General features: G+C 42.3%; 9 protein-coding genes and 1 long non-coding RNA gene across 17 annotated transcripts; 6 read left to right on the forward strand and 4 right to left on the reverse strand.

The window, feature by feature from the left end:
- Positions 1-30,610: 30,610 nt before the first annotated feature.
- Positions 30,611-35,532, forward strand: jkamp (jnk1/mapk8 associated membrane protein). Of its 2 annotated transcripts, XM_034563606.1 has the most exons (7): positions 30,611-30,737; positions 31,159-31,238; positions 31,835-31,989; positions 32,816-33,022; positions 33,627-33,808; positions 33,917-33,993; positions 34,147-35,532. In XM_034563606.1, exons 1-7 carry the CDS (start codon positions 30,734-30,736, stop codon positions 34,363-34,365), a joined length of 924 nt encoding a protein of 307 aa, XP_034419497.1. In that variant the 5' UTR covers positions 30,611-30,733; the 3' UTR covers positions 34,366-35,532. The 2 variants fall into 2 exon arrangements, with proteins under 2 accessions (XP_034419497.1, XP_034419498.1); XM_034563607.1 differs by lacking the exon at positions 31,159-31,238 and having other exon boundaries at positions 30,649-30,737.
- Positions 35,533-37,977: 2,445 nt separating this feature from the next.
- On the reverse strand, positions 37,978-44,005 carry fam241a (family with sequence similarity 241 member A). Its single transcript, XM_034563603.1, has 2 exons — positions 43,754-44,005; positions 37,978-38,362 (listed from the first exon to the last, which is right to left on the reverse strand). The coding sequence occupies exons 1-2, from the start codon at positions 43,901-43,903 to the stop codon at positions 38,081-38,083; spliced, it is 432 nt and encodes a 143-aa protein (XP_034419494.1). The 5' UTR covers positions 43,904-44,005; the 3' UTR covers positions 37,978-38,080.
- Positions 44,006-45,868: 1,863 nt separating this feature from the next.
- On the forward strand, positions 45,869-49,401 carry lrit3b (leucine-rich repeat, immunoglobulin-like and transmembrane domains 3b). Its single transcript, XM_034563447.1, has 5 exons — positions 45,869-46,257; positions 46,369-46,454; positions 47,928-48,221; positions 48,311-48,370; positions 48,848-49,401. Exons 1-5 carry the CDS (start codon positions 45,869-45,871, stop codon positions 49,135-49,137), a joined length of 1,119 nt encoding a protein of 372 aa, XP_034419338.1. The 3' UTR covers positions 49,138-49,401.
- A 5,235-nt stretch (positions 49,402-54,636) lies between these two features.
- Positions 54,637-75,000, forward strand: enpep (glutamyl aminopeptidase). The gene is made up of 20 exons (XM_034525084.1): positions 54,637-55,412; positions 56,922-57,063; positions 61,497-61,631; positions 61,764-61,884; positions 62,261-62,415; positions 63,411-63,524; positions 63,621-63,755; positions 63,835-63,900; positions 64,009-64,074; positions 64,844-65,004; positions 65,751-65,833; positions 66,627-66,763; positions 69,015-69,070; positions 69,155-69,305; positions 70,110-70,183; positions 70,309-70,413; positions 70,665-70,838; positions 72,139-72,279; positions 74,052-74,133; positions 74,738-75,000. Exons 1-20 carry the CDS (start codon positions 54,778-54,780, stop codon positions 74,882-74,884), a joined length of 2,880 nt encoding a protein of 959 aa, XP_034380975.1. The 5' UTR covers positions 54,637-54,777; the 3' UTR covers positions 74,885-75,000.
- A 927-nt stretch (positions 75,001-75,927) lies between these two features.
- On the reverse strand, positions 75,928-82,555 carry rrh (retinal pigment epithelium-derived rhodopsin homolog). Its single transcript, XM_034563383.1, has 7 exons — positions 82,444-82,555; positions 80,547-80,737; positions 79,201-79,300; positions 78,731-78,884; positions 77,217-77,385; positions 76,554-76,732; positions 75,928-76,269 (listed from the first exon to the last, which is right to left on the reverse strand). The coding sequence occupies exons 1-7, from the start codon at positions 82,553-82,555 to the stop codon at positions 76,164-76,166; spliced, it is 1,011 nt and encodes a 336-aa protein (XP_034419274.1). The 3' UTR covers positions 75,928-76,163.
- A 1,461-nt stretch (positions 82,556-84,016) lies between these two features.
- Positions 84,017-86,339, forward strand: LOC117751490 (cytochrome c oxidase subunit 8A, mitochondrial). The gene is made up of 2 exons (XM_034563386.1): positions 84,017-84,230; positions 86,002-86,339. Exons 1-2 carry the CDS (start codon positions 84,114-84,116, stop codon positions 86,095-86,097), a joined length of 213 nt encoding a protein of 70 aa, XP_034419277.1. The 5' UTR covers positions 84,017-84,113; the 3' UTR covers positions 86,098-86,339.
- Positions 86,340-87,095: 756 nt separating this feature from the next.
- On the forward strand, positions 87,096-91,227 carry LOC117751489 (glucosamine-6-phosphate isomerase 2). Of its 2 annotated transcripts, XM_034563384.1 has the most exons (7): positions 87,096-87,203; positions 87,594-87,766; positions 87,840-87,941; positions 88,643-88,825; positions 89,419-89,603; positions 89,787-89,961; positions 90,656-91,227. In XM_034563384.1, exons 2-7 carry the CDS (start codon positions 87,643-87,645, stop codon positions 90,727-90,729), a joined length of 843 nt encoding a protein of 280 aa, XP_034419275.1. In that variant the 5' UTR covers positions 87,096-87,203; positions 87,594-87,642; the 3' UTR covers positions 90,730-91,227. The 2 variants fall into 2 exon arrangements, with proteins under 2 accessions (XP_034419275.1, XP_034419276.1); XM_034563385.1 differs by having other exon boundaries at positions 87,141-87,203; positions 87,594-87,941.
- A 3,197-nt stretch (positions 91,228-94,424) lies between these two features.
- On the reverse strand, positions 94,425-95,528 carry LOC117751298. The gene is made up of 3 exons (XR_004611864.1): positions 95,401-95,528; positions 94,600-94,699; positions 94,425-94,492 (listed from the first exon to the last, which is right to left on the reverse strand). It is a non-coding gene; the product is annotated as an uncharacterized LOC117751298 (long non-coding RNA).
- A 4,279-nt stretch (positions 95,529-99,807) lies between these two features.
- Positions 99,808-112,731, forward strand: dglucy (D-glutamate cyclase). Of its 3 annotated transcripts, XM_034563063.1 has the most exons (15): positions 99,808-100,036; positions 100,954-101,036; positions 103,575-103,728; positions 105,225-105,311; positions 105,696-105,831; positions 106,495-106,645; positions 106,735-106,857; positions 106,949-107,194; positions 107,865-107,982; positions 108,506-108,648; positions 108,745-108,844; positions 109,347-109,495; positions 110,240-110,359; positions 111,280-111,440; positions 111,769-112,731. In XM_034563063.1, exons 2-15 carry the CDS (start codon positions 100,961-100,963, stop codon positions 111,928-111,930), a joined length of 1,926 nt encoding a protein of 641 aa, XP_034418954.1. In that variant the 5' UTR covers positions 99,808-100,036; positions 100,954-100,960; the 3' UTR covers positions 111,931-112,731. The 3 variants fall into 3 exon arrangements, with proteins under 3 accessions (XP_034418954.1, XP_034418955.1, XP_034418953.1); XM_034563062.1 differs by lacking the exons at positions 99,808-100,036; positions 100,954-101,036 and adding an exon at positions 102,307-102,826; XM_034563064.1 differs by lacking the exons at positions 99,808-100,036; positions 100,954-101,036; positions 111,769-112,731 and adding an exon at positions 102,271-102,826 and having other exon boundaries at positions 110,240-110,459; positions 111,280-111,398.
- Positions 112,732-119,836: 7,105 nt separating this feature from the next.
- On the reverse strand, positions 119,837-141,179 carry LOC117751301 (ovarian cancer G-protein coupled receptor 1). Of its 4 annotated transcripts, none has more exons than XM_034563068.1 (7): positions 141,108-141,179; positions 126,497-126,761; positions 125,037-125,186; positions 124,626-124,759; positions 124,310-124,532; positions 123,734-123,914; positions 119,837-122,965 (listed from the first exon to the last, which is right to left on the reverse strand). In XM_034563068.1, exons 2-7 carry the CDS (start codon positions 126,590-126,592, stop codon positions 122,505-122,507), a joined length of 1,245 nt encoding a protein of 414 aa, XP_034418959.1. In that variant the 5' UTR covers positions 126,593-126,761; positions 141,108-141,179; the 3' UTR covers positions 119,837-122,504. The 4 variants fall into 4 exon arrangements, with proteins under 4 accessions (XP_034418959.1, XP_034418960.1, XP_034418957.1 ...); XM_034563069.1 differs by having other exon boundaries at positions 119,926-122,965; positions 125,037-125,138; positions 126,672-126,761; XM_034563066.1 differs by lacking the exon at positions 141,108-141,179 and adding an exon at positions 130,133-130,873 and having other exon boundaries at positions 119,926-122,965.
- Between the last annotated feature and the right edge of the window lie 2,097 nt (positions 141,180-143,276).

Here is a 143,276-nt window from a genome sequence, read left to right on the forward strand (position 1 = left end):
GGAAATGTAAAGTTAATCTTTGCCTGAACAAGGACAGAAACTGGTTTGTTGCCTACCGCGAAATAAAAAGGTTGTAAAAAGATTCCTATTTGGAAAAAATAAGAACCAAACTAACTGAAATGTTCCAAAGGTTCTACAACCAATTAACATAATTAGTTATTGTTTCTAAAATTAATATTGTTGTGATCAATAAATGTACCAATATGCATTTCAAAATTATTTTTTAATTTTATTTACTAAAGATCAAACAAACCCTTTAATGTCCAACTAAGAATAGTTTGAATATTATTTGATGTGTCAGGCTTCACAGGGTTAAGAAAGGATACACACACACATATACTCTTAGTTTGGCGAGATAGTCTTAAAACATATAAAAAGGCTCTCCGTAATGCCAGAGCAGCCTATTACTCATCAGTAATAGAGAAAAATAAGAACAACCCCAGGGTTCTCTTTAGCACTGTAGCCAGGCTGACAGAGTCACAGCTCTGTGGAGCCGTGTATTCCTATAGACCTCAGTAGTAATGACTTCATGAACTTCTTCAATGAAAAGATTTTAACTATTAGAGGCAAGATTGATGCTCTCTTGCCCTTAACTACTACCGATCTGTCATCAAGAGGAGTGGCCTTGGAAACGGCTGTATGCCCTGGTGTATATTTGGATAGCTTTTCTCCCATTAACCTAGACCAATTGTCCTCAATGGTTTCTACTTCTAAACCGTCTACCTGTCTCTTAGACCCCATCCCAACGAGGCTGCTTAAAGACGTGTTGCCTTTAATTGGCACCTCTCTGCTGGATATTGTTAATGTGTCTTTGCTAACAGGCCATGTAACACATTCCTTCAAAGTAGCTGTAATTAAACCTCTCCTGAAAAAGCCCACTCTTAATCCAGAGGTGTTGGCTAACTACAGACCAATCTCTAACCTTCCCTTCCTTTCTAAGATCCTTGAGAAAGTAGTCGCAAATCAGTTGTGCGACTTCCTACATCAGAATAGTTTATTTGAGGAGTTTCAGTCAGGATTTACAAAACACCACAGCACAGAGACAGCACTGGTGAAAATTACAAATGACCTCCTAATTGCATCAGATAAAGGACTCATCTCCGTACTGGTATTATTAGACCTTAGTGCTGCGTTCGACACCATTGATCATGACATCCTATTACAGAGACTGGATCAGTCGATTGGCATTTCAGGTACCGCACTAAGTTGGTTTAAATCCTATTTATCAGATCGATCTCAATTTGTATTTGTAAACGATGAAGCCTCAATGACCACCAATGTTAATCACGGAGTTCCACAAGGTTCTGTGCTTGGACCAATTTTATTTACCTTATATATGCTTCCTTTGGGCAATATTATCAGGAAACACTGCATAAACTTTCATTGCTATGCAGACGATACTCAATTATATCTATCGATAAACCAGAGGAGCCCAACCAGCTCGCTAAAATTCAAGAATGTCTTAAAGACATAAAAACATGGATGACCTGCAACTTCCTGATGTTAAACTCAGACAAAACTGAAGTTATTTTACTGGGCCCTGAACACCTCAGAGATCAATTATCTGGTGATGTGGTTTCTGTAGATGGCATTTCCCTCGCATCCAACACCACTGTAAAGAATCTAGGCGTTATCTTTGACCGAGACTTGTCCTTTAACTCCCACGTTAAGCAAATCTCAAGGATTGCATTTTTTCATCTACGTAACATTTCAAAAATCAGGCACATCTTGTCTCAAAAAGATGCAGAAAAGCTGGTTCACGCGTTTGTTACTTCCAGACTAGATTACTGCAACTCCTTATTATCAGGCTGCCTTAATAAGTCTCTTAAATCCCTCCAGTTGATCCAGAATGCTGCAGCTCGTGTACTTACAAAAACTAAGAAAAGAGATCACATTACTCCTGTATTAGCTGCGCTGCACTGGCTCCCTGTAAAATCAAGAATCACATTTAAAATTCTTCTCCTCACCTACAAAGCCTTGATTGGTGATGCACCATCATATCTTAAGGAGCTTGTAGTACCATATTGCCCCACTAGAGAGCTGCGCTCACTAAATGCGGGGCTACTTGTGGTTCCTAGAGTCCTAAAAAGTAGGATGGGAGCAAGAGCCTTCAGTTATCAAGCTCCTCTTTTATGGAACCAGCTTCCACTTTCAGTCCGGGAGGCAGACACAGTCACCTCATTCAAGAATAGACTTAAGACTTTCCTGTTTGATAGTGCTTATAGTTAGGGCTGAATCAGGTTTGCCCTGGTCGAGCCCCTTGATATGCTGCTATAGGCTTATAGGCTGCTGGGAATGTTTTAGGATACACTGAGCACCTCTCTCCTCTTCTCTCTCTCCTTATGGATACATTTACATCTCTCCATTGCACCTTATTAACTCTGCTTCCTCCCCGGAGTCGTTGTGACTTCACGTCTCATAGGGTCCATTGGACCTGGAGGTGTCTGATGCCTGGTGAGCCGGCCTCCCACCTTGGCCCTGCTGATGCCCCGCCCCCTCCTCTCTACCTCCTTCTGTTTCATGGATTGGAGTTCCATTCATACATTGTCATATTCATGTAATGTGTTTATGTAACTTTGTAAATGCTGTTCATTCTGTACACATGACATCTATTGCTTCTGTCCATCCGGGGAGAGGGATCCTCCTCTGTTGCTCTCCTGAAGGTTTCTTCCCTTTTTTCCCTGTGAAAGGTTATTTTTGGGGAGTTTTTCCTGATTCGATGTGAGGTCCTGGGACAGGGATGTCGTATGTGTACAGATTGTAAAGCCCTCTGAGGCAAATTTGTAATTTGTGATATTGGGCTATACAAAATAAACTGAATTGAATTGAAAATTGAATACTCGGCATAAAAACAAAAATATTTCCGAGTCGAAGAATAAAAACTTATTTCATTGGGAAAAAGAAAGTAAATTCACAACTCTGATTCTTTAATACACTCAGCAGTGTGATGAAGGTGCACTCCCACGATGAAATCCCACGGGTCACGGCACCATTGTAGCAGTTGTGTACTCTCTCTTGAGGCAGACAGCTCCAGAAGATTTGTGACATGGAGTTAGTTTACTGGTAACTGTTGAGAATAATATACTTAAAAACTAGGATAGGAACCAGACACTTAGGAAGGCCTTAAAATGCCAATTAGGTAGATAGCACACGTATAAATTATACTCCACACAGATCTCAGGGACTCAGATAGATAAGCACACCATAAATACCACAAGTAGAACTCTCCCCCGCACAGATCTCAGGGAGTCAAATAGAGGGCAGGAGGCTGCTCGCAGATAAAGATCACCTGCTGAACTACTCCCTGAAACTGAGAGACAATGATAAGATTGCACAACATACACACACATGGAGCTGCTACGCCACCTGGAGGCCAGAGGATCCGAGAGCCTAGAGGGTGGGACCATCCTGTGCTCCAATGAGGATCTCTCAAAGTCTAAACCACCGCCTCCACCTTATAGTCGACCAATCAAAAATGCCCTTAAGGACGATATAGGCTGAGTGCACACTCTGCAAAGTTGCCCTTTTCCTTGCTAATTTAGTTAGATTTGGGACCGTGCACGTATGTTTAACTGCTGGACAGAATACTCCTGTTACAATTGAATACATGTTAATTAAATGATTTTAATTAGCTTGTCTTGAGTCCTGATTTCACTACCACAACATAACGTAACAGACACACACAGTACATTTCTCACAGCCCAGCTTTTAAATTACTTTTATGGATTTCATGTATGCACATGTTCTGGAGGCAACATTTAATTTTATAACATTATTATTAGTGTATTAGTTTTGTCCCCACTGTAACTGCACATATTCATATTTATTCAACGGTGATTAGAGGGGAATAGCTTGGGATGCAATTTTAAGTCTCTGGACATTTCTCAATATGCATTCTTGTCCGTACTTGTGTTCTTGTGGACTTGTGGAACGTCATCAGTCGCGGTCCAAGTACTGTTCCAATTCAAAAGTCCGCTTCTTGCTAAGCATGGTAAAAATGCCCAGATGTGACTTGCTCCGCCCAGTTCCCAAAGGATGCATCAGAGGAGACTTGTGCGTACTTTGGACAGCCAATATCTCACAATGCATTTCGCACCAGCGACGGGGAACAATGGCGGAGGAGAAAATATTCAACGGAAAGTTGACTTTTTCTAAATACTGTTGTTGAGTCACGGAATGTAGTTTTAGGATGTTTTCAGGTGAGAAGTTATTAGTTTAAGCATCAAATCTGTGGTTGGTTTGTCGACATTCAGCAGACTAAAAATATGCGCCGACGGTTTCAGAGATTTAATGTCCGACTCACGGGACCGGTGAGCCTCGCAGCACCGGGCGGTCAGCGCTCAGTGTGGCTGCCGAGAACAGCCTGATGTCGGTAGGACTTTTTTAAATGATCCGCTGGCTCTGGTGTCTCCTTAGCGGTTACACAGGAGATATCATTCTGTTTGGAGGATCTAACGAACACTCTAGAGTTTATTATTAGTTCACAGGTTAAATCAGTAGTTTAACTGAGGGTTGCAATTACATGTGATATATATATATATAAACCCCCACACACAATTCAAAATAAAATAATTATATTTGAAAGGAAAACGAAAAAGGAAGGGTTGTTATATTTAGTTTGACTGTAAAAAAAATTTACAGTGAATAATTGGAGTAAACTCATGAGCAAGAACAGCTGACGTGGTGATGTCATCAAGTTTGCTGCTGTTCCAATTGCAGAAAGACCGTCCTGTGTCCTCCCCCTCTGGAGTCGGGACTCCCAAGTCCAGATTCCAAAAGAACACAAGTCTACTCAGCGTACTTTGGATTGAGAAACAGCCTCAGTCACAGGCAACTTGACATTTGACCTTTTGTCAAAAGCCCGGATAGAGCTCCTCCCTCCCCTCTTTCCCGCAACATGTCCAGGTTAGGTTTGGGTCTGTGTACGTTTTGTTCGTTTGTTTTGTGGCCCTCGCGCTCAAGTGTTTGTATCAGTGGATCCAACGCAAGGTTAAAGAGGAGGGGGGACATCGGGCCTCCCTGCTTCACTCCCACCTTCATGGCAATGTCTTCTGTATTTTCATTCTAACATCGCACTTGGGTTACGCATGTTTCATATGAGTTTCTGACTAACTCCTGCATGTGATGGTCTAACCCTTTCTGCTCAAGAGCACTCAGGATGTGCTTGTGTGAAACAGTATCAAAAGCCTTCGCAAAGTCGATAAACACCACCCCTAAGAAGCACTTATTCACCTTGCTCATCCTCATCGCTCCCGATAGTATCGTGAGGTTTTCAGAGCAGCCGGGGGAGGCAATAAACCCCCTCTGGCGAGGATGGACAGGACACGCCACAGTCATCCTACCAGTCAGAATCCTCGAGAATAGTCTCAAGACCACGGAACCAATGGTGATTGGACGCCAATTATTGAAGTCATGGATTTTTGTGGAATCCACGTATTAATGTATTCAGACTCCTTTTGAAATCCCCTACCAGGGTCCCTGAGATCAACCATGTAGAAAACATGTGTGCCAGTTTCCTCCCTTTCGGATCCCACTTGAGCAACACCCCTGTAGTGATGCCGTCGGGTCCTGGTTTTTTGTTTTCCGGAAGTTACTGATAACTTCCGAGGAGGTTATCAACCGACCAAACAGCTGATTATCTATGCGGCCATATCCCTTGAATCGGCTTTGCATTGCCCCATCTCTCCTTGAAGACAACTGTTACCTCTTCAACTGAGATTGGCCTTGTTGTTCCCAGTTGTCCGTCCAGGACATACTTAGCCAATTTGGCTTGGCTTTTGCTTAGAAGTTGGTACAGGAACTTTTGTTGAGCCCTCCGTCTCCTGCACCTCCTGTCCGTTTCTTGGGGGGGGGGGTTCATTAAGGCTATGGCTTTTGAAAGACCCGCTACTGTTCGTTTGTACCAACTCTTTCATCCTCATAGAGGCCGCAAGCGTGATTGCTCCCTGTGAGCAATCGTCCTCTTTAATAGGGATTTCAGCGGACTCGTGTTCAGCTGCCCTTTGCACGGTAATCATTAGTTCCCTTAGGACTGCTCTAACTGATTCCTGGGGTGCCTGGGGACATCTGTTTTGAGCATCTTGTCTCGCTTCCTGGGTTTGACAAGGTGCTGGCTTCGAGTCTTCACCCTTTTTACAGATAGCCTTATGCAACAGCCTGCACTTGGACCTCACCTGTTCACCTGTTTTGCCCGTGTCTAGATCACGAGCAATGACTTCACATTGTTGCGGCATGGTATGACATAGGGCAGCCATGCTGGTGATCTCGGCTAACATCCACAGCCTGGTTCCTTTTGTCTCTTTCTTCAGAGTGGCCGCACTGTTCGTCTTCCACACATAGCTCTTCAAGTGGGCTTTTCTTTTGTGCATGGACAGGCCCCTCTGCGTCTTAAATGCAGAGGGACAGAGTTTACATTGTACTCTGTCTGGAATCGGGTGACTCCCTGATGGCCCATCCCTGCCTTCATTACTCAGCCCACGGGATAAGTCGTTTTCACAGGAGGCGTATCGGATCCTGGATACAATTGGGACTGCGTACTGCGATGTCTTTCCTAGCGCTGACGTAAACAGGCTGGTCTGACTGCACGCCTGGAGGCTCGTCTCCACTGATTCCTGGCGCGACTTTGTCATGTCCCTGAGGTCTCACCACTTGGTTGCACCAGCCAAGCCTTTCCTTAGATTGACCTGGGGATGTCCAAGGGACTTGCACAACGAGCCGACTATCTGCCCTCACGGCAACAAACTGCTTGCGCTTCTTTGGGCTTTCTATTTCGTCCTGGGAGTCGTAGCCTTCCTTCTACCCCACCTACCCCATTAGAAGACCCCACCGCCCGTGGACTTGATTGTCCCGGGTTTGAGGACGCACTGTTCTCATTCAGCAACAAGTGCCCAGAATGGTTAGGGGACCTGAGGTCCATAGGAATTCTGGATCTGTCTCTCTTCCTACTGCCTCTGGAAAGTCTGGAAGAGGTGAGTTTTACCCTGTGCCCCCTTGGCGTGTTGAAGTTGTCAACTATTATTGTCAATTCCGAGGGTGTGTGTTCAGGGGCGGCCCACCTGTTATTAGCAGTTCTTTCTGGATCCTCGGCATGCTCAAGCTCGGATTACTCCCTGGTGGTGGTCGAGCCGGGAGTGATCCTCCCGTCACTCTCCCCCAAACAGTTGCCGTTTTAGGGTGATAGTCTGGCTCCGGCGGCACCAGGCTTCAGAGGATGAGTACCCCCCTTTGTCTTGACATGAGCACCCCTAGTGTGTGCTCATGTCTCTTCCTTGGCTTGGTGAGTTCTGCATCCACCGGCTAACTAGTAACGGTTGGATCTCAGTCTAGCCGAGATCCAACTAAGAGCTTTTTAACTGTAGACACCGACCTAGTGAAGTCAAACTCCACAGGCCTCATATGTGTTCATGTCTCTTCCTTGGCCTGGTGAGTTCCGAAAAGGAAGGAATGAAATCCAGATATGGGAAGCCTTCCCATATTTACCTTGTCCTGTCGAAAAACTTAGAAAAAATCCCAGTTTTGGTTTCGTGCCCCTGGTGATATACCACTACAGCAGCAGGGATAAAAGACACTTTCAAGAAAAGTATGACAAGATGCTCTGTACCCAGAAACTAAGGAATAATTTGATACATACAAAACGAACAGAGAACATGTTTGTGAAATTAATATCATGGTCCTCTGTTACAAAAATGTTGAGAAAGGTTACAGATGCAAATTTCAACCTTTAACTAAGAGCTAAAATATCATATTCACGTCAATTTTGTTTATTAATGAGATTGTGATTATTTTTCACGATTAGCCTACTCATTGATACTCATCATGGATTTACAAAGACAATTTTGTAGAGGCTAGATCTCTGAAGAATCGAGCAGAGAAAATATTATAACAAGACAAAATGAGAGCGTTGCGGTGAACATCAATGATGCTTGGTTCTCAAACAGTCAAAGATGTCGTCTAACATGCGTCTGGAGAATTGTTTTGTCTCTGCTGTTTACGTTCCTCCTGAAACAAATTCCAACAAACTCAACAGGAATGCACTGCTGGTTTTGTTTAGTTTGTATTTTTTCTTGTGTTGCAAAATGGGCTAGAAATGAATTCTGTTGTTTATTCCTATGTTGCATAGTAATGAATCAGACTGTTGAGTTGTAGTGGATTTTATATATACTTGCACATGTAGATAAGAAAGTTTATGTTTTAAATTAATACATAAAGAACGTTATGATAATTATTTTGGGATATTATGAGGAATATTCTGAAGGAATGTATTATGAAACATAAGAGAGGATCACTGTTTTATTATTCTGTTTGTTAATGACAAATGTAATGATTAACTGTATGATGCATGAGAATGAATGTTTTATTGTTTAGACAATAGTTAAAATGGATGCCGATTGAAACCTGTTATGTTGCTTTTATTCCCATAGGTGTGAATTCACTTGCATGACCAGACTAACTGCCGAGCATTTGTACTGGAGTCAGAGTTCTTTTGGTTCGGGACCTTGAGACAGCCCCGGGCTCTACGCTGCACCTGGCTGAGAGAGAGGCCATGGGAGCAGCGAGGTGTCCGTCTGTGGAGAGCTCTCCCTTACCAGCTCCACGATCGTGAACGCTACATGAGTATTATCTTTGCCATTAAATATTGTTAAACTTAACTCATTGAATCCTGAATTTCCTGCGGCCACGGGACCTGGAGCTTTGAACATTATCTTACAAGACACAACTGTGAAAAAGGTTTGTTTGTCATACACCGTCGTAGAAACATGACGGAGCAGAGCAGCACTTTTGTTGAAGTTGGAGGGATTGGAAATGAAGACGTACCCGAGGCGACTGATGATTTGTTTTGTGCTACTGAAAAAGATCATTTTAAAAAAGTACGAAGGTACGCCCTTCGAATGGGAATAAGGATACTATACTGTCGACCCGTGAGATGTCTCAGCTGTCTCCAACAAAAGTACTTTTCTATCCAAATGTCCAACTTGGGAAGCCAACAGATCTCACCATTTTAAGATCTTGCCCAACTCCTTAAAGCTGAGGAATGCTAAAAAAAAGCGCAGATGCCAATGCTAAAAAAAACACCACCACACAAACAACACATTTAAACATGGAACAATGTACCTTTTTACTACTTTCAAGACCACATGACTTCAATAATGATAGCAAAATCCCGAATGCCGTGACCCTACGTTAGGGGGATATACAACGGACCAGTGGGACGTTAGTCGCATCACAGGACTCGGACGACCATGTGAGGTTGCCTGGAATGTCTGGTAATGAGCGGCTGGTGGGTTGCCTCGGCTAGCAGCTGACTTAGAACTGGTGCGCACCAGGGGAATCAGACTGTTTAATTAAAACAAAGCATCGCGAAGGCCCAAGATGGGTGTTGACGTGATGTGATTTCTGCCCAGTGCTCTGAATGTCAAAGTGAAGAAATTCAATGAAGCGCGGGTAAACGGCGGGAGTAACTATGACTCTGTCTGGTGCTCTTTAATTTTAATTTAACTCTTGAGACTGGCCATCGTCTCAGGGTCGTCCCTTGGGTTCCTCTTGGGTTAATCTGGGTAGCGAGGCTAAGATTATCCGTTTTCCGTCGTCGGTCCAAGCCGTTGCCCCAAATGTTATGTTCTGGGTGTCTAGGTCCTGGGAACATTACCCTCCATTGAAGGGCCCCCATCGGTCGACCTTGTGTCGGTGTACGGGTGGGTGGTTCCTCCAGCTTGAGGGTTGTCTCAAGTACTTAGTGGCGGTACCAAGGTGCTCTGTCTCGAGAGTTTATGTTCTTATGCATGCATGTTGGGTTCAGAGGCTTGTACGAGTGGGCGCCGGGGTGGCGGGGTATATTCTTGGGCTGGCGGAAGATGGTCGTTGGATAAGTTTGGGGGGTAATTCCTCTTGGGTGGTTGGCTTGGGATTCTCGGTGGAAGCATGGGCTTAGTGGGTGAACGGCATGAATGAGTTTGTGCTTCCAGTGTGGGGCATGAGCGCTAATGGGTAAACGGCAATTGATGCTATGCTTTTTCTTTAAAGCACGGGCCCTAGTGGGTATAAGGCAAAATGAGTCTATGGGTCTACATGGTGCTTGGGCCCGGCGGGTGAACGTTAAAAAGGATTCTGTGTTTCCTTTATGGAGCATGGGGCCTAGCAGGTGAACGGCATAAAGGAGTCTGTGTTTCCTTTATGGAGCATGGGACCTAGCGGGTGAACGGCAAAACGATTCTGTATTTCCTTTATGGGGCATCGGCACCTATGGGTGAATGGCAAAAACGATCTTATGTTCCCAGGTGGAGCGTTGTAGGCAAGGAGGTTAGTCCCCAGCCCCTTAGCCAGTCAATGAATCCTCGGTGAAGGTGGGCTCGCACTGCTCTCCTGGCACTGGGGGGGAGTGGGTGAGTGCATCTCCAAGACGTGTTGAGGATGGGTGACCATAGGGGTTGGGGAGGTTTGTGGTGACGGTAGGGTGAAGAAGGGGTCACCTTAGTCGAGTAAAGGCTTGAGCATGCCGATCGACGGTGGCAGGTTGCGCGGGCTTTGAACAGTGAACAGCAAGGGTTTTTAGGGAGAGGTCATGGTACCAGGGGTTATAGTTGAAATCGGTGGGAGCGGGAGCTTGGGTTGAACTCAGTGTTTGACTCTGAAGGGAAGTGGGATCACTTCGATGCGGGAGGCTTTATTTTGTTTGTTATTTTTGTTTTGTGATTAAAAAATATATATATATATGTTACAAGTCACGGCCTGAGGATATTGACAAGTCTAATTTCAGTCAGTCAGAGCGCCACCTACTGGCTCAACTGGACTTGCTTGAATCTGCCCCAAACTTGTCGTGCTTGTTACAAGTCACGGCCTGAGGATATCGACGAGCTTATTTCATTCATAGCCGAAGCGCCACCTACTGGCGTAAGAAAATCAGTGTTACGCGACAAACGGTAAAACGTCTGACCGGCGGTCCTGCGTTCTCGGCCGAGCGGGTTGGTGCACGCGAATGAGAAAGGACCCGTTCATCGCTGCTCGCAGCTTTTAATTACAATTATTATTTAGACAACCAGTATGATGCTTCTCATCTTCCAGCCAGTCGCACTCACTGTTGTTGAGCGTCGTGACCTCTTAACCAGTTTCTGGTTGAGCCGGAGTGCTTTGGTGAGCTCCAGCTCCACTTTCTGCAGCCTGGTAGCAAGCTGAAAGTGGGCCTCCTTGACATTCATGCAGGCTTCCAACTTGCAGGACTCCACTTCCTCCTCCTCCTCCTCCCTGGTGTGGTGTATATCCTCATCTTGAAAATCGACATCAAGCATGGTGGCCATTGGAACCGATGGCTCCGTTGCCCGCAATTTCCCCATCTGGTCCATGGCTGCGCCATACCTTGCTGTCGGCTTGCTCCAGCTCCCTGTGGCCCTGCCTCAGGTGCTTATCAAGCCTTGTACACTTGTACAGACAGCCCATCACTGGGCATCTGCCGCTTCTAATATTAATTCTGCCATTTGCCATGGACAGCAGGATCTTTCGTTCATCAACATTCTTTACATAATGCCCCCTTCTAAGGTGGTGGGGCATGGCCGAATGATGAGCACATGATCTTGAGGTCAAAGATCAAGCATGCTGCTATGGAAACAAGGTGGGCCTTCACCCTGAGTTGGTGGACTACCAACGTCCTGGCCATGTTCCTTATGGAGCTTTCCAGGGCCCTGGTTACGTGGGTGAATTGTGTAGATGAGAGTCTGCATCGCTTTGGGGCTGTCACTGTTATCATGCACAAACGTTTACCTCCTGATCCCCTCCACATTATGCAAGAACAACCAGTTGTGGAGCTGGATGAGGAAGGACCTCACCCTGTTTGCCTTCGAACGTGCTTTTTCCCGTTGCTTAACGGTAGCATCTTCTCCCTGGAAGTAGTGTTTAAACTCGTCCAGAACTAGTACTGTAACAATGAATTAGTTGTATTAAACGTACTACAATATCTTAAACCACACATAATACAATCTTAAAGCACTTACCAATGCTCTTGTGGAGGGTTGGATTCTTAATTTGCCCTCTGCCATGGTTGTTAAAACTGTCCGGGCTCTTTGGGCTCTGATTGCCGTGTTTCCGGCTTTTATGCCCCCGTCCGTCTCTCGCTGATTGCACCAGCCATGCGGTCTCAGTCGACTAAGGCCGATAAGGAATTTTACTTGAGTCGTCACTGTCGTCCAATATGTACTCAAGGTGTGGCTGTGTGTGAGGAGGAGGGGGAGGAGGCAGTCACAACCTCAAACTGACCCCTCAACCTCGACACCATCACCACATAGCGCACAGGGGTTCCTTACCACTTGGAGTGTTAACACATCCTCTCCATTGCGCCTAAAATCCCACATTATATCCAAAGAATATAAGAGTTCTGGCGTGGACTGTGGCACAGAGGCGGCAGCTGGAGCCCGGCGCGGTCTGGAGGTTTGGGCCCCCAACTCCGGGGCTGGGAAGGCGTGAACCTTGCCCCTGAGGCTACGAGGCCCCCATAAGCCAGGCGGGTCCCCACGAATGACTCGGGTGCCGATATGGTGATTGTAGTACCCCTTCTGGAAGCTCCAGGGACCACCCCAAGCCAGGTTGGGTCCCCCTCGAAGGAGCTGGGTCCACCTCGTATTCAGATGATCCCCTTCTACGGCCACAAGGCCCACCAGAACACAGGCGGGATCCAACACGAAAGGGAAAAAAATTGTTGAAGGCTGGGTCCATGATGGTTGGTCCGTTCTGTCAAGTGTAGCCATTACATTACATGTCATTTAGCTGACGCTTTTATGCAAAGCGACTTACAATAAGTGCATTAAATCATGAGTACAAACTCAGAACAACAAGAATCGAGAAAGTACAATTTCTTCAATAAAGTTAAACTACAAAGTGCTATCAGTAACAGCCATGTAAGTGCTGCTAAAGTGCTACTACGGCGCTACCTTCCCTATTCAAGGTATAGTAAAAAAATATGCGTTTTTAGTTTGCGACGGAAGGTGTAGACTTTCTGCCTTTCTGATGTCAATGGGGTGCTCATTCCACCATTGAGGAGCCAGGACAGCAAACAGTCGTGACTTTGAGTGTTTAGCTCGAAGTGACGGAGCTACAAGCCAATTGGCAAAAGCCGAGCGAAGTGAACGAGCTGGGGTGTACGGTTTGACCATGTCCTGGATGTGAGGTTAGACCATGTCCTGGATGTGGAGGTTAAAGACCAGTCAAGCTGCTGCATTCTGTATGGGCTGTAGCGGTCGAATAAGCATTAGCAGGGAGACCTGCCATGAGGGAGTTACAGTAGTCCAGACGCGAGATGATCAGAGCCTGGACCAGAACCTGTGCCGCCTTCTGAGTGAGAAGGGGTCGTATTCTCCTGATGTTGTACAGCATGTACCTACAGGAGTGTGTTGTTGCAGTAATGTTGGCAGTCAGGGAGAGTTGACTGTCAAGTGTCACACCGAGGTTCCTGGCAGTCGCAGCCAACACTGAGTTGTTAAAGTTAATAGTCAGGTCGTGGGTGGGAGAGCCTTTTCCTGGAAGGAAAAGAAGTTCAGTCTTGTCTGGGTTATTTTTCAAGTGGTGTGCGGACATCCACTGAGAGATGTCAGTCAGACAAGCAGAGATTCGTTCTGCTACCTGTGTTTCAGATTAACCACCAAGAGAGTCCGGCATTGAGTCATTGTCAGTGCCTCTTCTTGGATATTTATTTAGGTCACCTCATTCTCAGCAGCCTTTATGTCAAATGATAAGAATGTTAATTGTACAAAATCTGCTCAGTTTTTTAAAATAATATTTGAATAATGTGCATAGGCCTATTATAATATTTTACCAATAGACACTGTACATCAGAGTTTACGCTTGACTTTCTTTTAATAAGGCTGTTAATATTCCTGAATTTCAGCCATATAAAACAAGTATATAGATATATGTATTAAATAGACGTATAATAGCCTTCATTAGACATAATTAGAAAATAAGTCACATGAAGAAGGGGTTTATAATAATGCAAATAACTGTAGAACTGTCATTTGCTGAAGCACCAAGTCATGTAGTATCCACAGATATTCACGGTCATACAAAAGCAGCCATATATTAAAAAGATATAGATAATTAAAAGTATTGACACTTAATGTCGGAGAAATGATTGTTTCCATAGTGAATCTCATTCAGTATCCTCAATGATGTCCTTCTGGGCTGAGAACAGCGTGATGTTGTCCATGGCGGACTCTGGTGCCAAATGTGGTGCTTCAGTGTCTGTTTGCTCAACTACAAAATAGTGTAAATTGTTTAATTACAAATTTAACTTCAAATCACAGCATGTCATTGTAAATTCTCACATATAGTCAAATTTAAGCTATTTTTCAACTTTAACAGTATAACACATGTATAAATTGGAGACTGATAGATTGAGCCGTTGGTCAGAAAATCTGTAGATGTGACCATGATGTACAGAAATATATATCAGAAGACTGAAAGAAGTTGAAAGTCCTGGTTATGGCCTTGCCTTTCGGCTCATTAGTGGTAGGGAATTTTGACGTGATGGAAACGCCATTGCTGTATACATGTATGCTGCCATCTGGTGGAATCTGTATGCACTGCAGGCAGTAGCAGGCATTTAATTAAATGCTGTTTCCAAAATAGCAGCAGTCACACAGTTACACTTTTTTTTTTAACGTTATGGTAAGAATAACATTTATATTGTTAATACGACCACATTTGCTGTGTAATGTAATGTGACACCAAACAAGAAAAACGATTAATAAAACACTTGACAAGTTTTCTTCTTCGCTCTATTTCTCCCTCCCTGATCCCCTTGCCTCTTTCTCACATCATGCACTTTCTCAATGTCCATTTCTTTGTCTGATGGTTCAGCCAGCAGCTAAGGCAGGCTCGCAGGCCCCCCGGAACTGAACTCACTTGCATCCAGAGAGGACCCCGTCTCCAGCAGCTCACGCGCGCGTCCTCGTCTTCATCGCTGTGGGTGGAGAGTTCATTGGAGCCGCCTTCTGCCCCCCCGGTGTCGGTCCCAACACCAGTGGCATCCCTCTCTGGCCAAGTAACTCGGGATCCCCTTCCCTATAATAAGAATTGAATGTTTAACAGTGGCTTTCTCTTTGAAATGAAATAGTTGTAATTATGTGGCCCCTCTGTACATTCGAGAAGTTGTGATTCATGTTGCTGTGTTCTTTGGCTCATATCTCGATGATGCTTTGGTGCAGAAGGATTTTGAAAAGATATTTATAATCTGTGTGGAGTCCTTTTGCTTTTTTTTGTTGCTTTTTCTGATAGCACTGAGCTACGGGTTGCTAGTTCCAGAAACGTGCTGAGTGGGTTGAAAATTATGATTATGATATTTTCATAATTCTTTCAGTTGTTGTTTGAGTTGTGTTGAAATGGCTTGCTGATTCTTGTAGCCCAAGTTCTCTTGTTATTGTATAACATCAATATATTTGCTCATGTTTATTGTAAGGTTTTACACAGTCTAACTATAATGTGTAAATCGGCCCCCAATTGGGGGCGATGGGGCTTAAAAGGCTAAAGTTCAGAAACCCTGAGAGCCGCTCTCTAAGTTAAAGGAGGAGAATGCACGGAGGTGTGAACGTGGTGCTTTCAGGGCGAGTCTGTAGGTTTGAATGTGTCGCCATATCCATTTATTCAAACCTTTTTATTTAAATTTGAGGAATCATCTCAGCCGGTTGAATGCATGATGATGAACTGGACCATTTGGATCTCACCATGTGCTCATAACTCAGGTGGCAATGGAGCACAGTGCCCCCTTCCCCCTTTATACCCCGGTGAACCCGGTGAGACGGAAGTCTGTGTACCTGAGAGTACACAGAAGGAGAGTACACATCCTGAATGCTGTGTAACCATTCCAGCGTGAGATCACTATGAGGTCTGACTGGTGCTTTTTATTATCACTATGTCTTCTTATTCCTTTCCCTCCTGCTTTTAATCTATTTTCAGTTCAAAACAAACAAGACAATTATTCCATTTGTTGTCTTCAGATGATGCATGACCAAATCAGCCGTGTCTCTCTTTCAGGTCTTAGTGGTTATACCCTCTGTGATCGGTGCGCTGCAATGCAAAAACTTGATTTATTATTGTGTGTAAACACATCGTCTGTCTAACTCCGGACACGTTTATTAATGAAAAGACTGTCTCAAAAGAACAAATAAACATTCAATTCAATTCAATTCAGTTTATTTTGTATAGCCCAATATCACAAATTACAAATTTGCCTCAGAGGGCTTTACAATCTGTACACATACGACATCCCTGTCCCAGGACCTCACATCGAATCAGGAAAAACTCCCCAAAAATAACCTTTCACAGGGAAAAAAGGGAAGAAACCTTCAGGAGAGCAACAGATGAGGATCCCTCTCCCCAGATGGACAGAAGCAATAGATGTCATGTGTACAGAATGAACAGCATTTACAAAGTTACATAAACACATTACATGAATATGACAATGTATGAATGGAACTCCAATCCATGAAACAGAAGTAGGTAGAGAGGTTAACAACACTATTACTACAGTGCAACAAAACAGGATAATTAAATGTGAAATATTAGTTATCTGTCATCTAAAGCTGCATTAGTAAATGATTTAATATCAGACAATCACATTGATTTATTCTGTCTTACTGAAACCTGGCTGAGTCATGAAGAATATGTCAGCCTAAATTAATCAACTCCTCCAAGTCATATTAATACTCACATTCCTCAAGGCACCGGCCGAGGAAGTGGAGTAGCAGCAATTGTTGACCACTTTTGACTTTGAAAGCTGTGTTCTTAGTCTTTCACATCCAACCTGGAAAACATTACAGCCAATTATATTTGTTATACTGTACCGGCCACCAGGTCCATATTCAGAATTTCAATCTGAATTTTCAGAGTTTCTATCAAGTTTAGTCCTTAAAACTGATAAGGTTATTATTGTAGGAGATTTTAATATTCATGTAGATGTTGATAATGATTACCTTAGTGCTGCATTTATCTCATTGCTGGACTCGATTTGGCTTCTGTCAGAGTACAGAAACCCACTCACTGCTTTGGCCACACCCTCGACCTTGTTATTGCATATGGCATTGGCATTGAGCATGTGGAGGTCTTCCCACATAACCCTCTTCTGTCAGACCATTACCTCATAACTTTTGAGTTTATACTCCCGGAGTATACGGGAAACTAGTCAGGTTTCTACACCAAATGTCTGACAGTGCTGTAGCTAAATTTAAAGAAGTGATTCCTTCTACATTTGATTCAATACCACGTCTCAATGTGACAGAGGACTCCTGTGCTAACTTTAGTCCATTCCAGGTTGATCATCTTGTCGATAGTGCTACAGGCTCACCGAGAATGACACTAGACTCGATAGCCCCCGTGAAGAAAAAGACGGTGAGGCAAAGGAGGTTTGCTCCCTGGTATAACCCTCAGACCCGCAAACTAAAGCAAACATCACGAAAGCTTGAAAGCATATGGAGTTCCACCAATCTGGAAGAATCACGCTTAGTTTGGCGAGATAGTCTTAAAACAAATAAAAAGGCCCTCCGCAATGCCAGAGCAGCCTATTACTCAGCAGTAATAGAGAAAAATAAGAACAACCCCAGGGTTCTCTTTAGCACTGTAGCCAGGCTGACAGAGAGTCACAGCTCTGTGGAGCCGCGTATTCCTATAGACCTCAGTAGTAATGACTTCATGAACTTCTTCAATGAAAAGATTGTAACTATTAGAGGCAAGATTGCTGATCTCCTGCCCTCAACTAGTGCCGATCTGTCCCCAAGTGGAGTGGCCTTGGAAATGGCTGTATGCCCTGGTGTATGTTGGATGGCTTTTCTCCCATTAACCTAGACCAATTGTCCTCAAGGGTTTCTACTTCTAAACCGTCTACCTGTCTCTTGGACCTGTTGTGGCAGGATTTCTTCCATCTTGGTCATTGCTGACTAATCTCTTGACCTGATGCTGTATAAACTTGTTTCTCTGACTGCTGGTGAGACGCCACAGGATACTCACACACTGGACCTCAGTAATCAAACACCCACAGAACACAGAGTTTGGATCAGAGTTCACTTCACGTAGATTTATTTGTAACAGTTTCACAAATAAACCCTGGGCTGGGTCCGGTATTAAAGACAACAACCTCCCTCCACATCTGTCTTTCCCAACTACCGAACAAAGACATTAACATATTATAGCATCGCACTCAAAAGCAGCTGCAGCCTCCGAACACTCCCTCCATTACATATTATTTCTTGTTATTAAGTTTAACCCCTGCCCCAGTTCAAGCCGGTTACTCTTAGGAATGTGGAGGTTCTTGCTGACGTCTCTCCCCCTGTCACTCTTATCGTTATTTGGTCTGAGCATCCCGGCCCTAATTTAATTAATGTGGAATTAGCATTAAACCACGCACCCACCCACCACAGGGATAGTTCCTCCATCTTGGCTTAAAGGATTTTTTCTTTTTTTTGAAAAAGCCGTTTTTAGACGATTTATTTCTAATTCTTCTGTAATTTATTTTTAAAAATTCCACTCAATTGTACATGGCTAACAGGAAAATAATTTTGTTAAAGTGGAATTATCATTACACCTTTAAATACGAAGCTCTGAATAAGTTTCTATCTTTAAAAGCTGGAAACTGCAGAATAACAAACATTGAAACTTGGTTGAGAACAAGAGCCATAGTTCTTACCTGCTGTATCCAAGTCCAAGGAATGTACGTTGAAAATTTAAAAAAGAGACTTTTTATCACTGTGATTGGCTGAGCCGCTCACTCAATGTTCATGTCATTGAAACTAATAGACATAGATACACACAAACAATTTGGGAACTTGCAGGATTACAGCAGCAAGAAGAGTGAACTGCACAACAATAATAATAATAATAGTCATAATAATAATGACAAATAATCATAATACATTTTATTTTCATAGCGCTTTTAGAATTATAATTATAATTGTAAGGTCCTGCCCAGAGTGTCTGTGTCTAGGAATCCTAGGACTAATTGGGGAAATTTGGCACACAGCCAGGTTCCTCCTGTGAAGGCCCTGGAAGTTATGATACAGCCGGTGTCTGTTATTGTCCCCAGTGTCCCGCTGACACTGGAGACAATTCCTGCCACCGGGCCTAGGACATTTGCCCTACATGTCCGGCCCATAATAATGTAGCTGCAATGTCCTTCCATTAGAACTAAAAACTGCAATTTCGCCTACATTAGTGCCGACGACCAGTTCTGGCAAATGTCCCGAAGTTTTCCAGGCTAGGTGGCCCAAATCCTGGGTACATGACCAGCAGAGTGACCCCCTGGACCTAAAAAAAAGTTAGCATTAGCGCTACTTTTCAATCGGAAACATGAAAATAATGCTAAAAGTTAGCATTAACGCTAATTTTCAATGGGGAACATGGGTTATTACTGGGTTCAATGAAAACATTGAAATTACTTTTTGACACGAAACTCACTATGAGCGGTCAGCAGAGGACCCTCTACTAGGATCTGTTCGTTTTAACGAGCTAGCATGTTGTCATAGTTTTCTAGAGGGTTGTGCTTCTAGGATCTCATTCAGCTCATCAAGGACAATGTTCCCATTAAGTTTTAACCAGTTTGGACCTTCTTCTGAGGAGTTATGACTCTTTGAAGCAGTGAAATCTGGGGTTTTAAACCACTCCCACGCAGAGATGCTAAGGGCTACAGAGTCAAAGCTAACATTGTTGTTAGGGAGTGGCTACAATCTGGAACAGTGAAATTCTAACAGTAACCTACTGTATTTTGCTAATACTGTACTTTCTACAGTACTAGCACACTGTAGAAAATACAGTATTAGAGCGTTATAACTCCCAGAATGCATTGCTGTAAAAGCAATGCATTCTGGGAGTTATAACGCTTGCTTCCATGATCCTAACAGTCAAGTGTTTCTTTTCACAGTAGTTTACTGCGTACTGCTGAGAATCTTGGGAAAGTAACGTTTATTTATTTTGAAGTTCTCATAAATGAGTAGCCAAAGCAGAGTTTTGCAATTCCTCTGTCAATCTTGTCAGTTTCTATTTTAATTATAACGTCTTCCGTGTGTTAACGTCCAAGTCACTTTAGTTTTACCCCTTTAAGAAAGAACATTTAAAAGTCACGGTATTTTCTTTTTTTTTCACCGTTGTGCGAACATGATCGGTTTGCTCGGGTCGCGGCAGAAGTAACCCCGTTCCTTCTCCCGTGCAAGTGGAGGAGACACTAACCTTATTAGGATATCGCTATATTTTTTACTTATTTTCACCACCGACATTTTTTGCTTATAGGGTTAATATAGAGTTAATGAGTGGTGCAGGTCTCGGAGAACCAACGTCGTATTTTTTTAAAATCTTACCCCCGCCAGTTTGGGAAAGTCAACTGAATTTTAGTCCAGACAAAAAGTGCAAGAAGGACAACTACTAACTAACTACCTTACGGTAAGTCCAGTTTCAACTTTAGCTACGTTTTCGAACACCAAGTTAGAACATGTTTCTCCATGTGGTCGGCATGCACGTTAGCTAGCTAAGCAGTTAGCTGTTCTTAGCTTAGTTAACATTTAAATACTGAATACTATTAGTAACAAGTTACTAAAAAATAACAAGGGAAGCAAGGCAGCAGTCTAGCTTATTTTTCCATAATGTTCAGTTGTCAAAATTGTAGCCACCCATGTGTTACTAAATATGAATTTTGAAGGCATATGAAAGTTCACCAAAACACCCCCCACATCAAATTTCATTCATTCAAAAACTGTGGTAACGTGTTTACTGTGATATCCACGTTTTCATCACAAGACCTAAAATATGTTAGAGAGTAGGACATGGTGGACATCATCAGGCCCATCCAGTGGAGGAAACTACTTGATTGCTGGAAATTAGAAGGTAATTACCTTATATAATTCAGTTGATGCCGGTAATTTATGTATTATTTTGCTCAACAATGAAAAAGAAACAATTGGAGTAAGACTGTGTTGTTCTTTTTTCAGATCCAATAAGTAGTGCTGTGACCCCACCTCGGCAGCTGTCCTCAAGCACCTCACCAAGCCTTTAGTGGTCCAGTAGCCCCATGTCCTCTCCTCAACCATCTCCACGCCCACATATAAAGAAAACCTGGCCTGAAGCCTTTCAGGTGGACTGGAACAAAATGCCCCCAGATTTGCTGTCTACTGTAATGAGTGGTAAGAGACCCTCGCCATCTGACAGACGGCAGTTTGTGAGAGTGTTAGTTGATGAAATGAGGAAGTACGAAGCTAACCCCACAAGAGGAAGTACGAAGCTAACCCCACAAGAGCACAATGAGCATCACCAGAAACGTGATAAGACAATATCCCAAATCCTTTGCTGATACCATGGACGATGGCAAGACAATGGTTGGTGGAGGCTATGAATCACTTCTTAGCCAGGTTAAAGTATGTGTAGAGCACTTGAAAAGGAACAACACCCTTGCTTGACATAGAGCATCAAAGGATGCCACAGGGGTTATCCCAGCCCGAGGACCAGCAGACAGCTATGGGTGCACACGATGGCAGCCAGAGCTACCACCTGAGGAAACTGAAGATAGCCTTGAAGGTTTGAGACAAAAGATGACTAATATCTTTCGATATGAAGGTTTGGCGGCTGCAGGAAGAAATACAGTTTGATGGAGAAAACGTATTCTCTGCAACGCAAATCAATTAATGCAACACCAGCCGCCCCTCTGTAGGACATTGAAAGTCAGTGGCCCTACTTGTTTTTGCCGAGGAGCATGTGTGCCCACTTTGAACTGCTCACAGACATTCAGATCTTGGGAATAACGGAAGCATTTCCTGAAAACCAGGGCAGAATCATCTCGGAATACTTCAAGGACAATCCCAGCAACGATGAAGTGAAGAAGGTCCTCTCCCAAGAAAACGGTATTACATTCCCCTATATTCTGGATCTACTGATGGCACACTTCAAAGAGCAGAGATGCGCTCATCTTGCAGGCAGATAACTGATGTAGTCAACTTTATTTCAGATAAGCCTTTAAAAGTATGTAAATATCTTTTTTTTAATAATTATCTTAAAAGTGAAATTGATGGCAGCCATAGTTAAAGCATTGCTAAATTGTATTAACATGAACAATCATGTTAATACAATTAATACAATTAATACTTCAGCTCTGAGCCTCCATTCTAATCACATGGCCAACCTAGACACCTCAGCGGGTGGGGGAGCCAGATCAAGGGCCCTACCCCCTCCACCCCTCATCTCACCCGAGGAGCCCGACCTACTTGACTTTTCCGGCCAATTAACTGTGCCTTGCCGCTGGCGCAGAGGAGGAGAAGGCCTCCAAGACTTACGACACCAGCTCCCAAGGAGGGCAAAGGAAGGCGTAAACTACAAGCCTCCACAACACAGACAAATGTCAGTAGCAACAACAGGCCCGGACTGCAGTGAAGAACGCCAAATTCAGTCCCCTATCATGACCTTGAGCAACGCCATGACTCAATACAAGCCATATAACCCCAGGGATGTGCAGTACCTCGTCGACCAGCTGCCTTCTCTGACGAGCAGAGGATCCCCCTGGATTAAGGCACTCAACACGGCCACCAGTGGGACTCCATTAGCAGTGGGCGACCTGAGAGCCATCCTGGCGAAGTGCTCCTGCCTGAGTGAACTGCAGTTGTTGGAGAGAACTGCTGGCTGTTCAGCCAAGACATTGACACTGTTAGCGTTCACCTGTTTGGAGCCATCAGAACCAAGTGGCCCTATACTCCCGACATGGCCAATCTGGCCAACATCAAACTCAAGCCATGTGAGGAAGCCACGGTGTACCTGAAGCGAGCTACAGGCACAAGACATGACAGGTACCTGACCTACCTGAACATGTGGAAGGCTGCTGTGATAGCAGGTCTCCCGGCCAAATTGAGTCATGAGATGCAACGTACGGTGGGCATAAAAAATGCCACATTTGAGGTGTGGAAGGAACACACCACACACCACATCGCTCAGCACCATGAGGATGAAGAAGAAGGCAACCAAAGACAACTTGTCAATGAGACTCATGAAGCTACAGATAGCAAAAGAAGACACAGAGGCTACTAAGCACGGCCCAAAAGCGCAGAAGCAGATGGCTGCTGTTAGTGACCTCGCCGTCCAGATCCAGGAAGCAGTGGGCAAAGCCCTGGACCAATATAAAGAAGAGGAGAGAAAACAAAGACAAGTCCAGCCTCCTTGGCAACAGGGAGGACGAGGAGAAGTCAGAAGTGACAGGTGGCGAGAACCTTGTCGTAACTGTGGCAGAATTGGACACAGAGCAGAGGACTGCTACGGTCGTCCTGATGCAGCCAGAGGCAGAGGAGGCCCACAAAGAGGACGAAGAGAAGGATTTGGACGGTACGTTCCAAACCAGAACCAGATGCCCGCAAGGATGGTGCAGGATGAAGATTATGTGGACCTCCTATGAAGAAGCCCAGAGGACCTGGCGCAGGGAATAATGGTTCCAATTGGGCAAGAACCTGTCATCACCTGTGCCATAGATGGAGGAGAAAGATTTAATGGTGGATACTGGTGCCTCAGTGTCATGCATTGCCAAGTTGCATCACGCAGTACCACCACTCTCCACTCAAACACTATCAGTAGTGGGATACTCGGGAACGCCACAAAAACAGTATTTCACCAAGAAATTGCAAACCAAAGTGGGGAGAATGATCCTCCACCACTCCTATCTACATGCCCCAACTACACCCATTGACCTTGCAGGAAGAGACCTGCTGAGAAAACTCGGCATTTCTGTGTTATGTTCTCCTGCCGGCCTCTACCTGTCAGCCCCAGAAGGACTGGTGCTGGGACCCCAACAGGCAGGACATAGGATAATGTTCATGGCCCCCGACACCGCTCCAGAAGCAGTGAGCTCAACCAGAGTATACTTGTCTGAACTACAACCAGAAATCCCAGAATCCCCTGGTCTAATCAAAGACTTTATGGACTGGAAGCGATGGATTATGACACAACACCCGTATGTCATGCCAGAAGATCCATTCCACTGAACCTACAACTACACCACAGCCGACGACGACGCTTACCAACAAGCGTGGGATGAAGAAAAGGAGGGTGAAACTGAAATCATCAGAACTGGAGCCATTATTGAGACAAGTCCAGCCTCCCTGGCAACAGGGAGGACGAGGAGAATCCAGAAGAGACAGGTGGCGAGAACCTTGTCCTATCTATGGCAGACTTGGACACAGGGCTGAGGAATGTTACAGTCGCCTTGATGCAGCTAGAGGCAGAGGAGGCCCACAAAGAGGAGCAAGAGGAGGATTTGGACAAAACATTCCAAACCAGAACCAGATGCGTGCAAGGATAGTGCAGGATGAGCATTATGTGGACATCCTATGAAAAGGCCCAGAGGACCTGGCGCATGGAATAATCGTTCCAATTTGGGCAAGAACCTGTAATCACCTGTGCCATAGATGAAGAGGAGAAAGATTTGATGGTGAATACTGGCGCCTCAGTGTCATGCATTGCCAAATTGCATCATGCAGTACCAGCACTCTCCACTCAAACACTATCAGTAGTGGGCTACTCGGGAATGCCACAAAAACAATATTTCACTAAGAAATTGAAAGTCTCTACATCTTCCGAAAGTCTCTACATCTTCCGTCGCAAACTAAAAACACATCTTTTTCGACTATACCTTGAATAGGGAAGGTAGAGCCGTAGTAGCACTCTAGTAGCACTTAAATGTCCTTTACCGATAGCACTTTGTAGTTTGGCACTTTAGTAGCACTTAAATGGCACTTACGGATAGTACTCTGTAGTTTGACGTTATTGAAGAAATTGTACTTGCTTGATTCTTGTTGTTCTGAGTTTGGACTCATGGTTTAATGCACTTATTGTAAATCGCTTTGGATAAACGCGTCAGCTAAATGACATGTAATGTAATGTAAAATTGCAAACTAAAGTGGGGAGAACAGTCCTCCACCACTCCTACTAACATGCCCCATCTATGCCCATTGACCTCGCAGGAAGAGACCTGCTGAGAAAATTCGGCATCTTGGTGTTATATTCTCCTGCCGGCCTCTACCTGTCGGTCCCAGGAGGACTGGTGCTGGGACCCCAACAGGCCGGACACAGAATAATGTTCATGGCCCCTGACACCGCTCCAGAAGCAGTGAGCTCAACCAGATTACACTGGTCTGAACTGCAACCAGAAATCCAAGAATCCCCTGGTCTAATCAAAGACTTTATGGACTGGAAGCCATGGATTACGACACAACATCCATGTCATGCCAGAAGATCCCTACCATTGCACCTGCAACTACACCACCGCTGAAGACGATGCCTAGCCCGACGACAGAGAGAGCCCGGGTTTGTTTAATGCAGCCCTGAAGCTGGAACTGGAAACAGAACCTCTGGAAAATCCTGAACTGACACTGTTCACGGATGGAAGCTGTTACAGAGGAGAAGATGGAAGAGAAAAAACATTCAACCATTTCAGCTCACAGCCAGCATCTGCACTGCTAGCAGAAGTAGTGGCATTGACAAAAGCACTCGAATATGCAGAAGGGAAATCGGTCAATATCTACACCGATTCAGCCTATGCACACGGAGCCGTACATGTCGACGGCCCCCAGTGGTTGAGAAGAGGATTCTTGACTACAGCAAACACACCAGTAAAGCACAAAAGTCAATTGGAACAATTACTGAGAGCCATCCTGCTACCACGACATGTAGCAGTGATGAAGTGTAAAGGACACCAGACCACAAAGACAACAGTGGCAAAAGACAACGAAGCCGCTGACCTTGCAGCAAAGAAGGCAGCAGGCTATGTGAAACAGATGACAGCCATAGCCGCACCGCAACTCCCAAAACTCGGAATAGAGGACACCAAGCTCATGCAGAAAGAAGCAGGAGTCTATGAGAAGAATCAGTGGGCACACAGGGGAGCCGTCCCAAAGGAGGGACTCTGGAGATCACATGACGGACGCATAGTGGCACCTGCAAGGTTGTGTCAAGGACCCATCAAACATGCACATGGTCCCTCTCACGTGAATCCCAAAAGAACAGAGGAGGAAGTCATCCCTATATGACTGAGATGGTGAAACTCTACCACCACGAATGTCCCACCTGCAAAGACTTCAGTATGAAGAGACCATACAAATGTCCCCAAGGAGAGTTCCCAGTGCCAGATGCTCCATTCAAAGAAATATGCATCGACTACACCGATATGGGTGCAGAAAACAGGAAGAGAGGATTCAGATACCTACTTGTGATGATCGACAGATACACCCGATGTGTGGAAGCGATCCCCTGAAAGAAAGAAAAAGAAGATGCAAAAGACAGTTGTGAAATGGCTAAAGAAGGAACTGATACCGAGATAGGATGTTCCAAGGAGAATAGGGTCTGACCACGACACACATTTTGCAACCAAACACTTCCAAACATTTCTGCCTAGGTGCAAATATTTTTGAGAAGAAAGAGATTTCATTTTATTTACAGTAGGTGTTCGAGCAAGAGAGGAGTGCTGGACGAATACCAGCTCGCAATCAGATCCTAGCAGGATTTGAAATAGTTAAAAGAACGTAGAGTGGATCAATTACATTTAATATAATCCGCAGAGATAAATAAATTAAAAGATAAATAATTTAAGATAGATGGGATTGGACGAGTAATTAGGACTCCGTTGGACAACAGAAGCGCATTTAATAGGTGATTCCTCCCAAGGGTGAGAAGCTGTTCCTCAGACGGAGTTTGAGATTGCTAGTCTGATCCTGGATCATTTAGTTCCATAAGAAATAATTTTGGGATTTTGAGATGTGTCCTAGTGGAAAATAATTAAAAGAGAACATAGAGATAGAATGACCACTTCTCAGACATGTTGGAGAATTGGTTCGGGAAATATGAACAATTATTTCCAAATATATTTCAGATATTCAACTTTAGTTAGAGCCGGTGCAGGAAGCCTCTTCCAGCCACAGCAGCCTTTCTGTCACTGTCTTGTGATTCATTCATAGACTGGGGAAAGAACAATCCATAGTTTGTGAAAGAAAAATTAGTTAGTGTCAGGGAGAAAAAGAGAAAAGTTCAGTGTAAGTTCATATGTGATGTGAATGTTTAGGAAACCATACCAATAACCTGCTGCTCACTTGACTTCACGGGATTGCTCTCACATTGGCCTTCTAGCTGAAGGCAAGATATTTGAAAAGTAACATTATCAGCTTTACTTTTGGCTCCCTGTAAGCGATAATTTGTCACATTATGTTTCTGTTACGCTGTAGGCAGAACCCTGAAATATCCTCCTCTGTGGAAGATGCTGGAAGTGACGAGGATTAGAGACGGACATTTGTATGCTTTGCTTGCTAGTTTGCAAACATCAGCTAACAAGAAGCTAACAGTTGTCGAGCTGGAGCTTCTGGCAGATCAAGCTAACGCAACAGGGCACAAAGCTAACTTAACACTAGCATGGCTAACATTACATTATTCACATCAAGGTGGCTGAATGTAAAGGACAGCAAAAACACTACTGTTGATCTTGTTTAGGAGTTTACGTGCATTATTTCAAGATGCATGGCTACAACTACTGCTAGTCTGCTAGCCCAGTCACACCAGATAAAACAAGCTATGTTATTTATTATCATTAAACAAGTCAAATTAACAAGTAATATTTACAAACAAACAAGATTCTATAACACACATCTTACTTTAGATGTAGCTACCTGCAATAGCAGCCGTTTTGTACTGGTTTATTGTATCTTTTGTTGTCCTTTGTCTCAAAAAGAACATAATTGTAACTAATTTAAACAGGGTAAATATATGACAGGGCAGCACGATGTAATATAAATGGTGTCAAAGAGGCTATTTCAACGGCCTAAATGACACGCAACAGCTGGACACCGTGATCCTATTAGCGATCATTACCGTGTGTAACATAAACGGTTACATTTTTGTAACAAAATGTGCAACGTTATTTCTGCAGGAAACGCTAAATATACTCATTAAGATCAAATTAACACATTTTCTGGGAAAACCCACAGTAGAAAAGGCTGCCACAGCGATTTAGGCTCCTGAATGCACGTGCACCAGGCGAGGGGCCTAAAACCTGCATTCTCTCTCCTGACCACCAGGGGACAACTCCTCTGTTTGACTAGAAGTCTATGAGAAAATGACTACTTCTCTCTTGATTTATTCCCTCAATAAACATTGTAAACATGAGTTTATGGTCTTCAACTCCTTCCCGTCTCTGTGGAAACAGTATATGTATTCAGCCAACCTCAGAACCCCACCAAAACACTTGCTCTGTTCAACACCTGGTCACTAAGCAACAAAAGCCTAATCATTAATGAATTCATTTCTGACAACAACCTTGATATCCTCTTGTCTCGCTGAAACTTGGCAAAAACACCTGCCGCTATGCACTCAACCAAACCACCCCACTGAATATCATCACCTGGACCAACCGGGGGAATTGCCTGACTACCATCCAAACTCCATCCTCATTTGAACACCGGACTTTCAAACTCAAATTCCTGACCCAGCTCTGCTCCCTCTCCCCTTCCATCCAGATGCTGGTGATTACAACATCCACATCGACAGCCACTATCCTCCTGCCCCTCTCACAAGCAGAACCAGAATTCCGAAAACGTTGACTAGAGCGATTCTCCAACAAAACCGGCCTCACAGTACACACCACGGCTTACAAGGAATACATGCTACTTGTAGCAATACAAGCTGGCTCTCAACACTGCACGCTCCACCTACTACTCTGGCATCGTCCACTCCGATTCTGCCAACGCCAAGGTCCTCTTCTCCACAATAAATAAACGTCTCAAACGTATTGACAATATCTCCCACTCCTCCACAACTGAGGAATGTAACTCCTTCCTTTCATTCAAAGACAACATTGAGACCACTCTCAATCAGTCACTCACCTCCACGAAGAGGAGCAGGGAAGAGAGCCTCACAGAGCAGGTAAGTACGAAGAAGCAGAGGAGGACCGGTGAGGACAGCCATGAAGACTCTGCGTCCTGGACCTCCAGCCTCGTCTTCTCCTCAACCCGGACCAGTGAAGAGGACAGGGACTCGTCACCCTCGACTTCAGGCCTCGTCTTCTCCTCAACCTGGACCTGGATGTACTGGCGGTCCTGTGGATCACATGAGGTAGACTGATGACAGAGACTCTGACTGACTTTGCTGCAGGATTTGAAGACCTTTGTGTCTGACGAGGCTAACGTGGCCCTTGGTAGCGACCTGCAGGATCTGTTTATATCAGGAGGCAGGATTGTAAATGGTAATGGAACTGTACTTGTATTGCGCCCTTTCTAGTCTTCAGACCACTCGAAGCGTTTTAACACTACATGACATCATTCACCCATTCACACACATTCATACACTGATGGAAGGAGCCACCTCCCCATCAGGACTAACTAACATTCACACACCGTATGTGGCGACAATTATAGGGTTAAAATGTAGCTGTGATAATACAAGTCATAATTATGAGATAGAAAGTCGAAATTATTAGTAAGTGGCATTGGCTTTTCTTTCTTTTTTTAGCTCAGTTTTTTTCTTTTTCTTCCTATTATCATTATTATATTATCTGACAGGTCTCTTCATCCCCTTGCTGGTCTAACCATGCAGACAATATGCAAAAGGTAACTATTACTGTTGACTTGTGTAATTGTTAGATATCATTTTACAGTCTTTTAATCAGTCCAATGTTTTAGCTGAACAAATACTAACATTGCTATTAATGTAGCTGTTGCATGTGTTTCTCAAAGGGGGCTAACGTTACATCAGACTCCACATAGCCCTTTAATCAAGATTCATCACAGCCGTAATATCTTCCTAATGTAACGAAGTGCTACAGGATGTTGTAAAGTAATGCAGATATTGTAACATTGTGCACTTAGTTGTCCTTTAAGGGTCCAGTTCAACTGCTGGACCCTTAAATTTGCCACTTTGATGTGGCTTGAAAAATTAATAATTCCATATTGCTAAGAATAATGTATGCACGTCACCTGACTGAGTCACTGTACTATTGTGTCTACACTGCCATGTGAGTCAAGTCACTTTTCGGTGACATAAGCCTTTGAAAACACACTATATCAGGCCACAACGCACTGTAATCTCCAGTAAACCCGAGGTGTTTTTAAAAACATAGGCGCCTCATCTCATCACCAGCCTGTGCTGTAACCTGTACGTTGGATTTGGCCAATAATTATATTCTTTATCAATAAATGTTGTTATTTATACTGAACGATTAGGTGATTAAAACCTAAAACAATGTAGTTTAAATTGAGCTGGAACCTTATAATATGCTTGAGACTCACTGTTGTTTTTCCTTCTCTAAATTGTATTTTGCTAACACACGGCAGAGGACAACTAAGTGCACAGTTACAATATCGGCATTACTTTTCAACATACTGTGGCTATAATAGTAATAGTTATCTTTTGCATATAGCTTTTGCATATTGTTTGCATGGTTAGACCCGCCGAGGGGATGAAGAGACTTTTGAAGACCGCACAGATGGAAGAAGGAAAAAAAGCCTTTCTATCTCATAATTTAGACTTTCTTTCTCATAATTTTTATTATCACAGCTACATTTTCATCTTGTTTTTTTATTTTCTCTGCGAAAATGGGCTTCCATAGTATACGTTTTTCCTGGCATCAATGTACTGTTGTCAGTGTTAAAAAACCTGGTTTCCTGTTTGTGACGCCTCCTTTTTGTCCGCTTCCGGTTTGCGTATAAATAGACTACCAGATGAAAATACGGTAGGCAGGCACCGTGTTTGAATCACTCCTGCGCACATAATGGGTGAGTTAAAGTACTCTTTAATGTCCACTTTTCACCTGACGATAGCTTGACGCCGGTAGTTTGACGCCGGAGCGTCGCACACCTTAGTGGGGCTTTGCTCGCGTTAGCTCACCTAGCTAGTGAGCTAAAAACATTCAGCGGGAGATGCGCCTTCAGTCAAACCAACCGACGAGTTGACGGTTCACACACGCAAACGCAACATGGTGCGCCAGTTGTTTAAAAGAACTGGACACCAATGGCGGAAATGGCGATGCACTGAGAGGCTCCTCTTAAGTAGCCAGTGTATTGCAGACAATGTTGATTCTATGGAAAAGATGGAGGACGAGAGCTTGACGTTGAGATATTTATTATTACATATTTATATGAATACATTTGTAATGTAATCCAGTGCCGCCCGCTGTGTGTTTATGTTTGCTCGCAGCTGTGTCCATGAGTTCAACATGTCCGGGCACATACTGTGGCAGGATGATGGTCAACGGATCCGTGGAGGGAGAGTGTGGCGTGAGTACTGAACGCCATGAAGATGCGCGTGTCTGGTTACGTCACGTGTGGGGGCGGGGCATCTGTGCTGGAGATGAGAGCCGGGGATGGTGTCATTTAGTGCAGATTTCGGGTTGGTATCCAGCTTCCTGAGGTAGTGGGATGTTCTACCGGAATGCACTGTCATCAAGAAAGGTGTTTTTGATATGACCCCAACCTGTCAATCATGATCTCTTGCCAGACATACGTGCGTTGGATAGACTTGATAGACTCTTTCTCACACACACACACACACACACACCCTGTCTCTTGTCTTTCTCTCGGGTGCATGACAATTACAACTATGCAAACCAGTAATTGTTTTGGGACTGCTTGAGTGACAGCTCTTGGGTCTACCTTCAATTGGATGGATGTTTTGCACTGTTGACAGGAGGAAGGGGCTTAAACATAGCTTTATTACAAATAACTAGCAGGCCTTGTATAGATTAAACTCTCTACTTTCTGTCTACATTGTGGAGAGAAATTAAGGGAATGAGTGAAAAGAGGAAACTCTGAGGTGTGGCTTTTTTTTTTTTTGTGTACGTGTGTTTCTAATCCCTGCGTCTCTGTCCTGCTAGGTGTGTCCTCGCGGAGAGCGCGCCAACCTGCAGAATGTTTGCGAGCGCTGCACTGAGGCCCCGGAGCTGTACGACTGGCTCTATCTGGGCTTCATGGCCATGCTGCCCCTCGTGCTGCACTGGTTCTTCATTGAGTGGTACTCTGGGAAGAAGAGGTGAGGATCTCTCTCTCGCTCTCTCTTAGCCTTCACACGGTAATGAACAACCCAGTAATTATAAAGAAATAAGGCAGTGGTGTAAATGTCATAGCCCGTGGTGGTAGGATCCTTCTGGTGAAAGAGAAGCACAAGACATGAGAGATTTAGTCATTGTTGGTGCTGCTGTTTTTATTTCTGAATATTTAGAGGTTACAACAGTAACGTATGTGTTTATTCGCACACAGCAATTTCCATCATTTTATAAACCCAATGCTGTGTTGTCTGTTCTGGGCATGCTTTACTCACGTTACCCATGTATGACGGTGTGCTGGTGTTCTTTGTGTCTCTCTCTCTCTCCTCACAGCTCCACCCTCTAGTTCACGTTTTAGAGATTTTAAGTAATTTTTTTTCTTCATTAATGATTAATGCAAAAATTCTGAATGTTTATTTTTACGCCCCGATCCGTGCCCGTGGATATTCTGGCAATCCCTGTATCTCTATTGAACACCACACGTTATCTTTCCAGTGAACCCAAATGTATTGATGGTTTATTTTTTTGATACACTGTCCCCACCCCCACCCCCCCCCAAAAAAACGAAGGTGTTCCCCAAAATGACCAGCAACAGTTATCTCCAGTGTTCATAAAGCGAACACTGGAGATAACTGCTATTTGTCAGCTAGTGTACACTCCGGTTTACTGTTCAACCCCCTCCAGGCTGTAGCCTCACAGTGACTTGAATGTTTACCTTTTTTGTTTTCACATGCAATATCATTGGAATAGAGAAAATACATCAGAGCCTACCAGCGTTTCTGTATTTCATTGTGCTCGTGTTGTGCGTTTCAGCTCCAGCGCCCTGTTGCAGCACATCACGGCCATGTTGGAGTGCGGCGTATCGTCCGTGGTCACCTTGCTGGTCACGGAGCCGGTGGGAAAGCTCAGTATCCAGTCGTGTCACGTCCAGATGCTGTCGGACTGGTACACCATGCTGTACAACCCGAGTCCAGACTACGTCAACACACTGCACTGCACCCAGGAGGCCGTCTACCCGCTGTGAGTGCTGACAAGGGGAGGGGCGGTGTAATTAGTCAAACCTGGGTGGAGCACCTGCGGTCCATTGTAAAGCACTTTGGATAAAAGCTCTACAGTAAGTTATGTAAAAAAACAAACATTTTGTAGGGTATCGTCATGGTGTATTTGATCTGTAATCTGTTCCTTTTGTACTTCTATTAATCTTTAATTAAAAGTAGAGCCCCGATTAGCTGCTGAGTCCCCTTTTACCCACCGAGGCTAAACGTTTTTAGCCCCTCCCCCCGTTAGGACAGGAGCACAATGGTTTAAGGAAACATTCTAACGGCACTTCTCAAACTACTGAGTGAAGTGATTGATGCCAATTAAAGCCTGGGCTGTCAATTGCAGTTTTACCGTATGACATTTGGGGCTACTGTGATTTTTATTTTATACAGAAACTCTTGAGTAGTCGCTATCTTTGTGAAGCTCAAACCCACTCTTGTTTCTCTGCTGTTCTTGATGTCGCCATGTTTCTTGTGACCCGTTTGTTTGACTCTTGGTTTCTCCTCTCTCTCTCTCTCTCTCTCTCTCTCTCTCTCTCTCTCCTCTCTCTCTCTCTCTCTCTCTCTTCCCCCCCCCCCATTAGCTACACCATAGTGTTAATCTACTACGCGTTCTGCCTGGTGCTGATGATGATGCTGCGTCCTCTGTTGGTTAAGAAGATAGCGTGCGGTCTGGGCAAGTCGGATCGCTTCAAGAGCATCTACGCCGCACTGTACTTCTTCCCCATCCTCACCGTGCTGCAGGCCGTGGGAGGAGGGCTGCTCTGTGAGTTCACATCCAGCTGCCGCCGGGGTTTCCTCCTGCCACAGGGAGTTTTCTTGCTATTGGCACCAAATGATGTGCAGCTGTGAGTGACGTGTTTGTTTGTTTCAGACTATGCGTTCCCCTACATCATACTGGTCCTGTCTCTGGTCACACTGGCTGTTTACATGTCGGCCTCTGAGATACAGGTAACAAGCGTCCCCTGGACTTTGAAGGGGGGCAGTTTTACCTTCAACAGTTAGTTTACAGCTAAGCGTTATGTTTATTGGAAGCTTATCTGCCAGTATGATTGAACTCTGACCTGTTTTCTCTTTGTGTGTCCTCGTCCTCTGTCCCCTCAGTCTTTTAAGAACCTGATTGCCAAGAAGAAGCGTCTGGTCGTGCTGTTCAGCCACTGGCTGCTCCACGCGTACGGCATCGTCTCCATCTCCCGACTGGACAAGCTGGAGCAGGACCTGCCGTTGCTGGCCCTCGTGCCAGGCCCCGCCCTCTTCTACATCGCCACAGCCAAGTTCACCGAGCCCAGCCGCATCCTGTCCGAGGGCGGCAGCGGACACTGACGGACCCCAGCGGCGCCAACTGTTTTTACAGGTGTACAACTGTCATCAGCGCCACCGCTAAACGGGTAGCAGTGGATTACTGAACGTTGGGGGGGAGGGGACTACTTAATGGTCACCGTGCTGTGCAGGTATATTAACAGTAAAGTGGATGTTGTCCCCACAGGACAGGTGGTCTCTGATCTGTTTCCGGTGCCGGTCAATGTTGTTTTATTAATACTATATTTATACTCTTCACTCTCAGCTGTTCACATTACTTCAAAATATACTTCATCAAATATATTTATCTCAACTACACATCTGTAAAGTTTCACAACCTCTCAGTCGTGAAACTGTCCGCAGACAAAGTGCTGAAGACCACCTCTATGGTGAGCCCTGCTACACGTGGTACCATGATGACACACACACACTGTGAAATCAACACACGTCGTCACAGCTGGTAATGACTAGAGATGATGCCTGTAAATGACTCATTTAGGTCGACAAACCACCACCCTGCGCTTCACCCACAGTGGCTACCAACGCCCATCCACCTTTCTGGAGATCCCCTCTTCACATCCTACCTGCGTGTCTTGTATTTATTTGACATGAGCCTAAAGTGTAGTTTAGTTTCCCAGTATTCTATTAGAATACATGCTCATATTTGTCTTATGCTCTACGAGAAGAGAAGAACACCTGGATGGGAAATGCATTTAAACTATTTTATGGCTCAGTGGACAGAATGTACCTTTCCTTCTAACACACGGTGATATACGAGAGGCACAAACATGTAAATAGCATCACCGCTTTGTATTTAATGAACTCAATTCTGTTTTTACTTCGATGAAATACCCGATATTGTGCTGCTGTGTCCTGTTAAAGCTGCTAATGCTAATCTGTCATGTATATTATTGTAAGTGTTCTACATGCACACAAGCTCAGATTACAACCCCGGTGTGTAGCTGCCTGTGACGTCATCATGCATCTGCTCCCCCCTCAACTATTCCCACGAGTCGTCTTTGAGCCTCCTGAAGTCGAGCTGCTGCTGCAGGCAGAACAGTACAAGGTGAACACACTCAGTATGAGGAGCCTTGTTAGCGTCATGCCCTCTCTGTTTCCTTATTTATTTGCCCCTCTCTTGAGTGTCCATTTTTAGAACCAAAGACAATATTAAAAAAATTAAGTGACAAATGTTTGATTTTCTTTTTTTTAGCATTGTGTTAAATAAATACGTGTGTGTGTGTGTGACAAAGTGGAGACAATAGAGCGCTGCAGGGATGATGTTCTTTAAAAGCAGGCTAACAGGAAGTTAATGTCCAACAGAAAGCCAATGGGACTCAGTTTTGCTTCTTGATTTATTGAAAATAAATGAGCTCTGTGGCAAACAAACGTTTATGATACATACACTGTTTGTACTGTATGATGATGTAACACTCACTGGGGGCATTTCAATGCATATGGACTTTTCTTGTAGACAATAAATGACATCTTGCTGCTAAAAGTTCTGCACTAGTACTTGAGCCCATTTTAAATGCAGTACTTCCACTAGCAGCATAACGACATAACGTCTCACACAACTCACTCAGTACAATCAAAGTCTGTTTGTAGTTTTCTTCCAGAAATCAAGGCGACGCGTGACTCCAATATACAAACGGTCATTTTGTGTGTGGAGTGCTCCTTTTAAAGCTCCAGCACACACATCATAGACTTGTAATCGCAGCCCTCACAACACATTCTTGTTCAGCGTCTCCTCTGTAGGTAGGCGTGTGTTTCTTCAGGACACGTGCAGCGTGTCAGTGGTGATGTCCTGAACCTTAGTCAGTGTGACGACTAGTCTGCTCGGTTAACGTGGACATCTGCACATTCAAACAATACGAGAAATGGAAGCGTGAAATATGTAAAGACAACCAGGAAAATCGAACCACAACACTCACTTCAGCCGTTTCTCCTGAGTGACTCAGTTCTGTTTTTTCATATACAGAACTGTTTTTCATATATATATATATATATATATATATATATATATGAACATTCAGCTTTGGATTTGTACGTTTATGATTGAGGACACACTGATTCAAAGAGCCTGAGGAGGCTCACTAGATATATCGACCTCAACATTAGGATCGTGAGTAAGATGACAATCTGTTATGTTTAAGAAGCAAGAGGCATTTTGTGTTAATGGCACTCAACTAAAATGACCTGACAGGTAAACAATAACTTTAATGTTAAGGAGACTGCAAACTGAACCAAAACCCCCAAACAATATTGAGTGTGATATACTATTGATATGCTATCAGTGCACTGATTGGCTCTACGCTTTAAAACATTTGAGTGTCAGCAGTGTACGGTTCCGTGTGTCGATGCAACAGCAGCAGAGACAAAGTGGAAGACCACACACATCGTTGTGTTTTGCATTCAGCATGCAGGTTTCTGTTGATCACATTCAGTTCATCTTTCCATCAATGAGGGAGCTCATTCACATTGGTGTCGCTTTCCTGGAAATGATGAGGGCTTCCCCCCGTATCCATTAGTGATGCGCCAGACGCCCAGAGACGAGGAGAGAGAGCCAGAGAGGCTCCTTTCATCCCACCGCGGCAGGATGACTCCACCGTCTAGGTTGGATCTCGCTTGCGTTGGGTTCAGCCAGACCACATGCCGAGGTGGCCTGGCTCGCATTGAGTTGGGATCTTAACGCGGCGTGGACACAATGGGGAACAATACATTTATCAGCACACATGGGAGTTCCTCTCCAGAGGAGAAAAGGGGAGGATATGGAGGGTTGTGTTAAGTTACTGCTGATGGAAAAACCTCAACATCTAAAAATAATAATATAAATAATAATAATATTAATGATAAGCCTTTAACAAAATATTTCATTGTGAAGACTTGTTAGGATATGATGCGAGTTATTCCACCGTTTTACAGCTGCTTCCTTTGACCACTAAATGAATCAGCTCACCCATGTGTGTCGAGTCTGGACACGATGAGAATCACCCGCAAATCTGATCACAGAAGCCGCGTTGAAAAGACAAGCGTGACCGTGGCCATGATGGCTTGCTTATCTACAACTGATCGCCATTAAGAACCAGGTTTTGCCAATGGCATCCATCTCCGCAGCTATTGCACAACGTCTATGCATAACTGGATGTAACTAACATTGGAACAAAACCAATAATTACATTACATTCATCAGCCATCAATATAATAAGTATCTATTACAAAGTAAAAATGTTACAGCAAAAAGCTTTAAGAGAACAGTCAGCTTTAGATTCAGACACCAGCTCTGAAGATTGATTATTGGAGTCATATTACTATTTGTACATTGGCGAAGAAACACTCCACACAGATGTGTGCGGTTCTGTTTCCTGAGAGCTGGGACTCCCGGCCTTCACTCGGTCGCCTCCAATTCAAACGCAAGCGTGTTCTTTTTTAAATCAGCTAATCAATACGTCGAGTCAGCAGCTTAGACGCTCAGAAGCTCCAGACCAGACGATCCTGAAGAAAGGACCCCGCTTTGGATTTACTCAGACTGAACTCACTCCAAACCTTTTATAGGAACCTGCTGAAGCCAGCATCACTACAGAGCACACCTCTCCTTACCCCCCCCCCCCCCCCCCCCCCCCCGCCCCCTAAAAGCACAGACCCACTGCAGATTTCCAACCCAAACACCCGTTAGCACAGAATATGTTAAGCGTCAAACAAAGAAAAACAGCAGGCTCTGCTCGACCTTCCGCTCTCTTCACTTCTGGATGTAGATGATGATGATGCAGAGAGTTCCCACCAGTCCCAGGGCCTGGATGCCCAGGAACCAGAGCAGCAGCCAGAAGAACGTGATCACTACCGGTTCCACGATCTTGTCCCCAAAGTACATCTGGCTGAAGCCCATCCCCCGTAGGCACTTGTTAAGCATCCCGAACAGAGTGCCCATCCGCTCACAGTCGTCCAGCCGAGGCTCCCTGGTGGTGGGGTCGTCCACGTGGGGCCATCCGATGGTGAGATCATGGGTCCGGCTGCCATCGACCTGTGGAGACGGGGGTCAGGACAGGTTACTCATGGACACTCCCACACCACCTTTTGGTCATTATTTAGGGGTTTGATATATTTCCCCCCATGGAGTAGCACACAAGGACAAAATAAAAGCTTGCAGGCCTTTCATTGGGACACTTATTTTTATAATTGATTAATTTGCTGATTATTTTCACAATTAATCAATTAACAGTGAAAAATGACCGTTATAATTTCTTGCAGCCCAAGGTGAAGAATTGTGTTTGCTTTGTCATTAGACGGCACAGTGCAAATCCCAAACATACTGAACTCAATATCAGCTGAAACCAGCAAACATTTGCCATTTTTGTTGAGAAAATGAGTAAAAACAATTAAATAGATTTCTTGCCAATTATCTGACAAGCGACTAAAAGGAAGGGAGCACAACAAGATTAACAGGTCTTGTTTTCACGTTTTCATGTTTATGTTTCATGTTTCATGTTTCACAGTGACGACAAAGGTAGCTCACACAGATGTCGGGGAACGGCAATACCAAAGGGGTTTAATGATTTCTTACACCAGGATTATACACATTTCATTTTCAATGACGTATAATCTACCATGTTTGGATATGACTGAAAACGTGACTAAATTAGAGCTACTTTTGGCATCAGTGTCAGCAAAGAGTTAACAAGACCAACGAGGTTCGAGATATTTTAGTTTTAACGTTACAGTTTAGAGTAGAGAATATATTTTACACTGCATGTCTCGCTGAGCATGAACACATGACCCACAAAGCAATCATGTGTCACACGTACTTAGCCAATAGTTACATTTATAGACCCCCCCCACACACACACACACACACACACACACACACTTTCTCAAACATTAATAACTCATGCTGTCAAGTCTTGTTCAGATGTACTAGTACCATTCATCATTTCTTCATACAACTATCATGACCTCTTGTATCTAAATATGTAAACCTTTTACAAAAATACAAGGTTAGACAGTTCACAGCTGTAACAGGACAAGTCAGACAACAGCCATTACAGTGACTTCCGCATTAGAGCATTATCTCCCTAGATAATTCCCAGAATGCATTGCTAAAAGAAAGCATGGCCGTTTCCTCATGATGTGCACTGACTAGAAGTGACATCACAACACAGATTTAGGTGGGCTAGTTATCGAGCATGAGGCGTATACAGACCAGTGTTAATGATTGATTATCACCTTATCTAACTGTTTTTATTAACTGTATTACGCCCCTGGGAAATGGGAATGGCCTTGTATAGATGCAGCAATAAACAGCTTGTAAAGTTAATCTTTTTTATTTCCACAACACTATCTTTCTTGACTTGTTGATGACGACGTGAACTCCTGAGCTGTGCCATCGCTGGCCCTTCTTTGCATAATGGCACTGAATATAGTGGCAGCCCATTCACTGAGCAATGATTTACCTCCTCCCTGAACTCGGGAGCGTTCGGAGACGCACCCCATCCTCTCTGCAATGGTGCACACTGCAGTCGCTCTAACACACACTCCACCTGCTGACTTTCTGGGCTGCTCGCAGTATCGCCACAAACAAGGAAAACAAATGGGCTTCTCAAGGGCAGCAGAGCACGGAGCGACACCCAGATTTGAAAACATGATCACACAGACAAAGGGGGAAATGACAGGTCATAAACTAACATTTAGAAGCCTCACTCTAAGTTCACTCTGGGCAAACACCACAGATCAAGACATTTACACATCAGTCAATTGTGTTATAAAAAAAATGGTTTCAAGTGAGGGAGTGGCAGGCAGAGTTAATGCTAGTTTCAACTAAAAGTCGTGTTGAATCGTAACAATTAGCTTTAATGTTGTACAATGTCAAACCCGGGCAACTGTAGGAACATAATAAAGGAGTTCTAATAAAGTATATAGGCCAACATTTTTTGGCCTATCACATTGGTCCTGGCAACGGGGACGTTGGCGTAATTTAACGCCGCTCCGTCTAGGACTGTTTTTTTCCTACTTTTTTTTACAATTTAACATTCATTTTAATTATTTTTAATTTTATTTAACAGTGTAGCCATTCTTCTGAGTTAATTATTCTGCAAATCTTGGATTGTTTTTTGTTTTGTGATTGCCGTTGGCTCCTGCTCTCCACCACTGAGATCTGCCAACGGGCCAGCCGACTCCCTGCTGGATGCTCTCCACCGCTGCCGCCTGGACAATCCTGGACAACTTTAATTAGGATTGTCTTGTGTGAATGTTGGACTTTGGATCCGTCTGCTGTCTGATCACAAAGCAATTTTATTCAGAGTGGTTTTACACCAACTTCCCACAACTCACAGTACACCTGCCCGTTGCCGGGTTTTTAATTCCATGTCTGCTAGCAAATTTTCAGAGCGTTTTACTGCTGCTTCTTTAACTGCTTTTAATCCACATTCTGATACTGAGGAGCTGGTCTCTCTTTTTAATCACACCTGTCAGACTGTCCTGGACTCTGTTGCCCCCTACAAGGTCAACAAGTTAAACAGAACACCACAGCCCTGGCTAAATGAATCCACCAAAGAACTTAAGAGAGACTGTAGGAGAAAGGAAAGAAAATGGAAAAAAACTGCCCTCCACATATTTTATAATATTTGGAAAGAGGCAATGAATAACTATCAAAAGGCAGTTAAAGAATCAAAAACCTCTTTCTTCTCCAATTTATTTCTAAACAATCATTCAAACCCCAGAGTCTTATTCAAGGTCTTATTCAAGGTCATAGACAAGGTCATAAACCCCTCCCCCTGTCATTTTATTGATGCCTCACAAGAGATGTGTGAGAAGTTTTTACATTATTTTAATAATAAGGTAAATGAAATAAGACAACAAATTACCCCCCCAACCCAAGTTTTACATACCAGTAGGGACATTCAAAACTATCTTAGTCATTTTCAGCCTGTATCATTGCCCTTTTTATCCCAACTTATATCACACATGAAATCAGCCACATGCAGCCTTGATTTTATTCATACTACATTTCTCAAAGAGGTTATTGGCACTGTAGGGCCCAGTATTTTATTAATTATAAATAGCTCCTTAGCAAGTGATACTTTCCCATCGATGTTTAAACATGCAATCGTACAACCTCTTTTAAAGAAACCTAAGCTTGATCCTTCTGTTGTTTCCAAATTTAGGCCAATTTCAAAACTTCCATTTTTATCAACGGTTTTAGAAAAAGTGGTTTCAATACAACTCCTAGCTTTTATGAATCATAATAATATATTTGAGAAATTTCAGTCAGGTTTTAGAGCACTTCATAGCACAGAAACTGCCCTCCTCAAGGTAACTAATGACCTCCTTTTAGCAGCAGACAGGGGGGAGAGCGCCGTTTTAATTCTTTTAGACCTTAGTGCAGCTTTTGATACTGTAGATCACGCCATTTTAATCGATCGCCTCAAAACCTGGGTTGACATCAAGGACACTGCACTTGGCTGGTTTTATTCTTATCTTTTAGAAAGATCGTACTCGGTCACCATAGGTAATCACTCGTCTTCCACGACTCACATTACCTGTGGTGTACCACAAGGTTCAATTTTAGGGCCACTTTTATTTTCTATCTACATGCTTCCACTCGGCCAAATCCTCCAGCGACACAACGTATCTTTTCATTGCTATGCAAACGACACACAGATATACCTTCCGCTGAGACCTGGTGACCCAGAGAGCCTGGCTGCTGTCTTAGATTGTCTCTCTGACGTTAACTGCTGGATGGCTCAACATTTTCTTCAGCTCAATAACTCCAAATCAGAAGTAATATTATTCAGTTCCCCAAACAATAACACCAGTCTCATCAACAACTTGGTCCCCTGGCTGCTTATTTAAAACCTGTTGCCAGAAATGTGGGTGTAATGTTTGACTCTCAATTAAATTTTGAATCACAGATCAAAAAAAGTGTCCAGTCCTGCTTCTTTCAATTAAGAATAATCTCAAAAATCAAACCCATATTGTCACGCTCAGATCTGGAAAAAGTCATTCATGCACTCATTTTCTCTCGACTACTGCGACTCCCTCCTTTCCGGCATAAATCAAAAATCCATCTCCCGCCTCCAACTAGTCCAGAATGCAGCAGCTCGGCTTCTGACTGGTTCTAACAGACGGCATCACATTACTCCAGTCCTGGCCTCTCTCCACTGGCTCCCTGTTAGTTTTAGAATTGATTTTAAGATTTTGCTGCTCACTTTTAAAGCACGCCTGGGTCTGGCCCCAAGTTACATCATTGAAATGTTAGCCCCATATGAGCCAGCTCGCAGCCTTAGATCCTCCGGTGGGGCCCTTCTGGCCGTTCCAAAGTCAAGGCTTAAATCAAAGGGTGACCGTGCTTTTGCCATCAGAGCCCCTCCACTTTGGAACGACCTACCTGAGGGGATAAGACTAGCAGAATCAGTAGCTTCTTTTAAATCACTTCTTAAAACCCATTTTTATAGAACTGCTTTTAAGTAATGTCGTCCTTTTATGCAGTTTCCCCTATTTTATTTTGTATTTGTAATTTTCTATTCCTCTATTGTGTTCATTGCCTCATGTATTTTCTGAAATGTTTACTTGTATTGATGTTATGTTTTTACCTTGCTTATATGTAGAGCACTTTGTAAACTCTGTTTTTAAAAAGGTGCTATATAAATATATGTATTATTATTATTAACATGCACCACAACTTCAATGTGGTTTGCTATCCCCAGTGTGTGCTTACATAGTGGGCATGATGATTAAAGCCCTGCTATTGTCTGTGGGCTGAGGACCTCCTCTCAACATGTAGTAATAACACAGGCTGCACGTTGTTAACCTGACGTTGTTACGTGGTGGCCTCTCCCACGATGAGACAATGACGCCAGACTCCATAGAAAAAGCGATTAATTTAAAAGCCGACACGGAAAATATGAATCCACAGACAGTAACGTTTGTAGAAGGTGGCTTGAGAGCCCGGAGCGAACAAGAGCCCCCCTTCACTTCGGTGTGTCTATAAAGTACTTTCATTTCCTTAAATTAACTGGTACGCCAATGAGCCACTTGTCCACCAGGCTCGCTCATATCGTGCTCTTATCCCAAGTTAGTTTTTAACCAGTTGCGTTATGTCAGGTATGTGTCGCTGGACTTTGAAAAGTAACATTGAAGTGTCAGATTCGTTGAAATTGGGGGTTTGGTTCGCACGCCGGTGTCATCCGGGCTGGTCACATAGGATAAAGGACTGAAAACGGTCAGAACTGAGGTCTTACTAAGTTATGAGTGACACCGACGGGCGCGTTCATAATCATCACGCCTCACTGAGCTCATCTCCGACACCCCCGCCCCGCTTCCCGAGTCCCGGTCTGTGAATAACCGGCTCGTCACCGTTAGCTTGAAACGTCTTAACGCAGCTAGCTAACGTTAGCTTGTTTGTGTACTTCTGCTTCACCTGGTGTCGCTGGCGGTGGAGCGCGCTCTGCCTCGCGCCGTGCTCGTGTTGAGGAGCGTGCCATCTCCTCTGGTTGTCTGTCGGCAGCTCTGCGAATTCACGTCGACGAACAGCAAACTGGTCGCTCGCGTGCTGCGCTGCGGTGGACATTTTACCGCTGGCGAGTAACTTTCAGGGAATCAAAACATGCGCGCGGGCTGATTGATGGCGCGCAGTCCCGGGGTGTCCGCCCGGAGCGCCGCACCGCGCGTTCACGACACATCCGCGAGGGCTCGACTTCGTCCAATCGCAGAGCCGCGGCACCAGCGGTTCTGCGCCACCTAGGGGCCCGCGCTAACACTGCAGCCGGACCTGATGTTGTGATTTGTTCTTCTGACAGTGAGGCGTAGGATTACACTCTGCTTGTAAATAGTGTAATCCCAGCTAATCTGGGATTCGTTTTCACACTGCAGGGTGGACACAAACCTCAGACTGGAGAGGACTGTGAATATGGAGATACAAAGTGCCTGTCTGGGTATCTGGTTTGACTGATGAAGGATGTATCTGCTGGTCCTGGTTCACATCTTGCAGTCCCTTCTGTTGGCGGTCCAATGCTGTCCAGCTCTGTGTGCCTGCACGTATGGGGACAGTGGAATAGCAGTGATCAGGTCGAGTGAGGCTGATTTCTTTCTCATCTCTGTGTATTCCACTTCAGTGGCACTTGACTTACATATAGTATTACTTATGGTATTACTTATGGTATTTTTGTAGTTTGGCTTTCTTGAAGAAATGTTACTTTCTTGATTCTTATTGTCCTGAGTTTGTACTCATGGTTGAATGCACTTATTGTAAGTTGCTTTGGATAAAAGCGTCAGCTAAATGTAATGTGTGTGTGCAAGTTATTTTTTTTCTGCCGAAACACAACTCATTACATTATGTTTTAAGAACTGAAATATTGACGCTGCAAGGAACCAACACACTAGTGCTAATTTGGTGATGTCATCATTTGACACATAAGTAAATATTCAGTACTGAATGATATCCCATATTGCAAAAGAAAGGTGTAACATTAGTTTACATTGTTTAAATAATAACATGCTCATGGATAAGGTGGCAGTAACCTTGTTAAAACCAGATTGAGCACAGGTTAACAGAACATTATATCATTCTGTCAATGTACAATGTTATCATATAACATTTCTTAAGCAATTAAAAAAAGGAATAACGTATTCATCAAAGAATAAGGAAATAATTCTCTATTGTAAGAAATGTATTTCATTGTTTTAGTTTGTTATCTTAGTTTTTAGTTCAAGGAGCTGTATACGGAAATCAGAGCAAATATATGATTGAGGGATTGCCTCCACACGGCTCTCAACATGGCTATGAGAGCAGTCCACGGCCGTACCCACGACTTAAACAAAGCACAGAGAAGTTATGATCACAACTCACAGAGGGAGAGTGGATTCATTCTCTGCTCAGGTAGATGTTCCTCCTCTATATCGTTACATATATAATAGTTATTTGACGCTATATTAATGTTCTGAATGAAGAACCCAGAAATGTTTTTAATACAGGGAGAACAACTGATGGCAGTGATTTCAATTAATTTACCTTTGAATAGCACCATATCATACAAAAGCAGTTCAGAGTTTTTTACATAAAAACTAAATAAAACAAAAATATACAAATAAACAGAGACATCCTTTGAAAAACATACACATACAAATATAAGCATATGGTACAAATATGGTGTGTCCAATCTAATAAAATACGCAATAAAAAGGAACGTTTTTAGGCTGATTTTAACAGAACCCAGTGTTGGAGCAAGTCTAAGTTCAGCAGGCAGACTGTTCATCTATCTCAGCGGACCATGTGATTGGAGAGGCCAATACTGTGCAAATATGACTGACCTATGTTTATTTACAATAAAACATCTTCATAATAACTATTGTGAATTCATCATAAATAGCTAGTGAAAAGCATAAGATAAGCAAAATAGTGTTTGAGCATTCATGCTCATAGTATTTGCATAATTTCCTCTTTACAGAATACAAAGCTACCACATGATCAAAAGTGTGAATGACTGCAGTCAGAAAACACAGGTCTTTGTGTTCATCTGTCCAAACGTAACGGTTTATGTTGCATCGCAGGTCGGTGCAGTGCAGTGACCCAGGAATCTCCGCCGTTCCCATAAACGTCCCCGCTGATACGGTCAAACTGCGTCTAGAGAAGACCCCGATCTCCAGGGTTCCCCGGGCAGCCTTCTACAACCTGTCGGAGCTACGTTTCCTGTGGCTGACCTACAACTCCATCACAACCATCCACCCCAGCAGCTTTGTCAACCTGAAGGCCCTGCGCGAGCTGCGCCTGGACGGAAACCTCCTGACATCCTTCCCCTGGGAGGGGCTTAGGGACATGCCCCGCCTCCAGACGCTGGGTCTCCATAACAACCGTCTGTCCAGCCTTCCTGCCCATGCTGCTCTCTTTCTACCCAACATCACCTACCTCGACCTGTCCAGCAACAGGTGTGTGCAGACACCATGGAACCATGTGGCCTTTGATGTAGAGAGATACAGAGTTGTCGGTAGAATTTAATAAGTATGTTGTATGTTTCTCGTCTCCTCTCGTCTCTTCAGGCTGACTATATTACCTGTTGAGCTGCTGGACCTTTGGTTTCCTCTACCAGGACAACAGGAAGCATCAGTACAAAGAATAATTTTGGGTACAGTATGTTTTGGAGCATAATGCTAAAAGCAGCTAAACTTAATTTACATCAGCAACTCTTCAACATACTTCACTGATTTACATCAGTGAAGTATGTTGAAGAGTTGCTAATAGAGTGAATAGGTTTACCTATCCATTTTAGCTACGGTTAGCTTACCTGCATTTAGGAATGGCAGAGTGGGGTACAGTGAGATATGATGGAGCCAAATAATTTAGGGCTTTGTAGGTGCTGCGAATTCAGGTATTTGACACTGGCAAGTCAAGCACATGAGATGGTCTGTAGGTAAACAGGTAACAACACCATTACTATGGATGGATATGAAACCTTTTACAGTGTGTTTTTACCTCCATCATAATACCACTTTGAGAAGCGTTAGCTAGTAGCTACCATCAAATGATCTATTAACCAACACATCTGTGAGCAATGCTGCTGTAATCCTGTAATTTCCCCACTGAGGGACTAATAAAGGATTATCTTATCTTATCTTATCTTATTTTTACTACCAACTCCTCAAATAGGGGCTGGTTGGTCAGTGGCCCTACGCTTCAACCTATGACGCTCTCGGGAACCTTCTATAGTAAAAAAAGTACTTGGTTAGGTTTAGGGAAAGATCAACACGTGTGCTGGTTACACAACTGTTATTAGTAAAGTATGGAAGTTACGTGTAAAAACAGCACAATAACTCAATGTTTACTTATTTTCACATGGGACACAGAAAGTGGTCTCCTTGGTGAAAGTCCTGTGTTGTTTGACACCTCCACATATTGGTTACTATTTTACTACCAAATCACATATGTTATTGTACAGTGTGACTGTATACATTGACAGTTAGCTCACATATTCTATTGATTCAGTCATGATCAGTGCGCTGACGTCTGTAGTCAAACAAACACAGGACTTTCACTCAAGGAACCGGCGTTAGTGTTATGTCACTCGATGCTTCTACACTGAGTTGTATAATGTTACTTAAGTTCTTTAACAGTCTTACTTATTTCAAGCCAAAGCATGATGTTTTTTCTAACCCTAACCAAGTAGTTTCTTGGCCTAACCTTAAACGCCACTGCTCCGCAACGTTAACAACGCGCAAACCTTCTGCGTCAAGATACTACGCAAAAAGATCTTCTCAAGCGGAAAACGGAGGAGATGAGATCACAACCTTCTGCGAGCCAAATCTGTGCAATTATTATAAATAAACTCTACATATTGATAATCAACAAATATCAGTGTATTACATCTATTTTAGGGTGGTGGTGTAGGCCCCATAGGCTCCCCTAAAAGCAAACTGCCTGACATGGACAGTAAACAGACATCACTGTTACCATTTGTTTGGGAAAACATCTTTGGTAGAACACCACAACTAAACAATACGCAAACAAATTGAAAACCTGCCATTAAAACAATGTTCTCCATCCAATGTATGACACAAACGTGAAAATTCTGTGAATAAGTCAATTTGTCCTTAATATCCAGGTCTCCATGACAACCCCTGGTTGTGTGACTGCCAGATCTCCATGGTGATGTCTTTGTCTATGTCCCTGGGGAGTCCTGTCGTTCTCATGGACCAGCTGCTGATATGCCGCAGGTCTCCGGGTCAGTCGGGTATGCTGCTGACCCAGACCGAGCTGTCCCGCTGTATGAGGCCTTCAGTTCAGCCTGCGGCCACCAGAGTCATCTCTCCACTGGGCAGCAACGTCATCCTCCGATGTGACGCCACCGGCTACCCAACACCAACCCTGACCTGGATCAAAACCTTGGCCTACACTGGTGAGAAATCCGGGATCACTCTCAGCTGATGAAGTGGTGTGACTCAGATCTGAGCATCATGGCATGTTGTGATTTGGTTCTCTGTACAGATTGTTGCAAACAAGACATCCTCGAGAACTCTGACCAGCTACCCAGGAATTTGGAGACTTGTAAGTGGTGCGATCTTGTCTATTTTAAAAAAAGCCAGTAATATTAAACCACACAATTGTTGCACACATCTTTTTTCTAATAGTGGACCTCCTTTGAAATATTCTTTCAGCTGAGAAACCCCCATCCAGAAAACTTTTGAAGGAAAGAAAAAATGTGTTTGTAGATACAATTCTAGGTCTGTGTAAAACTCTTTGGGGATACATGTGGGGTGACATGTTGACCAGAGGGGGGTCCAATATTATAGGGGCACCGGCTACCCAACACCCTTGCCCTACCTTAGGACCGCCATTGTATAGATGCACTATGCCCGCTTGAGAGAAAAAAATGTTTCTTTGGGTCTTGGTTGGGGTTCAGTGCTCCAGTTGGGACTAGCACTTGAAATAGTTAGGTCTGTGTAAAACTCTAAGCTATACGTAGAGGGGAAAGACTGGTAAAGTGTACTGAGAGCTAAGATTGCAACTTTTTCCATGTTCCAGTTATGCAGCAATCTCCTCGAGTGGGCGTTCGCTGGTCGATAATCATCCTGAACGGGTTATCATACGAGGATGCTGGCGAATATCGCTGCCAGGCACGGAACATGGCAGGGATATCCGAAGCCCCCATCAAACTGAGGGTGGTGGGAATCTCGAGACTATCCCGTCTTCCAAAAAAGAAGACCCAAAAGACTCCACCCAAATTATCAAAATACAAGGCGCCGAACCAGACTCCTATCAACGCCCCCTCAGTGAAGGACAATCAGATCCGCCAAAACATTACCCCGAATTGACAAATACATTAAAAGGCGCAAAATGAGCCTAACAGATGCGAAGACCCCGACATCTGTCAAGTCTTCACTTGAGCCCCCGGACAACTCTACAACTGCTCTATTGACAGAGAAACCTGTATGAGATGAAGTTGGCATGGATCCATCATGTGGTTGACGCCAACAATGTACAGAAAATAAAGCTTCATCGTTTGTGAACCTCCAAACGGGTGCAGCCTACTTCTTCTCTGACCTGCAGCATCAGACAAACAGGGAATGACATTGTTTGGTGATAAATTAACCACAACATTAGCGCCGCTGAAAACATTACGTCACAACTGGTCCGAGGTTTCCTAAAAAAATAAACAAACAAAAAAGCCTTGTCTAGCTGTTTACTGACATGTGTCATGTTTAATGAAGAGAGAGAGGGAGAGGTACACAGGCAGCCATCTTCTTTGTGTTGTTGTAGAAATGCTGTTTAGACCAATTCGAAAGTATGTTGAATTTTATAAATGTCACGAGAATTCACAGTTAGAAAATAGCAGCTAAACTATGCTAGCTTGATAAGTTTTAAATTATAATATTCTTTGATTGCATTTGGTTATACAATATGGCCTTGTTTTGTCTGTTTTTGCCTGTTATTCATTTATTTATTCAATTTGATAATTTGAGTTAGTTTGTTAACAAAAATAAATACATAAGTTGAAAATATCCTACTGTGTTTTTTATTTAATTTAATTTATTATTATTACTTTTAATTTCATAAATAATGTTGGCGATGGGTGCCCTTTTTTTTGGTTTGAGCACCTGCCCCCCAAAATGTCTGTGCACGTGCCTGCCTGTTACTGCTTCCCACCATTACACCCACTTCTCGAGCCAGAAGGTTTTGCCATTTCCTTCTACAGTTCATGAGTTCACATCTGAATGGAACATGACCAGTAGGTGGCACCAGCAGATACAGTATGTCCCTGGACTTATTGGCAAGTATACTGTTCATTCCTATGTATAGCATGTGACAAATATATATGCAGAGTCAATTTATAAATAAACATAACCAATAAATAAATATTGAATACAAAAGTGTATTTTTCATGTAATGCTTATGGCCTACAATACATACAGACTTGCTCTACATTCACCCATAAATTAACCACTTTGAATATCACTGTGCGGGAGCTGAACACCTCCAGCCTCCCTAAGAGGAAGAAAGACACACATATGCACATGGAAGGAAGTTATTTTAAGGAACTCTTACAAACACTCTCTCCTTGAGGTCTACTTCTGGACGTGTTTTCATGGAGCACACGCCTGAGAATGCAGCTGCAGACTGACGCTATGACCTTGTTAGGGTGAACCAAGTCGTCAAGGAAGAGGGAGGGGAGTGGGTTGACTTTGTTAAGTTGGCTTTTGTTTGGTCATTCTTCAGTATATTGTGCATTGTATTTCATCTGTATCATTTATATTTTCTATATGATGATATTAGTATTGTTAGTTTGCAAATATATTACTTTAATTTACGCTGGGAGTGTTTGTGTGCCCTTAATGGTACTGATATTTACATTCCAGGCTTTCCACTTCAATCCCTTTTCTAAGGATTCACCACCATCCAAATCTGAAAGCTCAAACAGGTGTGTGTGGGCATATCCCATTTATGTTCCAGTGGGTTTACACAGAGCACCACATGGTTAATAACATGAAGGGGAAATAACACTGTGTGGCTGACTTAGACTACCAATGAACTAAGAATCCAAGAACCCAATCTCTGGGTACAGGGGAGCCAATGCAGAAGAGCCTTGAACCTGCATTATTTCTAATGGCTGCAGTGTGCTGTTAATAATTATTTTAAATATCAGCTGTTAATAATAATAACGCTGGGGCCTCTCACACGTTGCAGAAAACCGCAGCTGTACCGCTCATGCTCTCCTGCTGTGTCATCATGAATGCATAAAATAATAAACAGATAGAAATAGTGAGGTATCCAAATATAACAGAGTAAAAGATAATGTTTAATCTTTTAAAATCAAATCAAGTAGTAAACAGGAGGCATTAATGCGTTGCTCCCCATAGCTGTGTCTACGGTGTATAATGTAAAGTGTCTTTGAGTATCTTAAAAAGCGCTATATAAATTAAATGGATTATTATTATTATTATTAAAGCTATTTAAGTACAATTTACTAAAAGGAAAGTTACTTAACACACAGAGTGGCATCAATCTTCTAAAAGATGTGCAAATCTGAGTATTTCCCAGAATTTGACACCATTCCCTTTGAGTTCTTGATAGTACAAGTAGTGAGAATAAATGTGAAAAATGTACATGTGCCATGTACAAAATTGCAAAAGATTCTTAATTATGTTGAGGATGGTTGCTAAACTCCATCTCTTTGTTGTCCTGCTCCACCTGCATTCTGACAGAGGATATAGAATACTCTTATTAAAATTTAAAATGAGACAATGAAACCGATGTGCGCAGGACAAACTTCCACCATAAAAAGGTTTCTCTTCTGCCTCCATCAGTGACTCTGCTGGCCAGGTCGTCACTGTCAGAGAAACATTACACATTCAATAAGACTGTTGAAAAGATCACAGTAAAGTGCTCTATTTTGAATTTAGTGCCCCACTTTTCTCCTAAATGTAGGCATGTAGTATCGAAAGTCAAAGTCAATTAATTTTATCTCATGCAGATGTCGACTTGTGAAGGTCAATGATGTAGTATCTTATCTCTGTGAATCTTGTAAAAAAGCCATAAAGATACAACATAAGGAAGAAGCTCAGGGTCAGAATAGTTGCATATTAAGAAGAATAGTATTGTTTATGAACAAAGCAGAGGGAGCCGAGCAGAAGATTGACTGGCAGCTTAACCGGGGTTGTCTACAGCAGCGGTGCCCAATTCCCGGGTCGGTTGGTACCGAGTCGCACAGAGCGAGTGAATGAAAAAAAGAAGAAGTTTTTATCAAAGTCCTAATGTTTTATTTTGAAAAAGGACCGGATACATCCGCCTGTCCATCTGAGCCTCTCCCGAGGTTCCGAAATACGTCACACATCTCAAGAGGTCACGTATTACGTATAAGTAACCTCTTGAGAGAAGCTAGCGAGCTATAGCAAACCCTCCCCAAAAAACAACATCTTTGGAGAGCTTCTTTGTGCAATGACAGCGACGAAAACTAAGTTACGGGGCAGACTGGACATAACAAACACACTTTGGGTGTCGTTGTCTCCCATCACCCCGAGATGGCACCGGCTCGTTGCAGATAAACAAGCTCCCACTAATTCGGCGTCATGGTGAGTTGTATTTTTATACCGGTCATATAATTTTATTAAGTCATATTTATTACGTCATATTAATTGCCCACACTGTGAAGGCCGGTCCGTGAAAATATTGTCTGACACGAAACCGGTCCGTGGTTAAAAAAAGGTTGGGGACCACTGGTCTACAGTAGGGGGTTATTCTGTCAATTTAAAGGAATAGTTAGGTATTGAGTGGATTTCTTTTTGGGATGAGTCAGTTGAGAAGCTCAATACCATGCTACAAAGTGTGGGTCTGGAACCCAAAACAATGAGCTGAAAGATAATAAAATGCTGCAGAGTTGGATGATGATTCTCAGCGCCCACTTTCACATATAAGAAGTGTGATCCATTGTCGTTATAAAATGCAAATATTCTAATTAAAGCCGAACACTGTGGTCTGCTACGCTAAGAAAGTCCTCTCAGCGGTGTTGGGTGTCATGAATCAAGATTTACACTCTGTGCCTTATTATAGGAAGTAGAGATGGGACAGGAAACAAGGGCGAGAGAGAGATGCAACCGACAATTAAACACTTTGCGTGCTTCAGTGCAGGGAGCATCGTCACCACCAAGAAACCCAGGGGGATTGTGAAGCACTTCATACATTGCTGGATTAGTGTTCATGGTCCTCCAAGCAGACTGGTCGGAGACAATCGAGGTGAATTCATCAACGAATATATGAAGGATATGGCTGAAAGCTTCAACATTGAAGTAATGGAGCAATGGGCTTTTGGAAAATAATGACCACATCAAACCCTCACTGAAATCCTGATATAAATGAAGAGGGACAATGGATGTGATGTAGGATGGCCCTAGACTGGGCCCTGATGGCAAAGAACTCTCAGCACAACGTGCATGGCTACAGTCCCTCCCAGCTGGTATTTGGACAAAACCCAAATCTGCCTTCAGTTCTCACTAATAAGCCGCCAGCTCTGGAAGGTACTAATATCAAAACATGACATGCTGCAAGGAGAGCATTTACAAAGGCTGAGTTTGAAATGGATCCAAAGAACCCGTCATAAACAGCCCATTGATGACCGATACGAAACAGGGGACAAAGTCTAGTAAAAACGGGTGGATTGTACAGAACGGAAAGAGACGAAGCTTCAGACCCATGAAAGGACTCTTCAATGGAAGAGATGGACGTGGTCTGTGGAAGAGATGGACGTGGTCTGTGATGGACGTGGTCTGTGGAAGAGATGGAAGAGATGGACGTGGTCTGTGGAAGAGGTGGACGTGGCTCGTGGAAGAGATGGACGTGGTCTGTGGAAGAGATGGACGTGGTCTGTGGAAGAGGTGGACGTGGCTCGTGGAAGAGATGGACGTGGTCTGTGGAAGAGATGGACGTGGTCTGTGGAAGAGGTGGACGTGGTCCGTGGAAGAGATGGACGTGGTCTGTGGAAGAGGTGGACGTGGTCCGTGGAAGAGATGGACGTGGTCTGTGGAAGAGGTGGACGTGGTCCGTGGAAGAGATGGACGTGGTCCGTGGAAGAGAGGGACGTGGTCCGTGGAAGAGATGGACGTGGTCCGTGGAAGAGATGGACGTGGTCCGTGGAAGAGATGGACGTGGTCCGTGGAAGAGATGGACGTGGTCCGTGGAAGAGATGGACGTGGTCCGTGGAAGAGATGGACGTGGTCTGTGGAAGAGATGGACGTGGTCTGTGGAAGAGGTGGACGTGGTCTGTGGAAGAGATGGACGTGGTCTGTGGAAGAGATGGACGTGGTCCGTGGAAGAGATGGACGACTGCGTTTGGTGCAACCAACATTATTTTGCTTCTCTGTTCACAATCACTACTATGTTGACCAAAGAGCAAACGCAATAGGAAGTGCGGTCTTTTCCAAACAATAGACCCCCGCCTCTCATCCTCCCCACTGTCAGCAGGACTGATCACTCTACAAACAACTTCACTCTGTCAGGGATTTACAGCAAACACACATTCAAATGTTGGTTGCAGCCACTGACTTCCTGTTCTATTTGCATGCATACACACCCACCCAACCAACACACACACACACATACACACACACACACACACACAGAGCGAGAGAGCAACATGTAACATTTCTGAAGTACATCACACAAGCAAAGTTGAACTTTAGCTCCTGATTTACAGGCAGATTGTAGATGTTTAACAGAAGGAGGCGTCTCGGCACCACTGAGGACAGTAGAAATCTCGAGCTCAGCATGTTAGATTCTCGTGACAGATTTCCTCTCTTCCTTTCTTCCCTCCACCCCTCAGCCCCAAGGAGGCAAGCTTTGGATCAGCTCACGCGGCTAATATAAATACTGCGAGAGCTCAAAGCATGCAGTTCTGATTTCAGGTCAGCTTAGGAACCTGGAGAAAGTGGTGTTTTTTAGTCCAGAGAAGTTTGGAAGTCACCATGGTCGACAGCCTGGACATGGAGAAGCAACAGAAGCGTTACTGCATCCGCAGTAAGCATGTTGTCATCATGTGTGTGACGGTGGTGGTGTGCTCGTTGGCGGTGGGCCTCGGGGTGGGCCTCTCCCGGTCAGGCAACACATCTACCAGTACCTCCACACCAGCCCCCACAGCAGTTCCTACCCAGCCCCCCCTACCTACCAGAGGGCCCTGTGCGCCTTCCGCTGACTCTAGCGGCGACTGGGTGAATTTCCGTCTGCCCGGCTACGTGAACCCGGTCCACTACGACCTGCACCTGGAGCCGGACCTGGTGGAGGACACCTACGCGGGCACCGTGGACGTCCATGTGAAGGTCCTGAAGCCCACGCGCCACCTGTGGCTCCACATCAGGGAGACGTTTGTCAGCGCCCAGCCCAGGCTGAGGATGCTGAGCAGCCGGGCCGAACCGAGGCAGGTGGCAGTGAAGGGCTGCTTCGAATACGTTCCCCAGCAGTACGTGGTGGTGGAGGCCACAGAGGAGCTGCCCGCCACCGGCCCGGACGAGGTGTACGTACTCAGCCTGGACTTCCAAGGCTGGCTCAACGGCTCCGTTGTGGGGTTCTACAGAGTCGTCTACACCGAGGACGGGTTGACCAAGTAAGTCCATAAACAACATACGGAAATCAACGCAGCTTCAGTTGTTAAAGGATATTAGGGTAACACTTGTTTTGACTATGTTTAGTATTTATAAGCAGTATATGGAACAAATAAATAGATCACATTTTATAACACATGTAGTAGTAAGCAGATAGTATACATTTTAATTATTTATTAAGCAGCATGGTAATGTCAACATAATTAAACATTACAAAGGCTAACTGCAACCAAATTACTCACATACCTTAAAATATTAATAAAACAAACAAATATGAATATATATCTTCATGTGAGTAAAGTTTTGGAAAAGAATAGTAAGTGAACAAGTCAATATATTTACCCACTCTAATTTCTTCTCCGAATTCAACCTGATACACGTGTTACTTTTGGAAAAAGCTCTCACGCACAACAACGCATAACATATCAAACAAAAAGACAACACGTTTTAAGCCAAGCTTGAAAGATAATATTTTGACAAAATAATCTCATCTCACTGGCCTTTTGTATAAACAATCAGACTTTTCTGGATCTCTAACTGTATCCCATGGCATTCATCAGCGGATGGTCATGGAGGTGCTCTGGATGAAGTCCTAACAGCTGCTGGTCTATTTAAAGGAGGAACAAACCTCTCCTGAAGAAGACATGATGGAAAGCGCCAAGAAAGGCTGTAAATCTGAGTTGGGATTGTTTTGTCAAACTATGGAACTTTGACCAAATAACAACCCCCGTTTAGTGAAATCTTGGCTCAGTTGTTTCGGGAGTTAATAATAACTTAATTACATGTTGGTTGAAACTCTTCAGCTGTAAAAAGTTTCGATCTGCAGCTCTGAGCCCAGCTGCGAATTACGTATGTTACAGTGGATTCCAATGCTGACACATGTTTACACTGTAGAGACAAATGATCCGTCCCTCGACCTTTTCAAACCCTTCCAGAAACATAATCCACTTCAGTCCTGCACGCTCAATGTGTTCTAGCTATTGTTTGTTTGGATAAATACACAACCTCATATCCATGTGGATGGACGGCAGAGATGTGGATCTCGCTGCAGAGGTAGATTGAAAAGATTCTCCGGACCTTTTGATACTCTTTTGCCACCATGAAAACTCAAGGTACATACATTCTAACCTTCAAGGGATAAACAAGTACTCAAAAGACAGATTTTGGAGTATCACTTTATATTTTAGGTTGTGTCCTCAGTGTTTATTACCTTATAACAAAACAAAAAACAAAAAAAACAATATATATATATATATATATATATATATATATATATATATATATATATATATATATATATATATATATATATTCAAAAGTCACAGAAGTTCCTCAGGGATAAATAAGACTGTGATCAAGGGAAAGTAACTGATACAAAATACCAGAGGGGATCTCAATCAGAAAAGAAAAGCTTGCATCTGAAAGTATTTTACATTGGGGGTTTAAATATTTTTTTAAAAACGAGGAGTACCAAACGCATTTGCAATAATCTGTCCTTCGTTTATCACCAGGAAGATCGCTGCGACCGATCACGAGCCAACGGATGCTCGTAAGTCGTTTCCCTGCTTCGATGAACCCAACAAGAAGGCCACCTACAGCATCTCCATCACTCATGACGAGAACTACAGTGCTCTGTCCAACATGCCGCCCGAGGTAGGACTCAAGTCAACCACGCAAACATGAACATCTTCAATGCTGTTTCATTTCAAGATGCTACACATCAGGGGCGTTTGTAGGATTCAAAGAAAGGGGGGGCTAAGCCCCAAGGGGAGTGTCACCCTTGTGAATGTGTGCTCGCACAGCGCGCCGCAAATATTTCTTGGGGCCCCTGATATCCATTGTTTCCGACAGTTCATAGATTGGTTTAATCAGAAAGAGTGTGATTTTGCTTACATTCAGTATATGATAACACAAGAGACAGAATTCCAGGGTCATAGTGATATTTTATGCTCATTTGGACACTATCACTGAGATAAAGATGAACTAGTTCAGTGTCAAATATACCATTCAATGGAAAAAATATATAATAATAATCTATATTAATGCAAATATAGTGTACAATATACCAATCTATATTAATGCAAATATAGTGTCAAATATACAATTCAATGGAAAAAATATATAATAATATATATTACTGCAAAGAATAGAGAGATGTCGATAGTTATTTCTTTTTTTTTCAAATTCGCTCGTTCACACTCGCTCACTGGAGACAGTTTCTAACTTCCCTTTCATTTGCCTCAAGTAAACCTGAATGTAAGCAGGTAACAGTTGTTAACTACCAACAGACACATTCTGTAACTACCTGGACTTACAGGTAAACCTGAATGTAAGCAGCTAACAGTTGTTAACTACCAACAGACACATTCTGTAACTACCTGGATTTACAGGTAAACCTGAATGTAAGCAGGTAACACTCGTTAACTACCGATAGCCACATTCTGTAACTACCTGGACTTACAAGGTAAACCTGAATGTAAGCAGGTAACAGTTGTTAACAACAGTCACATTCTGTAATTACTTGGATTTACAAGTTCACTCCGTGCATCATTTACTTTGAGGTAACCTCATTGGCTGTAATCCTGGATGTCATTGACGAGAGGCGTTACTTGGCAGAGAGAATCAGCGCAGCAGCCTCCCCAAGGTCCTAGTTGCTCGGGGATTATATCGTTAAGTATGATGATGGGCTATTGGATTGTAATTTGAAGGGGGAGAAAACATACAAACCAGAACGCACGCACATATGTAGCATGTTAGAGTCCATGTCAGAAAAAATAGTTTAATTTAATGAAACTTTTAAAGCCAATAAAGCCAAATTATTTGGGGGGCTGAAGAACATTTTGGGGGGGTTAAACATTACTTTGTTAAACAGACCAGACCTAGGCTGCATCCCATGACAGCCAGACAGCCAGAAGATGCTCACTCGAAAGTGATCTACTATGTTGAGTGCATTCCCGTGCATAGATGACCAGAGCAAATAATTGGAAAATAAAATGCGCGCTCTAACACCCTGAAACATATTGACAAGGACTTCATATTTTTTATTTCAAAAACCTAAATATACAGGATAAATGTATACAGAAAAAAACGGTTTATTAATTATTTTACAATGTCTGACATTTAAACAACAAATCCATGTCCCTCGTCATATTGAACATTCAACAATCATGTCTAAAGAGTTACAAAAATGCGTAAAGAGATTATTTGACAATGACCTCTCGTCTGGATGGGCAAGAGCCTAGATTCAAATTAGGCATTCAAAAGAAAAAACACAATTGTAGAGCGTAGTTATTTTGGCATTTTTATCATACATTTATTGCAATTAATTCACAGCAAAACATGTTTTATTTTTAGCTCATACAGCTGTAGTATACCAGCCAACGTGTGATTTGCCAGATACAGTTAAAACAGCTTGGAGAAGCCGCCATGATTGATGGACCTGAAACTGTCACGCGGCGGGAACTGTGGAGGAGGACTCGGACGCAGAGTGGAGGTTTAACTAACAGTAGATTTATTTCTTAACAAAAAATCACAGGGAAAAAAACCTGGAAATGACTAGCTCCTCCGAAGAGGGATGAACGGGAACAAATTAATTATCTAACACTAGGTTCCTGGACTTGACTATGACAAGGCGTGTGTGCAGGACCAAGGATCAGACACACTGGCACAGGACAAGGGGAGACACAGACTATAAGGACACATGAGGGAAGAGGGGAAACAGGTGGACACAATCAGGAATCAGGGAAGACAATCAGACTGGTGACACAAGAGGAAGGGCACGGAACCTGAAACCAAAGGAGAGTTCATTTCCAAAATAAAACAGGAAGTCACAAATCAAACATGGAGACAGGACAAAAACCCAACTTGACATACAGGTGTGACAGAAACTCAATGTGGCTCGGGGCCACCGTGGTGCTGTCGCCTCACAGGAGGGCCACTTCAACCTTCAAGTCATTTTCATCATACTTAACAAATGCAACGAGCAGTTTCTATACATATTTATAGTAGTTTTTAACAGTGCAAATATAAATTATTTGACATTACTTATTGAAACATTGCACCGAACCAACAAATGCAATCCTGACTACATTTGTACTTTGTTCTATTTCTTGCCACCTGGCAGCTTCTGCTCACACAGCTGAGCCTCATTGGCCCTGATTGAGGTCGCCGTAGAAACCCAGAGGACAGCTTCAAGATGGGCATCACGAAGCCTGGACCTGTACTTGCATTTATTAAAGTTCATAGTGGAGAGAGGTTTCTCACACAGATATGTGCTTCCAGTAAGGCACATTACCATGTGGACACTTTAGTCAGCTCAGGGAAGGATGGAGGTCATTCTCTCATACATTGTCAGGTCTGGTTGTCCAGGACGGATAAACTCGTTCCTAATTTTGACTTTCCTGACGAGGTCCCTTCTTGGCTCCCATGTTACTGCACCGTTAGCTAGTTACTGTAACTGTTAGAGAAACCATTAACACCAACAATAAAAATAAAGGATTTACATAATTATCATTGCACCTTCTAATAAGTACGCTGTGTTAGCTGGACAGGGGTGGGCAAACCTTTTGGCTCCGGGGCCACAATGACTTTTAAAATTTGACAGACGGGCCGGGCCAGTATCAGATGGATGGAGAGTGTTTGTGTGAACCAATATAAATTACAAGTGAAAGCCAATAACTAAAAAGTAAAGAACCCGTTTCAGTGGAACAGTGTTGTTGGTCCGGGGCGGTGCAGTCCCGTGGGTTTGATGTGCGTTCGTTATGCCGAGGAAAAATACTCTGGATGCAGCTATTAATTGTACAACTCTAAAACTCTTGTAGTGCGAACTACATCGAGAAGGGAAAAAAAGTTCTGATAAATTAAATGGAATTACATTAACGGTTAGACATTTTGGGCAGGTCCCAACACATTCTCACTACCAGCTCACTACATGTTAAATTGTGCCGACATGTGATGCGTCGTTAAAAAGTCATTACACTTATTTCTGTGAGATCACCTTGGTCAGTCGCCTCTAATTTGCCTCGGGTGGGGGGCTTTGCGATCCGTGCAGCATATGACAGACATCCTGTGTCCTCGCATCTGAAACGAAAACAAAATCTCCTGGTTGTGGAGGAGTTTTTAAACACATTTACACACAGAGCATCTCGTTGCATGCCAGGTCAAGCTTTTCCAGATGAGTTTTATTTTTATTCAGACTTATCTGCCCACTAGTTGTTGTTCCAACACTAGTCAAATGTTTGAACCACCAGAGCTAATGTTGGCTGTCTGACTACCTTCCAACCATTTGCTTTCCCCCCCTTTCCCCACCTGAGTGTTCCATAAGAGTCAACCTTTACGGGGGCAAAACCTGCATATGTTTTTGATTGAAATTTGAAATCGTTTTTAGATACTTTTATATGTGGATTTCAATTTAATTTAGTTAAAATAGAAATACCTGCGTGCCCGTCAGAAATATATTGGTTATATGTGCATTTAGGAATATGTTTTACGAGTAATTTATCTATATAGCAAAATACATGTGTGGATCCTTCTGTGTCCATTCAGTTATATAATATATATTATTATATATTGATATGCTTAATGTCTCGCCAGGAACTCAATCTTTTGCTTATTATAAACCTCCAGTTTCTGTTCCTTCATGTTGTGTCATATATCACAGATTTTTTCCATAAAGTTCAAATCATTTTGACTGAGCTTCATCGAGGGTTTGTGTAAGATTTTCATTCTGATGGGAAACCGCGTGGTTCATCCTCGAAACTTAACATAAATCCTTTAAAATCCACAGCATCACTAATAACTACTAACACTTAGAGCTATAAATTTCTTGTACGTAAAGAGTTACTTTGGCAATAAATGGATCAACAAACCTGTTGGACTGCACCGCGGTTGCTGTGGGTGGAAGGAGCATAATCACTCAAGCATCCCCACGGTGGAGGGAAAATAAACCAAAACAAAAGGGGAAGAGAACACTTTGAATACTAAAAGCAGACGAATCAATCTGTTTTGGGGGGACAGGGGATCCACTCAGCTCCACAGTCTGTGTGACACCCACATTAACCTGGCAGCCTTTCCCTCTGCCTCCCCAGGGAGAACCTCAACAAGTGGCTGGCAAAAAACTGAAGACCACCTTCCAGAGGTCCGTTCCAATGAGTACCTATTTGGTATGTTTCGCTGTGCACCAGTTCGGCCATGTGGAAAGAATCTCCGCCCGAGGAATTCCTGTGAGTTTACCATTATGTGCCACAATCCATCTCATCACGACAAGTAGTGAAAGTAACGTATACTATTAGATTCATGCTGTCAGTCAATGAATGCACATACGTACTCATGTTTCTCTTCTTCTGCCTCTATAGTTGAGAATCTACGCCCAGCCAAGTCAGTTAGGAACGGCAACGTATGCAGCCGACACAACCAAAGTCATCTTTGACTACTTTGAGGAATATTTCAACATGACATACTCCATCTCAAAACTGGGTATGTTCAGACTAAACAACATGTAGTGGGTTGAAGCACGTCAGATTCACAGCACTTGTAACAGCATGTAACCGCTTTTCTCTGCTTTTCCCCACAGTGAGACACACTTTATTTTATTGTTGGGTCACAATTTGCCCCCCCCCCCCCAGAACAGACACGTTTATCCCTGGACAAAACTGACTGATCTGTCGCGCCTTAAAACACGTAGTAGAGTCAAATGCACCGGTGACACACAACATTAAAGGTTCAATTGCAGAGTCTCTAGAAAAAGCACAGAGTCTTGAATGAACTGAAAGTAGTTTGGTGAGGCAGTAATGCAATAAAACCCTTCGATAAGCGGTGACTTCAGGGGACTCTCTGTGCTGTTTTGATCCAGATAAGATAGCCATCCCTGACTTTGGTACTGGTGCCATGGAAAACTGGGGCCTCATTACCTACCGGGAGGTCAACCTGCTGTACGATAGAAACCAGTCGTCATCCTACAACAAGCAGCGAGTGGCCAGCGTCATCGCCCACGAGCTGGTTCACCAGGTATCACGGTCTACTTTTATTACTCTGCTTATTTTAGTTGTGTCTTTTATTCATGCGGCAGTTTTAGTATAGTCGTAATGTTTGTCTCACCACACTTTTCCTTTGGCAAAGGTATGATGTTTTTTTTAAATCTTGGATGGAAAGATCTGTTCATTGAAAAAAGAAAAAGAAAACGGGTCAGAGGTCAGAACTGTAAATGTTTAAAATCCTTTATGTGCTATTGTTCAATCTGTTTATGATGCACACGTCTTTCCGAGATATTAGCTGTTTTGCTGTGAGGGAAGATCCGAGGCCATGGGGCAGTTAATAAAGTTTTATGATCTTCAACGTCACAGGAATGAGGGATCAGCATGCATTTCATTTGTGTCTTCAGGTTGGCAAGCTTTTATATTACCCGTAAACCTGAACAGTATAGAAAGTCACTTTTTGTTGGTATCTCTTCAGAAACACAGTATTACAAATCGGCCCCACTGTCCAGCTCAAAGAGCAAGGCAGAGAGAAAGAGTGAGAGATCAGCGAGTGAATGAAGAGTGGGAGCGGACAAAGCTATGAATCAGAAAAATAAAATGTTACTTTCTGATTGTTTCACAGTTAAAGTTCTAAAGCACAAATAAACACATCCAACCCTTCTCACAAACTCGCGGGGAAGGTGACGGATTTTGGATCCACGGCCTGTCTGTGTCCGGCCTGCAGTATAAGCCTCGCTGTGAATATATCCCAAATATTGAATTTATCCAGACGACATGAACATGCAGGAAGTGTTGGGTTTGCAGATCATAAAACAGGGAGCCTAATAAAATATGATATCCAGTGCATTAGAAATGAAGGCCCGTCTAAAACAAAGGCCTGATTCTCTCTGTCTTCAGAATCAAAAGTAGCCGACGATTCATTTTTACATCTTGTAAACCCCGAGCAGGTTTTTTCCCTGCAAATTCCATATAGTTTCCTTTGTTTGGACCCTTGAAACCTCACGTCCATTATCTTTTATTCCCCAGTGGTTTGGGAACATCGTGACCATGGACTGGTGGGATGACCTCTGGCTTAATGAGGGCTTTGCGAGTTTCTTTGAGTACATCGGTGTGGAGAAAGCTGAACCCGACTGGGGCATGGTGAGTTCTCCTTCTAAAGGCAACACAATTCATCCCACTGTCAGTTGACCGGTCCGTCCTGAGGACTCTCCCATGTGTCCCTCCTCTGGCGTACAGCGAGACATCATGCTCATCAGCGACGTGCTTCCCGTCATGGTGGACGACGCCCTCCTCTCCTCTCACCCGATCATCGTGAACGTGGCGACCCCAGCAGAGATCACTTCCGTGTTCGACGCCATCTCATACAGCAAGGTACGACTACTGGATGCAGAGAAAGTGTTATAATGCAGCCAAACACTCCTTGTAATGAAAATGATCCAACTTCCTCCAGGGAGCGTCCATTCTTAGGATGTTGGAGGACTGGATGGGCAAAGACGTGTTCAGAGACGGCTGTCGAGTAAGCTTCACGGCAGATATTTAACAAATGGATGTAGCTCTTTTGATTCATGTTCATAAAAGTTTCCTTCAGATGATTGATGAAAGCCTTTTTATCTTCTTTCACCAGAAATATTTGAAAGACTACTACTTCAGGAACGCCAAAACGGCCAACTTCTGGGCATCTCTCGCCAATGTATGTTTGAACTTTGTCGGTTTTAAATCTTCCATGGCCAGATTAATACCTCAGTTATCAAAGAAAGCGTTCAATATGTTGGGAAGGGATGCTTATCGTCTGTCTGGATGAAAGTGAAGTGAAAGCATGGACCTGCTGCACCTGAGCTCCTGCTGCTACCTGCGCTCAGTGGGCGGGGCTTGGTGTTGGCTCGACTGTCACAAACTTTCTGTTTTTACAGCTAAACACTAAAATAGGTTTCTGAAAACGTTTGAGGCGAGAAATAGACAACGCAGTAACATCATTTTGTCCGATCATGATCTGTGATTGACAGGTGCATTAGAGAGTCCTAAGCTCTGATTGGATGTTTTTGGTCTGGCGTGGTGGACTATTCCAAATGCCACGAGAAGCTCCAAAAGGAGCCAGATGAACCAGATTGTTTCACAGATGATCTGACTTATGTTCTGCTGTCAGGCTATTGTGTCATTTGACCAAATATGACCATTATTAAAGACAGCGACTGTAGCTTTAAATTAAACCAAATGTCATAAAGTGTGTTTATTTTTAATCCAATTTCTTTTTTTATGGACCGTGTCCGGCTAGCTGTTTCCCCCTTGGTCCAGTCTTCATGCTAAGCTAGGCTAACCACATCCTGACTAAATGTCCCATATTAACTGCCAGCATCTCAGTCTCAGAAAGAAAACAGAAGCATTTTCCCCCAAAATGGTGGAACGCTGTTTTGTCTGTGAGTCTCTCTGAGCAGTAGCCGGTTCCTCCTCTCTGTGACCAGGTGAGTGGGTTGCCGGTCGCAGACGTCATGGATACATGGACCAAACAGATGGGCTATCCTGTGCTGGACCTGTCTGTCACGGAGACGATCACCAAACTGAGCCAAAGTCGATTCCTCCTGGATCCTAATGCTAATGCCAGCCAGCCTGCTTCACCTCTTGGGTCAGTGATACAACGAAGATAAAAACCTTTTGCTCCTAAAACCCTCGGACCTGTCAAAATTTGGATCAGGATAGCATTGTCCTATTTAGGCATCAAAACTGCATCAAACAGTACAAAAATATCAAAAAGACTATGTTGGTTAATTCCAATTTCCAATCTTTCATGTTTGACAGCCACTTGGATGCAACACAAAGTTATTCAGACCTTTACATTTAATTTGGCATGTCTTGGATTGTTTATTCAGGATAACTTAAAACCTGAATACTGTTTGAGAACCATCTGATTTAGTTTCTGTAATATGATGGTTAAGTTGTAAGAGAGTTCCCACAGTCAACATCTGGTCATGTTGGAATTTTGATGCACAAAAGGATACAATCTGGTCTCTGTAAAAATGTTTTCTTCAAAGTTACATTACACAAAGAATTGTCCCCTAAAGTGTCGTTCCTCTCTGCTCTACGGAGCTTTTTTAGCATCTTTCACTTCACATTTCAGATTTTTACGACCCTCAACTTTACTGTTCTGGCAGGCAGCTGTTTTCAGTGAAGAGCTCCAATAGAGCCTCTGTACACTACCTGCTCAGGTTCAAGTCAACATAGCAGGACGGTCAGAACGGCGGCCATCTTGATGTGTACTGCTGCCATTGCAAAGAACGTATCAAGGAGACTTCCCTGCAAAACTTCTGTTTAAACCGACTTGTGGGAAGCCAGTTTTGTGCATTAATAACAATGAAAGTGTTTTTGTTCCAGGTACAAGTGGACCATTCCAGTCAAATGGCACTCTGTGAAGAGTGGCAACAACATGTTGGTGATGTTTGACAAGAGCAGCACAGGTATTATGCTCAGCTTGAGTATTGTGTAATCATCTTCACAGCATTCAAAATGATAAAAACTAACTATTTAATCAGTACTCTGACTTTAAGTCAGCCAATGACTGAATTCAAATGTAATCTATGTTCTCTCTATGAGGATGAGATAAATAAAATCACAATTATTAACCAAAAATATTGAATCTTTTTCTGAATGAATAAACTCAGAGAGTTTGTATTTTACAGCAGTAATTGACCAGTGCGGCCATTTTTCCTTCACACACTAATGAAGCTCTAGCATAAGTTCAGACAGGAAGACCACCCCCTCACACCAGGCTCCTAGGCCCACCTGTATGGCCCCCTCACCTGCAGCTCTCATTCCATACCGACTGTCACCATCAGAGGAGCCACGTCACTACCAGCTGATCAACAGCCGGGCGCGAGCCAATAGCACAGAGCCACGCCCTCTGAGCTAGCCTATCAGCTGCCGCCGTCTCTCCTAAATATGCCGTATTCATGATTCTAGCGCCCGCTGCGTTTCCATGCGACCCTCTGCCTCCCCAGCTCCATCCACCTCTTCAAATTCGGCAGCCCATCGTATCTCCAGCCACCACCACCGGTGTCTGGACTCCTCGGGGGGATTCATTTATTGCTGCCGCTCAGGGCAAATACAGCACGATCTCAAATCTCCCCGCCGAGTTCAAGTGCCAAATGGTTCAGCGTAACCCATGGTCACATCATCTGGCAGTACATAAACGTTGACTACTATTCACCCACTTGTCTCTCCTGATTGAAATGTGCTCATGATGACTTTCAGAGCATGTCCTCAGTAACTACTCGCCCTCAGTGGACGGCCTGCTGAAGGTCAACAACGATCACATTGGGTTCTACAGAGTGAACCACGACGGCCTCATGTGGAACGCTATCAGTCAACAGCTTCAGGACCAGCACTTGGTGAGCCGTCCTCAGAGAGCCACGAGCACGCCGCACATGCACACATACCCAGCACATTTCCACAGTTCGACTGCTGTTAACGTTGCTCGCCCTCGTCTTCTGCTGTGCCACCTGCTTAAAGGCCGACTCCATCTGCGTTCCTTCCCCGGGTTTTTCAAAGGGAAACGGCCACTCAGCCGTTAACCCGTCATCAGTAAGGTTATGAGTTACTGGTCTACCGTAGCATGGACCGGTTGGTGTGTCTGTGTTTCTGTGTGACTTGATGTAAAAACCTGTAAGTTAACTTAGGTGTGATTGGGAGCATTGACACCAAAATGATGACATGTCAGGTGTGCACTTGCTCTATTGAATACTATGACAGATCATAGTAGAAGCCACCGAGGGGCCCGCTGCTCCTTCTACTCTTTTCCCTTTTTTTTTTTTTACCATTTTCTTTTTATTCAACAATAAATACACCAATACAAGTCATCAACAACATCGACAGCCAGAAATTAAAATTAAAAACCTGCTGTCATATCAAGTCTGTGTCAACTGCCATAGAGTCCACTTCCTCCATTTACTGTCCATCCGTGATCCTGTCAGCCGTAGCCTGTGTCTCAGTCTTTCCATAATGTTTATTTCCCCCACTGTGTCCACCCAATGGTACTGAGTGGGTATATCATCCGTCCCCCATTTTCTTGTAATGGCCTTTTTACCTGCAACCATGAGTATCTTGAATAGATACAAGTCCCCATCATGTACATCATTCTCTGTGTGCATACACAGATACATCAGTTTATGATTCATTTTAAATTTGTATCCCAGAATATCTTGTGTTATCCTATGGACCATTCCCCAAAACCCTATTACTTTGTGACAATTCCAGAATATATGTTCATGGTTGGCTTCAGATGACCCACAATTTCTCCAACATGACTTTCTTGTTTCAGAATAATTATTTGATATTTTAGGTGTGATAAAGAACCGTATTAGATTTTTCCAGGAAAACAGGTTGTTGTCTTATGTTTTTCCCACATGTTATCCCATTCATCCTCAGATATTTCTCATTTTTCTTTTATATACCCTGTTGCGTTCTTGTCATTCATCAATGCCTTATATAGTGTAGTTATAGTCCTAACCCGGTTCCCTTTATATGCATCAATCATTACTTGTACCACCTTGTTCACGTCTAGAGAGAGCTCCTGTTCAATCCGTTTCCCATAATAATCCCGTACCTGTAAATATTTGTAAAATTCCCGCCAATCCAGGTCATATTTTGTTTTCAAGTCTTGAAAACTCCTTATCCTCCCTTTTTCCACCAGTGTGCACCATGTCGTAATGCCCTTCTCCGCCCACCGTCCAAATCCCCCACCGCGCCCAGTTGATTTAAAACTGCTATCAAAAGCCACCCATTTCAATAAATTTGCGTTCTTCTCCGCCTTATTATGTCTAAGGAATTTGAACCATAATTCCAAGGTAAATTTTGTGATCGAATCCATTTGATTTCTAACCTTCTTAAATGTTTCCTTATCTCCTATTATACTCTGTATCGGACACATTCCAAATGATTTTTCCATTTCTTTCCATTTTGCTTCATAGTCCAGTTTACACCAACTATGCACATATCTCAGCTGGGCCGCGTGGAAGTATTCTTTCAGGTTCGGCAGGCTCAGGCCCCCCTTCTCCCTCTTTAGCTGGAGAGTTCTGAATCTCACTCTTGGCCTCTTCCCCCCCCAAATGAATCTGGATATCATCCTGTCCCATGCTATTAATTGTGTTTGAGGTATCTCTATTGGTAATGCTTGAAACAAATACAAAAGTCTGGGTAATACATTCATTCTTATTACTTCTACTCTTTTCCCTTTTAAAGGTAAAATATCATGAGAATGAAGCCATAGTTTTACGAGACGAAAAATGTCTAAATGTAATATAATTTACCCAAACTTGTCATAACATGCTTGTTCTCAAAACAAGAACAACAAGAACAAAATAATACAAATTATTTATTAGCATAATATGAAACATGTTCATGTTTTATTCTTGTCTTGAAGTCTCTGTCGCAGCATTAATCTACATTCAGCTAATATCACGTGTACAACTTATCTAAACATTTTCAGCTGAACTTCCTACATTATGCTTTTGACCTTTGAAGTGGTAGAGTAAGAACACAGAGAACCAGAGCCTCTAATGGCACAATGACCTCTCCTCATAGACACCAAACTCCCTGGTGCTGTTGTTATGGTAACCTTCTATTTGACTCTGCCCTCAACAGGCCTTTGATGCATCTGATCGCACAAGCTACATTGATGATGTTTTTGCTCTTGCAAGGTAAGATTTCTGCCCAAGCCCACCTATGAAAATTCATGGCATCATACGCAGAGATTCCAACGACTTTTTCATTCCACTGTTCAGGGCAGATGTTATAGATTACGGTAATGCCTTCAATTTGACCAAGTACCTGACTAATGAGACGGACTACATCGTCTGGAACCGTGTGGCCTCCTCTATCGCATATGTCCAGGACATGCTGTCAGACAACGATGCGATCTACCCATTGTTTCAGGTTAGCTAATCCTTTCAACTTAAAACCTCATTAACCTTGAAGTTCATCTGTGATTAAAAAAAAAAGGCAACAAGCCACCTCCGCAAAATAGACACAGAAGAGGGGGTTTAATATTCGGTAAATTTCTTCTTTTTAAAAAAATCTGAAATTTTGTTGTTACTGTCTTGTGTTTAACGACTGGGTCTGTGGTGTGACGAGGTGGATCTGACCTTGCAGACTGAAGTGATGTGGTTCCATGACAAAACTGAGTTTTGTAAATATGTTTTTTCCTTGAAAATGTAACACCTATATCTCTGATGATATTCAATGTTTCTCAGAATATATCTTTTTCCTCACCTGGCTCCGTCAATATTATTACAATTATTATTTTATTCATATTCATATTTTACTGAAGTGAAGATTTCTGGCTCAGAGTCTGAAAAAAAACCTCATTTTGAGAAAACGGCCTTTTAAGATTGATATGTGAAATGACATACATTTTGAAGATGCTATACAGGGTAATACAAAATGGACTAATAGATATCACCATGAAACTTCCACAGTTAATTCTTTACATTAAGACATTATTTTTATATTACATTTAAACCTGAAATGTCAGTTTTAAATATCTAATAGTAACTTTTGGTGAATTTGGCAGAAATCTACAGACACCAAGTGGTAAAATAACCCCTAAATGTATGTTTTGGCTGTTTTCCTCTGATCTGAGCAAAGACATGTTCTCAAAATTGACGAGTGCATGAAAACAGTTTCTGCCTGTTGTATCTCTCCTTGATTCAGAAGCATGTGGTTGTTTCTTTTCTCTAGAAATTGTTTCGTGACCACGTTAAAGCAATCACAACACATCTTGGATGGACTGATAACGGAACACAGACGGAGAGGTACAGCAGTCACCATCCCGTTGCTCTTCCCAACACGAGTCCTTGATCTTTTGTGCTAACCCATGCATTCATTTATCCACCAATGTGACATGCGTGTCATGTGTTCTGCTGGCTGTGTGTGGCAGGCTACTGAGAGAGACGGTGCTCAGCATCGGTTGCCAGATGGGAGATCAGGAAGCTCTGAACGAAGCCTCTCGCATTTTCGACCAGTGGATCTTTGGATATATCAGGTACTCCAGTGTCTTTTCAAAATATCGTGTGTCATAGTATATATATTATGTCATTTTGTCATTTTCACCCACACCTGACATTTACCAATAACGTTTCAAATATGGAGAACATTTAAGCAGGGTTGCCATGGCCACGCTGTAAACATTTCACCAGTTTTCTATGAGAACGAGAAAAGCAACACCACAAACATCTTTTTAACACATTTGTTTTAGAACCTGACATTAACATTTCTTGGCCTTTCGACCTGCAGCAGCGTGGCAGTGAACCTGAGGCTGCTGGTCTATCGATATGGCATGAAGAATTCGGGCACAGAAGCAAAGTGGGACATAATGTTCCAGAGGTATAAAGACACTTCATTGGCTCAAGAGAAGGACAAGCTGCTGTATGGACTGGCTTCCGTGGAGAATGTGGAACTCCTCTACAGGTGATTACAACTGATAACCTGAGAACACTCATTTCCTCACTTTGGCTGTGATAAGATAAGGTGGCAACTGAAAAAGTGAAGCCAATGCGCATTTGTCTCCTCTGGTTGTATAGAAGTCTATATAAATGACTCTCTTGATTTATTCCCTCAGTAAACATTGTAAACATGAGTTTATGGTCTCAATCTCTAGTTTCAAGTCTTCTTCAATACAGCATGATGTTCATTTAGTAAATGATGTTCCATTTAGAGTCAAACAGACCATAAAGCAGAGTATGCTTTAGGGCGGGGCTACCCTGTAATTGACAGATCATTACCATAGCCGAATATCTCTACCACGGTGTCACGCATACGCAGTACAAGTCACTTTTGTTCACTAGTTGCAAATTAAACAAAGATAGCGCTGGCCACAATCCAACATGTCGCCGGCCAAAATGCTGAACTTGAGGCTTCAAAACCCCAGTCCACAAACCAATGGGTGACGTCACGACAACTACATCCACTTCTTATATACAGTCTATGGAGATCCCATATTTGGTTTGATATGTTACCTGGGTTACAGAGCCATGGTAGAAATGGAGCATTTGTTTTGGTTCACTGCCACTAAGTGTGTCTTTTGTCAGTAAATACACTCCAAACACAAATCTGTGTGAAATCTTGAACCAGCCTTTAAGAGATCGTTATCACCTGGCACCAGTTTCTAAAACGACATGGAAACACGATGTGGAACACAAGTTCTTTTCACACAAAAACTGTTACAAAAATCAGACAGCATATAGTGTGGATAGTCTGACATTGGTGAGCACAATGTACGGGTGGCCACCCCTATGAAAGTAAAACCTATGTTGTAATAAACCATGGTTTTCTTTTAAAGTTCAAACCATGCTTTGGACTTGGTGCTGTTGTGGTGGAAAGACTCTAGCTTCCTCTGCATGGACTGTTTCAAACTGCTCAGCAGACACTTTTGGACTTTACGCTCATAGGGAGTTTTATACTTTGCCCCCTCCCCCGCAGTTAGATGAGAAAATCAACTCACTCTCATAGAGTGAGACAAAACTGTAATCTCATGAATTAAGATATATAATTTAGACCATGACGGTTCATTACTGACTTTGGGAACTGTAATGTTTCAACTCTGTATCTGTATCTGGACTTTTAGTTTCTAACATTCTATTGGGACATTTCTCTGTGTTGTCGCCCCATTTTTTCATTTAGTCTGATAACATGTCTGGATTTTACACACAAGATCAGAATACAAATAATTATTAGGTGTGAAGAGAATAACCTTTGTTTTGTCCATCAGGCTCCTGGAGGCCTCTAAAGATGAGAGTGTGGTGAGGAGTCAGGATCTGTTCACTGTGGTGGGATACGTTTCCAACAACCCACTGGGGCAGAACATGGCCTGGGACTGGACCACACTCAACTGGGACTACCTGATCAACAGGTCAGTGCAAAAAAGACTAGAAATGACGCTGCTGATGCTTGGAATGTGCAAGCCGTGTGGGGAAAACACGTCTGTATGATTCTTTTTGCCTATTTTGCTGATGTGGAAAACTGGGAAAGGAGAATCGTCAAAATGGGCCTATCCCAAATCCATCGTTGACCTGTTTTACCAATAGGGTAGACTGTAGAGCAGTGACTCAAACATGTAGTCAACCTTAACGGGTGGATAGGAGTGCTTCGCTAATCATTCTGCAGGTGTGGTCGGGGTGTGGGGGGGCACCTATTCCGGGTGTGGGCACAATAAACTGTCTGGTTGCTAGCAAGCTGGGGGTTAGTAGGCTGGAGGTTAGCTGGCTGGTGGTTAGCTGATTAGAGGCTAGCAGGATGGAGGCTAGCCGACTGGAGAGGTTAACCGACTGGCGGTTAGCTGACTAGAGGCTAGCAGACTAGAGGTTAACTGACTAGAGGCTAGCAGGATGGAGGCTAGCCAACTGGAGAAATAAACTGCCTGGAGGCTAGCCGACTGGAGGTTAGCTGACTAGAGGCTAGCATACTAGAGGTTAGCTGACTAGAGGCTAGCAGGATGGAGGCTAGCCAACTGGACAGGTTAACCGACTGGAGGCTAGCCGACTGTAGGTTAGCTGATAAAATTCCCAGAATGCCAGTGACAAAGCTGTCTCCTGGTGTTTAACACAGGCCTTTTGGCAGTGGTTTTAAAGGTACTGAATGGTGACAATCAGTGCTGACTGGCAAATAGAGGGCCACGGGGGCTGGCCCCACCCATCTTGAGCTACAAAAAAAATATATAATTATATTAATTATATTCATGAATTATACAAATTGTCAATATTTGTGTTTTGGAGATATAAAATATACCCAGTAATATTTGTAAAATAGGATATCTGCGCAAAATATATGCTTTTCCTGCACTTCCTGCACCTCTTCTCCGCCTGTCTGTGTGTCTCAGCTGCAGCTGGGGCCGAATCGTTCTGGCCCACAAGAGACGGGTCTAAGAAGCAGTTTAGCCAATTACTGATTAAAGATATAAATGAGTGATACACAATTTAGCCAATCCATAATTTGCGCGATCTCGCCAGGCAAATTTATTTTTTCTTTTTTATTAACGACATGACAGCCAGCGCGAGCACTTCACTTCCAAGAAGACCCGACCCGGTAAAATCAACGGGGGCAGATCCAGCATGGACAGTTACGGGAGTAAGGGACATGAAGCACTTGTTGGAAGAATTAATAAAACATGAGAACACCAGGACACACATGGATAACTCCTCAAGCAGCCATATTGGGCAAAGTGAACGTCACTACTAACTGGAAGACGGACACAGTATTGAGGTGAAGAAACACAATGAGGAGGTGGATAAAAACAGGCACACTAACCCTAATAAGGTTCATAGGGGCATCTTAATATATAAACATGTTCTATTAGATTTGATATATATATATATATATGTGTGAATTATATTATACGATATATATGTTATTATAATATATTTGTGATGTGTATATTGTATATTTACATTAGATGGTATTTATATATCATATTATACTGAATATTATTACATGATATGTGGGAACAGGTGTGTTGATGGGTTGGGCTGTCAAGTGATGGGAGAAAGAAGGGACGTCCGATGGGCATGTGGTGGATGGAGCGAAGATGGCAGTAAAGGGGCCTGTGGAATACGGAAAGTGGCTGGAGAGGGGGCACGGATATGACTGTGACACTTTGCTGATCATAGTAATTTTCTTTCTCAACAGGTACACCATCAATGACAGGAACCTTGGTCGCCTACTGAGTCGGCTCACCACCACCTACAACACAGAGCTCCAGTTATGGAAGGTTTGCAATTTCCTTTTTTTTTTATCATTCTTCAATTACTGGTGTCTTTTTAGCTTATTTGTTTATTTTTGTAGTTATTTTTTACTGAAGCGGGTAGTTTATCTTCATGCACAGTTCTAATGATTCTTTGGTAAAGAAATACTCAACTAAAAACACGTACGAAAGTAATACATACTCCCAGTAGGCCTGAAAGGTGACTGCACACACTGACTGTGGTCAGCTTGTACTAAAGTCTTTCTCAGTGGATTACAATTGAGAAAGTTGTGCCTGTAGGCAAAAATAAATTAAAAGATCCATAGAAACTTCCCAAACCCCTCACAGAATCTAACTTCTCTGCTGCCGGGTATATGCTTAGTATGTTCTTAACATGGTTTTGTAGAAATATGTTTTAAAACACTGCTTCTGTGCTATGCTGCTTGCCTGCCTCAAAGTTTAAACATTTTGCCAAAAGGTGTGTTTTGAGAGAAAAATGATAGTTTGAAACCCACTGGGAGGATTTCTAAGGACATTTCTATACTTTTTCCTTATTGTGAAAACTGGTCACCATTGTAGTTATGAATTCAGGCGCCATGAGGATGAGGTATTATCTGTGCTGCCCTTGCAGATGGAGCATTTTTTCAGTCTAACTCCAAACGCCGGTGCCGGGATGATGCCTCGGCAGCAGGCGCTGGAGACGGTGAGGAACAACATCGAGTGGATCCGGAAGAATGAGAAGGAGATCGGAGGATGGCTGGAAAACCACGTTGCCTGACCAGCCTGTGAAATACTGCAGGAATATCATATCTGTACGAGACCAGAGCATCCGCAGTCCCCTGTAGATACATCAGGCCTTCTCCCAGTCAGTTTATACAGGATGAGCCTCGGTTGAGTTAGTGGTCTTTTTGAAGGTTCCAGAGCAGGCGGCTGCTGATCTGAATCGACATTGCAGATAATCAAATAATCACATTGTTACTTGTAAGCTAAATTCACATGTCCCGTGATCTACTAAGCATCATTCTCATTTAGCAGATTGCTGTATAGTCCTCAAAGGTCTGCGTTCCAGTAGTGGCCCATTTAGCAGAGTGAGAACTGACTCTGTCTTACGGTCCAACATCACCGCTGTTCCCCCATCATGTGGCGACTAACAATCATTCTCGCTTCATTTCAGATCTCGTGCTCATCACATAGAGAATTTGTGTAGTAGTGATGAGTTGAATGAATAAATAATTACTAAAATGACTTTATGTGCACCATGACCTTTATTTCATGTTATTTTGACCCCAGCAGCAGCAAAGCAGTAGTGTAACATTTACTGTGAGAGAAAAAAATGGAGATACTTGCACTTTCTTCACTATTAGAGTCAATATTTTTATTGGAGATTAACATTTTGCATTCAAAACAGAAATTAAATATGCTTCTTGATATCGCATTAATAATACTTAAATAATATGACAGCGACCATTATGCCACCAAATGCTTTAATAATTTTTCAGATAAATATACAAAACACATGATTTGTTTATATAATGTATCTTCATTGTTATAGAATTGTTATAGTTATTAAACTACCCAACAGTATATACAAATTGTATAAAAAATTCAAACCGGTCTTCAAATTTCTGCACAAACACTGACTTGAACATGTCCCAAAACATCTCAATTCATATTCTTATTTCAACAGCATATTCTATATTATAACAGCATACAATGATGACATTTTGGAAAGGCATGGATGTAAACTGCAACATGACGACGAAGTTCCTCCAAGTGAGGAAATATCCGCACAAAATGTATCGAAAGATATGAAAGACGCATTCTAATACCAGGCGTGTCAAAGGCAGGTACATGGAGTGACACATAGTCCAAATTCATACCTGTCCAATTAACTCAATAAATACAATGCCACGGCAAGTGGAATGTACACAGTAAACACCACAGTGCATTAGATTATTAGGGAGGAAAACACAGATGCCGATTCATGTTAATCCATCGAAGCAATCTTCTATACATGGTTTTAATGACAGGTTACTTTGATACAACGTGATTTCACCTCACTGGGTAAGGGGTTGTTGGGAGGTTGTCATGGGAACCTGGGTATTGATGGTGATTCGCTGCCTGGTCTGACATCGAAGCATCCCTATGATGGCTCTTCTGAACCTGCAGGAAAAGATCAGCCACTCATTATCAATTTAAAATACAGAACATCACTAAGACATTACTCAACGATGATTGAGTGGCTGAACAGGTAGTATTATAAATAAACAATAATAAATAAATAAAATAAAATAGTTTAAATACAGCTGCAAAGAGATACAAAGAGACACATGAATGAAACAACCACAAAGAGGCAACAAAATCATCACCAAAAAGACCAAAAACAATTACACATCAGCATACACATTAACGAATATCAAAGCATTATGACGAGAAAGAACACTCACTTTTTGTTGGCAATAACATAAATGCAGGGGTTGTAAAAGGTGGAGGACTTGGCGAAGAGTGGAGCAATGATAGCCATGGGGGTTGGGATGGTCTTGGGGTCACCAAAAGAGGCCCAGAGACACACCATGGAGTACGGAGACCAGGCCACCAGGAACATGACGATCATTACCATGGACATCTGCCGGCCACACACACAGCAACAGCGGTAGTGAGTGTCCTCGAGGCAGCTAAACCATAGCTTCATGCTAATGTCATTCATTCGTTCGCCCTGTTTGGAACCAATGTAATGATCCAGTTTGGTCTTACTTTAGTAATTCTTAGAATTTAAAAAACGCATCAGTTTCTGTACATGACCATTTTTATCGGATGGATTAAAAAGGCACACATAAATATGGAGAAAGTAACAAAAAAAAAACATATTGGGTCAGATGTGAGTTATTGCGTGACTATGATTGATTCAAAATTCAATCCAGGTGCATGTGAGACATCCAATCTGTCAACATTGTGACTGTCACCTTATTGTGTACACTGTACACAGGAAGCGTGATACAAAGGCATCGATTGAAACACCGATTGATCGGTTGACTGACAGCGAATCGTAATGTTGGACAGCTTTGTTAAACCACTAGAATGATGGGCTACGCCAAAGCTTCAGTATTCACCTTGGTGACGTTTATCTGATCTGACCAGTCAATGTTGATGCTGTCCAGGCAGTTATTGGCTTTGTACCTCTTCACAGTGACCGACACGTTGTAGTAGCAGTAAAACATGGCGGCCAGAGGCAACACAAAGTTCACAGCAATCACAGCCATAGTGTAAGAGATGAAGGAGCTGCGGAGGGAAAGTTAGTGATAGAGATAACATACAATCAAACACACTGGAGTATGTAACCCAAGTTCTACTCAACTAGTAGTGGGTAGAAGAAATGTAACGTATCAGCAGTAGTAATGGTATTTAATAGTAAATATAATTACAGTTGTAATAGCATGCATAACATAGTAGTAGCAGTATAATAATCTGCCACTGTAACACCTTCTCCTTTGGCTTCAATCACTGGAGCCAACCCATTTAAAATGTATGCATGGCCAGTGTATTTTGTACTATTCATAATTACTTTAGTATCTTTTTGTACAGTAACTGAAGGCCCCTAGTAATCAGATGAACTGACGAAGATATTCTTCACATTTCAGCAGCGTAACCTGATGCGCTGTAGTAAATAGCCTTCACTGGCTCCCCGTCCCACAACGGATCCAATACAAAATCCTTCTCCTCACTCACAAAGCCCTCCATAATCAGGCCCCCTCCTACCTCACCGACCTGCTCCACCACCACACTCCATCCCGTCGTCTCCGCTCCTCTGATGATCTCCTGTCCATCTCACATAGGACCAGGCACCGGACGTGGGGTGACAGAGCCTTCTCCATATCTGCCCCCTCCCTCTGGAACTCTCTCCCCAAACTCATCCGAGACTGCACTGATCTTTCCTTATTCAAATCGCAAATCAAAACCCACCTTTTCAGAACTGCTTTTAATGTGTGATTGTTTGTTTTTGTTTTTGTTTTCTTATCAGGGTCCGAGCGACTCAGAAAGTCCCTATTTATTTGTTTTACCTGTATTTTAGCTATTCTTATTTTTTTATTTTTAGCTTTTAGGATGTTTTAATTATGTGAAGTGTCTTTGAGTATTATGAAAAGCGCTATATAAATTAAATGCATTATTATTATTATTATTAAATGTAGATGTTAGTGGAGCACTCTATGACGGCGATTGGTGAAAACATCCCACCTACATTGAGGGTCCTATCTCGAGCAGAGCTGTGCCATGCCGTGGAAGTGAGGCATCAGTGTGCTTTTGTATTGTTGTTAGCATGGATTTACTTCACAGATTTAATATAGAATATAGTTTTATGGTTAGTTTTTATACGGTTCTAGTCTGTGGGTATTTAATTTTTGGGTTTCCGTAATCAGTGTTGAATTGGACGCACTGTTTTTATGGATAAATAAGTTGAGACACACCAGCTGTGACAACTCAAAATCATCACAGCAGTGTGAGTAGTGGCAGCGGTATTTCATTGTCATTATTAGGGAGCAATTTCCTCCAAGTTTGAAAACAAAAGGATACCAATTCTGCCAGGTGTAAAGTATGCAATAACACCTGCAGTCTGCTGATAACTCACGCGTCATTCTGTCTCCAGTTGATGGTGCATGTAGCTCCGGTGGGGTCGGGGGCGTAGCCCGCCCAGCCCACCACGGGCATGGAGGACCAGAACACAGCATTCAGCCATGCCGCCAGGATGAGAAGGTTGTATGACTGCATCGTCATTTTCTGCCCTGGAGAGACAAATTACATCTCCATTCACAATGAAGGTCAGGAAAGTCAGTGTGGAGATGCTGGTTTCATTAAAGGACCCTCAGTGGGATTGGCATTACAACAGAAAAGATGTATCTCATCAGAAACATGGAGGTGTTCACTTATGGTAACCCCCCCGTTATAATTTTTATGTGTACAAGTAAGTTCATTTTTGTCTGGGTGGTGGCACTAGAACAAAAGGTCAGGGGTCACCAATAACCCTGGGGATCAGGAATAACTTGATGAGTCACCAGTTTATTATGTGCACCAAGCGAAAAGAAATATAAAAACAGATACCTAGGTCTGGTCTGCAGATAGTGAGGTATCGGTCGATGGCTACCACCGTCAGCAGGCCGATGCTGGCCATGCCGAAGAAGATGTTCAGAGCTGCATAGATCTGTGGCAGAAACACAGAGATTACACATAGTAGCTAGTCAAACAACATGGCCCTGTTGCTGTAGTTTAGGCCTTGATGTTTCCTTGAGGCTTATTGGTTCAAACTAGTTGCATATTTTTCCTTCTTTTAGGTTCATCCATACATTTCCATAGCAGCCGGGGGCTGATAAGTACAACCCAACTAGCACGTTAACGGATTCTTTAGTTGAAGGAAGCGTTGTCGTGTTTGATCTTTCAACGTGTTCTAACTACCTGAAACAAAGCCATTGGTTTTCTATAAGTCCAACTAGGACGGCAACCGACAATTATTTTCATTATCGATTATTTTGCTGATTACTTTGTGTTCATCAAACACACGCTTGGTCAATATGGTTGGTTAATATATTTAGTTGAAAAGAATATATATATATAGTTGAAAATAGTTGATATATAGTCCAAACTTGCTGAAACGTTACCATGTTTGCTTCTATTTTTTGATAAAGTTATAGTATTGTCGCATATAATTCCAAATGAAAGTGTTTGAAAGGTTTGCCCCGCACCACACAATGATATAAATATGATACATATTGATACATCATTTTGGCAACAGTGAATTCGGATTCATGTGTTCACTGTGATGGATAACTCAAAGTCTGGTTTGCTCGTCGTTGATTTTACAGCAACAACGGCTGCCTGGAAGATCGGACAACCACTGGTTTTCTGTATGCCCTATAGTCAGCAGCCATTTTAATTATACCTGATGTTCAGCCCAGCTCAAGCACTCTGGGCTCCCCTGCTCTGCTTCTCACTGTCAACTAACATCCTGTGGCTCAGTATAGCTCTGCGATAACAAAGGCTGAAGGGAAACATAATCTGCCAGAAGAATCCCAACACGTGGCCGTGTGCAGTGCAGCAGCTGATGTGAACGTGCCTCCGCCTCACAAGTGGATTCTTATGGTAAACTCAGAAAATAAAGCTCAGGTTGTAGAAAGCATGACGACATGGAGAACTACATGGGTGGTAATCATCTCTTCATAACCTGAAACGTTTATTGTTATAACAAGATGTTTTTCATGCCATGTCAAGATATTTTTGTGTTACAACAAGATATTTTCATGTAATTATGATGATACAAACGTATCACATGATAAGAAACTGTTCTTGTTTTATCAATTAGTAAATTATCTTCTATATAGTTTGGGAATCTTTATTGTAGATGTAGGTTGTTATATAAGTAAAATGTACATGTGAAGAAACATTCCACCCACCTGACAACCTACGTAGCCAAATTTCCAGCTGCCGTGGATGTCTGAGGCCGCGGACATGGGATAGCCGATACCAGCCACTCCAATGTCAGTGAGAGCCAGATTGATTATAATAAAGTTAGTGGCAGTGCGCAGCTCCTTAAACTTCACAAACATGAGCAGCACAACAATGTTGCTTAATAAGCTTATGACACCTGTGAAGAGAAACAAAAAGCAAACGGGTAAAGTGTGAGGTAAGAGTCAAACCTGCAGCACCTCTAATCCTATATTTATTACATACATTTTGTATACAACCAAATTAGAAACATTCATTATTTGTCACATTACCTGAAAGGTAAAGAAAACACAAAGTATTTTAAGTTATATTTTCCTGTGATGGGTCCTAGACTGTATTCAAGTCAATAACTCAATAATCAATCGATTTTTCCGTTGTTATTGTTATGGTTATTCGTTATGGTCAATATTTGTTGAGATGATTATATGATCTGCTGCCACTAATTAATTCATTAATTCCACCTTTGATTTTCCTCTGTGACAAGTCAACCCAGTCACCAGAACAAATCATTGTACTTTTTTTTGCAAACCACAGAACACATTGAATGTGGACGTTTCTGAATAAAAAATACGTATTATATATGTTTCATATCAGCCTTGTATAATGCTTGCAGAAACGCTCAATGACCCATGGTTACCGTTGGGAAACGATTGGGTAGGTTTAAGCCATGAAACTACTTCATGATTTGTGTTCAAATAACGTAACATAACATTGTACCGTAAATAACATTGTACCGTAAATAACAACCGCCCTTAGCACACTTTCTTACGCAACGTTACATAAGAAGCGTAACGATATTACTCAAGAAGCATAAAGTCAATGTTTACTTTTGGTTTCACACAGGACACGAACAGCGGTCTCCTCTATGAAAGTGCTGTGTTTGTTATGCACCCTGAGCAGATTTCTCGCTTGTGATAATAATAATAATAATAATCCATTTAATTTATATAACGCTTTTCAAGATACTCAAAGACACTTTACATTATACACCGTAGACACAGCTACGGGGAGCAATGCAGGGTTAAGTGTCTTGCTCAAGAACACATCGACTAGGGCGGGGATTGAACTGCCAACCTCTTGATTGAAAGACGGGCATGATACTCGTTATTACACCACGCAACTTTCAATAACGGTCGCTTTATATATTATTTCACTTGATCTGCTCGACGCTCATTGTATTTCAGACGTCAACATTCGACATACAGTATCCGTGGTTTGCAGAAACGTACAATGCCGACATGTTTTCCTGGCAGCTTTTGTGAATCTGATTAATTTGGGGAATTTAGATGAAAAAGAGTGCTGTGATGGGAGCGAGGCAACAACGGTTTGTTCACACAGCAAAACACCACGATCCATACAAGATGGACGGAATCTTAAAAGATAAGACAGGAAGAAAAATGGTGATGCTGATTATGAAAAACCTGTCAGTCACATTCAGTCTTAAAGAAGTTACCATGAGAGAAATAAAAAGTAGGAATTCAGAAACAAGTCTTGGAATACAGTGCCAAGACCTGGATCAGTTACATAATGCTATCAGAACAACCAAAGGGTAACAATGGACTAGTTTCATGTTTTCTTAACAGAGTTTTCATAAAAATGTAATTCCTTAGGCTGAATGAATTTGTTACACAGCCAATAATACTCCAAATCCCATTTCCTCCCAGCTTGCTATTCATGGTTTGACAGTTAAATGTGAGATGTGTTGAAAGTATGTTTGAACAATTGACTCAAGAGAGCGACACATTTTGACTGTACACGGTTTCTACAGAAGCACATCAGTCAGATAATTCACAGCATTCACATTATTCATCATCTATTTCTGCAGCCTTTGGTCCTCTTTGTTACCTGCAGTGATAAGATATCCAGCCACGATGTTGTGCTCCAGTTGGGTAAAGGCACTTTTCCCCCCGTAAAGTGCAACATCATCTGAAACATTGACTCCAGAGTCAATCCCCATTTTCTGAGGTAAGGAGACAAACACAAAAGTGGCCCTTAATTAAAGTAAACGGTGTTCCCACTAGTCTCGGATGGAGAATTACAGGGAGAGGTGATCAAAAAATAAAAAAGAGAGACGTAGAGAGTCGGTATTGCAAAATGCTTTCGTCAAACTACAATCTGTTGGGTATTGTTGTGGAGTGGCGGTGGGGGAGGGGAGGGGGGGGATTACTACATACCACTGGTCCCCCGTCCCCAGTTAGCAGGAGGCAACAGGGCTGACCAAGAGAGGATTAACGCTCACGTGGAGTTGCTTGGCTCTGGCCAAGATGCTTTGACGTTACAAAACTGCAGTTGAGTTAATGCCTGAGCCTCAAACTGAAGACTGTTCACTTCACACATACAACCAAGGCTGGATTACCAACTGGCGACCCCGGTCTTTATTATTTATCACTTTTGCCTGGCGGTTTAGCAGTTGCTTTGTCTGAACAGTGGTTAGAAGGCCTTCTAATAATAATCCTGTCTGGTTCTTTTAACCATCACTAATACATCTTCACAGAAGCAAACAGAAAGATGCCGTCGATAAAACATCTGAAATACAACATAGTGCTCCAACCAGACGCTGGACACTTTTAAGATCGTATGTTTTTAATTAAAATTAAAATTGTATACTGTTTGTTTTATCATTTGTGTATATGTATGTACTTAACACAAATAAAATAAAATAATTATTATATATATATATATATAACATTATAATTATTATAATATATATATATATATATATATTAAAATATATATATAATTATTATATAATTATTCCATTCGAACCGCTTATCCTTTTTAGGGTCACGGGCCGCTGGAGCCGATCTCAGCTGACATTGGGCGAAGGCAGGGTTCACCCTGGACAGGTCGCCAGTCCAACACAGGGCACATATAGACAGACAAACATTCACATTTACACCTACGGACAATTTAGAGTCCAATTAACCTGAGCTTCAAGCTCCACACAGAAGGACCACCCAAACCGAGATCCGAACCCGGGCCCCTCTTGCTGTGAGGCGACAGTGCTAGCCACTATATATAATTATATATATAATAATATTGTTTTAAATATATATATATATATATATATTATATATACAATATATATATATATATTTTAAAATATATATAAATTAGATATATAAAATTAGATTATATATATAAATACATATCTAAATATATATATACATTATATATAATGTATATATAATATATATAGTTTTAATAATATAATAATATTTGTATTATTATTACTATATATATATATATATATATATATATATATATATATATACACATTATCTATACATTTAATAACAGTTCTTGAGTAGATCTACTTTCCACCACCGAAGAAAACGGACCCGTCACAGCTCCATGTACATCCGCATCCAGGACAGTAGGTGGCACTATACGACTCTCGAGTAATCTCCTGTGAGGAGAAGAAGAGATTGAGAAGCGCCCTCTGCATTGATCCACTTCCTCTTGACATCATAGTCGCTTCTTCATTTCGATAAGACATCGCCTAGCAGATAAACATGTCGGGGCTTCTGAGGACCATCGCTCGCCGCGCTGCTCCAGTCCTGCGGGGACACACCGTCACTCAGCGGGCTAACCTCTACGCCGCCCCGGCCAAGGAAAAGATCGGCACAGTTGTAAGTCCGCTGCTGTCGCTGGACCATTGCTAGCTAGCAGCCATTAGCTTAGCTGTCCTTGGCTGGCGAGGTCAACATGTGTATGTGTCAAGCCAGCTGGGTTCGGTCTACGGATGTATTTCCTTATGAAAACCAACTTATCTACTGACCACATAACTGAGTTTAACTGGCTGTATGTCCGGTAAAGTATCGTTTTCACAGCCCTGTATGCTGGTGTAGAGGAGAGCAGGGCGGCAGCATCCAGTACAGAGCAGTACAAAACAACCGAGCTCCACACCGAACCGACGGTTCAAGAAGCGACCGTGTTAACTGGCGACTTTGAACCAACGGGTCCGTTGTTGTCGTAGTTACAGACAGCTGTTGAAAATAGGAAGAGAACACGTAGCTGCCCTCGTGAATGCCGCATTGTTTAATTTGTATAGTATATATTATGTATATGAGAGGGGTTGACACTTCATTACAAAATTAAACCAAGCGGCATTCACGACGGCTATACGTGAAAAGTCGCCAGTTAACTGGGTCGCCTGTTAAACCGTAACACCTGCTTCTATTAACAGAGCCCGGTGTTAAACATCCATACCTAGCAGATAGACAGAGACCACACTAGACGAGCCACATCTTTCTGGGTAAAACCTTGTTAAAGATAATCGTAACGCAGTGCTTCCTTCAGGATTTTGGGAGTTTGTTGAGGGTAAAATGCACTGCATCAATCTGATTCGTCGAGAGCAAATTAAAGAGATTATATCTAAATTGTTAACCATGTTGTGCTCTTGTTTTAGCAGTGGTGGAATGTAACTAAGTACATTTACTCAAGCACTGTACTTCGTCAAATGTTTGAGGTAGTTGTAGCCTACTTTACTCCAGTGTTTATTATACATTTGATGTGTACGTTATACCTGTAGTCCAATAAGTCACAATATTAGTTACTTGTTGGGCTACTTTGCTGATTGTTAATTCGAAATATATATGAAATAATAGACTGTGATGTATTAAGTAAAATGGACCTGTACTTGTAAAGCGCTTTTCTAGTCTTCCAACCACTCAAAGCTCTTACTACATCACATCATTCACCCATTCACACACTGATGGGAGGAGCTAAGGTTCCACCTGCGCAACATCAGTAACTAACATTCACACCTCGTAGGCACAGCTACGGGAGCAATTTTGGGGTTAAGTATCTTGCCCAAGGACACATGGACATGAACTGCCGATTCTCTGATTGAAGGACGACCCTGCTCACCACTGAACCACAGTCGCTCCTAAAGTAGTATATAGTAGCCTGATTATTAAGTGTAATAAAGTGGTTAAAATTAGCTCAAACTTCACCAGCTGCAACATTAAAGTGACACATTATAATAATCAAGAATTATTATCCAGTGATATAGGCCGAATGTAAATACTGGCCGTCCATTCTGTCTTTGTCTCGCACCGCTAATTGGTCAGGGACTTTATTTCCCTCTGTTTAGAAAAGGCTCACTAATAGGTAAAATCCTCTGTTGCCAACCTTTTTGCTGAACATCTACATATCCAATAACACGTTTATGAGGTACAGAAGCATAACTTGCTCCAATCAACACATTGAAAAGGAAAAAAAGACAAAACTACCACAGCAATTATTTTTCCGGTAGGCTGCCCAAATGAGCTGCGTGAGGAAAATGATTGATTCCAAATTGTGTCGCCGGGTAAACCAGGTGTTATTAGCTCTTATGTTATGTAGCAGGGGAGATGGCGATTGGCTGTCAGATGACTAAATCCTCTGTCTGTCGTCCAGGAAACTATCATTGGCTTGAGCTTGTTCTCCCTGGCCATCCTGGGACCATCTGGATGGATCCTGGCTCACTTGGAGGACTACAAGAACAAAGAGTAAAAGGGACCTTTAAGTCTATCTGCCTCCAAGTCTCCCGTCTACAATGACAACCTGGGACCATCATCTTGTTCCGCTGCAGAGAAGAATATGGAACATGTTTTACCTTGACTCTTCTACCTCCAACAGCTCCGCTCCACATCCCAGACAGAAACCATCTGTTTCCCAACTCCGATACATTGAAAAGTGTACTGTGGTTCTTCTCTCTTAAACAATGTTACAAGATTAAATGTTAAACACAATTATGTCGCTTGATGTGTATATTCAATGTGTGTATGAGCTTTGGATTCTTGGCGCCTTAGAGCTTAAAACAAATGATGCTCATAAAAAGGGAGAATAATGAGCAACGATTTGCTGATAATTCTGCAGGTTAACCACCCATAACTTGAGGCCACTCATCAGCAGTGGTGAAAGAAAATCTTTACTCAAATAAAAGTAGCAATGACAAAGTAAAGGGAAACGCATCTAAAAACAGCTAAATGAACTCAAAGGCGAAAATAGTCGTTATGCAGAAGAGCCTCTTTCACAGTGTTACAACATCACTGGATTTTACTAGTAACTAAAGCTTTCAAAAATGTGTGGTGAACAATGCAATACTTGTCTTTTATTTGAGTTATATAATTTATTAGATTGACTAAGAACTGATCTTTGTCTTTTTCCACTGATGTTCACTTGTATTTACACAGGCAAGAGAAGTCCAAATGTTGTGTGTGCTGGTTGGCTTTCTTTGTCCTCTGCAAGGAACCAAACTAAAGAACAAACGCATATTCACTCCTGCTGCCTCTTGATTTAGTAACACAAACGCAGCCCTCCCAGGTGCATGCTGGTCCTGTACCTGCCTTAACAATCGTGGGTGCCAATTGAAATAATTTTACAACGAAAACAATAAGTGAAACAAATAAATAACCCCTACACTGCTTATTGTACACGGCAAGATGCATTAAAGAAAACACGTTGAGTACAGGATGGAGGGGCGAAAATAAAAGGATCCTCTATTTGATTTTGTCCCACACGGACTTCCATACTTTCACCAGCGAAATCACTTGACCGGAAGTGCTTCACGTGACAACCGACTTCTCGTCTGACAAACAGCGTATTTTGTGAAGCAGGTAAAAACGCACAACTAATTAACCGTGTGGTCAATGCTAAGAACTAACCAACTCGTTAGTTAGCTAGTTGCGGATTAACTGAGCGACGGTAACTCCAATTTGGAACCAAACCTGGCACAATGCGCTCCTGTTCATGTCGCTTCGCTTAATAATAATAATAATAATAATAATAACTGCCGTACGTGCAGAAACCGGACAATTTAGCAGAGCGTTAGATAATAAATAGCAGCCAGCCCGAACCGAAGCTAACCTATATTTGACACCGTATTTTAGATAACTGACGCATTGTTCTGCAACAACTCTAACCAGCTAACGTTAGCCTTGAACACGTTAAATCGGCCGTGTTTTTGCGTGGTGTGTTCTCATGCTGCTGCTCTGTCTCCCGTGAAGACTGAAACCGTGACCTCGTCTTATCCTCTACGTCCCGTGAGCCTGCACGATGAGGCTGGTCATTTTGGACGACTATGACCTGGCCAGTGAGTGGGCAGCGAAATACATCCGCAACCGAATCATCCAGTTCAAGCCCTCCGCGGAGAGATACTTCACTCTGGGTTTGCCTACGGGTGAGTAACGCTCTTTCGTTTGTTTGCAGACTATTTTCTGTCACACTTCGTGAACGTGTCTCGTTGCTTTCAGGGAGCACCCCCTACGGCTGTTACCAGAAGTTAATAGAATACCACATAAGTGGAGATATCTCATTCAAGCACGTGAAGACCTTCAACATGGATGAATATGTAGGTGAGTTCAAGTTCAAGGTTAACTAATTAACTCGGGTAGGTAGTCTTCTTCTTCACTATTTATTTAAGGAGATGACACTGGAGAGAAAGTGCTCTGGCTTTAAAGTTGAGGCAGGGTATCACCTCACATCCGTATGTTAATGGCCGATGCCAATATTTAGAGAGCAGGGTGGCCAATGGCCTAAATGTATTGCATTTGTTATTGTTTGTTTTGCATCTGATAAAAAAAAAAATTCCATGTCCACCAGGGGGCGACTCCTCCGGTTGTATAGAAGTCTCTTGTTCCCTCAAACATTGTAAACATGAGTTCATGGTCTCGTTTCAAGTCTTCTTCAATACAGCATACTGTTAATTTAGCAAATTGTGGTCCATTGCGAGTCAAACAGACCATAAAGGAGGGGATGCTTGACAAACACAGTCACTTTCTTATCTCCCATAGGCGGACATTGTCTTGGATAAAGGGAGTTGATGCATCATAGCTGAACGTCACAATGGCTCCAATTCAGTGTTTTCTTTTTTAGCCTTATTGTTATTTGTGTAACTTCCTCCCCCTTGTGGCCCAAAGGCCCGCAGCAGTTAGTTTTGCTCCACTGTCTATCTGGGCCTTAAGATGCAGCCAATGATCTGAAGGCTGGATTCATAGACTTGCATCGCTTTGGTAGAAAAATAAAATGTAAAAAGGTTGATCCGCTTGTCCCCCAGGTCTACCTCGTGCTCATCCCGAGAGCTACCACTCCTACATGTGGAACAACTTCTTCAAGCACATCGACATTGATCCGGCCAACGCTCACATCCTGGATGGAAACGCAAAGGACCTGGAGGCAGAGTGTCAGGCCTACGAGCAGAAGATCTCAGCGGCTGGAGGAATCGAGCTGTTTGTAGGAGGTCAGACACATGGTTTTCCTTTACATGTTAGTATGTCTGCCGTATCTCCTTAGTTGTAGATGCCACAGGTATCATTTCATCTAAATAATCGACACAGCAAAGAATCGCAATATTGTAACGACACACAGAGGCCAAGTATCAATCTTTTGTTAAATAAGCTATTCATTTTGCAAAAAAAATGAATGAAATCTTTTGGTAACAATTGCTCTTTCAGTGCAACAGATGGCGGTGAGTTTTTTTTCTGCCACAGTCATAGAGTCAGTTTGATTGACAGGAAGTTGTGCATAGAAAAGGTGGAGGCTCGGTCAGTCCGTCTGCTAGACTGACCGAGCCTGTGCTGCAATGAGAACGATTAAAGTGAGATGAACCCAGTTAAAAAAAACTGACAAAATGCAGAATTTATAGCTTAAAAACTAATATATCTCGATGGATTGCATAACTCAACTTATCGTAATATGTTTATCCATGCAATACGGTCGTGATTTTAGTATTGTGACGCCATCATACCGTGAGCCCACCCATAATTTCATCCCTTGGGTGCCGTAAAGCTTCTCTTTAGCTCCGCCTTTGTTCCTTCTCGTGTGTCTCTGTAGGGATCGGCCCTGATGGTCACATAGCGTTCAATGAGCCCGGTTCCAGCCTTGTTTCCAGAACCCGAGTGAAAACGTTGGCAAAGGATACTATTGTGGCCAACGCTCGTTTCTTTGGCAACGACCTCACCAAGGTTCCCAGCATGGCGCTGACTGTGGGCGTTGGAACTGTCATGAACGCCAAGGAGGTCAGATTAACGAGCAGTTCTTTTATCCCGATGTCCTACGTAATCTTATGTAACCACATTAAGATATTCTGTACCAAACATTCACTATTTGTACACACTCTAAATAAGGTCATATATTTGAAGAGAGATATATTGTCTAACTCTTAATGTTCCTTCCTTCCTGGATCCATGTTCTGTGCTCAGGTGATGATTCTGATCACAGGGGCACACAAAGCCTTTGCTTTGTATAAAGCCATAGAAGAGGGAGTGAACCACATGTGGACCGTATCGGCATTCCAGCAGCACCCGCGCACCATCTTTGTCTGCAATGAGGACGCCACCCTGGAGCTACGAGTCAAAACGGTCAAATACTTCAAAGGTACCAACACCAGCGCCACCTGTATACTTCTATGAGGGGCAGCTGTTGGTCAGTGGAGAAGTGGTTAGCAGATCCGTCTTTCAACCAGGGGGTTGGTGGTTCAATCCCCGCCCTAGTCGATGTGTCCTTGAGCAAGACACATAACCCTGAATTGTTCCCTGTAGCTGTGTCTACGGTGTATGATTGTAACATGATTGTAAGTCCCTTTGGATAAAAGCGTCAGCTAAATGACATGTAATGTAATGTAATATGCGGAGTGTCTGTAGAAAAGAGTTTCTCACTATAGAGTAGAGAATCTTTGTGTGTGGGTGTGTCCTTTGCATATTTATATTCGTTATGTTAAGAAATATAATCTTCACAACTGAACACCACTTTTGTGATTTTTAGCAATCGCCACATTTAAGACTCATAAAAAGCTCCCGAATTCACCAGAGGGGTCTTTACTGACCTAATTTATATCGCGGAACACACATTTTAAATGACCATCATCTTGTGTTAACTACATACCTCATTTTAGACATCAGACCAAAAACACATAAGAGAAAAAAAAACATTGATTTTTGAGAGGGGGGAACCGGAGGTGCAAGAATGCCGTCTCATTCCTGCACCTCCATTGTAATGCAAACAATATTAGTCATTTCCTGTTTGTGTATATCCACCATGATGTTATTATCCTTTTTGTTTTCCTTTGCAGGGTTAATGCATGTTCATAACAGACTGGTGGACCCAGTGCTCAGCATCAAGGACCAGCAGAAGGAAGAGAACTGAAGAGGATGTCCCTGCATACAACATGAGTGGGCGGCCCTGTCATTCTGAGGACCCGTTGAGCCAGTGTTTGAGTGACGGCCCTGGCCCGCTCTTTTAGTCAATGCATAGACTTGAACTGCCTTTGGATGATGTCGGCAGATGATAATGAATGACAGGTAAACAATAGACGGATACATTCCCTCTGAGGTTCTTTGTTTAGCAGTTTCCATTTGAAGGGATCGGAGCGGTTCACTCAACCTAATCACCGCATGTCTTGGTGGTCCTTGGATCAGTCGTCCTGACGATAACCATAAAGCCTTCATTCTGTTTGGTGTGTGTGAAGAAAACACAGACGACTGTCTCTGAATGAAACAGTACAGTTTATATATTTGATAACTCTTTATGTTAGCTTTGTTTTTTCTTTAGATATATATATAGATGATAATGTAGATTGGTGATGTCTGTTAAACCAACACAAATAAACGTGGTCAGAAGAGACTTTTGACTGGTCAAACTGTTGCTCTTGTGTAGTTGTGCGTAGTCGCACTAGTCCCAGCCCGGCACCACAGAAGAGGTGTCTGTGAGGACCGGACTGGAAACATAATCCATGCTGGGACTCTAACGTCAGTCCAGGGGGGAGTAACCTCAAATGTGCATAAATAAATGCAGGATGAATTTTAACTTCTGGATTTGAATCGCCATACAGGGGAGTTTTTTTTTTCCAGGAAGCCAAACAGCATGTGCTGAAGCCCTTTGGGGTATTCTTTCTGTTTCCTGTTAATACCAGTAACTTATCTTTTAATTTGAAGTACACACACAACCTGTTACTCTGCTCCCCTTTATTAATATTTTCCCTATTGGCGTGTTAATATTTGTACTGATTCCTTTTGGTGCTTTCTGTATTATTCCACCAGGTCAGCTGAATAAACCCCTCTAAAAGCCAGAGCCCCCATTCAGCGATCACATCCCGCTAGGTTTCCCAGCATGCAGCAGTAAAAACAAACAATTCAATGTTTATAAGAAAGTAATTGCAAACAAAACCACCACTAAGTGCCCATTGCACATGCTGAGCTCTGTCTTACAACAGTAAAAATCACATACATCTGTAAAATAACATTCTGAATTGTGTGTTATTACTATTGCATGCTGGAAAACCTGTAGATGGGTCAACTGCCTTACTCAAAAGTAATATTTTTAATAATGTCCGAATTTGGCTTTTTCTGATATTATTGAACCAACCTGCGCCAACTGTGTTTACATGCACATCGTGGATCAGGGAACACTTTAGTGCACATGCTTACACGTAGCATATGAGTAACCGGAGCAAGCGTGGCTTACTGGTTGGATCTCGACACACACAAAAGATGCTGCAGCCTGCTTCTTTTGGTCAATGTGTGTCTGTTTGAGTGGACTTAAACTTAAAATATTTAGATAGCTTAAAACTAGGGAGCATAGACAAAGCAGAGCTCCTTTTCAGTGTTTACTAAACATTAAGGCTTTGGGGCCGATCACACCAAGATGCTTTGGTGCGGCGTGTTTTTCAGGCAATTTTTAGACATGCATAAAAGTTGAGGCTTAATAACCTCTCCTGCTTTCATAATTACAAAGTATTTTGTAATTGTCGTTGTCAACAAGATAACTGTGGTAACTAGCACGCAAGACAGATCATAACAAGATTTTGCTCTTTCGATTTGTGGCATCCGCGTAGAAGAAATAATGCATTTGATCCTGAAACATAACCTCCATACTTCAGACACAACCTACTGTATTGCAGCTATTGATTGACTGCATTTTTTAAATAATAAAAATAAAAGTCTTGAAATCTGCACTTTCTCTGAAGCTTTATGATTTCTGATTAAATTATATTAAATTCAAGCTCTACACATTATGATAGAAATGATGACAAGAGAATCATAATAAATAACTACATATTTACATGAGCTGATTCACTCAGGTCAAAGGTCACAATAGCAAGTGAACTAGAAACACAGGACAGTATGTGGTATATGAGCAGCAGGCACCATGAAGCTCAGGCTGTCCAGCTGCTGCTCTGATGACCTCATATTCCTGCGCCTGTACGCGCCCTTTGATTCTAACATTGTCCCTTCAGTTCACAATCTAATAATGAAATACTTTTCATTTTTTTTGACAGACCCTTTACCTACCTTGTGAGACTTCTGTGGTAAGCAAGGATAACCATGGACCGGCATATTTAATCATGAATTTCAGCCTGGTAAATTGTAGCCAAACAACACGAGAAAGCTCATCTTTTTAGTGGATCTTTGAACGTTAAACATGATCCAAAATCATTTCACCGATGATTTCAGGTTTTATTACTTATGTAGGAGCCATTAGTATGGAAGCCCATTTTTGACACTGTGAGAAAAAAGGATGTGCAAGTCATTCATTATGAGATACTATCTCATAATTTATAATGAGATCTCATTATTATGACTTACAGGATCCTAATTTTTTTCTCATAGTGGCAGAATTTGGGCTTCCATACCTTAGTTATGTCTGTGTATTATATGTTTGAATGTGGAGCCTATCTCGGGTTGACGGCGGGCGGCAGTGTGTATAGGTATTTATATATATATATATATATATATATATATATATATATATATATATATATATATATATATATATTTATATTTATATTTATATATTTATATATGGGGCACAGGTGCACCTGACAGGTGTAATGATGCATGGGTGACGGTTTTTACCCCAAACAAAACACCAGAGGGAGAGCAGGAAACTAACAGACATCCAGCTGTGTGTAACAGTTCAGCTCCACACCTTCTTTCTGTTTATAGTTGTTTTCATTAGATCTGTTTGTCTATTAACTCTCTTGTCATTTCAGACCCGGTCATTCACACCTGATCATCCTTCATTCCCTTCACCTGGTTCTCACGCCCATCTCACCTGCAGCCCATTCCCTCGTTAGTCACTCACTACTTAGGTTCCCTCACTTGTCCTCTGCCAGATTGTCTTGTGTTTTGAGACCAAGTTCTCCAGCGTTCCATAGTCTGTGTCCCTGTTTCTGTCTGTTCTGTTCCTGCCGTTACTCCAGTAAAGGATTATTATTTGCCTACTCTGTTTTGTCCATTGTGCTTGGGTCCCTGGTCTTCGATCCGTGACACTGTGAACTATAATTAAAACGGAACCGAACGACCTGGAATCTCTTTGTAAAGCGAGAAAGGAACCGGATGTTCTCCCGCACCCAGCCGAGCGGCGAGTCACGGAGATCAGTGTTATCTGTAACCATAGTGATGTCGACAACAAGCTACGACCTTAAACAACCTTCATTTTACCAACACGGTCCGGTCTCCGAGCTGGACTAATAACATTGTTCTCAATGTTCGGCCATTTGTGAGACGAGAGCGCGGGGACCGTGTGCAAAGTGCAATGCGGAAAATACATCCCAGAGTTCAGTAGCTTCACTGTAGGATAACCAACATAATGTCATACACCAATGGAGTCCCCCTTGTTGTACTACAGGAACTATTTTTGAAGAAGTGTGAACAATATTCAATAGCTTCGCTGTAATAAAGTGTAGGCTGAAAATAATCAGTGCACGCACCAAATGGCTCCATACTGTTTAATCTATCAGAAAGACAACAGGTTGCATTAAATAACCTGCATGACAAAGATCCCATAACTGTATCATAACATGTATGTAACATATCTTTCTGGCAGGTGGGTTATGTGGCCCGGCTGCCACTTGGTGTCAACCCAGTCCTCCTCTCCAAGTCTGTTCCGGCGCATTTTGAAATACTGTCTGCAGGATGAAAGGAATATAATTTGGGTTTACATTTGCACTTACTCTATGGCTTTACTAAAGGCGTGTATAACCATATCTGTTTCCCATAATCTAATTAACATTACCCAAATCTGTGGCCAGCCTTTCTGGAGTCCTCGACTTCATTTGACCCTTGCAGAGGATCAACCACAAATATGCGGTTTGAAAGGGCATGAAGATACTGTTCTGGAAAGTAATATATTGTTAAAGCATGCCATCTTTCAAACTTACCAACAACAGCAACAATGATAAAATAATACGTTTTATTCATGTAAAACCTAAAAATCACAACCACAGTTGACACATTTATAGCAACATTGGAAGTATATTTATAGATAATCACAAGTGTGAGTAAATAAAGAAACAAACCATTTTAAATAGGCATATTTTAACATTTTACTTGAAAGTACTGAATGAATTTTAGTCTGAAAGTAAGTTTCACATTATGGATTCATACTGGGACTACCAATGGGATCCTGTAGGATGATTCAAGTGCTTTGTTTGGACAATAATTGTATTATTAGTTTTTTTTATTAAGATAGGGATGACGACCATGGAGACATTTAAAACTAAAAGAATCTTAAAATCAGTCCACATGCTACAGCATGTACACAATGCAGCTGCATTAGATACACATATCAGGATCGCTGTCTCTACATTTATTAATTTTATTTTATTAATTTATTTATTAATTTATTAAAAATGACATTAACTACATTAACACTTGTATTAAATATTAAAGTAGATTTAGTTGTATTTACTTGATTGTAGGTTGTTATAAATCTTTAAAGCAATGTTAAGATTGATAACCATAAAATACACAAACAATGAGCCATACATGAATGCTGTAAAGGTACATAGCGCCACATGAGCAGCTGAATACTCACCACAAACCTCCAGTGCACATTCCTTATGTTGACAAATCTAATGGCTCCATTATAGTCATCAAATGTGACCTGACAACATGCGTAAAAATGGAAAAAATAACTAATTTGCTGCAAAACTCAAATTGAATGTACCCAGTATGCATTCTGTATTTTCCTCCAACGGAACAACCAAAACAACTAAAGCTGCTTTTTCAAATGTATTGTTTAAAAACTACTTGATGTGAAGGATTATTATAATACTAGACTGAATGACTAGAAGGAGGAATCTGAAGTCTGCTGACAACTCTACAGACTATAATATTGAAATGATACAAGTATAATAACTATATACTCACCTTTTTTAACCCTTGTCTGGCCATTTGCTCTCTCGTGCCGTACACAATTATACCCATGGCATAGTGATTCATGAGGTATAGTCAGCCAGCAGTAGCCATAGTATCCATTGAGGATGGCTCTAATGTAACATTCAATTACCGTTTGGAAAATTATATTCCAAAAATGGAAGGTAATGAAGAGGTTCAAGTTAAGTCATGTTTACTTCATGCAACACTTTGATGAGTTTGTCTGACATCACACTCCAGACCAAAGTCTGGCTGACAATCTACTTTAATATCTGTTTAGCAATACAACTCATGACATTTTAACATATTTTTTAAGGTTTGATGCATCAACGGATGGGCTCATTAGAGATAAATGATCTACAACAACAATTTTAATAAGTAACTTGCCTTCATCTGGCCTCAAACTTTGAAATTCACTGTGCCGCAGGTTTAATTCAGCTTCTGTTCAGCATTTCTTATAATGTCAACCTACAAGCATAAGAACAATAATAAGCAGAGTTATTCCATTTGACAATAAATACTCTGGCTGTAAATTATATTGTCCTGGTAGAGAAAGCTGAGAGTAAACGTGAACATCATCATCATCATCATCGCTGACATGAACGTCCCCTCATTTTGTATTTATGACTATTTCATGACATTATTCATATAGTTGTGTTTTGGGATCTTCTAAGTACTTTTATGGAAGATAGACTTAAACATAACTGTGTCCTGGCATGTACACTCATTGTCAGGCTGTATAAATTAAAATGACGATTGTATCTGTGAAGTGCATATATTCTATGCTGTGAATCAGCAAAACAATACCTCTGTTGCAGGCTTTACTTGTGATGTCATGGCTGCTGCTCTTCTCGTCTGTGCTCCTCTGAAGTTCTTCGCCAGTGTTCAGAGTTGACTTGGAGCAGTGGTTGGAGCATTGTAGTACTTGGACCTCGCAGTAGGGTTCTTTCTTTGCCCGACCCTCCTGAGATTGAGTGATGTCCTTTGGCAGCAAGGTTTTGAGGAGCAACTGCTCAGAGATGTTATGAGCCATGATGTGTTCTCTGTGGAGAGCCATACATTTGTCTGACAAAGGCTCCTGGTCTCAGTCTTCTTTGCTTTTTCAGAATTGCGTGTTTAACGATCCCAAACCATCTCTCCACGTGGCAGTGTGTGTCCCTTGTTTTACTGGGACCAAAGGTGTCTTCCTCTGTGTCAGAGGCATACCTTCTCAAGTTCCCCAACAGCAGACCACTCCAAAGGGGAAACAGGCCTAAGTAGTTCTCAAAAAGGACATTGACAATGCCTGGGCAGAAGTATGGGTTTTCCCCATCATGTTGGGTCTTAGCATCTTCTTTTTAAAGGTCCCCCTTTACCTCCTCCAAGTTTGAATTCATAGGTAAAGGGAGATCTGCCAACCCTTGTGTGGGCATTTCGTCTTTCCTCTTGAGCCAGGAGGCTGTCCTGTATCGTGGATTTCTTTATTAAGTCCGGCATGGTCTACAAATTAATCATGACCGTATTGGTGTTGTGTCAAGACGCACAGTGAGCGGTCATTGAGGGAGTTTTGCAACCTGGAAAATCTAAACGTTGCGAACTCCTTTAAACCTTTGTCTGCTGTTTTTCTCCCAATTGATTGAGTGACAGCTTTGAGGTATGAAGCACTGAATACATTTGTGTTTCCTTCCATGTCTTCAGTGTTAAACAAGTAGCAAAAGCCCTGTCCAAGTAGCTGACAATGCTCTCCTTGTTGAATGACAGAAGAACCCTTTGAAGTAACGCCCAGCTGTAGTTTGAGGCACCGGGACATTTTTTGGATGAACTGCACTAGCCAGAATGTAATTGGTGGTATAGAAGTTTCATTTGTCAGCATGTCACAGACTGGGAGGGGAGCTGCATTCTGACCACCTCCAGGAAGAGTGAGAGAGTAGTAAAGCAGTCTTTTAGTCTGCCCAGGAACTCTGGATTCAACATTAATGTGGCATCGAGGTATAAGGTCAGTGGGGTCTTCTGTCTCAAGTGCTCCACAACTATGCCTATTCCGGTTTCAGTATACATGTGTACACCCAAGGGGTCAACTTGAAAGCGCTGTATGTACCCAGGCATCTTGTGAAATTCGGCATCACATTCCTTCATGATATTTTGAGTGAGGTACATCTCCATAAAAACATCATGTATTCTTTTACCCTTTCTGACCTCTGAACTGATCACTTTAAGAACATTTTTGTTCAAACTTCGGGTTGTTTACTGAAATCAACTCAGCAACGGGTGTTTTTTTTTGTTTACTATAGAAGAGTTGACTCACTCCTTTACGAAGAGCTCTTGCAATTCTCCCTCTTCTTGTGTTTGCTGCTGGTCTGAATTTCTTCAGAGATCTTAACCAGGGACTCTCCCACTGGCTCCCTTTTCCTTTTAAACAAGTATTTTGCACTACAAGAAGGAAATTGCAGTGATGTTCAAAAATGGATTATTTGTTTTACGACTGAGGAGATTTGATATGCTGGCTCTTAAAGGCAAGGGTACAACAGGGATTCTTCTTACGGAAACTGTTGTACAGCAAATTGGTCCATGGTTGCCTCAGTTGTGTTGAACCGTGCTGTGGAACAATTGTTTGCCATTTTCTATTCAATGTAATTGTGAACCTTTTTGATACCACTGGCAACTTTCTCAATTGTTTTTGGTTCCATTTCTTTCCATGTTCAGGTTGGGCTTCTCTCTGCAGCGACACATGTTGGTCTTCTTCTGCCTCTGTGTCCTTGTACTCATTTCGATTTCTGGTCCATATGACCCACAGGCAATGGCGATTGTTTTGATTATCTTGGCAAAATTATCGAAAGCTCAGACTAGTTTTCTGAGGAGTAACTCTATTTGTAATGTTTGCACTTTTTATTGTTTTGACCAAGGCAGTCATTCCACCAGACATTGCCCATAAGTCTTTCCTCTGAACTCTGTTTCCCTTTTTGACTCTTCCCATTGTCTTCAAAGGGTCTTTAACCTACGGAAAGGGGGACAGACAAAGAACATTTCGTCAAGATTAAGTGAGTTTTTGAAGTAAACTCTTTTCATAGTAAAATCAAAAGAGGTGGCCCAATAGGTAAATCAACAGTTGACACTTTAAACATACAATATTTAAACATCAATACCTAACTAAGAGCTATAAAACAATTTTGCCATTTTACAAAACTAAATATATGCTATATATATATATATATATATATATATATATATATATATATATATATATATATAAATGTATTAACATTTCAGTTAATCAAATATGCACAATAACTAGTTCAACATTAATGTTAGTCTCAAAAAGTATACAAGCATAGCTCAACTAACTATGTAATTACTACAATGAAAAGACAATAAAACAAAATGACATACATATAACCATCTGGAATCCAAACTTAATCCATATTTACAGATGTCTTTCCCAGTCATTGTGGTTTGCATTGAAGACTGACAAATGGAAAGATCACTGCAGGTGGAGCTTAATTGAAAGTTGCTCCTGATTGGCAAGTGACTTAGTCACCCTCTGCATCCTTAATTTGATTGGTTATGGGGCTGATGGCCATGAGGCAGCCATGAGCTGATCTAATAGTAACCATCTAAATGCCAGGTACACTGGATACAATGGAAGTTATTGAATATTTTTTCCAATACAAATTTACCAGAATTATTTAAAAGTTTTAAAGAAAATAACAGCTGTAGTAAAACAAGGATGAGCCCATTGATGTATGAAATTAATTGGGTTTCCATAAGATATTCAAAATAATTCATAATAATTATTCTAAATCCCATTATTCAAAAATACTTACTGTAGTAGAACAAAGGGGAGCCCATTATTGCAGCAAATTAATATGTTGCTATTTTTGTTTAATAGTGAAGCTATTGAATATTGTTTCCAGAAAATATTCAAAATAATTCATCATAATTATTTAAAATCCCATTTCTTCAAAACAACAGCTGTAGTACAACAAGGGGGACTCCATTGGTGTATGACATTATGTTGGTTATCCTACAGTGAAGCTTCTGAACTCTGGGATGTATTTTCCGCATTGCACTTTGCACACGGTCCCCGCGCTCTCGTCTCACAAATGGCCGAACAATGTTATTAGTCCAGCTCGGAAACCGGCCCGTGTTGGTCAAATGAAGGTTGTTTAAGGTCGTAGCTTGTTGTCGACATCACTATGGTTACAGAGAGGTGTCGTTTGTGTTTTAACACCGTTTCGCGAAAGAGTTATTGATCTGTGAATCTGAATATCTTTCCAACTTTACCGAACTTCAGCTGCGTCGCTTCACTGAAACACCTGGTAAGAGCGGTTTAACTGGTGCCTTCCGGCCGAACCCGTCGCTGGTTGTCGTGGTTACGGCAGCCGTTGAGAATAGCGAGAGAACACGTAGCTGTCCTCGTGAATATATATATATATATATATATATATATATATATATATATATATATATATATATATATATATGTTCAATCTACGGGTTTCGAGCTTATATCATTGAGGTTGAAAAAGGTATACAATGAAATAACTACAACACAGTCATCAGTCCCTAAAGGGAAACAAATAGTTTAAAAACGTTCCACAAAGTGAGGTTATGAAGGGAGTTGAAGAGGGCTCCGCGTTGGCGTTATGCCAGAGACGTCTATGCATTGTGTTGCAGAGAGATCTACTGTAATGCTCTGTGTGTAGCTCTTGTATAGCATTGAGAGGCATTGTGGAGTCACAGTAGCGGCCAGTCCGTCATGAGAGGACGAAGAGGGAAGTAGAGCCTGTCAATCACGATGACGGTGTCCACAGACATCAACGCCCACGAGCCTCCCAAAGACTGCCTCTCTCTTCCCTCGCTGACAGGGCTGCAGTTATGGTTTCTTTTCCTTACACCACTGATTACTGACTTCTGTTAATTATTGTCCTTTTATAAAGAAATGTCCTTCAAGGCAAAAGGTACATCCTGACCGGGGCCATTTTACAATACCAAAACAAATAAAATCAGTGTGTCAGTGTTCTCTGGTGGACACACTTTTCTAAATGATCTTAATGATCTTTGTCATTTCCGTGCTGCAGTGTCTTGTTTTCTGCACAGTTACTAGACAGACACAGTCTATTCAGTAGTCTTTCATTATGGTCTGTGGCAGAGAAATAAACACCACAAACTAAGCAACTATTTTGTATTTTTTGTGTGTGAAACGAGTGATCCGTCTGTCCGTGTGCTGCTGCAGATTCAGCATGCTGACTGCTGTCAGAGCTGCCAGACACTCCCTCGGATATTTCAGGAGCATATCTAACTCTGCCATCCACTCAGGTAAAACACAAACAAAGCTAGTTTAGGGTAAAGAATATTCATTTTGGTCATTACAGCCGACAGATGCATCACACATATTTACAGCACTAGTTAATTTGTTTCTCCTTTTTCGTCATGTTTTTTTTCTTCTCTATTATTTCAGAAGGTGGTCCTCAAACATTTTAACAATCAAAATTGGGCCTTAATAGAAACGGTTGAGAACCCCTGCTTCATCCACCAAAGTCACACAGTAACAGACTGTGTTGGAATCACTTGACACATGTTACAAATACATGCAATGAATTTACTTGTCAATGCTTATCATGCTAAACCCTTGAGTTTGCAAGTAAAATTTTGACATCACCATGTAAACGCTTACTGTAGGGGAACCATATTTTGAAGGAGTTACTTACCAGGAGTTACTGTATGGGGACAGGGTCACAGGAAATAAGAGTGACACAAAAGGTTTGCCTTAGTTTCTCAGGCTGGACAAAAGACATTGAAACTATCTGCACCCAAGATTTTTCCCGTAAACCAGAGTGTATTTCACTGGTGTGTCTGATCGTGACTAGCTGCAACTTGTATGGAGCTTTTTTCACTATCTTTACTCAAGAGCATGTTTTTTTTCAATTTGGGGCATGCCTCATTGATTTCCCGGTCTAGAGTTTTTGTAATGCTTTCCCTCAAAACCCTGCACTCGCACTCAAATAACTTCTGCTTGCGCATGGATTTGCTCTGCTCCTGCTCAAATGTAATGCTATATGGTTGCTTCCACAGCAGCTTCAGCCCTTCTCTTCTCACTCAGGCTGCTTCTGTCTGCTCATTAAACGTCTGCTCTCAGGTTTATCTGCTGCTTATGGATTTCAGAGTATTACAGTGAATGTATCTCTCTCTCTCTCTCTCTCTCTCTCTATATATATATATATATATAGAGAGAGAGAGAGAAATATTGTGTTCGTTGGTGAAGCTGCCCTGTAGTATTTTGTATATTTTCACATTATTTAATTGAAAACTGAATTGGAAAAATCCAATATTAATCATGAAATCATTAATTTTATATATATAATTTATGATATATATATATATATATATAATTTATGATTTATATATACAGTATATATATAATTTATGATGTGTATATATAATATATATATGACTTCTGATTTATATATATATATATCATTTATGATTTTTATATATATATATATATATATATAATTTGTGATTTATATATATATATAATTTATGATTTCATTCATTCTTTTGCTGACTGTTTGTGGCAGAGAAGTGGGGGTGAGTCGATGTAATTGGTTGGTTGGTTGGATTGTGTTACACGTACCGGCTAACCTGTAAAATATAGATAACAACTTTGGATGTCATATCCATTTTCAAGGCAAACCCAAAGTTCCAACTGTCTCCGTCTCATTCTCTCTACATAAAGCTTTTGTTTCCATACATTTTCTTCAAACTAATTTCCTAATCCTCTCTGCTAATCGTTCTCCCTTTACCCCAATAAACCGAATGTTTAATGATTGACCACATTCTCCACCTAAACATTAACCCTAGTGAACGGGCGGAGTTGTTCCCCACTGCATGGCGTCCACTGCCGTTTGCATTGGCACCGTCTGTGGCTCTTGTTTGGTCCCGAGGCGAGAACCTGAAATAGGAGAAAGTGGTCGGAGTATCTAACAAAAGCGTGTGTTCCATAATGGAGCCGTCACATCGTTTACATTCTCTGAGTCCTGCTGAGTTGAGGCCGTTGATCAGGCAGGAAGACCCCAGAATACGCACCACGACCGGGTTAGCTAACGGTAAGAACCCGTGGATCACCTGGAACCATGCACTTTGAATTATTTGTGGCATACTGGTATAACCTTAACCCATAGGTTGAACAATTAGAGAAGACGATGATATGAACAGCTATGATTGCATCCAGCATAAGTAAGTCTACAGACAAATCTACCATTCTGGCTCCTGTTTATTATTATTAGCGGTATATATTAGATTTCGCTTTAATCCCGACTTTCAAAGAGGGTGTTCTTAGTGGAATTATTAAAATCATAGAAAGAATGCAACATGCAACAACACAAGTTAAAAGCTCTGCATGTAGCTGCTCAGTCAGCCTGCCAAACTGACATCTCTGTTCTTCTCTAATTTACTCTTAACAACTGCTGGGCGACCTGCTGTCCACCTGATTGAGGGGATCACCTACTGTTTATCACTTATGCCAAAAAAAAGACTGCAATTTGAAAATGGGGATTTTAATATAAACATCATGTGGCCCCGATAAAACCGTTTTTTATGGACGAAGCCATTGTGACTCAGGAGTGATACTAGTTTCTACAGTATCTCTCTCCTAGTGTTGGTAACTTTTGGTACTTTATTGTAGTAACATTAAGATATATCTGGGTTCCTTTTTGTTTCTGGTGTGATTACAGTGGATGGGATGTGGCACTTGGATGGCCACCCTTTATCCTTCATCCCTGTTTGACCGGAGCCGATCTGGTTTTCTGATTCGTTTCTGTTATAACGTGCATGAACTGTGTGTGTCTGTGTCAGGGTACCAGCAGGCCAATGTCGTCATCCTGCCCAGTCATCTGGCCGATGACTTTGAAGCGTTCTGTCGCAGAAACCCCGCCCCCTTGCCGCTCCTTTATCGCAGCCAAACAGGGGAGACTTCCTGTCCGCCTCTTGCCAGAGATGCTGACATAAGGTAGAACACCGATGCACCGATCTGATATTACTTCATCATCTCGTTCTTTAGCTCATTCACGCCACACGGGAACAACACGTGTCACTCGCTACTCGATCTGCCCGATTGGGATTGCGTCTGTGAGTGCGTGAGTGATCGTCTCTGTGTCTGTCCACGGCTAATCGCTCATTCTGTTGCAGCAAACTGCATAATACTTTGGGTGGTGAAAGATATGTTCAGAACCTCGGGACCCGTGGCCGCAGGAAATCCAGGATTCAATGAATTAAAGTTTAACAATATTTAATGGCAAAGAAGGGAGAGCTCTCCACAGACAGACCTCGCTGCTCCCAAGGCCTCTCTCTCAGCCAGGCGCAGCGTGGAGCCCGGGGCTGTCTCAAGGTCCCGAACCAAAGATCTCTGACTCCAGAACAGATGCTCGGCTGTTAGTCAGGTCATGCAAATGAGTTCACACCTAAAGGTTAGTTCTATTGGCTAGTTCAAAGAATGCTGCCGTTCTGTTCGCTAAGCTAATCGATAAGTTGGGGGGGGGGGGGTCAAAGCTCACACTTCCGGTCAAGGACAGGAAGTTCCCCTTCAGAATAAAACCTATTATAAAAGCAACATCTCAGGTTTCAATCGGCATCCATTTTAACTATTGTCTAAACAATAAAACATCATTAATTCTCATGCATCATACAGTTAATCATTACATTTGTCGTCAGCAAACAGAATAATAAAACAGTGATCCTTTCTTAAGGTTTATAATACATTCCTCATAATATCCCAAATTAATTATCATAACTTTCTTTATGTATTAATTTAAAACATAAACTTTATTATTTACATGTGCAAGTGTATATAAAATCCACTACAACTCAACAGTGGCCAGTTGTGGCTGCATGCTCAAGGACCTCTCGAGGTCGGGGTTTGTAAATTGTGGTTTGTATTCCTTAAATCACACGTTACAGCAGTGGTCGTTGCAGACACATCTGGCGGAGATCTGCACTGGATGCACCTTTCACGTTCTTGAATGCATCATTTTTCACCGGAGTGATTCTGTATGAACAAAGTGATGTTTCTGACCCTGCGTTAGCTCTCTTTAACTGCTGTCTGGTGATGAATGCCTTGAGTACTTACTCACTGTCAGCATGTGTCGGTTAGAGAGAATCCAATGTAAAACATTGACGAGTGGCTTTCCGCTCAGCGCTCAGCATACTGCAGACACCAACATGGAGCTATTCCAGAAGTGTTCAGGGAGACTTTACTTGTCCGAGCCACTCACACGTCTATCAGCTGATGATCAGCCAATCACACACATGCCTCTGCAAATAATGTTTTTCATCTAATTTATTCAATGAAGGTACTTGTATGCTTTTCTAATATGTAATAGGCATGAGGTAAATGAGGGTACGTGTATTTATAATTAAGAATCCATTACATTTCTCCCCTACCTCACATCTCTGTGCTTCACTTTATTCTAGCGGACTGTACACTTCACACATTGTTTGTGTCTTCAGGACAGATATTTCTCAATACTATGTGTATGAAGAGGGTTGCCTGGTGAAAACCGTCTCAAGTCTGCAGAGTTACAGCACTCAGCCAAGGTATTTAAAAATGACACAGAGCGCTGCACTAAAAGGAGTTTGGTTGAACTCAAACATGCAGAGAAAACCTCAGGGCCCCATGCCTGCAGGCCAAAATGTGAACATATATGAATATGGTTAAAATAGGTTAAGCAAGACAATCATGTTTAATGAAAAAGTGTTACTTATTTAAAGATTTTAAGCCTAATATATATTTTGTATGTCTAAAAATACAGCAGCATAATTTGAAAGCATAAAGCATTAAGTCTCTGGTAAATGACATTGATTGACACATGATTGATAATGTACAGCCTGTCACTGTCACACTCCCAAAGGAATCAAAGAGCATCTCTCACCTTGACTTTGTGATCTTACCAGCCTCACTCCTCCTTTTTGTTTCCCCAGTGCTGCACATCACAGCCCGTGGTCAGACATGGTTTGCTTCTATCTGGGCTGCAGTTTTGGCTTTGAGGGCCGACTGAAGAAAGCTGGAGTCCCAGTCAGGAACGTGGAGCAGGGCACAAACGTCAGCATGTACAGGGTATGGCACAAATATCTACAAAGCTGTATGTGCTGCAAATTCATTGTCACACCTTCTGTATCATTGACCTGTCGTGACAATGTTAAACAAGCAGACGGGGTCCATTCTGTGGTGTACTGCAGCTGTATAGGCTTACTGGCAGGACTGGTTTAGGCTATATCGGACTGGTTTCTGCCCAGTTGGGCTACTTTTGCTTAAGCTTGGCTGGAAAAAATAGCATTGGGCTGGTCGAAAAAATGACATCATCATATCAAGGACATGTGCCCTCGATGGACTGGCGGCCTGTCCAGGGTGTCCCCTGCCTTCGCCCTATGTCAGCTGGGATAGGCTCCAGCGCCCCCGCGACCCTAATGAGGATAAGCGGTATTGAAAATGGATGGATGGATGTCAAGGACATTGACAATGCAATTTATGTATTTGGTTGTCATATTATTTGTATCTAATCACAATTTATGTATAGAGCTGAGTCAGTTGGACCCAGCACATTTTAATTTATTTTGACCTGAAATCCCAATCATCAAAATAGTTAGTGAATGTCTTTGTCAGTCAATTGTTTATTCATCAATACAATATTTTAGCACACAGTTTTTCCTCAAACAAAATAGATATTTTATAGCATATATATTGTGTGTGTGTGTGTGTGTGTGTGTGTGTGTGTGGTAGACTGCAGTTCCGTGTATTCCTGCAGCAGTGTTCAGCTGCCCTCTAGTGGTCACTATGCGTCCTGTTCCAGCTGGCATGCTGGATGCAGCAGTAGAGGTTACTCACCTCAACCCGCTTGCACATGGAGCTCCTGTACACATAGGAGACCCAGGTATACACACACACACACACACACACACGTTACACAGGCTAACAACCTTCATTTACCAGTACATAACTTGGCTTTACTTGTGTGTGGAGCTCTCCTCGGCATACAGGACCTGTCCAGACCAAACTATGGGGAGCAAGTACAGCTGCAGCCTGGCGATGTCCCAGTGTTCTGGGCCTGTGGAGTGACTGCTATTGAAGCAATAATCAGCAGCAGTGAGTAATATGATTGGCTAGTGCTGCATTCACTCCATAACCTCCTCATGGTATCTACAAGAAACAAAGACCTGGTTTTGTGTCTCTCCAGAGCCTTCTTTGGCCTTCAGCCACTCACCAGGCTGTATGTTCCTGACTGACATCCCAGACTCGTCCCCTTCTTCTCCCACACCTCCACCCTCTGAGAGCCCCGTAGGCTCGCCCTCCACGGATCACAACCTTGAACTAATTCCCTTTTGCTTTTTGGTATCCCACAATCCCTTGCTGTACAGCTTGGCATCTCAGAGGGCCGTGGCAAAGATCCGACAGCTGGCGACAATTATTGGAGAGGACCCAGGTGAACACGTGCAAAGAGCCATGTCATTTGGGTTCTTACATTAAATAAGTAGAGCTGGAGGTCTACCTGAGTGGAATTTTATTTCAGCTGAAAATTATAGGCTGGAATTAACAATTGGATTTGCTCAAGCGATGACGGTGTCCAGACTGAAATATCTCAACACATATTGGATAGATTATCATGACATTTTGTATAGATATTACAGATTATGTCAGGTAGCGCCATCATCAGCAAAAAAAAGTTTAGTTTATGACCAAATAACTGAACAACTGATGCTGCTTCCATCAGCTTCTGTTGTACTTTAGTGTTATCTTAGCTAATCTTAGCATGTTAACCCAAAATATAATAGGATGGTGAATATTTCCTGGCCGAAATAACCAATACTGCTCGTGGAATCCCAGACACGTTGACATCATCGAGAAGCCAACCCAGTTCGGTCACATGTTGGCTGTTTTAATCTGGTTTATTGTAGCAGTATGAACCCAAAACACAAAGATTTTGCTTCATTTAATTATTTAATTAAAATCTGGATAACTCTGTCCGGTCTGTCCGCAAGACGACGTTCAGCGTGACGTCAAAATCTGCAGACTGTCCACGCTGTTGTTTTCAATTGATCAAATCAGATGTTGTTGCATGTGGATGTGAGTTTGTCCCTTTTTCTCTCAACCAGGTCAACGAGGGATTCAAGCTTTATTTGTTGAAGATGAACTTCTGCGCTCCTGTCTGGCACTCTCCCACGCATCCTCTGTTGCCATAACTACCGGCTTTCCAACCCACTACATGCACAGGTAGGTACCTGCCCACACGCGTACTTATGGACTTGACACAGTCATGTTTACGTACAAAGTCATGGAGTGGTTCTCACGACCCTTAAAGTAGTCTTGCAACACATTGTTCTAGTCCCCATTCATTTGAATGGCTCGCACCCTGACACGCGTTGGTACATAGTTCACTATTCGGTATGTAACTTGTTTGGTGCCAAGGTTCTGTTTGGTATCCCGCCCATGGAGCATGACGTCTCTGAACTTCAGACAAAAGAGGCTGGCTGATGAGAGAGCAGCAGGCAATTAGCGCTGAGTCAAACGTTCCACTCGCCAGCTTTAAAGTCTCAGTCTCGAAGATCTCCGTTTGTTCTCGTTAGCCGCAGCGTGGCGATAAGCGGTGGCTGCAGGTCTGTTTTTTGAGCACACTTCCCACACGTCCTTGTGATTTTGGCCCGGATTGTCGCCGCAGAATAAGCTCAATGCCATTGTGGTACCTGATAATGAACAGACATTTATTGAAATTAAAATGTATCCCCTTCCCCTTTAGTCCCCCTGACGAGACTGACGGCCCACCTGGGGCCATTGCCATGGCAACCATGCTGCTGTCGCTAGGGAAGCTGGTGACAATGGTGACGGACAGGAGAGCCTTGGAGATGAACCAGGCCCTCATTGATGAGGCTGTGAGGACAGGTGGGGAAGAGTTGGACCTCAACACTGAAACAATGTCATTTTCCTTCATCAGTGCTCTCGACATCCAATGTCTGTGACTTGGTTTAATACCCTTAGGTGTGCTGAAAACTGCAATCCCATTGGTCACTTTTGAAGACAACGGCCCAGACTCTGCACTTCACTTCCTGTGTCACGATGGAGACCCCAGCAAGCCCAGGTGAGCTGACCTGTCATGCGTGTCTGCAGGAAGTACGAGAACACAAAAGAAGGAAAGAAAGGAAACCTACATATTTTCACTCTGTTGTTATTTTTACACATTAGACGTACGGGCACAAATATATGGGACCTTTACACATGAATTAGGGGAGAGATGTCAGACTCTCATGGCTGCCCATGGACAGATGATCTCGAGCGGTTGGGGTGTGGGCACCAGTCCACGCTCCATACTTGATCCGTACAGGGACCGGAAACGACGAGCCTCCGGTTCCCAAGCCAAGCCCCCACCGACTTGAGTTATACCGCCCCAAAAAGGACTTCACATCAGGACTGATTTTCTAGATTTGTCTGTCCTTGTCCTTGAGTGATGGTCCCTGGTCTAGATATTCATTAGTGATCACACTGGACTTTAATGTAACTGGTGTCGTCGGCATTATTTAAAGCGTTGAGTCTCTCAGCTTCCAGGGTGTGAATGGAATGTGCTCGTAATTAATTTGTTTCAGGTATGACCACCTTGTGGCGATAGAGCGCACTGGACGTGCTCGAGATGGAAATTACTACAACATGAGAGGAATCAACATCAAACATCTGGTGGATCCCATCGATGACTTGTTTATTGCTGCCAAGAATATATCAGGAATAATCACTACAGGTAGGTCACACATTCATTTTAGTCTTTTTCATAAGGCTTTACTTATAGTACCTTTTTATTACTATAATTTAGGGATTCAAATTGAAAGCAATAATGGAAGAACCATGATAATGATTTCATCGCCTGTCAAAGAATAAACTGACTGCATGTTTTTCCTCCATTGAAGCCTAATTTACACATTTTCCGAGCATGCAAAAGCCGGAATCATGACCCAGCATGTGTGAATTATTCACATATCTATTCTCACATGATTATATTAAATAATTTGATACATTTGAAATTTCTCACATAATAATGTGTAGTTCTGAAAAAATATTAGTAGTAAAACCATTTTTAAATCTATTTAAGGAACAATGTGTCACTTAATTAAATACCCAACTCATACCACTGATCTTTAAACGTCTTAAGCTTTGGCATGATAGAGGGGCAGGTCCTTTGAACAGCTAACGGAGAAATATGATGAATCCAACAACCTCTTTTGTTGCTTTATGTGACACGCTGACTGAAATGATGGATGCACCAATCCAATGAGACCAGGACCTCTGTCTCTTACTTTGGGGATGTAACCAACTTGAAACTAAGTCAGAGTTCCAGAAAATCTGTTGATATGTATCTGTTGCTCAATAAAGTGTATTGCATTACCCATAGCAGTCCTTGTCAGTCCAGCTGCTCTGTTCTTCTAGAAATGATTATGAACATGTCTGTCGCTCACCTCTGAATATGTTCCTCTCTCTGACCCTGCAGGAATCGGGGATGGTGGTAATGAGTTGGGGATGGGCCAACTGAAGGACAGGGTGGAGGAGCTGATGCCCAACGGGGGTCTCATAGCCTGCGTTGTTCCTGCTGACTACGCCATCACTGCTGGTGTGGACTTGCAATCATCACACGCTCCGTACAAAGTTAACACTGTTGTTATGGCTGCATGGCCACAGCGCAGACATGCTTTTAATACATGCTCCTGCAGGTATGGATGCATAATATGCACTTTGAAATGCCACACCAACAGGATATCAAACATACACACTGAACACCTGGCCTCTCCCTAACCTCTTTGTATGTGGTGGGAGAAAAAGCCCATCTCATTTATTAAAAGTGGTGAGGAAGTTCCACAGTGGAGCAACTGTATGATCTCTGCCCTAATATTTCATGAAAAGGAGATGTGAAACCAAAAAGAGGAAATAACAACCTTTCTGGTTTCTCTGATTCACTATAGAGCAGTGACGTGCGGTGACGCACTATATGAACCCAATAGAGGAGCTTAAATCACCAATCCATTGGCAGGTTGCACATTGACGACTGTTTGTTTTTTATATTTCATATCAGCATTCTTTACACACACATAGGTACGGTACATATTTGATTCCACCAAGTTATAGCGGCTGAGTGAAAGAGCGTATTTCCTCTGCACCGCCGTGTGCTTTCCATTTGCCATCGCAATTCCACAATTCATACTCATTCAATACAAATACAAATAGGCCATATCATAATGCAGCGTATGCATTCCAGATGTTTAGCCTCTTTTTGTCGTTGTTTTGTGTCTCTTTGTGGTCAATTAGTGTCACTTTGTGTGTCCCTTGTTTGTAGTTTTATGTCTGAGGTTGTTTTGCTCCATTTTTGTAGTTTAGCATCTTTATGTAGGTGCTTTGTGTCTTGTTGTCAGCTTGTTTCACTTTGTAATTGTTTTGGTCTTTTTTATATATTTGTGTCATTACTCATTAAGAACCACCAATGTCAGTGGTTTACCTGCCTTCTCCCACTCTCACCAACACCCTTCCCTCCTGAAGGGGTGTCTAACTGGGGAGGCTATGCTGTGGCCTGTGGGCTCTACCTGCTGCACACCTGCCCCTCCCACCAGCGATACAGAAAGAAAGGACTCGGATCGGAGCACTCAATCCCCCAAGAACAGCTCCAGGACTGGACTGCTAACCTGCCATCTGTGGACAAGGTGACACACACACACACACACACACACACACACACACACACCTTTGTAAATATTCTCTTGAATAAGCTCTCTCTTTTTTTTTAAAGATGTAAATCACGAGGAAGTTAGAAAATGTATCTTCTTGATTTACATAATACTTTTTTTAAAGCTGAGAATACTATGCTAATATACATTTTTTTGAATTTAACAAAAGCTATTTCAATTTGATTTACTTTTTTACTTTTAATTTGATGGCAAGGGACACAGCTTTTGAATGAAATAGCTATACTTGTGGTACTTCTCTAGGACTGCCGTTTACACACACAAACACACTCTCTTTGTCTTCCAGGAGGAGACTATTCTCTCCACTCTGGTGCGTTTTGGGATAAGAAGCGGGAAAACTGGTAACCTGGCCATGGAGGTGGATGGTTTGACCTTTCACCCCACACACTCCGACATCATCACCAGACTGCTGGAAGTCACACGAGGCAGCACCACTCCGAGCCTTTGATCAAATTATTCTGGTTATTCTCAAAATTGAAAAGTGAATTATCTAAGTGTGTGATTGAGTATTAGCATGGCCTTGATGCAAGTCGCCGTGTGCGCTCCCATTAAGCTCAGGGCTCTGAGAGAGAAACACACCTGAGCACGCACACACACGCACACACACGCACACACACGCACACACACACACACACATTGGCTATCCATGTGGAGGAGGCGTTTCCTCTCTATTCAGATTGTCCAGAGAAAGGAAAGAGGGAAAGAGAAAGGGCAGAAGTGTGTGTGTGTGTGTGTGTGTGTGTGTGTGTGTGTGTTTTTCGATGCTGCCTTGGTTACCTTTCAGGCCTCTTCCTTGACTACGGGTGACAAAGCACACTGAAGTCAAATCTTTTTAGCCGTTGTCCCTTAAATGGGCTGTGATTTTAGTGTTATATATCCTACTTAGCATTACAGTGATCGTATAAAATCACTGACCACATGATTTACTTCTCAACAACACTCCAATGACTTTGTTCACGTAGTAAGACATTCAATAAGTTTTGAACATTGTTGTACAATATTGTTGGAATTGAAGCTTTGAGTTAAATGTTTCTAGCAGTAAAATACATATTATAATGTAATTTAAATAAAAAGATTATGCCAATCATATGAAGTCTGTCTAATAAATGTTTTGTTTTTTTCTTCTTTGAGCTTTTTATAGTATTTGAGCTGCTTTCTGCCATGTATTATTTGTATTATTGTATGATCAAGCAAAGGCCCATTTTAAAATGCTCAACTTTGGAGCAGAAATAAACATGTTTACAACCTGGTCAAACATAACAGTTTTGGTCTCTATAGCTAATTTCCTCTTTGCCGCTAGCTCAGGTGTGTTTGTGTCAAAGCCTTTTGAAGGATTGTTCATGCAAATATCACACAAATGCCTTGCTGTGAGGTAATTGTACGACCAAGAGGTCTGTGCTCCAGTTCTTTTGGAGCGTGAACTCCAAAAGAAGTTTTATTTTATTTATATGGTCGCACTAGTGGGTATTGGTGTCTGCACTCACCATACCTGGTTTATTAACTCAGCTTGTTGTGCTAAGAGACAAGTACATTACAAACAAGCCTGTTTTTGTTTGTAAAAAGTAATATCCCAATTAATATCCCAGGTACTGTGACTAACAGATGCACCATGGTAACCAAGCTAGCGGGTAGCATGACAAACTCTAAGTTTCCAGCTAACGCTACTTTGCCCTGTCGGTCTTCCCCAGCTCCACCCTCCAAAATGCCAAACGCAAGGCTTCAAATAGTCCACAAGCCAATGGGTGACATCACAGTGACTACGCCTACATAGAGACGGTCTCATGTGTATGATGGAAAGGAAAATGCCTTTGTTTGTCTGATAGGGAACTAGCTTTCTCAACAAGGCAATTATCAACTATCACCACAGGATGTAAACAGTTCATATTAAAACAATATCTTAAAAAGGTGGCGACTATTGTCACAAAATGAGACCCAATATTGAGCCTTACGGCACTCCCTTTGTTTGTTTTTGTAACATTGACATAATGCCACGACACAAAGATATCATAGCTTATATGCTGAGAGTTTTTCAATTTCTGGCAGAACAAGACATTTATTTTCTCTTTGTTATGGCAGTGTAAGTTCAAGCGTAGCTGCAAATGCATTCATAATTTTTTTAGAAATTAGAATAACATTAAAGTCTCCAGAATGTGCTGTGTGAGTCACAACCAAAGGGCTACCCCGTTGATCTGCCCTGTCCTTCCCAATCAATTTCCCTCGTCATTGTCAACATCACATCATTTTCAAGGCTAGCACAATAACTACACCTGTGGAACTGTGTGTCCACAGTAAGTCTCATTTTATTTACATCCTGCCTCGAAGGGCAGGATGCTGTTTTTTTTCTTGGCTGGAATAGTATTCATAATTTAGATTGGGGTATGTTCAGGTGGATTCAGGTAGAGGGCAAATGGTTATGGGGAAAGAGAAAAACACACTGGGGGATCAAATGGCATGAACAGAAAGGCATGACACGTCACTATATCATTTTATTTCAGAAAACACTATAGCATTTGAATACATAAAGGTATGTTGCTTTCTGTTTTTTTGTTTTTTCAAGATATTGTCATTGTTTACCAACCTCACACAAATGTCTCGTATCTACGTTGGCTGAATGTAGTAGTGTCATGACTTTCATTCTAAACTCATTTATTTTGGGAAATCAACAATTGTAAAGAAAAAAAAAGAGGTCCTCTCTAATGATATGGCCGGGGTGTTTCAAAAGTAGCCAAGAACGGACAAACCAAACACCGGCTCGAGATGGGGCCATTCAGGTTTTTGTGTCACGTAGTTCTCCTTAATAATAATCCATTTAATTTATATAGTGCTTTTCTAGATACTCAAAGACACTTTACATTATACACCGTAGACACAGCTACAGGGAGCAATGCAGGGTTAAGTGTCTTGCTCAAGGACACATCGACTAGGGCGGGGATTGAACTGCCAACCCCTTGATTGAAAGACGGGCATGCTAACCACTGACCCATAGTCGCCCCACAAATAGTTGCTCCTTTACGCTTGTTACCTCAGCGCTAGAGCTGCCAAATCCTACACGCTGTGTAACCAGATGTGCAGGATTGTTGAGCACATCTGTGACCTGAGCCTGAAGCTGGGGAGAGGGCCAGAGTGCCAAAGACCCTGCACTCCAAGTCGTCACTGGCACCGCACCTGATGAAGACCCTGGAGAGGCTAGCCCTTGTCCATCTTCGCCCCCCTTGTGAGTCCATCAATGGACCGGCCACAGTTCGCCTATCAACCTGGCAACAGGGTACCTTCTATTCCTCTCTCACCTGGAAAAGGCTAGAAGCACTGTGAGGATCATGTTTAAATGTCTACATTGCCTACAACACCATCCAGCCTTTGCTTCTGAGGGACACGTTGAGCACACAGGGCTGGACCACTAGTTTACAGCATGGATCCTGCCTCACCAACCGTCCAGAGCATTTTAGGAGACGGGAGTGTGAGTCCGACATCTGCAGCACAGGGGCCCCACAGGGAACCGTTCTGGCCCCCTTCCTCTTCACCCTTCACACTTAACTGCCACCTGCACAGGTTCTCTGACTCTACTTCCTCTGTCCCCAACCCTGCTGCTGGAGCAGCACCGCTCAGGACGTCGTCACTTGCATCCGTATAGACCACAAAAGGTTGATTGAAGGCAGTTTGACAATCTGGTCCGCCATTGTGTCTTTCCTTTTCAAGTCATTGAGTGAGTGTGTATGTATCTGTCACATATTTCAACTTCCTGAAGCCAATGTGATAACAAATTAGTTAAGTTGTCAAAACTAGGTTGACTAGTTAGTTCTAGTTAAGAGTTTTAGCTAAGGTAAAGGCCAGTTATTCATGCTTTTATTACCTCTCGGTTAGGCTACTGTACATGTTTGTATGTGGGGTCGTCTCTTCATCGTCTGCTGTTAGTATAAATTGCACAAATCATATTGGCCTCCCACTGGCTTCCTGTCCGTCTCATAATTAACTGAGGATTGACACCAATTCAACTAACACACCGCAGGCTAAATGTTTCAGGCCATCTGTAGAGGAACTTGCCATTCAAAATAGTTTTTTCTTCATCCATTGCTTGCTAGTTGCCATCTGACTTTGATGTTATTTTGTCAACTTTGACATAAAGAGGCTATATTGGTTCCTGAGTGGAACCAATATAGCCTCTTTATATAGCCAAGAGGGGTGACTGTGGCTCAGTGGTGAGTAGGGTCGTCCTTCAATCAGAGGATCGGTGGTTTTGATCCCCCATGTCGATGTGTCCTTGGGCAAGGCACTTAACCACAAAATGTGAACTCCACACACGTCTTAGATTTCCTCTTTATGATTTCCTTTGTGATGTCATTTCAAAATTTCCAGCCCTAAAAGAAACTTCCACGTCAAAACCTTCCCACAAGATTGCCTAACACCAGATGTAATAAATGTTGCGATATTTTGCCCTTTTTATTCCAATATAATGATTAGGTACAATTCGTTATTTTTTATTTTTTATTGTTACCCAGTTCTGCTCCTATTCATTTAAAACCCACTGGAGATATGACATGCATTACTCCCAGCTATCGTGATTGGATCAGGAATTCAAAAGTATTAAAGAAGTAAATCTACAAAAGCCTAAGAATGGGGACCACTTTCAACATGCTTTTCCTCTCTGCTTCTATTTTGTCTTCCTGTTCTTCTCATCTCCCCTTAGATCTTTTTCAACTGTGACCTATGACCTCAGCCCGACCTAAGTTTTATGCGACTTCCTGTTGGACGACAGCAGCAGCCAGCAGCAGCTGATACTGCCAAGATTAATACACACAATCACTCGCATTTGCATATTCTGCCTCGCTCCCACAGACATGCACGCACGCACTAGTCCCTTTTCTGTGTGCAGTATTTACACCAGTACTTTGGAGGCACTTATGATGTTGTAAGTGTATATGTGTCTACTCAGAGGAAGGATTCTGTTACAAAAACAAATACAATTACACACAAACTCATTTTGATTTTCAGCTCCTGTTTCACCTGACAACTGTGTTTATTGATCTTCTAAAACCAATAAACACTAATAAGTCACATCCAGCCAACCATCGCTTTACTTCACAGAGTTAAAGAGACAGAAACCCTCGAAAGGGAAGTGCTACAACTGTGAGAGAGAAATGCTCTCACATTATATTACATGTCATTTAGCTGACGCTTTTATCCAAAGCGACTTACAATAAGTGCATTAAACCATGAGTACAAACTCAGAACAACAAGAATCAAGAAAGTAACGTTTCTTGAAGGACGCCAAACAACAAAAATACCATAAGTAAGTGCCATTCAAGTGCCACTGAAGTGCTAATCTGTTATTGAAGGTATAGTCGGAAAAGATGTGTTTTTAGCTTCCGGTGGACTTTCTGCTGTCCTGATGTCAATGGGGAGCTCGTTCCACCAATGAGGAGCCAGCACAGCAAACAGTCGTGACTTTGTAGAGTGTTTAGCTCGAAGTGAAGGAACTACAAGCGATTGGTAGATGCCAAGCGGAGTGAATGTGTTGGAGTGTAAGGTTAGACCATGTCCTGGGTGTAAGGTTAGACCATGTCTTGGGTGTAAGATTAGACCATGTCCTGGGTGTGAGGTTAGACCATGTCCTGGATGTGAGGTTAGACCATGTCTTGGGTGTGAGGTTAGACCATGTCCTGGATGTGAGGTTAGACCATGTCCTGGGTTTAAGGTTAGACCATGTCCTGGATGTGAGGTTAGACCATGTCCTGGGTGTGAGGTTAGACCATGTCCTGGATGTGAGGTTAGACCATGTCCTGGATGTGAGGTTAGACCATGTCCTGGATGTGAGGTTAGACCATGTCCTGGATGTGAGGTTAGACCATGTCCTGGATGTGAGGTTAGACCATGTCCTGGATGTGAGGTTAGACCATGTCCTGGATGTGAGGTTAGACCATGTCCTGGATGTGAGGTTTGACCATGTCCTGGATGTGAGGTTAGACCATGTCCTGGATGTGAGGTTTGACCATGTCCTGGATGTGAGGTTAGACCATGTCCTGGATGTGAGGTTTGACCATGTCCTGGATGTGAGGTTAGACCATGTCCTGGGTTTAAGGTTAGACCATGTCCTGGATGTAAGGTTTGACCATGTCCTGGGTGTAAGGTTAGACCACGTCCTGGGTTTAAGGTTAGACCATGTCCTGGATGTAAGGTTTGACCATGTCCTGGGTGTAAGGTTAGACCACGTCCTGGGTTTAAGGTTAGACCATGTCCTGGGTGTGAGCTGTAGAGGCCGGATGTGCACTAGCAGGTAGACCTGCCTGTCATATGTATCAGAATTTAAATTTCTTTTAAAGAAAGCCTTTTTCTCAACGCTTTGCCTGTCCATCTAATCTATTTACAATGACCAATATGCATATTGCACACTGTAATCAACAATAAAGTGAGAAATCATTATTTACAAATCTATGGCGGAGAACCTTAACTTTAAAGTTAACTAATAGCCAATCAAATATGTGTATTCTGATAAGTATCGCAACTCCAGTGAGATAACACACATGAGAGAGAAGGTGAGAGAGAGCCAACAGGAAGATTAGGGGAATCAGAAGTTATTTCACATGTCGTTCTCCAAGAAGAGAAAAGTGGACAGAGACCAGAGTCTTGAACCAAGAACCACAGACTGTTATATGTTCAGTCTTTGGTTCTAAACCAGTACGTCTCATATGTTCAGAGGCCGTGGGGATTATTAAAAGCAGCAATATGAAGCTCCACTACGAGACAAAGCACAACTCTTTAGACCAAACGTACCCACTGACTTCAGAGATGAAGTCACATGAAATAACCCTCAGAGCTCAATATGATCAGAATCATAACCCATTAATTCACTGACCAACAATGATGTGAACAGAGAGGAGAAAAGAGCTGAAACATGAGGTTTAATAACCAGATTTATCACATTTATCTAATTAAAGGATGAGAACAATATAATAGTGTTTCTTTAGGTTCACCTGAATGAACTGAATGTTATACTGCAGGACAAAGACAATTAAGTTTAGATAATTTTTCTAAAATTATGCTTTTAGTTATGTATTGTAATCTTTAATGCATCCTTTATTTTACTTGAAACTAGAGAAGATTTGTAGATGATGTATTTATAATTCATCAAATCTGATATTGTTGAGGTATCTCTAGGAAATGACAGTCAGTCGTTGACTGCATAAGACGTTGATACAACTGTTAGGCTTCATACTTATTGGCATAAATCATAGCACAAGACCTTTGATGAGGACATTCTCTGACTGAACATTTATTTAACAGCTGCCTTCGGGGCTGAAAGCACATTTCTGTTTCAGGCTGGAACACAATGCAAAGTGAGCAGAAGAGCAAAGCTTTGATTGACAGAGGTTTAAAGCAGAGAGGCAGATCAAACTTTGCCATGTCCTCCCAAAGCCACGCCCAGTGTGCTGCAACGATGACGACGACCTCAGACGATCTCCAGGTTCCCTTCTCCAGGAGAACCACGTGACAACCTCCGCGGGCCCAAACCCCTTGCTACCAACCCCTCCCTTTTGCAGGCCTGGAGGTGTGTGGGCGTGACTCTGTGTGAGAGAGTGCTTGAACATCCAGACAGAAGTCATCTGACCTGTTTCTCTAACTGTCCTCCTTTGCTCTCTCGCTCAGTCCTTCCCCTCCTACTCACAAAACCGGCAACCACCTCGACTATATTTTCCCCAGAAACTGCTCTACATCTAACCTCACTGTAACTCCACTTCATGTCTCTGACCACTTCTTCATCTCTTACTCTCTCTGACTCTCTAGAACTGACAACCCTCCCACATCAAGCCTCCTCTGTTCTATCTGCCCTTCCTTCAACTGACTCTTTCTCACTCATGCAGCCTAACTCTGCCACAAACACTCTCCTCTCTACTCTGTCTTCCTCTCTTAATTCTCTCTGTCCTCTTAAGACACGAAAGGTCTGCAAGTCCTCCCCGGCTCCGTGGTTGTCGGTGTGTGCCGAGAGAGCCACCATCCTTAGAATCTAAACACGCTGACGACCTGCTCGCCTATCACTCTCTCCTCTCCTCCTTCTCTGCCTCTATCTCTGCAGCCAAATGCTCTTTCCCCTTGACCCCCCATTGACCCCCTCCTCCCTTCTACCAAGCCACTTTGTCGACTACTTTACAAACAAGATAGATGACATACGCTTCTCATTTGCTAATCCATCTTCTATATCTACACCTCCATCAACGTCTTCTTCCCCTTCGCTTTCCTCTTTCACCCCCTTGTCTCCTAATCAAGTTTTTGAGGTTGATGAGAGCGCTGACAAGAAGTGAATTACCACACAATAACAACAAAAAGGGTAGCAGACATTATAAAACAGTTATCAAAAACATGCGTATACATAACTTTTATTTACAAAAGAAAACTGCATCACACGCTCTCACTCACTCACTCACACACACACACACACACACACACACACACACACACACACACACACACATTGCACTGCTGCTGCATGTGTACACACACCATTTAAAAAGAAAAAAGAGACGCTGTCCTTTTTGACCATCATGTTAGATTTTTGACCATCATGTTATAGTTCCATAACAAATGAGTTTCACTATATTGTTACATCTCTGTAAGAATGAAATCTTGCACCATAAAGTTAATTCATATTTCTGGAATTTTGACAATCATTTCAAATTTGTATACCATTTAAAGTAATGCTATATTTTGATATAAGTACACTTTTACAACCACGACATGTGTAGCTATTTGCATGCATTAGAGGTTGTTTCCTTTGATACGGATTCTCTCTAAACACAGCTGCATGCCAACGTTAAAGAACACAGACCGAGCGCTTTAAAGCCTGTCACATGCTGCATTCACTGACACCAACGTCACCCAAAGACATTTGCTTGCAAATAGTATCATCTCTTGAAATGACTGGTATCTTTTCAAAGATATTCAACAATAAATAGCAGCACTTTTGAAAAAACTAAACAAATGTAACATTTCAAGGTTTAATGTTAAAGTTGAAGTTAAAGTTGTGAAACAAGCAAAAAGGAGGACAGTCCGGTCAAATGATGAAGAGATTACTGTTTAAAGCAAGACTGTACAACCTTTGAACAAATACATAAAAGGTATCCTGTTACAAATAACAAGTTAAACTCATAAGCACTCTTGCACAATTAAAAGCATGAAGGCCATACCAGCCATGTTTGGTCTGGTAGGACCACTAGCATATGGGGGCTAATGCTACTAGCCCGTAACGAGAGTAAAGTTTAGGTAGCCCTCGCTGTGTGGCAAACGTTAGTGGCTCAGTCAGCTGCTGTTACGCTGGGTTTCAGCAGTCACCATCATCCATGATTTGTCAATTATTGGCCATATTGGCCGTTACGCAGTTCCAAAAGTTACACAGTGTTGCTTTAAAGTGAATGATCTCCAATTCAATGCCACGATGCTGAAGTCCATGCGTGTTACATTATGCTAAACACAATACTGTAGAAGGTTGGTAGATGGTAGATTTCTGTTATATTAATGAATAACTTAAATCTCTTCAGTTCCATAAGAAGCTAAGACTTTTTTTCCTCATCGAACAACACAGCAAACATGAGGAACTCCATTACTTTTATTATGACAGACATTGTATAGCTGCACCGTAAATATTCCTTACACCTGTGACTGATCAAAACAATTAGCCACCGGGCACAGGACGTGGTCTCAATGCAGCACCACTCCAACTGAACTTGTTATCATGCTTGTTCTCAATGCTCTGTGCTGTTACTTTATCTCACACCGTCGATTTATTGTAAACAGCTATTTTTCCGTATTATATGGGAGAAAGAATTGTGTACGGGTTACAAATTAACTGATTTCTTATCAATATTAAAGGGTTTCTGCCTGCGGTTACATCCTCATAAATATAAGATTAGATAATCATTTCAACTTCTACTAGTACAACGGCAAGAGGAATGTGTCCAAAATGTAAATGTCACATTATAGATTGCTTCTTGGAAGAGATAATAATCCACATTATGGAGATTAACTGATAGTTTTATTAATGGTTTTCTGTTTTTTGTTTTTCCTCATCCATGATCCTCCTCTGTCACAGTGGAGCTGCTCAGAGCAGGGGGTGGGGCCTATGAAGCTAGCTGCTTTTAGTTAGCCATAAGTTAAAATAACTGGTGCCTGTAACGCAGTTAAGAGCGACTCACGGGATGTTGACTGTGGGAATAACCCGCCGCGTATCTCTCCGGGCTTCCTCATCCCCCAATCCATTTTGCAAGGGCATCCTCTCTGAATCCTGAGCTTACACCGCCCAGGACGATTGTGATTGGCTTAAGAGAGACAAACAAGCCAGAGTGTTTTTCCCCCATATCCCAGAATGACAATTTGTGTGGACCTGTCTAGTGGAGATAGGTCTGGCTATGAAAGACCCAAAACAGCATAATTTAACAGTTATGGTAATAGTTATCTATTCTTGTCTTGGAGGTAGACCGACTTATTTTCATGGTGCCCACCTGCAACATTGTTCTTAATGGTTGCTTATAAGTGATCTAAAAAGCTTTAGTTATGGATTCATAACCATTAATAAAACTATTATTTACAAATACCCCTTCATAAAGGGTATCGTATTAGAAAGTAGTAGCATTGTGCTATTGTTTGTGAAGCAAAAAAAAAACCTAAATGGCCAATTCATTAAAGGCTAATAACTGTCACCTCCTGATGCATTAGGACATTCTGTCAATCTCAAACTGCACCTCCATTTTGCTCCCACGTCTACAAACCAGAGAAATGTAAACTGGGCATTTACAAAGGCAACGTAGTCGTCATCGTAGACGTATCAGAACTCAGTAAAACCACTCCAGATAATGTTTTCTGTCCAATGTCATTATATGATGGTGATGATGATGGTGATGATGTAAACACAGCTGAGTGGGCAGTAGGCTCTGTTTAGGGCCACTGCTAGATTGATCCTTCACGGGCAGCCTTAATCCTAATCCCACTGCTCTGAGGCCTCTACTGGTTTGGTCCCTGCCTGCTTACTGGATTCTTTTAGCTGTCAGTCTCCTCAGTCCTCTCTGTATCTTGGCTCTGCTCTTTCATGGCTATCACACAGCTGAGCTTTCCATCCCTGTCCACACGTCTGTCAGAGTGTCCATACTTCTGTACAATGAAGGGTGTGATAGTTTTTTCACCAGTCTGTGTGATTAAAATAGTTTTTTTGCAAGAAGTGTCTGTTTTGATGTTGTTGAGTGTGCTCGTGTGCGTGAGCAGCATCACAGTCGGATAGCCGTTGTTCTCGTCGGTGGCGACCTCGTGGGAATCAGTGGCTGGGTTGGCGGGGTTGGTGTTGCCTCGGCGACAGCAGCAGCACAGTATCCTAGCGATTGGCCTGACTATGACTCTGTAGAGGCTGCGGCGGGCACTTTCGCTTACGAAGCAGTAGAGAGCAGGGTCGGCCACGCAGTTCAGGCTGGTCAGCAACAATGACAGATGGTAGTAGTTAAATATTTCTGCAAAATAACAATATAGGGCACATGGTTAAGACACAAATGTTTTCATACGTAGGGCCTTTGGTGTGATGAATAAACCCCACAGATTACTCACATGCGAATATTCCCCATCAAAACTATTCCTACAGGCAGTGATGCAAATTTGCAAAAAGGTTTGGATTTGTGCAGGCAGAGGACCATCTACCACTACAACTGACCCACTGCAAGGTATGAGCTTAATTGTTGTATAGCCTAAAGCTACTGTAGGCCAGGAACATTGGGAAGGTCATTGGGAAGTTCTCAAAGACTCCATTCCAGACCGAACCGGCCTGTTGTCATAGAGTGTATTCTTCTTTCTTTTTTTCTGTTGTCCGAAGTTACTGTATGGTCCTTGACCGTAGCAAGGGACAGCAAATACTTTCAATTTTAAAAGAATTTCAGTCCCAGTACGTCCCTGCTGTAAGCTAATTTATTGATTTTCCTTGAAGCAAATCTTGAGTGACCTTTCCGCAGGTAAATGTGTTTATGTCTAGGGCTTTTATTGTGAAAGGTAAGAACGGAAAGAGTGGATCTGGTCTGCGCTGCCTTTATCAATGAGAGGAGTACTAAAGTTTGCCATCTCGGTTCGGATTACAGAACCTCTGTGTTGTTGTGCCCTATGTTCTACATTCAAATAGGTCCGTTTGGCAAAACGTGATTGGTTGATGCTGAAGCTCAGAAAAAGATTTCTACTTATATTGTAGAGTGTGTAAATGCCTTTAGTCACTGAAAGACGAAAATGAACTGTACCTGAGATAAAGTTGCAGTCTCGCTCCAGCAGGGTGCGTATTAACAGGAAGACGTGGTAGGGGGAGAAGCAGACGAGGAAGATGAGGACGGTGCTGCTGACCAACTGCCTGATCCTCGTCTTCTGATCCGGCTGAGTCCCAGCACTCCGACCCACGGCACGAAGAACACACAGGTAGCTGATCTGAATAGAAAAAAAACACAAGTTATCTGGATCATGACGAGATAAATAACGCCACTTCATATTTCGGTTTAAATTTATATAGGATTTAGATAGGAATAGAGGTTTTTATGCTCGAGGTAGAACACACAAAGCAAAAACATTCATCCATTCAAGGCTGTAGTTTTTGCAGCTTTAGTTCTATCCTATTTTTTAAGATCACCATGGTAAAGGTTGATGTGCAGTAAAGCCAGACTATGTCCCCTAACCTTTGTCAAACAACTACCAACCATTCATTTCCAAACACTTTCTGCAGTCAGATACTTGTTACATTTCACTTTTACAATGAAACCATTGAAATATGTATCTGTGACATGCTACGATCTTTTACAAATAGATTTATAAAACAGCTTTCATACCGATAGAATAGCCAGCGGGAACATGAAGCCAATAGTGAAGCGGTAATAGTTGATGGGATACTCCCACGGCTGCATGGGGTAGTGCTCGAAGCACACCGATTGGTTCTTGCGGTCTCTGCTCAGTTCTTTGTGACGAAAGAAAACCACACCGACGGCGATCTCTTTCAGCCAGATGATGATGCTAACAAGCCACGCTGCACTCATAGAGCGGAGAGAGGTGAACCTGGAGACGGAACCGGGACGGAAAGGAGATATTATGACTCGTATATAACCGTGGCGGTGACCTGCTGGTGGCATTTCTATAATCAAACATTACCTTAAAGGGTGGACCACAGCCAGGTAGCGATCCAGGCTGATACAGCACAGGAAACCGATGCTGATGTAGATGTTCTCATAGAGCAGGAAGCCGCAGAGCTGACACAACCACTCCCTGTGACTCCAGTCATCGTCCTGAAACAGCAAGCACACACATGAAATAGACTCTACAGGTCGGTGACACTGGAGCTGGACTGTTACATGGATAATTATAAATTAAAGTTATGTGTGTGTTAACACACATTTTTGTTCAAATAGTAGGAGCTGCATAAACGTGCTGCTTGTAGAAACTGATAACATAAGTCAAAGTATACAGCGGTGCAATAACTCGCCTATGATGTAATGTGAATAGGCATAAAACGTGTATTCTAATAACTTGTCACATTTTTGTAGATGAATGGTTGTACTTTACCTGAAAGAAGTACTGTAGCCACAGCGGTAACGATGCCAGGTATAACAGATCAGACACGGTGAGGTTCATTAGATACACTCCCAGCTCATTCTTCTGCTTCAGCTGCAGAGCAGCGTGGTACAAAGAGTACAGGTTGGAGGGAACGCCCACCTGGAATCAAGAGCATCATTTCATGGAATTATTCGGACACCAGGCGGTTCGTTACTTGATTACCATAAACACATGTTTAGAACGTCCATATTTGATTATGTACCAACAGTCTATTATGATCCATATTCAACCAATTTTAAAATGCATCCTTTCTAAAACATCTGCATCTGGGAACTTTGTTAGGGTTAGGGAAGTAGTCCAGTTTAAGTTTCTGTCGGGAGAGAGCATGGTTATGGCCAATGAACTATGGCAGGTTTGAGTTATGCAACAAAAGACTTGAGGTAATGATTGTGGTTTTGGTTTCTAAAAAGGTAAATGTTAATTAAAGGTCTGTGACAGAACACAAATTCCTGTCTTGTGCAGAGAGTAGAGCTCACTGCATGCCCGTCCGCCAACCCGCCCTCCACACCTTGCTACACGATGGGCACACTACTTCCTGAATCGACAGTGAATGTTGACGTTGCAGTAAATTGTGAGGTACAGAATCCTCCAACATGGATGTAAATTCTAAGCGTCCTGGACTGGCAGAGAAGCCCAGTTTAGGGCTTTAGGGTGGAGGCCCGGGCTGGATGTCCAGGGTGGAGACCCACAGCAGAGAATGACAGCGGCTATGACTGGATGCATATTATAAAAGTTGCCTGTTGCAAAATGGCAAATGTTCTAAACAAGTTTTGGCTCAGATTTGCTGTTCCAAGTCCATCTATTCATTCATCCACTTTCTCTTCTTGCGTATTCTCTGCAGAGTTGCCACTGAGGTGGAGGGGTGGAGCCTCCACCCAGCACACTGTACACCCTAGATACCTATGTGTGTATTACTCATTAAACAAACCTTAAATGGAAAAGTCAAGGTTAATTTTCTATCTATTTCTATCTATAGCAGCAGTTTGTAATGAGTCCACAGATATCCTCCCCCATGATAACCACATTAATACTAATATGAATCATTTAAATGTGCAACCAGCTGCTGGATAACAGTTACAAAAATAAAACTTTGATTTTCCCTTCAGGTTCAAGAGGCATCGCTTTGTAACCAAATCACAGAGTAGTCTACAGGACACAGATGGGAGCAGCTTTTCTCCATTGCAGTGCGAACACAATAAAACTGCGATGTGCGCACATTAACTGAGCTTGTGCGTCAATGCTGCAATGGTGTGATCTCAAGGAGGAACTAGGCTTTCTAGACCAGTTTCCTGTGGCACACTAACCTCAATTTTGAAGAAAATAAACTTTTCTAATTACTTATGCACTTTATAAAGGATACAGCCACCAAAACAGTGTTGTGCATGTATTGAAGCTGTACACAAACTTACCAATAGTACAAGTATATACACACAGGAGAAGAGGTACTGGTGGATTTCATGCTTGATGGTGCAGTTCATCATGTCCTCGGGCAAAGTGTACACCATCACACACGGCACACACTCACACTACTTCACCTTTAAAATGCAAGCATGCATGTATAAACTATAATGTAACAACACATACACAAACACACAAATCTTCATGTTGGTTGGAGCACTCAGCGATGGCCTAAACGTGTCTTCTCTGATTGGGTAGTCCAGTTTCATTTGGCCACTGTGGAACACAGAAGAATTCATCTTTATTAGAGATTACAAACACAACTGGCACAACCACTCTTTGTGACGCCAGTCATCATCCTGAAACGGTTACGGTAATGACTAGTTTTTGGATAATGTTAGATAAATCATAAAAGCCTTCAGTTATGTAAGCAAATGTATGACCAAATAATAAGGTAGTTTATAATAACCTAAAATAACCATTGGTTTTGTTGTTCCTAGGTTTGTTTTTGTTGTTCCTAGGTTTGGTTTTGTTGGTCATAAGTTTGGTTTTGTTGGTCTGTTGGTCATAAGTTTGGTTTTGTTGGTCTGTTGGTCATAAGTTTTTTATTTTTTTGTCATTAGTTTAGTTTTGTTGGTCAATAGTTTAGTTTTGTTGGTCATTAGTTTAGTTTTGTTGGTCATTAGTTTAGTTTTGTTGGTCAATAGTTTAGTTTTGTTGGTCATTAGTTTAGTTTTGTTGGTCAATAGTTTAGTTTTGTTGGTCATTAGTTTAGTTTTGTTGGTCAATAGTTTAGTTTTGTTGGTCATTAGTTTAGTTTTGTTGGTCAATAGTTTAGTTTTGTTGGTCATTAGTTTAGTTTTGTTGGTCATTAGTTTAGTTTTGTTGGTCATTAGTTTAGTTTTGTTGGTCAATAGTTTAGTTTTGTTGGTCATTAGTTTAGTTTTGTTGTTCCTAGGTTTGGTTTTGTTGCTCATACATTTGGTTTTGTATTTCGTATTCAGGCTTTGTATGTCGATCAGTGTCGGTCTCAATCACACTCATCAAAGAAGAGGATGTTTTTGTTAGTGGAAACCACACAAATTGTCCACAAAGTAGCACACATTTTCAAAACCCACTTGAACAATTGTTTTATCCACCAGATTGGTGGAGCCACTGTTGAGATCAAAACAGGAGTAAAGCCGCTATACAGTCATCAGTTTCACAGATGACACATCCTCCAGACTATATTATTATATCAATAGCCATTAAAAAGAGATATACCGTATTTTCCGCACTATAAGGCGCACTTAAAAAGCCTTTTATTTTCTCAAAAAACGACAGTGCGCCCTATAATCCGGAGCGCCTTTTTTATGAATTAATTCTGGCTGTGCTTACTGACCTCAAAGCGATTTTGTGTGGTACACGGCGCTCTGTCAAAATGTTTTAGTACGACTTTGGTAAACTACAAAGCCGCACCGCTTGCAGCATTATGGTGCGTTCACACCAAACGGCTTTATAACTCGCGTCAGTTTATTCGCCAGTCAAGTTGTGTTCATTTGTGTCTTTCGCAACCAGTTGTGAAAATGGGGCGTGGCTTATCTCCGTGGCTTGTCTCGGTAAAAATAGTTATAATTTCCTCCATTCACCACGGTCGAAATAACCACTAGTTCTGCTTTATACTTGTTGTGGACATCCCATAAACGTCGGAACATCTAACGCCCTGGTGTTTGGGTTCATAACATCACCCGTAGGCTCACACAGCTCGGGGAGTTTCACCGACTCCGCCTCGATAACTTCCGCTTCCAGTGCTACTAGAGCAGCAGCCCAACGGGCGGAGCATCTCAACGCTGATTGGTTGAGAATTCAATATTAATGAATCGATGGTACGGAAGTGGAGGAAGCAAGAAGATGACCTGCGCCAAGTAAAGAAGACCACACAGAGTTACGCTAACGTTTGATTTAACGTTATCAGACTGTTTTACGTGTTACAACTGAACAAGGTTGAAAGTTATTGTGAATACGCTCATTAACGTTTGAACAATGTTGAGAGTTATTGTGAACACGTTTAATAAAGTTTGACTGACTGACTGTTTTGTTTCGCTTAATGCGCCTTATAGTCGGGTGCGCTTTATATATGAAAAAAGATCGAAAATAGACCATTCATTGACAGTGCGCCTTATAATCTTTTGGTACAGGGATGTCGTATGTGTACAGATTGTAAAGCCCTCTGAGGCAAATTTGTAATTTGTGATATTGGGCTATACAAAATAAACTGAATTGAAATCCAGTGCGCCCTATAGTGCGGAAAATACGGTAATTGGAAATGGCTTGTGCTTTTCAAGATCATGAAACTATTATTTTTTTTTTAAATGCAACTCTCAACTAAGCAGTTTTATTAGCGTGAACAGGAAAAAAAATACCCAATTTAGAATTTATTCATAAGCTGCCAGACCACATTAAAAGACATGATACTACTGTAATAACAGCTACACATGCTGTACGCTTCAGGATCACACAAGTCACACAAAATCCTGATACTGATATGTGCTCATTCGCATACTCTGATTGTTGTATGATGCGACACAAATGGGTAGTGCAAAAAAAGTAAAGAAAAGAAAAGACAAACTTTTCAAAAACCTCAAAGGTTAAAAGTTCCAAAAATACTTGCTTTAGACAAGGCAAGCCCAGATTCTTTGCGGTCTCCTCTTATGTATATTGTTTTACTTGGAGCATCTTAAACCTCCTGGTCCATATATGGTAGACAACTAAACATTGGCAAATCATTGGATAAAGCGCTTCACATTGGTAACACTTATTTCTTCGTTTCCTGTCTGGTCTTCTTGGGTGAAACATCAGGATGTATCTGCACTTACAACCTGTTTCCTATGCTGAGAAAGATCAAGCCAAATTATGTTCACCAAAATTATCTAATTTACTTATCTTAAAGAATTGTTATTAAAAGAGCATATAGGATAAATACACATGAATAAATGAGTGAAACATCACTTGATTATTATTGACATTAAATGAACACTTAGTTATAAGGGACTGGACATAACATGTCAACATTCACTCATTCACAGACACAAATTAACAAACTGATGGTAGAGGCTGCCTATCAAGATCTAAACTAATAAACATTCACGCAAATTCACTTTTCAGCATGCGGACTGGAAGAGCCGGGGATCGAACCGCCGATTAGAGGACGACCTACTCTACTTCTGAGCCACAGCCGCCCACCTATGCCTGCACTTCTGCTGCGGTTTTATACACGTGTCAAAAATCACTCTGTGCAAGTTTCCATTTGTTTCCCCTTCATATGTTATATGTATTGTCATATTGTTCTCACAAGCCAGCAGACTGGGCTTTTTTTGGGAGTTTTTCTTTTTTTTGTAAAGAGACAGGTGATATAACGAAGCATTCAGAGGTTGAATACAGGTAAATTCCCAGTATGAGAAAAATAAGGTATTTTTTTACATTAAAGTCTGGAAACAGGTTTTAGAAGAACTACAAGTGTGAACCTGAAAAAGAGCATGATATGTCTCCTTTGAGTCATTCTGTCACTTTAAATATATCAAATATCAAAGTTTTGCATGTGTCTCTTGTCATTCACTCTGTGTGCTCTGTCTCTTATACCAAAGATTAAAAAAACAAACATTTCTTACATTGTATTCCCAACGTTGACATTTAAATGTGAGGCAGAAGCAGTGTCTTGTTTGAGTTTAGCTGTTCTGGGTTCCTTTGCCGCCGTTGGAAAAGAACAGTCAGTGAAAAATGAGCACATGAATAGCATCTAAATGCAGATTTGCTTCCTCTCTCCAGCTGCAGTGAAACAGTCAACGTGTTTAACCAACGTGTTTCTTTGCTTTGGCATACCGGCCTCTTTGGAATAACTCCATAATAACATAGTATGAAACCATTTAGAGCCACTTGAACACAACACACTTCAACCACAAGCCTCGTCTCTCTTCCTCTCACTCGGTCTGTCCTTCTGGAGGCCTCTCTCTGGTCTTCCTAAATAAACTACAGGCAGATTAAGGCACAGCTGGATATGCTGTGTATTCCACAAGTATCAAGCTAACCCATGCTTTTAACCCTTACTCTGCAAGGTAAATGGGATAAGTTTGAATTATACATGTGCAGTAAAACCGTGTGTGACCTTTCCTGTCTCTGCAGACTAGGGGTACATCCCAAGTCTCTCATTTTCACCGCGTTTCCCTCACTTGTTCACTCACAAAACCATGCGAGGACAGAGGAAACAAGAAAAGATGTTTGAAGATAAATGAGACATCCTTTCCTCTGAAGCGTCTCGTGAAGCCACACGTTTGTTTCTGTTCACAGCTGGATCAGCTGGTCACAGCTGTGATCAGCTGTCAGTCGGCTTTAACAGCTGGAGAGACTTTTGACAGAGTTTGTGTCTGTACACATGATCAGTGTACTAATACTAATAAAGACACAGTAATCATCACTCTAATAATACTAATAAAGACAGTGATCATCACTGTAATAATAGTAATAAAGACAGTAATCATCACTGTACTAATACTAATAAAGACAGTAATCATCACTGTAATAATACTAATAAAGACAGTTATCATCACTGTACTAATACTAATAAAGACAGTAATCATCACTGTAATAATACTAATAAAGACAGTTATCATCACTGTACTAATACTAATAAAGACAGTAATCATCACTGTAATAATACTAATAAAGACAGTTATCATCACTGTAATAATACTAATAAAGATACAGTATTATCACTGTAATAATACTAATAAAGATACAGTATTATCACTGTACTAATACTAATAAAGACACAGTAATCATCACTGTACTAATACTAATAAAGACACAGTTATCATCACTAACTGAGTAGAGAGGTTTTCTCTCTGTAGTGTGTTAAACAAACTCCATTGTGTATTTATACACAGTGTGTGGTATTTATACTGTGTTTTGTGTCCTGCTTATAAGCACAGGGCTGATTTCTACCAGCAGAATGTGTTTGTCTTATTTATAAATTAGTTGAATCTGTATTTCTTTAATATTTTAATTAATTAATTAGGCTAAATGTTTCAGGGGAAATTATTTAACTCATCACACGCAACACTCAGGAATGATCCGCCTCACGTGACTGAATGGAAATTACTATAATTGTATCCATAATTAAAGTTATTGAGCGAAATACCAGATAATAATAAATGAAGAAAGTTGTTTATGGTCCTTTTGTTATTCAGACCTACAATAAACATTTAGTTTACCAGATGCTGAATCAAAAAACAAATCTAATATACAATTACTAATATATAAAGTTTAATCTGTGATCCGTCTTCACTCTGGTATAAAATTCTAGCGATCAGTCCGATCAGCTGCAGCATCCAATCAAATAAGTGGCGAACAATGAGGGGGCGTGGCGAGCGTGAAAACACTTCCTTGAAGCCTGTTCTCGTGCCTCCTCGATCATGACTTCTCCTCGCTCCTCAGAGAAGAATAAGAGCATTGGGACGACCGTCAATATGGCGGCACAGAACAACTTCCAGTTCAAGCGAGGAAACAATTAAGAGACTTGAGATGTACCCCTGGACTACATTACCGATTGAACTAGGTTGAGGTTGTCCTGCAGCTGTGGGTCAGTGCATCAGTCAACCTGTATCACCAGATCTCAATAGGCCCTGCGTACTTCGGCCATATTGTGTCAGAGTAATGAAACCACATGCAGACACAGATCTATAACAGAAAAACATATGCAGGAACCACAAAATAGACATGGAAATATAATTAGTCCCACAACCCCTGTTGTCTCTGTAAACACTGTGGCATCTGTCATAATGAGTCCACGGTGGAGCAACACTCAGCGGGTGCATCAGTCTAGGGAACAAAAAGGTTCACAGCACACAGGTTTCTCTAGATTTCTCTAAAAAGGTCTAAATGTGCATCGATATATCTGGCAGTACAATTAAACTGGATTTGGCTTAACTCAATTATCAACGAAACATAAGACTTTAACACAGGACACCGCTGTCCACGTCCCATTTCCAACCAACAGTCACTGTTTTTGTTGAAGTATGAACACAATCTTTCCATAACCTGAACACCTTGGGTATGATTTTAACCATGATGAAGAAGCTCCCTTAACGTAGTCCTATTAACCCAAACCATGATCTTTCCCCAAACCTAAAGGAGGTTGTTTTTGTGTCTTTACCTAACCAAACCTTAACCACAGTGGTGTCACAATTTAAAACTGGGATTTGTAATGGTTTTGGAAGTCACAGACAGATGATGTGGTCCTGCTAATGGGGGTTTCAGACATGACACCTCCAATACAATGGAGGAGGGCACTGAATATGGATATGAATTTGGTATGTGTAACCCTTAGGTTTTGTTAGTTGATGACCAAGACATTGTGCAAACAGACCCAACAAAATAAGCTACATTTAAATCAGTCTGGAACTTCTACCTGTGAGGGAGCAATGACTTGTGATTAAATGATTACTAAGTAAACTGTCATTTAAAATAAGTGAAAACAGACATATGCTGTTGTCTTGGCTAGACCTCGGTTAGTGTGATGTCATAGGTGGCATTCAAAATAATAACTGTCATGGTGCTGACTTAATATCTAACAATACATAATTTCTACTGTTCATGGTGCTTCCAGCAAACTCATTCTTCATGTGGACTGGAGAGTAAATGGCCTTTTGTTCTGACCCCCAGCCACATCCATCCAGAGTGAAAGAGACTCTGTCAAATCGGGATTTAATAAAGTCATTCAAACACATGCGTTTATTTGGGATAATTGGAAGGAGGTTAAACTGTGTGTGTGTATGTAAGACCCCAAAACTGTTTTTCTTTTGTCAAAATATGTGATCCGTCCACTGAAAGCATGATCATGTATGAAGCCATCAAATGCATAGTTATAATGGTGTTATAATCTCTTTTGTTTGTATAGAACTATGGATGTGCAACTGGTAAGATTACTGGTATGCCTTTTGCCTATTTTTGATGACTTAAAACCGTACCAGCGGACCCATTTAACCACGACTATTGTTTACACCTGACAACAGCTGTTAGCGCTGTGCCGCATAAGAACACTGAGTAAACGGACCACGGATCCTTTTGAAAATAAGGAGAAGGGAGAGGGAATGCAAAGCTGTAGCAAAGTGCCAGGTGAGGAAAGCCGGTACAAACCATGCCTATACTGTCTGTCATTATGGGAAAACGTAAGATGGAGGCACTAATGGCTGCAGAGGGAGTACCGCTAGTGAAGCTCCACGGAAACCTGGCGGAAGAAACTCAATTTGGACTTACTAGTAACTGTGGAAGGTTTTCAATAGCGAAGTTGATGAATGATAGATGGTGCAGCCCTGGGCACATCAGTGATAAAGAGCAATGCTGCACAAGGGCATTGAGCCTCTAGCTGTATTTATTGGGCCCTACTACCTATATCGCTCTCTAGCAGAGTATATCCCCTACCTCGGCCGATGCAGTCCCTCCTCCTCATCTCCGGAGACTTTGACCATATTTCCCTGTCACATTTGGTACCTGTCTACATTCCCATTGAAAATAAACAACCCCTAACCACAAGATCTGTGAGGAAATGGTCCGAGGAGGCCCGTGGCCACCACTAAGTACTAAAGTACTTTGAAGGCCACAGCGAGGACTTTGACAGTTTGACTCACTGTATCACAGACTACATACTCGTCTGTGTGGAGAACACTGTGCCTACCAGGAAGGTACCATGTTTCTCCAACAACAGCCCTGGGTGACCCCTAAACTAAATGGCTTGCTGAATGAAAGGAAAAAGGGTTTTAGATCTGGCCACAAAGAGGAATTGAGGAGGGTACAAAAGAGACTTAAAGGGAAGGAAGGCAAGGTAAAGAAAGGAAAGCTACTCCAGAAAAATGGAGGAGCGCTGCAAGAGATGTCTGGAGAGGACTGAGAATGATTTCAGTAATGACAAATGCAGTGGCAGGGGCCTTTAATCTGGAGACAGGGAATGAGCACATGTTCTATATCAGATATACCAGGAAGGAGCTAAGGAAGTTCAAGGCAAGAAAGGCCACAGGTCCAGATAGCATCAGCTCCAAACCACTCAAGGATGATGCAGATTAGCTCTGCGAGGTGGTTCTGCACATCTTGGTCTTGAGAGGGCTCCAGCCCTTTGAAAACTACCTGTGTCGTTCCAGTACCAAAGACCATAGCCAAATCACTTTAGACCAGTAGCCTCAACTTTTCATCCGATGAAGACCATGGAGAAGATCGTTCTAAACCACCTCAGACCCGTGGTGAGCTCAAAGTTGGATCCCTACAATTTGCTTATCAACCAGGCATTGAAGTGGATGACACAATCATCTAGCCTTTTTTCACTTTTCTAGTGCCTTCAAAACAGTTGACTGCCACTAGGCTGTGTGAACCATCAGAAGAGAAGGAATAGGAATACAGGGAGGTCATCAAGGACTTTGTTGACTGGTGTGAGATCAACCACCTTCACTTAAACACCAGCATGAAAGAGATGGTGACAGAACATCCACGGATTGGATATTGAGATTGTGAGAACATACAAGTACCTGAGTGTTCATTTCAACAATAAACTTGACTGGTCAGACAACACGGATGCTCTGTACAAAAAGGGCTGTACATAGAGGAACAGCTCTCAGCCGCTGCATGAGACTGTAGGGGTCTTCACTTACCTTCAGCGGCTCAGAGTTAGAGCGAGTCGTCCTTCAAAAAGAGGAGGATCGGCGGTTTGATCCCTGGCTTTGCTAGTCCTTGTCGATGTGTGTGCTTCGATCAGCTCTGGGGATAGTGGAGGTTGCTAGTCTCTGGCATTGGGGTGTTGCAATGCAATGCATACTGGACACTTGCCATACACTGCTACAGCTGCCACCACACTGTATGCTAAACTGTGCAATAACTGCACGTCCACAGTGTGACGAACACAGTCCCAGTGCAGACGTCCAATTCTCCCAGAAAACAAACCAGTTGAACATTGAGAACTCTAAACTGGATCTGTCCTCCAGACACCAGAAATAATAAATCAACAAATTACACACAACAATACCAGTCTTATACCAGACTTCTTTGCCTAAGGCAGTTGGATTGCTCCTCTTTGACCAGAGACCCTGACAGCGGTAACCGTGGCAACAGAAGCAAGTTGTAAATCAGGCACTAATGAGGGTCCTGTCACCGCTACATGTAATATGCTGTTCCTCTTACTCACGTATCTGGAATTATCACCCTCATCTTCATCATCCTGACCAAATAGTATCACCACCGCTGTCAACCATGATTGTTATCCCCAGCCCCATTATGTAATCATCTGTTAGAATAGGGATGAAGCAGTGTAAACATTCTGATCTCATAGTGATAGTCATACAAACACATTTCCTCCAAATCACCGTATGTGTGTGTGTCACACTACATCGCAGCATAACTTTGTGTTACTGGCTGACTCCTTACTCGAAGCAAATAATCTATATTTTTTTTAGTTTACAAGTCCGCACCAATTATAGCTCAATTCCTTGAATGAGACGTTCTGTAACAACACATGCTGTTGCGCAATGTCTTAGGCTTTGTTCTGATGCAGCAGGAGTAACACAACTCCAATGTATCCTTTTTTTGCAGCGTCATAACAAGTGAACATACGGAAAGGAATGATTTTCATTCAAAACAGTGCAATAATATTTCATGTACTGCCTGTGGTGATGGTTTGGGCAGCACCGCAATTACATTTAACCCAATAGGTCCAATACTTCTGACCTAAAAGACTTCTGTCAATCAAACTTGGTGTGAATATGTCTTTCCTTCTTCCCCTTCTGCTGAGGTCTCTCGCTGATATCTGTCCACAAAGGCGGCACCGTTTTTGATTTATTCACCTGGTGTCCATATTTGATTTACAACACACTTCACGGAGGAACTACAGACAGAACGGAGGCAAACACAACTGCTCAAAAAAGATGAAGACCAACTTTAGTCAATGTTAGCAGTCGGTTAATGTCTAGTTCATGTCAATGTGGGCAATGTTTAGCACTTGCTAACATCTTCTGTTACCTCAAAACACCATGTTCAATTGAGGCTGACATTTCCTGTCGCATTTAGTAACAACAGTCTATTAATGATGACAATAGAAGTTGCTGTTATTTTCACAGACAGCAGCATGTCACCTCGACTATATATATATATATATACATACGTGTATATACAATCAGAAGTTAAAATCATAAGTACAATAATAATGTCAGTCCCATAGGGGTCTATTCCAAATCTCAAAGCAATCCATCCCATTGTTATTGAGAATACTACAAGCAAATGTAGTTGAAATTGTATGAAAGACATCACAACCTCTGATGAGTCAGCTGCATAGGAGAAGTCAGGATTCAGTACGTGGCATTCTGCAAACCCTCTATGGCCTTTTTGTCCCAGCAGTCACTGTTTAATCTTTTATTGTGTTTTCTCAGAGACAGTGCTTATCTTTGCTCTTCCTAACATACTTCATATATTTTGAATTATAAAACGAGTAATTTCTTATACAAGGATAATACTGCTGCTAATCACGGGTACCACAAACTATTTGAGTGCAATCACTCTGCACAAAGCTTTTTAGACACTACCAGCTGTGGATTTGCTAGAAGTTTTATTTAGTCCAGATTGTATCAAAGCATTGACACATTAAAAGAAGAGCTACATCTATAATATATACATGTAAATAGCATTTCTTCTGTCTTTGTAAAAAAAAAGAAGCTGTTCTTAGTGACCGCTAACACAGATGTGGACTAAAACGCGGAACTGATCTTTCACTTTCTTCTGATTAGTTGAGGCAAAACAATATGGACCATAACAGCACATTAACTAAGGAAGGTATTGAAACTAATGGACAGAGACAATTGAGATAAGGACTTAAGTAGTAATGCAAGTCCTGTTGAAAGGCCCTAATTGTTTCATTCATAACTGAAAATGCAATATAGCACAGTGATCGGAAATCTACATTAATCAACTGCCCACAAAACATAATAAGCCGTGAACCTGAGACTTTGCTTGCTTGGTCATCCAGCCCTGCTCAATGTGATAAGCTATATGGCCACATCACAGGAATACAATACAGAGTAGGTGGCTTTATTAGATGTCAGTCAAAGAGAGTAGAATACTAAATGCATTATTCATATGCTCCATCTGCTTCCCAGTATCCCCACATACAGTACTTGAATAAACACACACAAAGCAGCAGTACATGTAATATAGTGTACACATGCCTCAGTATCATCGCATTCTAGACAATCTTATCGGTGCTATTCTCTGAGCTGATTGTAAATAAAATATAAGATATTACACCAGCCAGCTTCAGCTCATAATAGTCTAGTATCCTGAGTGACATAGAAGCAGGCTATATCAGTTACAACAGGGCTACGTTTGGGTCTACTGCTGGTTCCTTGCTGGTCCCTAATTATATAAAGCACCTGCGCTCGCACAGAATAATAACTAGTATTCTTCAGAGATTATCCAAAAACCTAATTGCGCGTTCCCTCTAACCCGCTGAGCAACAAGCTGGTCAGACAGAAAGAGAAAGAGGCGGCGAGTGATAGGAGAAAGAAGAAAGGTAATAAGAATCCATTCTTAATCCTCTTGTAAACCCTTTCATCCAGGGTACAATATGGGATTTCAGTTGAACAATTTTGGAATTACACTATTAACTGTTAGCATAAGCTAAATATAATAGTCATTCTGTCAAATCATGTCATGGTATTTCAATCTTGGCATATAGGAACTGTTCCTTATGTTGCAAAATGAGAAGTCACAGGAATGCCCTGAACCCTGCTAGATGGGCCCTGAACCCTCAATGAAGGGCTACCACACCTCCCTATGGCCCTGTTGGAAGGAAACTAAAGGCAATTTGGGGGTCCGATGAAGCACACCTCATCAAGGGTCCTTCTAGGGAGCCTGAAACCCTCTCGAGGACCCCTGAGACCTTCATCGGGGTCTCAAGGGAGTCTGATTGTCATGATGGAGGTCTCAGAGGTCCACAAGGGATTTCTAGTGTCCTTCTAGGGGGCCTTGACAGAATCCCAGAAGGCATTAAGCAGGGCTCAGGGCTGTTCTTATAGGCCTGGTTGAGGACCACTGTGCCAGGGGTCTTGAAGGGACCCTCATCAACTCCTTGAGCCCAGGATCCCCCTGGAGTTCCAGTGTTCAGTGGGTTCCATGTGCCTCGTTGAGGACCCTGATATAGATCTAACAGGTCCTGAAAAGTAACTGGTCTCAAGATCCAATTCTGTCATCAATGACAAAAATACCTGCAACCAGAGTCCCTCTTATGCATCTGGCAGAGGTCCCAGGGGGAACCTGGAATACCCCTACGGGCCTCTGAAACCTCCACTACTGCCACAAACGAGTCCAGTAGCCTCTAAGGGACGTTTTGGGGTCTTCAAGGGTAGCAGGGTTGTTTTCTAGGAACTCTCAGGGGCCTCTGAGAGAATCCCAAGAGGCCTTAAAATGTGAGGCTTTCTTGTGGACCTGGTGGAGGTCCTCTTTTGGACCCTAAGGTGTACCCTGGAGGACACCGGAAGACCTCCGCCAGGGCCACTGGACTCCCTTGTGGGCCCTTGGCACAGTCGTAAAGTACCCTTGGATTTTGCTCGAGGCCCTTGACCCCAACATTTAGCACTACCATCTTTATGTATCCTGTATGTAAAAAAGTGTATTCCTGTAGACTTTATTTCTGCTAATTCCTGCAGAGTGCTGAGAAAGCCTTTTCCCGGATGAATATGGTTAGTGTACACAAAGGATGACTGCATTCTGTCTAACTGGTGCCCAATGTCTGGGCCCGGACCCAAGTACAGGCCGAAAGGAGATTAAAAGAGAGTGCCTGAATTAAGAATGAAGTCAAAAGGAATTAGACTGTGAACAACACATATTCGTGTGGTCGGAGGCGAGGGGCTGCAGAGTTCTGCTCTGACTACTGATCCTAAAGACCTGAATGTGAGGAAAGATCAATTACATGTGCAGTTTATGTATTTGTGTGTTGCTGGTTATACCATTTAATTGCTTTTATTTCCTGTTGTCTGGCTATAGTTTAATTTTTTTATTTAATACTATGTGAAGTCTTGTATTCATGGTCTCTCTGCTGTTGCTCATAATGTTAAAGTAAATTGCGGCCACTAATGCGTTGCATGGAAGTGCTTTGGTAATGCGGCTGCTGCTCCCTCAATGTCAGTACAACTTACTAGGACAGAGTCAGCCGGTGCACGACAGCCTGACAAGAGTGTGTCCATATGTGACGGATGGGAAGTCTAAGGATGAGTTAGCAGAGCCGCTGGGCTGAGCCTGTGTTTTTGTGGGCAGGGAGTCAAGGTTTGGTTATGGGAAAATTAGAGTGAATTCCATATTAATCAGGAAGTAGAAAGACTGTAATTGACTGTAGGCCAACCTTATCAAGTCCTTGCGATGTATAGACTGCAGAACAACCTGCAGGAGGGTAGACAGCTTGCTCGAAGAAGCTAAAATCAGCTTATCAATAAACGTTATTTGAGTACTTCAAAGTCGTTCAAACCGGGAGAACTTCAATTTAAATTGTAGTGACTTCTCAAAATCACCAAATATATCAAACTACATCAGACTGAATTTTGGGGTAACATGCACAAGATGTAAGGCATTCTGATAAGTACACAGCTTGACGGAGAAAATGCTTAACTCAAGGTTACAAGCTTGTCTTGGAGCTTTCAAGCACACCTGCAATGCATAAAGAAGAAGAAAAGACCAAACAGATACAGAATAGTATGTTTATATTTATATCTATATATTTGTCCCTACAGGTCACCCCTTTCACTTTACACATAGCCCTTTGATGTAATATAGAACATATTGGTTACTGCAGCTGTAAAGCAGAGCTTCAGTCTCGTTGGGTTCGATTCAATGACTTGATTTCACCTCCACTGCTGGCAGGAAGCTCAGCAGGGAAGATCTCAAGAATACAGCCCGTCAAACTGTGGGGCTACAAGCTTGTCCTGTATTTTGGCTGAAGTTACCTCCTTTCTTTTTTTTATATGGTCCAATCATTCACTCGCTTACATAATCAGTCACTCAGTTACTGCTCTGGTCCTGTGAGAGTCCTCCAGCCAGCCATACAGAGTGAAGCCCCTCTTCCTCATCCTCACTGAGGACTAAAGACTGGACTACGGTAACTTTTGGTATTCTTCTCCCCAACAGCATCTTCATAATACTTAGGATATTCCTTTCTCTTACATTGTTATAGTTTAAAGATAAAGTATAGCCCATCACTTGGGTACCCCTCTAAATATGACGTGAAGCTCTCCATCGTCTCCCCCGACAGTCTGCAGACTGACATGACTTGATAGTTCAGATCAATAATCAATAACTCAGCACTGGAGAGCCTGTAGAGGCATCCTAAATGCATTTTAACTCCTCACCTGAGACACGTGACCGCTCCATAATAATCCATATTCAACAGGAGTCCGTTGATGTCACTTCAGCTATTACAAACCGAATATCACACAGACTATCGCCGACAGATATAACTAAGAACAACAGACTCTTCTTAGGCACAACAATACTCCATATGTGTACAGTTGGAATCTTAAAAAAGAAAAGAAAAGATAAATCAATGAAATAAACACGCCTGTTTCTTACCGGGTCTCTCCGCTCTGCAGCTCCGCAGCACACTGCGCGCTCTCTCACTGACACACAAACGCACGTGGTCCGTCTCCCTGAAGCACACCCTCTCTGCCTACACGCACACGCGCGCGCACACAACGCACATGCCGAATATGTTAAGGTGAAGTTATGTATCGCATATGTATTTCCATTTGTGTTTAGTTCTTAGACATCCATGGATGAGGATGCATGATGGGAAAAAAACATCTAGACAAATGAGGGTTTCACCAGTCAACAAACCCTCACCACATGTTGAACAGGAAACAGCATCTGAATCTTTATATATATATATATATATATATATATATATATATATATATATATATATACAGATTGCAGATACAGTCTATATATATACACATATATATATATATATATATATACGTATATATATACATATATATATATATACATTTTCATTCACTTAATCCGGGGTTGGGTCCTGGTGGCAGCTTTCTAGCTCATTCTGGGGGATCCCGAGGCGTTCCCAGTCCAGCTGGGAGATATAATCTGAGCCTGGCCCCCTACGGAGGAAACTCCTTACCCCTAACTCTAAGGCTGAGTCGGCCACCCTACGAAGGAAGCTCTTCTCCTTACCCTATCTCTAAGGCTGAGCCCGGCGCCCTACGGTGGAACCCCATTTTGGCCGGTCACGGTCCGAGGAGGCCAGCAGGACCACATTATCTGCAAACAGCAGCGAGGCGATCCAGAGACCCCTGAACCAGACGTTCTCCACCCCCCGGCTGCACCTAGATATCCTGTCCATGAAAATCATGAACAGGACCGGTGATAAAGATGTGAGGTCCTGGGACAGGGATGTCGTATGTGTACAGATTGTAAAGCCCTCTGAGGCAAATTTGTAATTTGTGATATTGGGCTATACAAAATAAACTGAATTGAATTGAATTGAATAAAGGGCAGCCCTGGCGGAGGCCAACACCCACCGGGAACGTGTCTGACTTAATGCCGAGAATACGAACACAGCTCCTACTGCAGGCGTACAGGGTGCTGCAGGAGTAGGGACTGGGTCCCTGATGGACCCAGTCGAAAGCCTTCTCCAAGTCCACAAAGCACATGTAGACTGGTTGGGCAAAGTCCCAGGACCCCTTCAGCAGTCTTGCAAGGGTAAAGAGCTGGTCCACTGTTCCACGACTGGGACGAAATTCGCACTGCTCCTCTTGAATCTGAGGTTCAACGGTCGGAGACACCTTTCTAGCACCCTTGCATAAGCTTTCCTCAGGAGGCTGAGTAGTGTGATAGTTTCGAGCACACTCTCCGGTTCCCCTTTTTGAAGATGGGAACAACCACCCCGGTCTGCCAGTCCATGGGCACTGTTTGCGACCCCAATGCGACATTGAAAAGGCGTGTCAGCCAAGACAGCCCAACAATGTCCAGCGCCTTCAGCATCTCTGGGCGGTGTCCCCCCGTCCGGGTCAGCAGTTCCCTCCCCCACTGGGAACAGCCGGGTAGGCCCTGCTTTCCCTTCCTGAGCCATCGGATGGTTTTCCAGAACCTCCTTAAGGCCAACCAAAAGTCCTTCTCCATGGCCTCCCCAAACTCCTCCCATGCCCGAGTTTTAGCATCCGCTACCACCGCAGCTGCAGCCCTTCTGGCCAGCCGGTACCTCTCAGCTGCTTCATTAGACCCCCGGCCCAACCAGGCCTGAAAGGCCTCCTTCTTCAGCTTGACGGCTTCCCTCACCCCCGGTGTCCTCCACCGGGAGTGAGGGAAACCACCACGAGAGGCACCGATGACCTTCTGACCACAGCTCCTATACACTGTGTATATATATATATATATATATATATATATATATATATATATATATATATATATATATATATATATATATATATATATATAAGTATATGTACATCATCTGAATCTGTGTGTGTGTATATATATATATATATATATATATATATATATATATATACACACACACACACACACACACACACATACACATATACTCTATATATATACTGTATATATACTCTGTGTATATATGTGTATATATATATACACACTGTATATATACATACAGTATATATATATACACATATATATACTATATATATACACACACACACATATATATATATATATATATATATATATATACACAGACACACACACACACAC

Source organism: Cyclopterus lumpus, chromosome 22 (genome assembly GCF_009769545.1).
Source record: "Cyclopterus lumpus isolate fCycLum1 chromosome 22, fCycLum1.pri, whole genome shotgun sequence".
NCBI lineage: Eukaryota > Metazoa > Chordata > Actinopteri > Perciformes > Cyclopteridae > Cyclopterus > Cyclopterus lumpus.

Excerpts from the sequence above, each read along its gene's own strand:
- jkamp (XM_034563606.1), top strand. Across the intron at positions 31,239-31,834 it reads CCGTGGAGGGAGAGTGTGGC|GTGTGTCCTCGCGGAGAGCG; the intron begins GTGAGTACTGAA and ends CTGTCCTGCTAG. Across the intron at positions 33,809-33,916 it reads CGTGGGAGGAGGGCTGCTCT|ACTATGCGTTCCCCTACATC; the intron begins GTGAGTTCACAT and ends TGTTTGTTTCAG.
- fam241a (XM_034563603.1), bottom strand. The coding sequence starts at position 43,903 with ATGTCCACCGCAGCGCAGCACGCGAGCGACCAGTTTGCTGTTCGTCGA. Across the intron at positions 38,363-43,753 it reads TCCACCGCCAGCGACACCAG|GTCGATGGCAGCCGGACCCA; the intron begins GTGAAGCAGAAG and ends CCGTCTCCACAG.
- lrit3b (XM_034563447.1), top strand. The coding sequence starts at position 45,869 with ATGTTGCATCGCAGGTCGGTGCAGTGCAGTGACCCAGGAATCTCCGCC. Across the intron at positions 46,455-47,927 it reads AGTACAAAGAATAATTTTGG|GTCTCCATGACAACCCCTGG; the intron begins GTACAGTATGTT and ends CTTAATATCCAG. Across the intron at positions 48,371-48,847 it reads ACCCAGGAATTTGGAGACTT|TTATGCAGCAATCTCCTCGA; the intron begins GTAAGTGGTGCG and ends TCCATGTTCCAG.
- enpep (XM_034525084.1), top strand. The coding sequence starts at position 54,778 with ATGGTCGACAGCCTGGACATGGAGAAGCAACAGAAGCGTTACTGCATC. Across the intron at positions 55,413-56,921 it reads ACCGAGGACGGGTTGACCAA|GAAGATCGCTGCGACCGATC; the intron begins GTAAGTCCATAA and ends GTTTATCACCAG. Across the intron at positions 65,005-65,750 it reads CAGCCTGCTTCACCTCTTGG|GTACAAGTGGACCATTCCAG; the intron begins GTCAGTGATACA and ends TTTTTGTTCCAG.
- rrh (XM_034563383.1), bottom strand. The coding sequence starts at position 82,555 with ATGGGGATTGACTCTGGAGTCAATGTTTCAGATGATGTTGCACTTTAC. Across the intron at positions 79,301-80,546 it reads TTGGCTACGTAGGTTGTCAG|ATCTATGCAGCTCTGAACAT; the intron begins GTGGGTGGAATG and ends TTTCTGCCACAG. Across the intron at positions 78,885-79,200 it reads TATCTGCAGACCAGACCTAG|GGCAGAAAATGACGATGCAG; the intron begins GTATCTGTTTTT and ends TTGTCTCTCCAG.
- LOC117751490 (XM_034563386.1), top strand. The coding sequence starts at position 84,114 with ATGTCGGGGCTTCTGAGGACCATCGCTCGCCGCGCTGCTCCAGTCCTG. Across the intron at positions 84,231-86,001 it reads AGGAAAAGATCGGCACAGTT|GAAACTATCATTGGCTTGAG; the intron begins GTAAGTCCGCTG and ends TCTGTCGTCCAG.
- LOC117751489 (XM_034563385.1), top strand. The coding sequence starts at position 87,668 with ATGACCTGGCCAGTGAGTGGGCAGCGAAATACATCCGCAACCGAATCA. Across the intron at positions 87,942-88,642 it reads CAACATGGATGAATATGTAG|GTCTACCTCGTGCTCATCCC; the intron begins GTGAGTTCAAGT and ends CTTGTCCCCCAG. Across the intron at positions 89,604-89,786 it reads CTGTCATGAACGCCAAGGAG|GTGATGATTCTGATCACAGG; the intron begins GTCAGATTAACG and ends TTCTGTGCTCAG.
- dglucy (XM_034563062.1), top strand. The coding sequence starts at position 102,724 with ATGGAGCCGTCACATCGTTTACATTCTCTGAGTCCTGCTGAGTTGAGG. Across the intron at positions 107,195-107,864 it reads AATTATTGGAGAGGACCCAG|GTCAACGAGGGATTCAAGCT; the intron begins GTGAACACGTGC and ends TCTCTCAACCAG. Across the intron at positions 109,496-110,239 it reads ATCAGGAATAATCACTACAG|GAATCGGGGATGGTGGTAAT; the intron begins GTAGGTCACACA and ends CTGACCCTGCAG.
- LOC117751301 (XM_034563068.1), bottom strand. The coding sequence starts at position 126,592 with ATGGTGTACACTTTGCCCGAGGACATGATGAACTGCACCATCAAGCAT. Across the intron at positions 125,187-126,496 it reads TGTATATACTTGTACTATTG|GTGGGCGTTCCCTCCAACCT; the intron begins GTAAGTTTGTGT and ends TCTTGATTCCAG. Across the intron at positions 124,760-125,036 it reads GGCTACAGTACTTCTTTCAG|GACGATGACTGGAGTCACAG; the intron begins GTAAAGTACAAC and ends TTGCTGTTTCAG.